This window comes from Salvelinus namaycush, chromosome 15 (genome assembly GCF_016432855.1).
Source record: "Salvelinus namaycush isolate Seneca chromosome 15, SaNama_1.0, whole genome shotgun sequence".
NCBI classification, from domain to species: Eukaryota; Metazoa; Chordata; class Actinopteri; order Salmoniformes; family Salmonidae; genus Salvelinus; species Salvelinus namaycush.
The window spans coordinates 7,861,659-7,993,997 of NC_052321.1; the positions used below are offsets into that span (position 1 = coordinate 7,861,659).

Sequence of the window (132,339 nt, forward strand, 5' to 3'; positions counted from 1 at the left end):
CGCACCTCTAACTTTGTACAGTACTAATGCAATTAGTCAAATCAGTCACACTACGAAATGCTACCAAAAAAAACACAATTCATTCATAATACTGTGAATATATAGTTTCACAGACATATTGTTGCATTTTTTTCTGGTTTGTGTGAAATCGTTAAAAATAATATAAAACCAGTATGCACACCACCAAGGTGAATTGGTTTAGTCTTGACTCTTGGGTGACAGTGTTGGGGGATGGGTAATGTATTGATGTTCGAGTGCCAAATCAACATATTTGTTTCTATTTGTCTTTGTTACTTCTTTTTGATATTTATGAGTCTTACTTTTGTATATATTTTTATATTTATATAATTTTAGATGTTATGAATATGTATTTGTGTTATTCCAAATGTCTGAATAAAAATGACAGTTAGTGCAGAATGGTGATTCTTTTTTGGGGGCCGAGGGTGGAGGGGCGCAGAAGGGGGGGGTTCGCCCAGGGAGCCATACAAGCTAGAACCACCACTGACCGGTCTAATGACCTTTGCTCGTGTTTCTTGGCCCAAGCAAGTCTCGTCTTCTTATAGGTGTACTTTAGTAGTGGTTTCTTTGCAGCAATTCGACCATAAAGGCCTGATTCACGCAGTCTCCTCTGAACAGTTGATGTTGAGATGAGTCTGTTACTTGAACTCTGTGAAACATTTATTTGGGCTGCAATTTTTGAGGCTGGTAACTCTAATGAACTTATCCTCTGCAGCCGAGGTAACTCTGGGTCTTCCTTTCCTGTGCCGTTGTTAGGAGTGTGTATAGGAGCCAACTTCGGCGGAAGTCGTGACATGCGGTCCTCATGAGAGCCAGTTTCATCATAGCGCTTGATGGCTTTTGCGACTGCACTTTAAGAAACTTTCAAAGTTCTTGAAATTTTCCTCATGCATATCAAATCAAATCAAATTTATTTTATATAGCCCTTCTTAAATCAGCTGATATCTCAAAGTGCTGTACAGAAACCCAGCCTAAAACCCCAAACAGCAAGCAATGCAGGTGTAGAAGCACGGTGGCTAGGAAAAAATCCCTAGAAAAGCAAAAACCTAGGAAGAAACCTAGAGAGGAACCAGGCTATGAGGGGTGGCCAGTCCTCTTCTGGCTGTGCCGGGTGGAGATTATAACAGAACATGGCCAAGATGTTCAAATGTTCATAAATGACCAGCAGGGTCAAATAATAATAATTACAGTAGTTGTCGAGGGTGCAGCAAGTCAGCACCTCAGGAGTAAATGTCAGTTGGCTTTTCATAGCCGATCATTAAGAGTATCTCTACCGCTCCTGCTGTCTCTAGAGAGTTGAAAACAGCAGGTCTGGGACAGGTAGAACGTCCGGTGAACAGGTCAGGCTTCCATAGCCGCAGGCAGAACAGTTGAAACTGGAGCAGCAGCACGGACAGGTGGACTGGGGACAGCAAGGAGTCATCATGCCAGGTAGTCCTGAGGCATGGTCCTAGGGCTCACGTCCTCCGAGAGAGAGAAATAAAGAGAGAAAGAGAGAATTAGAGAGAGCATACTTAAATTCACACAGGACACCGGATAAGACAGGAGAAATACTCCAGATATAACAAACTGACCCTAGCCCCCCAACACAAACTACTGCAGCATAAATACTGGAGGCTGAGACAGGAGGGGTCAGGAGGCACTGTGGCCCCATCCGATGATACCCCCGGACAGGGCCAAACAGGAAGGATATAACCCCACCCACTTTGCCAAAGCACAGCCCCCACACCACTAGAGAGATATCTTCAACCATCAACTTACCATCCTGAGACAAGGCCAAGTATAGCACACAAAGATCTCCGCCACGGCACAAACCAAGGGGGGCGCCAACCCAGACAGGACTGAAAGTAATGATGGACTGTCATTTCTCTTTGCTTATTTGAGCTGGTCTTGCCATAATATGGACTTGGCCTTTTACCAAATAGGGCTATACCACCCCTACCCTGTCACAACACAACTGATTGGCTCAAAAGCATTAAGAAGGAAAGAAATTCCACAAATGTAACTTTTAACAAGGCACACCTGTTAATTGAAATGCATTCCAGGTGACTACCTCATGAAGTTGGTTGAGAGAATGCCAAGGGTGTACAAAGCTGTCATCGAGGCAAAGGTTGGCAACTTTGAAGAATTTCAAATATAAAATATATTTTGCTTTGTTTAATATTTTTTGGGGTTACTACATGATTCCATACGTGTTATTTCATAGTTTGTATGTCTTCACTATTATTCTACAATGTAGAAAATAGTACAAATAAAGAAAAACCCTGGAATGAGTAGGTGTGTCCAAACTTTTGACTGGTACTGTGTATATATATGTACAGTATATATATTACAAGTAAACCTTATATTGTTCTGTTTCATAATTTCCTATAAACTGAAAGTATCCATCCTAATGTTAATCATAGATGGTAGTACTTGCCTCTAGTATGTTAGATGATGTCTGGTTGCCAATAGTAACCAAATTCAGCCAGGAACAATATTCACTTAGCCCATTGAATGGACTAGATGGAGAGGGGGAGCTCTCCGGACTGTGCTCTGTGTGAAAAGGCCTTGGGACAAACAGTGGTGGTCAGTGCTGTTTGAGATTAGGGACAACTTTTTTTTAATGCGCATTGCCTTATTTCTATAACAGCATATTGAATGACTGTCATTCATATTCCATTCACCCAGCTCAATGTGACTTCGATAGGTTTAGGCTCCTACGTGATACTTGAATTTGTCCTATACCCATCAAGAGGTTGCTAACAACTTAACCTACAAATAAAAGTTTACAACGTAGGTGCACAGGTCAAGAGACAATGACACATTCGATACCGCCTTGCACACTCTTGCCTGCATCTAGCTGATCTGGTGAGAAATCATTATTACAATCCAACTAAAACAAGAGTTTCTATTGGACCAATTCAGGTAGGTCCCTCCCTGTTTCGTTCAGGTTGCTTTCATTTATTGACAAACGTTTTGCAAAAGAATTGGCGATATTATGACACCCCTGATCACCAGCAAACACAGTTCACTTTCATAGCAGCCACATACAGCATCATCACTTTGCTCATTGTATAATTCCTTCTCACATCTATGCACTATCATCTTTTTAACTTTGCTTGTGGACTTCAGTGCACAACACAACAGCTGTCTGTGACCAGGCGCAAAATCTATACAAACCAAATCATCATACCATAACCACTAACTGCTACACAGCCTACATCGTTGTCACCAAAATAACATTATATTGTAGACAACAAAATATAACTAACATGTTACCAATCCTGTATTGAATGACTCATCCCATTTCCATGTGTACAATCATGCAGTACAGTGTACAGCTAGCAGTTGCACCATTGGCAATAAATTAATAAAACCGAACGCTTTCCTTAACTTGGAAGAGTTGCCATGTTGGATAGCCTTAGCCAGCTAGCTAGCATAAATAGCAATCCTCTCTGTTTGAGCGCGGTTGTTGAGTAGGCTAAATTAGCTGCATTAACTAAGTAAGTGAAAAGTAAACTAGGAATAAAACAAATACCATCTCTCTCTCTCTCTGCTGCTTCTCAATTTTTGAAGAAATGTATTTGTTCAAAACTGTTCAACTATTGTCTTTCTCTTTGAGTCAACTAATCAAATCAAATTTTATTTGTCACATACACATGGTTAGCAGATGTTAATGCGAGTGTAGCGGAATGCTTGTGCTTCTAGTTCCGACCATGCAGTAATATCTAATAAGTAATTTAACCTAACAATTTCACAACAACTACCTTATACACACAAGTGTAAAGGAATGAATAAGAAAGTGTACATACAAAAATATGAATGAGTGATGGCCGAACGGCATAGGCAAAATGCAGTAGATGGTATAGAGTACAGTATATACATATGAGATGAGTAATGTAGGGTATGTAACAATTATATAAAGTGGCATTGTTTAAAGTGGCTAGTGATACATTTATTACATCAATTTTTTCATTATTAAAGTGGCTAGAGGTGAGTCAGTATGTTGCAGCAGCCACTCAATGTTAATGATGGCTGTTTAATAGTCTGATGGCCTTGAGATAGAAGCTGTATTTCAGTCTCTCGGTCCCCGCTACTTATGCACTGCAGTGCTAGCTAGCTGTAGCTTATGCTTTAAGTGCTAGATTCATTCTCTGATTCTTTGATTGGATGGATAACATGTCAGCTCATACTGCAAGAGCTCTGATAGGTTTGTAGGACGTCCTCCGGAAGTTGTAATAAGTGCTGTGTAAGTCTATGGAAGGGGGTTTAGAACCATGAGCCTCCTAGGTTCTGTATTGAAGTCAAGGTACCCAGAGGAGGACGGAAGCTAGCTGTCCTCCGGCTACACCATGGGTCTACCCTACAGAGTGCTGTTGAGGCTACTGTAGACCTTCATTGCAAAACAGTGTGTTTTAATCAGTTACTTGGTGACATGTTTATTTAAAAAAATTATACATTCATTATTTTTATGAAATTCACTGAGTAGGATGGTCCTTCCCTTCCTCCTCTGAGGAGCCTCCTCTGGTGGCAAATGCTGGAGTGAGAGACCAAAACAAATGAACATAAATGTAGACATTGTTACAATAACACAATGACCCTCGACTATGCACAGATCAATTGATACACCACACTCAAGAAATTTGATACAATTTATTAACTAATAAAAATTATAACTGTTTTCCTTCAAATCCAAATGCGTCATGTACCAAATGTCTTTTTGAAGGGACACTGATAGCGAGCACTTGCAATGAATGGGCATGACACCTCTGTGCATAAAAATGAATCACTATTTACCATCCTCATCATCAACGCCCTTGACCCCCTCTTCTTCTTCTTTGTCTTCTTCTTCTCCCGTCCTTTTTCTCCTCCCCATTATCTTTTTTTACCATCATGCTGAACAAAATTATCTTCAAGGTCTTATTACGCTGCTAACCTTTTAAATTTGATTACTGTATAATAAAAAAGTGCATTTGGTGCGCTTTGGCGTATTACGTAAGGTAATCCTGTACATAAATTGCAGTTCAACCAGCCTCCAGAGGACGGCGAAAATACAGTTGGGCGGACCGACCAATACCGGGCTGGAAGAAATCAGTCTGGAGTCTGCCAATAACAGGTCGAGTTGCGCTCAGCTTCGACGCTACATTCTGGAGGCAGTACAGAACGAAGTCCCCATTCCGAGTAATCTCTCATAAATACAGAGAAGAAGAGAAGCTGTATGCCTATAATATAATAGGCTGCGCCGGCGATTAATTAGGTTACATGGACTCAAGAGAAAGCGAATTATTTTTTGGCGTATGAATATAATTGCATAGCCTGTTAAACGGCTTGGAAACTCAGTCGGCTCTTCACTACAAATCTGACCTAGGCTACCTGTGTAGAGGGGTTTGATTTTACTCATATTCTGGAATTGGTATCATCAATAGTTTTCTCGTGTGCTTTTCTGTCGGGTTTATATTGTTTGTAGCAAACGGCTGCCGAGTGCGACTGGAATACGCGTCTGCACCGGGGATTGAATTGATACATCATAACCGACCGGAATTCAGATTGTGAATAAACAAGACATTGTCCAGGGTAACGTAACCTCACTCTACAACCCAATACATCTGGGCAAACTGAACGTGTATTTCGGTAGCAGAGAGCGATACTAAACCTGCATAATGCCTCTTGCACATCTTGCGGAGCCCTGGCCCCAAATGGAACTAATTACACTGGACTCAGAGGTAAGGACACCGGTGAAATTGCTCTTATTGTCATTCCGCATGCCATATATAGGATATCTGTAGGCTACACTTTTCCCTTCTGTTAATTGGTGTACTTGGAAAGACACTTGACAATAAATACCAGGAATCAATTGTTTTTTATTGACATAATGGAACAATGTTGACTTGGGCCATGTTCAGTACGAAAACGTTCTCAGGAGTTGGAAATGGAAATGCCACATGGAGCCGAAGTGATTCCATATTCTGCATGTCAGAAATGCATGTTTGTTCTACATAGAAATGTGCTATCTGAACGTTCCAAAACGTTGTCCTGCTGAATGCGCCCCAGTTGTTATTTTACATGTTTGTAAAGTTAAGGAGTGCGCTTGCTTGTTTGTTACAGTAGGTTGATACAATGTACCCATGTGTGACAATTTTGCCGAAGTGTGGCAAAATCAAATCTGCGGGGGTATCATTTTATGTAATTGATTCCATGGAGCAGTGTCCTGTGGACTCTAAAACGTGTTCAAAATACTTATTTAAATTTAGTTTAATTTGTTATCAAGTGAGTAGGCTACTCTCCCCATCCACTCTTATTCTGTTTTATTCAGTTGTTGGCATGGCTTGACATTTTCCTTTTGATGTACAGTAGTCTAGCCTAATAGCTAATGTTCAAAGGATATTAGTTGAACTCAGCTTCTGCCATTTTGAATGTCCTCAGCACCTCTTGACAGGTGGCTGCTTGCCAGGAAGTCCTCCCTGGAATTTTTACTATGGTCATGACCTTGCAACTTTTGTTGGGAAAGGCAAATTGGAGGCAAGAGTGACATGCTGTCTCAGTCACAACGCAATAAACCCGTGTTCTCTCACGCAGCAGCATTACATGTAAAACCTAGAAAGCCCTTTCTCTCTACTATGTTCTCATACTTCTCTCTCTTTGTGTTGTGATTCGGTTCAACTGGAGGAGTGTAGCTATACTACACCTGTTGGGAATGAGGTCTTCCCCAATCCCCAACAGATTGGATGGGCAGGTGAAATTATGCCTGTCTTGCCTCGTTTCCTGTCATGGGCCTTTGAATACGATGTGTTTGAAATGAGCGATCAATGTGTAGTAATGTAGAGAGATGACAAATGCCTTTAGAATACGGCACACTGAGATCTTTCCCATTGAGCTTGAGGCTGTAAGTCACAGCACAGATCTCGTTGGCACCCGGCTCCACTCCAGTCTTAGACCGACAGACGAGGCCGAGGCGGATTGATTGAGCTGTAAACTGAGAGCCCTGAGACAGACGGACATTAAGGCTGGGGTTGGATACCAGAGAGAGTTGTGGATTGAAGGGTTGTGGTTTTGGGTTACTATCGGTTTGGACAAGGTCAGATTCATTAACAGCTTTATGGAAATGTCAAAGTACGAACTAGGTTCAAATTCTACCATTGGTCCACTGCTATACTTGAGCTGATAATGATGTCAGCTACTGTTGACAGCTGTCTACAGTTCTAAATAGTAGGATGTCAAATACCCAAGCGTATTGTTGTGAACGTCTGATCTGAATTTAAATGTTATAATCAACACACTCTTAACACATCCACTCGTGAGAGAAGCTACTCTCTCTTATCAGATGACAGCTCATGAGCTGTTTGTTTCCTGTCAGTGACTCTGTGTTTTGAAACTAGAGACGGTGCGAAGGCAACAGATCCGGCCCAGGGTTGAGTCACATACCGTGACAAAGTTATCCCTCCATTCTTCCCTCTCTATTCCTCCCTGTCATCACGTCACCTGTTGTTCCGTTCCCTTCCCTATACTAGTCTCGTTCCATGTGCTGCCACTGGATCGCACCTGGCACACCACCAGGCTTCTTCCGGTCCCAGTTTGCTCCCTTCCTCTCCACTTTGGCCCCAACCGTTTTGACGTTTGCAAATCTGTAATGTGGAGTCTCCACCACACTGCTGCTTATAGACCAACCTATCCAGAACCTTCAGATCTGAAAACCATTGAAGGGTTATGGGAAAGCAAACATCGAAGGTTTATGGCAAAGCGGGAGGGGGATGTGCGAATTGGGATTGGCTATCCATCTGAGTCCCCCGATCCCCAAAGTGATCCGGAGATTTCCCGACAGATGCCTCGACATGGAGCAATGCCCTAGTCATAGACACTCCTTTGATCACTGATGAAGTCACTGTTATTGTTCCCCTGTACATGTGGGGCACATGATTTTTGTTTCCTGCTCATATTGCTTGAGATATTCCCTAACTGCTCTTCTCCTTCCTTCTCATATTATCATGAACCCCTTCTTCTGGTGAACATGTAATGCTTTGATATAAATGTTATATTTTTAATTTGGAGGACTTGTGACTGGAGGACATGTTTGCGATTGATGCAATCAGGTGTCTACCTCTATTACACACTAGTCATCTGTTCCCAGCAGAGCTTTTCTACCCAGGTGCAGCAGAAGGAGCTCAACATGAAAATATATTCATCAACTCTTGGCAGGACACTGCATGTTTGCTGCGGAAAAAATATTTGTTGTGAAAACCAATGCGTTTCGGCGCATGCTTTTATCAGGTATTTGCTGATGGAGAGCAGAACAGAACAGAACACAACAAGCCTCTGCAAGGGATGACTGTCAGCGCTTCTGGAGATCTCCCTGTTATTACGCAAGAGGCCAGGGGTTGAGTTAATAACTGTGAGACAATGGTCCACATTCCTCTGCGCCATGCGTGGCCTGCCAGCACAGGGCACACTTTCTGAGCCACACAGGGAGGGAGAGAGAGTGGGTGTGTTCCAGACCGACTATGTTGCAGACGCGCTGCACACAGCAGCTAATGGCTCAAATCATTTTATTTGTCACATGCGTCGTGAACTAACAGTGAAATGCTTACTTACGGGCCCTTCCCAACAATGCAGAGAGAGAAAATTGAGAAATAATAAAGTAAAACAAGTAATAATACAAATAATAGATACACAATGAGTAACTGTAACTTGTCTATATACTAGAGGTACCAGTATCAAGTCTGTCTGCAGGGGTATGAGATAATTGAGGTAGATATGTACATATAACTAGAAATAAATGGACAGATAGTTAACAGTAGCAGCAGCATATGTGATGAGTCAAAGTAAGTTTAGTTTGGTGCATCGCTTCCGCTTGCCATGGTAGCAGAGAGAACAGTATGACTTAGGTGGCTATTTTTAGGGGACTTCTTCTGACACTGCCTGGAATAGAGGTCTGGGATGGTAGGGAGCTCGGCTCCAGTGATGTACTGGGCCATATGCACTACCCTCTGTAGTGCCTTGTGGTCAGTTGCCAAGCAGTTGCCATACCAAGGCGCTGATGCAGCTAGTCAGGATGTAGAATGTTTTGAGGATCTGAGGGCCCATACCCAATATTTTCAGCCTCCGGAGGGGGAAGAGTCGATCCATCTTCATGACTTGGTTAGTGTGTTTGAACCATGATAGATCCTTAGTGATCTGGACACTGAACTTGAAGCTCTCAATCCGCTCCACTACAGCCCTGTGGATGGGGGCGTGCACGGCCCTCCGTTTCTTGTGGTCCACGATCAGCTCCTTTGTCTTGCTGACTTTGACAGAGATGTTGTCCTGGCACCACACTGCCAGGTCACTTACCGCCTTGTCAGTGATCAGACCTACTACCGCTGTGTTGTCGGCAAACTTAATGATGGTGTTGTAGTCGTGCGCGGCCAAGGCTGTGCGCGGCCAAGGCTGTGCGCGGCCAAGGCTGTGCGCGGCCAAGGCTGTGCGCGGCCAAGGCTGTGCGCTGCCAAGGCTGTGCGCGGCCCAAGGCTGTGCACTCTACAGAGCTACAGCCATTATGTAAGCAGATTGGGTGTGTTCCAGACCTACTATAATGTAATGGCGCTGCACGCTGGCGTTGTGGGATCTGGAAGGTGACTGCAATGTAGTCATCTTGAAACACATCCAGAGAAGGGCCTTTTGGCTTACCTTCAGCTGATCTGGGTGTGACCTGTGGAACAAACACCACCTGGGAGAGATGACTAACTGGCTGAATATAGGGGCATGTGATAACAACCTGGATGAGATGACTTACAGGCTGCCATAGGCGCATGTGATAACACAGCCTGAAGCTAGTTTCACACTGGCAGATATGAGGTCGCTTTCATTGTTCCGTCACAGCTGCAGGTAGGGGCGGCAGGTAGCCTAGTGGTTAGAGTGTCAGAGGGCCAGTAACCAAAAGGTTGCTAGATTGAATCCCCAAGCTGACGCAATGGTAAAAATGTGTCGTTCTGCCCCTGAGCAAGGCAGTTAACCCACTGTTCCCCGGTAGGCCGTCATTGTAAATAAGAATTTGTTCTTAACTGACTTGCCTAGTTAAATAAAAATAGCTACATTACCGTTCAAAAGTTTGTGGTCACTTAGAAATGTCCTTGTTTTTGAAAGAAAAGGCAAAAAAAAATGCCTAGAAGGCCAGCATCCCGGAGTCGCCACTTCACTGTTGACGTTGAAACTGGTGTTCTGCGGGTACTATTTAATGTAGCTGCCAGTTGAGGACTTGTGAGGTGTCTGTTTCTCAAACTAGACACTAATGTACTTGTTCTCTTGCTCAGTTGTGCACCGGGGCCTCCCACTCTTTCTATTATGGTTAGAGCCAGTTTGCGCTGTTCTGTGAAAGGAGTAGTACACAGCGTTGTACCAGCTCTTCAGTTTCTTGGCAATTTCTCGCATGGAATAGACTTCATCTATCAGAACAAGAATAGACTGACGAGTTTCAGAAGAATGGTCTTTGTTTCTGGCCATTTTGAGCCTGTAATCGAACCCACAAATACTGATGCTCCAGATACTCAACTAGTCTAAAGAAGGCCAGTTTTATTGCTTCTTGAAATCAGAACAACAGTGTTCAGCTGTGCTAACATAATTGCAAAATAGTTTTCTTATGATCAATTAGCTTTTTAAAATGATCAACTTGGATTAGCTAACACAACGTGCCATTGGAACACAGGAGTGATGGTTGCAGATAATGGGCCTCTCTACGCCTATGTAGATATTCCATAAATCAGACGTTTCCCGCTACAATAGTCATTTACAACATTAACAATGTCTACACTGTTTCTGATCAATTTGACATTATTTTAATGGGCCAAAAAATGTGCTTTTCTTTAAAAAACGAGGACATTTCTAAGTGACCCCAAACTTTTGAACGGTAGTGTATGCTAAATTCTAGCTTTTTCTAAGTAAAGCTAGGCTTATGAATTAAAGATGGTCAATGCTGCAGCATTTTAGTTTGAAGTACAGTATTTGCACTATGAATGAAGCAATAGATGTTGTTTTTTGTGTGTGGGAGAGATTACCAGTTGCTTGGTTTTCAGGGTGGTGCTGCTGCTATAATCATAGCTGTTACACTGAAGTTATATTTTAACAACGCCATGAGTTCTTCAAAGCTATTTACATTGCATGAATTATAGATGTCTTTTGAGTAACCTAATTGTGTCACATGGCTGGCTGCAAGCTATGTGCGTAGGGCGACGGCAAAATATAATTTATGACGGGATTTGATGTTTCTGAATAATGAAAGTTCTAAAAATGCATTATGGGTAGTGCATGACCCTAGGATAGCAGCACATTAATTCTAAGTGGTTTTAATGGGCTTTCTCCATTCTGGTTGCTTTATACTGTTCAATCAAATACTGTTTCTGCACAAAACTGACAGTGAAGTCGTCCTATTTGTAGGACACCTCGTTAAAATCCTATTTTGTAGCCTCTAACTGGTTTCTATTTGCATATTTGTTCAATTCCAGCATTGTCATACATTTCTTCTTTTGAGTCATTTACTAAATGATATAACAAATCAAACATTAAAATACCTTACAGCAGTTCACTGTTCACCTGTTGTATTTGGCTGATGTGATAAATACAGTTTGATTTGAACACCATTAGTGAAGGTACAGTGAAAACCCACATCAGTGGATCAGTACCTGTAGCTACATTATATAGTAAAATGCCATGTACCGCTCAGCCCTTCGTGTGTGTGTGTGTACAGAAATGTATATCAGGGATCATCAACTAGATTATATATATCTCATTATTGAGCGGATGGTCAGGGGGTCGGTACATCATTACAGATACTTTGTAGACTGCAACTTGACCGCAAGAAGGACAAACGGATATAACATTTGACTAAAACTTGCTTACATTTGTACACGATCACAATTATGCATGAGAGTACTTCGGAACAGATTTCCAAAATAAAAATCACTTGGAATCTGATTCACTGGTGTCTTTATTTTTAAAAAACTATTAAGTTTTTTTAATTTTTTTTTTACATGGGAGGGGGCAAATTTGTCCTGTGGGATGCCATTTGGGGAGCCCTGATGTACATTTTGAACCTGTGTGTAATTGTATGTGTGAGGGTGTTTTTACTCTGGTTGAAATCTCAGGGGAGAGCGTGGTTAACTGTGCCACTTGGATCAGCCATGCAGGGCTAATTAGGCCGAAATGTGTGGAGCAGGATCTTCCACATTCCAGGGCCAACCTCTCCTGAAGACCCAGGGATTATGACTACAGTAGTGAACTTTATGGGAGGGGGGAGGGGATAAGGAAGGTAGAGTAGGGATGAAGTGTGAAAAATAGAGGGGAAGTCTACACAGAGGTTAGGGAAACACTCCGGAACCGGATGACCAGTTGGTTTCCTCCTCAAAGAGCCTCTTTTTTTTTACATTTTATTTTGTTTGTGCGTTAACCCCTCCTTTTATGATTCATTGTTGGTTTGTGTTTCCTTGTTAGGTCAGTGTTTCACAACTATCTTTTGAGTTTTAGTTTATTAAAGGGGTAGTTCACCTGTAATTGAGGTGATTTTAGGTGGAACATTTGGAACATACTAAAAATGCCTTTACTACCCCCATGGATGTAAACCTTGTGATGTCACTGCCTGGAATAGCATTGTGGGTGATGTCACTTGAACTATCCCTTTTAACAACTGCAGTCAGTAACCACTTTACCATCCACATTTTTTTCTCATGCTAGTAAAGTCATACCGTATGGAGGAAAACATTTTAAAACACGACAGCTGTTATGGCAACGACAATTATATAAATGCTGACAGAATTTTGTTTGTTCGGTTATGGTAGGATCCTTTTGTGTCGGTTAAATTTAAGTATGCAAGATATGGCAGTGGAAATGCTTTTATGAGCAAATATTTATATAATAGCCACCATATATCAAAGTAAACTTGATGCTCCTTTCCAATAAATATCAAGGGTCTTATTCTGGTGACATGATGATCGATCCTTGTCTAACGTTTGATTTATCCATAATAATCTCATGTAGATTACACTATCCAGTGACCGCACAGCCTACCCGTACTGCGAACTGTTGGCTAGAGAGCACGTGCCAAGACCAGAGTAGTTATATTTGCTGTTTAACACAAGTTTTTGTGACACAACTATTGGTAGAGTTTAACTGCGATGGAAACAACACTTTCGATTTTTATTCGGTACATGAAAACTTAAGCGAAAAGAGTCAATTTTGTGTGCCCTACGTCATCTCACACTGATTTTTATCTGTAGTGAGTCCGTTTTGTGGAAACGCACCACAGATCGAGAAAATTCTCATGAAATCTGTCACAAAACTGGATGAAAACACCATCTCGGTTTTTAAGTCTTTAAAAAAATAAACAAACATTGATCTTCCTTTTGCACTCTCATAAAACCTCAGGCTCTGTTTGAGAAGCTCATTGTGTTTCCTAGACCTGATAGCCTAACAAGTTCTCTCTGGTGAGGGTGTGCCCTGAAAGCATTCTCTGATTTACGATAATCCTGCTTTCCTTTTGCACTCTTGATTTGTAGCAGAGGCCGCTGCAGTAATGTCTCACTCTTGGTCCTTTTTGGCTGTGTTTACACATGCAGCCCAGTTCTTACATTTTGCCTAATTAATGAGCTGATCTGATTCATCAAAAGACCAATTAGTGGAAAAAGATCAGAATTGGGCAATCTGTATAAATGCAGCCTTTGAGACTGCAACTTAACATTTCCATGGCAAGTTAATTTGTTACCCAACAGACCTATCGATCTGTGAGGAGATAACTATTGTGGACAATCTTAGGGAGTGGGGGTTACGTCCACAGTTTCTCCGTTTAGTAAAGATCTTTCTCTGCCCTCAGACCAAGGGCAGTGCCTCAGATAAGCCATTTTCCCACTCTCTTTCTTCTTTATCACAACTCGAGGCTAATCAATAACCTGGCTGGCTCTGCTCTGTGTGTGTGTGTGTGTGTTAGAAGAAAATAACTGTATTGTCGTCAGGGGAGAGGAGTAGGAGAGGATTGTGACTTCAGGTTCGCGCCTCTCCATAATGACATGACGGTGGGGAGGGGGTGGGGAGGTCAGTGTTGGAGCCTCAAGCCCGAACCTCTCCCATTTGTCTTTGACTGTTTTTTTGTTGTTTTTTCAAATGCAATATTTAACAAAGTCTCTATTTTGACTGCTATGGTAGGAGAGAGGGTATTTTTTGTGTGTGTTTCTGTCAAAGTAAGAATGTGAATTTGAGTGTGTTCTTAGGTATAAGTTTACAGAATTCTTCAGACCAAACAAATCATATTTAGTTCTTTGTGAAAACAGAGATTGAACATCTCGAGATACTGGCCTGTGGCAGTTTAATAATGACCCGTGGCAGTTTAATAATGACCCGTGGCAGTTTAATAATGGCCCGTGGCAGTTTAATAATGGCCCGTGGCAGCTTAATAATGGCCGGTGGCAGTTTAATAGTGGCCTATGGCAGTTTAATAGTGGCCCGTGGCAGTTTAATAATGGCCCGTGGCAGTTTAATAATGGCCCGTGGCAGTTTAATAATGGCCCGTGGCAGTTTAATAATGGCCCGTGGTAGCTGGATATTGCACTACAATGTACTGTGGTATTAAACCGTCTGTTAAGGCCTTGGGTGAAACATTTAGTCAATTATACTTTATCATCCAATGTTCTCAACCCAGCAACCTGGAGTCTTTATGTACAGTAACTGTTGGTTATTCAAATGAATCAGGCTGCCTAATCATCATCATCATCATCATCATCATGGCTTTAATGGCAGTTTGATTTCAATGGAAAGTGGCCAGCCTGTCATGTAATGGTCTTCCAAATGCCTTGATTCTCTTTTCATCATGACATTTAAAGAGTGTCTGCTCTTGTGAAACTACACGGCAATTATGTAATCTGGTGCTTTAGCCTCTGGTCCATTCTGTGTATGCTGGGAAATAACGTGCAGACTGGCTGATAACAAATGGATGTTCTCTTTGAAGGGCTCTTAACAATGCTTCAGCTAGATACATTGTTGGAGGATAACTGTGGTTGGCCATTTCAACAGGTGAAACCCACTGGGTTTGTCAGCTTAGGAACAAAGTAGCATAATGAGTAGGGATGCTCTAGGTTACTATGGTTCCCACCCACACATACAATCTCACACACAGCAAACATCTTGGCACTGAAACCGTGTTCTCTCGTTTATTTTCAGAATGGGCAAAGCGTCACGGAGGATGGGGTCCCACCTGCTGGTCACAAGGTAAGAGGCGTCTTCTGATCACATCTCGCACATGTTCGCCAAATAAACTATGCAATGCTGAAACAGTTTGAAAAGGTGCCTTTGGGAAGAGCTATTTTCCTCTGCCATCATTTTATGGGAAGTGCGAACAGGAAGACTATTGCCTCGCAAATAATGGAAATCTACTGATTCGACTCAAATACAGCAATGAAACTGGGGACTGATAGGCTATAAGACCACATTGTTTTCTGTATTTTGGCTTTTCTTTATTTTTTTTATTTACCCATTTTCCTAACTAGGAAAATCCTCAATGATTTGTGTGTGCAGTTGCACGTCTGCTTGCGTGTGTGCAGTGGCATTGGAAACCCTAAGCGACAATCAACTGACAATGTGTTGTCAGGTTGACAGACTGGGTGGTGTAGGCCAATATTGTGCTGTCTGGATGACCGACTGGGTGGTGTTGGCCAATATTGTGCTGTCTGGATGACAGACTGGGTGGTGTTGGCCAATATTGTGCTGTCTGGATGACAGACTGGGTGGTGTTGGCCAATATTGTGCTGTCAGGATGACCGACTGGGTGGTGTTGGCCAATATTGTGCTGTCTAGATGACAGACTGGGTGGTGTTGGCCAATATTGTGCTGTCTGGATGACAGACTGGGTGGTGTTGGCCAATATTGTGCTGTCAGGATGACAGACTGGGTGGTGTTGGCCAATATTGTGTTGTCAGGTTGACCGACTGGGTGGTGTAGGCCAATATTGTGCTGTCAGGATGACAGACTGGGTGGTGTTGGCCAATATTGTGCTGTCTGGATGACCGACTGGGTGGTGTTGGCCAATATTGTGCTGTCTGGATGACAGACTGGGTGGTGTAGGCCAATATTGTGCTGTCAGGATGACAGACTGGGTGGTGTTGGCCAATATTGTGCTGTCAGGTTGACCGACTGGGTGGTGTTGGCCAATATTGTGCTGTCTGGATGACAGACTGGGTGGTGTTGGCCAATATTGTGCTGTCAGGATGACAGACTGGGTGGTGTTGGCCAATATTGTGCTGTCAGGATGACAGACTGGGTGGTGTTGGCCAATATTGTGCTGTCTGGATGACAGACTGGGTGGTGTTGGCCAATATTGTGCTGTCTGGATGACAGACTGGGTGGTGTTGGCCAATATTGTGCTGTCAGGATGACAGACTGGGTGGTGTAGGCCAATATTGTGCTGTCTGGATGACAGACTGGGTGGTGTTGGCCAATATTGTGTTGTCAGGTTGACCGACTGGGTGGTGTAGGCCAATATTGTGCTGTCAGGATGACCGACTGGGTGGTGTAGGCCAATATTGTGCTGTCTGGATGACAGACTGGGTGGTGTTGGCCAATATTGTGCTGTCAGGATGACCGACTGGGTGGTGTTGGCCAATATTGTGCTGTCAGGATGACAGACTGGGTGGTGTAGGCCAATATTGTGCTGTCTGGATGACAGACTGGGTGGTGTTGGCCAATATTGTGTTGTCAGGTTGACCGACTGGGTGGTGTAGGCCAATATTGTGCTGTCAGGATGACCGACTGGGTGGTGTTGGCCAATATTGTGCTGTCTGGATGACCGACTGGGTGGTGTAGGCCAATATTGTGCTGTCAGGATGACAGACTGGGTGGTGTAGGCCAATATTGTGCTGTCAGGATGACAGACTGGGTGGTGTAGGCCAATATTGTGCTGTCAGGATGACAGACTGGGTGGTGTAGGCCAATATTGTGCTGTCAGGATGACAGACTGGGTGGTGTAGGCCAATATTGTGCTGTCAGGATGACCGACTGGGTGGTGTAGGCCAATATTGTGCTGTCAGGATGACCGACTGGGTGGTGTAGGCCAATATTGTGCTGTCAGGATGACCGACTGGGTGGTGTAGGCCAATATTGTGCTGTCAGGATGACAGACTGGGTGGTGTTGGCTAATATTGTGCTGTCAGGATGACAGACTGGGTGGTGTTGGCCAATATTGTGCTGTCAGGATGACAGACTGGGTGGTGTAGGCCAATATTGTGCTGTCAGGATGACCGACTGGGTGGTGTTGGCCAATATTGTGCTGTCAGGATGACAGACTGGGTGGTGTAGGCCAATATTGTGCTGTCAGGATGACAGACTTTTTTTTTTTTAGATGAGGATATGGATCTAGATGGAAGTGATTGATCAAAAGTATGCTTTATCTGAACAAGAATATAAACGCAGCAATTTCAACGATTGTACAGAGTTACAGTTCATAAGAGGAAATCAGTCAATTGAAATAAATTCATCAGGCTCTAATCTATGGATTTCACATGACTGGGCAGGGGCACAGCCATGGGTGGGCCTGGTAGGGCATAGGCACACCCACTGGGGAGCCAGGCCCAGCCAATCAGAATGAGCTTTTCCCCACAAAAGGGCTTTATTACAGACGGAAACACTCCTCAGTTTCATCAGCTGTCCGGGTGGCTGGTCTCAGATGATCCCGCAGGTGAAGAAGCCAGATGTGGCGGTCCTGGGCTGGCGTGGTTACACGTGGTCTGTGGTTGGAGGTACTACCAAATTCTCTAAAATGACATTGGAGACAGCTTATGGTAGATAAATTAACATTAAATTCTCTGCCAACAGCTCTGGTGGACATTCCTGTAGTCAGCAAGCCAACTGTACGCTCCCTCAACTTGAGGCATCTGTGGTATTGTGATGTGTGACAAAACTGCAAATTTGTGTTTTTATTGTCCCAAGCAGAAGGTGCACCTGTGTGATCATGCAGTTTAATCAACTTGTTGATATACTACACCTGTCAGGTGGATGGATTATCTTGGTAAAGGAGAAATGCTCACAACCAGGGATGTAAACAAATTTGTGAACAATTTGAGAGAAATAAGCTTTTTGTGCTTATGGGACATTTCTAGGATCTTTTATTTCATCTCATGAGACTAACACTTCACGTGTTGCGTTTTTATATTTTGTGTGTGTAAAATATACATAGTGTCTTCGGAAATTATTCAGACTCCTTGACTTTTTCCAAATTGTATTACCTTACAGCCTTATTCTAAAATTGATTTAAATAAAGCAATTTCCTCAGCAATCTACACACAATACCCCATAATGACAGTGAAAACAGGTTCAGACATTTTTGCTAATTTATTAATAATAAAACACAAATGCCTTATTTCCGTGAGTATTCAGACCCTGTGCTGTGGGATTTGAAATTGAGCTCAGGTGCATCTTGTTCCCATTGATCATCCTTGAGATGTTTCTACAACTTCATTGGAGTCCCTCTGTGGGAAATTCAATTGATTGGGCATGATTTGGAAAGGCACACAGCTGTCTATATAAGGTACCACAGTTGACCATGCATGTCAGAGCAAAAACCAAGCCATGAGGTCGAAGGAATTGTCCGTAGAGCTCGGGAGACAGGATTGTGCTGAGGCACAGGGGAAGTGTACCAAAAAATGTCTGCAGCATTGAAGGGCCCCAAGAACACCTCCATCCTTAAATGGAAGAAGTTTGGAACCACCAAGACTCTTCCTAGAGCTGGCCGTGTGGCCAAACTGAGCAATCGGGAGAGCAGGGCCTTGGTCAGGGAGTTGACCAAGAACCCGATGGTCACTCTGACAGAGCTCCAGAGTTCCTCTGTGGAGATGGGAGAACCTTCCAGATGGACAACCATCTTTGCAGCACTCCACCAATCAGGGCTTTTTGGTAGAATGGCCAGATGGAAGCCACTCCTTGGTTATAAAGTCACAGGACATCTCGCTTGGAGTTTGCCAAAAAGCACCTAAAGACTCTGACAATGATAAACAAGATTCTCAGGTCTGATGAAACCAAGATTGAACTCTTTGGCCTGAATGCCAAGCGTCACGTCTGGAGGAAACCTGGCACCATCCGTACGGTGAAGCATGGTGGAGGCAGCATCATACCTTGGATGTTTTTCAGTGGCAGGGACTGGGAGACTAGCAGGATCGAGGGAAAGATGAATGGAGCAAAGTTCAGAGAAATCCGTGATGAAAAACTGCTCAGGACCTCAGACTGGGGCGAAGGTTCACCTTCCAACAGGACAATGACCCTAAGCACACAGCCAAGACAACTCAGCAGTGGCTTCGGGACAAGTCTCTGAATGTCCTTGAGTGGCGCAGCCAGAGCCCAGACTTGAACCCGATCGAACATCTCTGGAGAGACCTGAAAATAGCTGTGCAGCAATGCTCCTCATCCAACCTGACAGCTTGAGAGTATCTGCAGAGAAGAATGGGAGAAACCCAAATACAGGTGTGCCAAGCTTGTAGCATCATACCCAAGAAAGCTGTATTTTCTTTATTTTTTATAAATGTTTTATAAACCTGTTTTCGTTTTGTCATTATGGGGTATTGTGTGTAGATTGCTGAGGATTTTTATCTCTACATACAGTGCATTTGGAAAGAATTCAGACCCCTTTTTCCACATTTTGTTACGTTACAGCCTTATTCTAAAATGAGGGGGGGAATACGATTTATTCCAATCTACACACAATACCCTATAATGACTTAGCAAAAACAGGTTTTTAGTTAATTATTCAGACCTGTTGCTATGAGACTGGAAATTGAGCTCAGGTGCACTTAGCTGCATGGTGACACCTTACAACTAATTGGCTCTCCTTTTCTCCCCCAGCCTGTTAGTGAAACAAACAGCACAGAGGAAAGGTGGGCAGGCATCTGGTGTTGCTCATTGGGCTAAAGCATGACTCGTTGTTGGTCTACAATGTGGACAGGCTCCTGAACAGCTTCTATCCCCAAGCCAAAATACTACTAAATAGTCTGTACGGCCATTCGGTTAGCTATCTGAGTTGACCCTTGAGTTTTACACACTCGTGCACACTGAAACTCCAACATGCACACACATTTCTACTGACTACGCACACACACACACAATCATCATGTTATGTTGCTGCTACTCTGTTTATCATATATCCTGATGCCTAGTCATCTTATCCCTATACATATCTACCTCTATCACTCCAGTATGCTTGGACATTTTAACCATGGTTTTGGAACTGACCATGTATGTATATGTATGTATATGAGCTTCTTACTTTTTTGTCTTCCTCTTATTTGTACTCCCTTATTTTTTTTGTACTATATTGATTACTGCATTATTGGGTTTGGAGCAAGCAAGAAAGGCATTTCAGTAAATGTGGCATTTAACACTGAAACTTTCCTTTTTGGCTTTGGAGAAGTAAGGCTCAGAGCCTGTAAACATGGACATGGTGTTCTGATAGAGTTGAAAGTGGAATACATGGAAACATGCAAGCGTTCATTTAGATTTATTATTTAGTGTTTTCCATCAACAGAACACTAAATTATGGAATTTATTGTGGAAGAATGGGGTTGCATCCCTCCAATAGACACTTGTATAATCTATGCCAAGGTGAATTGAAGCCGTTCTGGTGGCTCAATGCCCTATTAAGAAACTTTGTTGGTGTTTCTTTTATTTTGGCAGTTCTGTACATTGTTGTAAAATCCCTCCTCTCTAGAGCAGTGCTTTCTCACCCAGGACCTCTCTAGAGCAGTGCTTTCTCACCCAGGACCTCTCTAGAGCAGTGCTTTCTCACCCAGGACCTCCTCTCTAGAGCAGTGCTTTCTCACCCAGGACCTCCTCTCTAGAGCAGTGCTTTCTCACCCAGGACCTCCTCTCTAGAGCAGTGCTTTCTCACCCAGGACCTCCTCTCTAGAGCAGTGCTTTCTCACCCAGGACCTCCTCTCTAGAGCAGTGCTTTCTCACCCAGGACCTCCTCTCTAGAGCAGTGCTTTCTCACCCAGGACCACCTCTCTAGAGCAGTGCTTTCTCACCCAGGACCACCTCTCTAGAGCAGTGCTTTCTCACCCAGGACCACCTCTCTAGAGCAGTGCTTTCTCACCCAGGACCACCTCTCTAGAGCAGTGCTTTCTCACCCAGGACCACCTCTCTAGAGCAGTGCTTTCTCACCCAGGACCACCTCTCTAGAGCAGTGCTTTCTCACCCAGGACCACCTCTCTAGAGCAGTGCTTTCTCACCCAGGACCACCTCTCTAGAGCAGTGCTTTCTCACCCAGGACCACCTCTCTAGAGCAGTGCTTTCTCACCCAGGACCTCCTCTCTAGAGCAGTGCTTTCTCACCCAGGACCTTAACAACATCTCTATATGGAGGTTGATGTTGCATGTAGCCAATTTGTTGGCTGGCTAAGAATGGGCATGTAAAGTAACTCGGAAGTAGAGCCTGTTTTTTATTATTATTCTTTTTATACTTTCCATATCTGACCAGGAAGAACTCCAGGTCTGGATGAGGGGTCAGGAAGTACTCCTGGTCTGGACGAGGGTACTGTCCTCTCTCTGTGACTTGTGCTGAAGAAGCTTTGGAAGGATTTCCAATGTCGCTTTCTCCTCTTATCCCCATAGCCCTGTAATTTAAACTTATTTATAAGGAGTTTTTATTCTACATTTTACATTTTTAGTTATTTAGCAGACACTCTTATCAAGAGCAACTTAGTTAGGGCATTCATCTTAAGATTGATATGTGATTGTCCCACCTAGCTGTCATAGTAAGTACATTTTTCCTCAAAGTAGTTATCAGCTGGTTCAGAGCTAGTAAGAGGGGGTTGCAAGGGCCAGAGTGTTGTGGGAATATTTAAGAATCTTTTGTGTAGGGTTTGAGCATAGCCTGAAGGTAGGGAGGGGCAGTTCCTCTTGCTGCTCCATAGGCAAGTACCATGGTCTTGTAGTGGATGCGAGCTTCGACTGGAAGCCAAGCCAGTGGAGTAAGTGGAGGAGCGGGGTGACATGGGAAGACTTGAAGGTTGAACACCAGGTGGGCTGCAGCATTCTGGGTAAGTTGTTTATGTTAGGTAGGGTCATATTCTACTGATGTTGTAGAGCATGAATCTGCAGGAGTGAGTAACTGCTTTGATGTTTGCAGAGAATAACAGGATGTTGTCTGCGTCATGCCAAGGTTCTTTGCACTCTGTGAGGGGGACACCGTGGAGTTGTCAACCGCGATGGAGAGGTCTTGGAGTGGGCAGGCCTCCCCCGGGAGGAAGAGCAGCGCGGTCTTGTTGCGCTTGAGGTGGTAGGCCGACATCCAAGCGGCGATATCTGCCAGGCACCCAGAGATGCGTGTTGCCACCTGGGTGTCAAAAGGGGGTTAAGGAGAAAAGTAGAGTTTCCTCTGCATAGCAATGATGGGAGAGGCCATGTGAGAATTTGACGGAGTCGACTGACTTGATGTATAGAAAGGAAAAGGCCTAAAACTGAGCCCTGGGGAACACCAGTAATGAGAGTACGTGGTGCAGACACAGATCCTCTCCACATCACCTGAGAGGAGCGGCCTGCCAGGTAGGATGCAATCCAAGTGTGTGCAGAGCCTGAGACGCCCAGCCCTGAGCGGGTGGAAAAGAGGATGTGATGGTTGTGTCGAAGGCAGCGGATAGATCTAGGAGCATGAGGAGAGTGAGTCAGCGTTGGCAGTGCGGAGAGCCCCTGTGACACTGAGAAGAGCAGTCTCGGTTCAGTGAACTGTCTTGCAGCCTGACTGGTAAAAAAAATAATTAAAATTTCCATTTAGCGGACGCTTTTATCCAAAGCGACTTAGTCATGTCGTGTATACATTTTACGTATGGATGGTCATGGGAATCGAACCCACTACCCTGGCGTTCCAAGTGCCATGATTTGCCAACTGGGCTACAGAAGATGGTTCTGAGAGTGACAGTGAGAGAGTTGGTCAAAGAGGGCACTTAAGTGTTTTGGAAGTCAAAGAAAGAAGGGATACCAATCTGTAGTTTGTCTGAGGGGAGCGACTGGCCATTTTGAAGTCAGAGGGGACACAGCCAGTGGTCAGGGATGAGTTAATGAGGAATGGGAGGTCTCCAGAGATGGTCTGTAGAAGGGAGGAGGAGATGGGATCAAGCAGGCAGGTTGTCGGGCGGCTGGACGTCAAATTACACCAACACTTCTAATCAAATTGTAGCACAATACAGGCAATTAAGACGTAATAACATCTGATGGGAGATTTGGGAAATCTCCTTCAGACAGCTGTAATGTGCTCTGAGCCCTATCTGAGCAGCAAATTATATTACTTAGCAATTTTCACTGTAGCAATAACGCTACAGTGCCACTGTGTAGGTATAGAACTACTGTTTCAAGCCAGCCTTGCCGGTTTCTCCCTGGTATCATCGTCCTTGCGGGGATGTTTCTGGAGGAAAGTTTTATCAATCACCTCCAGGGCTTAGTTTGAAGGGGTGTGAAGTGAACCGGAGTCATTCATTTCTGTGCCTGAAGAGTGAGCGTTGTGAAATTGGGTTGGAAGTGTTGATGGTGTAATTTGACGTAAAGTTGGCAGATGTTGTCTGCATATAAAATAAATGTATTTTGAATTTGTTAATTTGGTATTTTATTTCACGAAGGCAACAATTTCCTTTCTTTTGTAAAAATACAATTTTAAACACCGCTGCACTGAAAAGGAGCTCTGTGCAAAAGGAATCCTAGTGAGTGATTCTACTGTTAGGCTGCACAGTTGGTCGGTTACTTGGCATGGCTTGCTTTGTTGTCATGGTTGCTTGGCATGACTGGCTTTGTTGTCATGACATTCAATAGGACTGTGCCAACGACAACCGAGGCTGTGGTGAAGAAAGCTCATAATTCAATTATTCAGGATTTATATTTTTTAGGTAAATGGCACATTTGGGGAAAGGCTGCTGTTGCCTCAGTCATTTCAAAGAATAAAGAAAACAGCCACTTTAATAATTTTCTGTATTTTATTCCATAAAGGCGTAAGTGGTGATTACTATTGATAGAACAATGGGGCTTTGCAGAAGAGCTGTCAGTCAGAGGAGGACTGTTGCATGATACAAATACACACCTACAACCCCCCCCCCCCCCCCCCCCCACTGAGAGAGAGTCATGAAAAAACACTTATCTGAGACAAGGCAGCTGTTATTAATGTCCCCGTGTCTGGCTGGCATTTAGATGTTTATACGTTCTATAAAGAACTGCTGTCATGTGGGTTAAAAATGAACCTATCAACCAGAGTGTTTAAATTTGCGATTAGGTTTTGCTAGATTTTATTTTTTACTTGTGGGGCAGGTTTCCTGTACAGATTAAGCATAGTCTTGGACTAAAAAATGACCAGTGTGCATGCTTTTTTTAAGTTCAGGACTAAATGTAATCTGTCAGGGTGACCCCTGAGGTTTCCCCTGATGTTTGTACTGGATGATTCCTCATGAAACTAGAACAGAACAAGTCTATGATTTGGGGGATTTTCATATAATTTTTTCCATAGAAGGGTCCTTTTTGGAGGAAGGATTGTTGACATTTGTTATTTGTCTCTTAAAGCATAATTGAGAAATAATTAGTTGAAGTTGGAATATTTGACATTTTGGCTTTACAAATTGGTGGCCTTGCTCAGTATTATGACTAGTATTTAGATTTTCAATAACAATTTTCTTACATTAATTTATTAATCTAGAAAAATAAAATGTTAGATTTAGCAAATTGTTTCTATATTGTTAAACAATGTACTCTAGGGTCATATCAGAGTTCCGTGGTGGGATCTCCGCTCGTTTTTTAAAGTTATGGCCCATTTTAAAAGATACATTTTCATAGTAGGCAATGGAACAAATCACAGCCCACCTTTTACTTGTATCATTGCACATCCTGCAAATCACCAGCAGAGGTTGACCATTCTTGAATCCGAAAAGCAATTGGTCTTAATTTTACATACCTTAAGGGAAGTGTGAGACGGGAGCCATATGATCGGTGAAGATTCTCCCATTGCGAATGTACGGTCCCTTACTAGACGTCCGACTTCGTCGCAGAAAATCGCGGACGGCGTCGGGCCGAGGGCGGCGGAGAGCTCTTTCAGGAAGTCACCCCAAAAAACGTCTCGGACGTTCGGTCACCGTTTTATAAAAATAACAAATTTTTGACTTGGACTCCGCATTCTCGAAAATTCCCACAAGGGGGCAAATAAATCATATTGCAGGCGCACGAACACGGGGCAAACGAGCGCGGCCTTTTCTCCTAAACGGAAAATATTTCGAAGACGAAACTCGGCGAGCGTAGGTTTGGAGTAAAGGGAAGTTGGCCCCGAACAAGATGGCGTCGAGGCCTCTGCGCTTTTTGAGTTATGGCCATTTTTCTGGGATTAAAGGGTTAAAACGCAAGTAGGGTGCTAATTTGACCGCTTCATGTCAAAGTACATAAGCATACGGTGTCAGGAAAAAAAGAACCAGCCGTTTATCTATCGTAATTTAAGAGAAATCGTACATTGTCCATTTGGTGATGTTCACGAAGAGGAATTTTTTTTTCAAAAAATTCACAGATCCAGTTGCAGTTTGTTCACACGAACATTTTTAAAGTGGGTCTCGAAGCTCTGCGAGAATTCTGTGATTTTATGTGATTTTATGAAGTAACACACACTCATTTAAACCTCTGTTAATAAGTCAGTTCTTAACATAAAGACTTAAAACTCAATATTAAATAAGAGCCTACCCCAAGGAGGGTATGTGTTCACGTTCAGCTTCCTATGTCAACTGGAAGTACCTTAAAATGGTGCATAGGGTCAGGTTTGAAGGTTAATAAAGGTCAGATCTTTTCAAAACTTCACTTGTGTGATTAGACAACCCTCATGAAGTGTAATCAGTCATTTTTCCCAACAGATGTCAAAGAAAAGCTCTCTCACACAAACACACACACACACAAAAAGGAAGGATGGAGTGAAAAAGTACGGTGCTTAAAGACACACAAAGCCTGCAATGGCATGACTATTATCTCCAGGCCGTGCCGAGTTCAACGAGATGCCCCGCTTGACCGTAGCTCGCTCGGTCTGAGCGCAGCGACCGTTACAATAAAATGGACCCAAATGACCTTTTGACCTCATGTCAATTTTATTTGCTTTTGGGAGACAGAGAGAGAACCGTTAAGGTTAGAAGCACAATTTCACCTCAGGAATGTTCTTAAGGTCCTCCCGATCTGTGCAAGCCTAACCTTGACCTTGTGGCATTAACCCTTAACAGTTAAAAGCTGGTGTTTACATCAATTTACAATGACATGTCGCCCCATAGGAATACATTGACTGCACCTCTCAATTCAACCTGAAGCCTATGTGGGTTATGAATGTCTTATGAACCTGTCTTTGATGTCAGTCCATCAGGCCACCATGAGGTCTACCTGTGTCGATTCTAAGCTTCCTGGAGCAACCGGAAGTGGTTAAATCACCCTAAAAGTGTTTGCCATAGCCAACCTGCAGTTTGAGAGAAATAGTGCATTCAGCCCTATGTAAATCAGTCAATTTTTAACATACAGACTTAAAACTCAGGATTCTGTAACAGCCTACTCCAGTGATGATATGTGTTTATTTATAGCTTCCTGTGACAACCGGAAGTGCCATAACTGGTGTCAAATGGGCTGTTTCGAAGGGTTAAAAATGTCAAATCTTTCCAAAACTTCATATATGTGAATAGACAACCCTCATGAACTGTAAATCAGTCCTTCATCCCATCAGATTTCAAAAATAAAAAATACACACCGACACAGAAATGATGGAGGGACACACTGAGGGGCTAAGAGGCAGACAGTGCCTGCAGTAGTTACTTTTGTTCCAACTTTTAAAGAACCGTCAGACCTAGAGTTCTGAAAATTTACAAACCTGTTCTAGACCTCAGGTCGATTGTGCACGGTGAATTATATGGCTCTAGAAGGTTCTCGGATTGATAAAAAGCATCGTGTATTTGCCATGTTTTCAATTGATTTTGACCTCAACGAAACGGACGACATTTAGAAAAGTCCCAGAGTCTCAAGACTAGGTGCGTTGAAACCGGCTCGGCCCATAGAGACAGACCCCAACGAGCCTGTTTGATTGCTCATTCAAGGACCCCGTAGCAAGGCAATGAAAAAAGTGGCATTTCAGCACCAATTAGGGTTTTGCTCGGGCACCGAATGACCTATCGAGCCGAAACTTGGGATTCGAGGTCGCTTCACATAGGGCTAAACATAATGTGTGAACTGGACCCGCAGCTAGAACATAACTACGTATTATTTGTTTTATTATGGTTTAAATAGAAGGCGCTGTGAATTTTGGGCCTGCTCTGAAATATGTTATAGTTGGCTTCTAAAGGAGTTGGAAAAAGTGAGTTTGGAGTCAGATGGTATCAGTTTGGTGTCTGAAAATATCTATTTGACTGATGGACACTGACTTGCTCGTTGACTTTTGTACATTTGCAATATGTTTCAACGGGGAGGTACCATGAGGAAAAAGCGACATGATGAAATTTCACGAAACGAGCGATGGAGAGGAACCACTATCACTGCCCGGCCATCCTGAGGTCATCAGACCGTTGACTTTTGCATTTCTAAAGTATTTAAGAGAATGTACGTTACATTTGCAATATGATTCAACATCACATCATATTGCAAATGCACGTTACATTTGCAATATGATGTGATGTTGAATCATATTGCAAATGTAACGTGCATTCTTTAAATACTTTAGAAATACAAAAGTCAACGTCCTGATGACCTCAGGATGGCCGGGCAGTGATAGTGGTTCCTCTCCAACGCTCGTTGCGTGAAATTTCATCATGTCGCTTTTTCCTCATGGTACCTCCCCGTTGAAACATATTGCAAATGTACAAAAGTCGACTAGCAAGTCAACTAGCAAGTGTCAACAAAAGTCAACGAGCAAGTGTCCATCAGTCAATTGGATATTTTCAGACACCAAACTGATACCATCTGACTCCAAACTCACTTTTTACAACTCCTTTAGAAGCCAACTATCACATATTTCAGAGCAGGCCCAAAATTCACAGCGCCTTCCATGAATGCACCAAAATAGCATTCTGAAATCACCACTAAAATGACATTGCCATATTCTCCAGGCCGTGCCGAGTTCAACGGGATGCCCCGCTTGACCGTAGCTCGCTCGGTCTGAGCGCAGCGACCGTTACAAGAGAACGGACACGAATGACCTTTTGACCTCAATGTCAATTTCATTTGCTTTTGGGAGACAGAGAGAGAACCGTTAAGGTTAGAAGCACAATTTCACCTCAGGAACAATCCTAAGGTCCTCCCGATTTGTGCAAGCCTAACCTTGACCTTGTGGCATTAACCCTTCACAGTTAAAAGAAGGCGTTTACATCAAACATTTTACAATGACATTTCGCCCCATAGGAATACATTGACTGCTCCTCTAAATTCAACCTGAAGCCTATGTGGGTTATGAATGTCTTATGAACCTGTCTTTGATAACAATCCATCAGGCTACTATGAGGTCTACCTGTGTTGATTTTAAGCTACCTGGAGCAACCGGAAGTGGTTAAAATCACCCTAAAAAGTGTCCAGATATACATGACTTGCAATTTTGAAAATCACTGCATTCAACCCTATGTAGATCAGTCAATTCTTAACGTATAGACTTAAAACTCAGGATTCTGTAACAGTATACCCCAGTCAAGATATGTGTTTACCTATAGCTTCCTGTGCCAACCGGAAGTGCCTTAAAATGGTGTCATGGTGCTGTTTCGAAGGGTTAAAAAGGTCAGAACTTTTCAAAACTTCATTTGTGTGATTAGACAAGCCTCATGAACTGTAAATCAGTCATTTCTCTAAGCAGATGTCAAAGGAAAGCTCTCTCTCACACAAAAACAATGATGGAGTGAAAAAGTACGGTGATTAAAGACACACAAAGCCGGCAATGGCATTCCCATTATCCCTAGGCCGTGCCGAGTTCAACGAGATGCCCCGCTTGACCGTAGCTCACTCGGTCTGAGAGCAGCGACCGTTACAAGAGAACGGACACGAATGACCTTTTGACCTCAATGTCAATTTTATTTGCTTTTGGGAGACAGAGAGAGAACCGTTAAGGTTAGAAACACAATTTCACCTCAGGAATGTTCTTAAGGTCCTCCCGATCTGTGCAAGCCTAACTTTGACCTTGTGGCATTAACCCTTCACAGTTAAAAGAAGGTGTTTACATCAAACAGTTTACAATGACATTTCGCCCCATAGGAATACATTGACTGCTCCCCTAAATTCAACCTGAAGCCTATGTGGGTTATGAATGTCTTATGAACCTGTCTTTGATGACAGTCCATTAGGCCACCATGAGGTCTACCTGTGTCGATTCTAAGCTTCCTGGAGCAACCGGAAGTGGTTAAAATCACCCTAAAAGTGTTTGCAATAAGCACCCTGCAATTTGAGAGAAATAGTGCATTCAGCCCTATGTAAATCAGTCAATTTTTAACATATAGACTTAAAACTCAGGATTCTGTAACAGCATACTCCAGTGAGTATATGTCTTTACTTTCAGCTTCCTGTGCCAACCGGAAGTGCCATAATTGGTGTCAAATGGGCTGTTTTGAAGGGTTAAAAATGTCAAATCTTTCCAAAACTTCATATTTGTGATTAGGCAACCCTCCCTAACTGTAAATCAGTCATTAGTCCCATCAGATTTCAAAGAAAAATTTACACACCCAAACAGAAATGATGGAGGGACACACTGAGGGGCTAAGAGGCAGACAGTGCCTGTGGTAGTTACTTTTGTTCCAACTTTTAAAGAACCGTCAGACCTAGAGTTCTGAAAATTTACAAACCTGTTCTAGACCTCAGGTCGATTGTGCACGGTGAGTTATGTGGCTCTAGAAGGTTCTCAGACCGATAAACAGCCTCGTGTATTTGCTATGTTTTCAATTCATTTTCAGCTCAACGAAACGGACGACATTTAGAAAAGTCCCAGAGTCTCAAGACTAGGTGCATTGAAACCGGCTCGGCCCATAGAGATGGACCTCAACGATTCTGTCCGATTGCTCATTCAAGCACCCCGTAGCAAGGCATGGAAAAAAGTGGATTTTCAGCACCAATTAGGGTTTTGCTCGGGCACCGAATGACCTATCGAGCCGAAACTTGGGATTCCAGGTCGCCTCACATAGGGCTAAACATAATGTGAATATTGGACCCGCAGCTAGAACATAACTACGTATTATTTGTTTTATTATGGTTTAAATGGAAGGCGCTGTGAATTTTGGGCCTGCTCTGAAATATGTGATAGTTGGCTTCTAAAGGAGTTGGTAAAAGTGAGTTTGGTGTCAGATGGTATCAGTTTGGTGTCTGAATATATCTAATTGACTGATGGACACCGACTTGCTACTTGACTTTTGTACATTTGCAATATGTTTCAACGGGGGGGTACCGTCACAAAAAGCGACATGATGAAATTTAACACAACGAGCGATGGAGAGGAACCACTATCACTGCCCGGCCATCCTGAGGTCATCAGGACGTTGACTTTTGCATTTCTAAAGTATTTAAGAGAATGTACGTTACATTTGCAATATGATTCAACATCACATCATATTGCAAATGCACGTTAGATTTGCAATATGATTCAACACATCATATTGCAAATGTAACAGTGTGTGTTATGTTTGCAATATGATTCAACACATCATATTGCAAACGTAACAGTGTGTGTTATGTTTGCAATATGATTCAACACATCATATTGCAAATGTAACAGTGTGTGTTATGTTTGCAATATGATCCAACACATCATATTGCAAACGTAACAGTGTGTGTTATGTTTGCAATATGATTCAACACATCATATTGCAAATATAACAGTGTGTGTTTGCAATATGATTCAACAGTGTGTTATGTTTGCAATATGATGTGGTGTTTTTCACTGTTGAATCATATGCAAATGTAACGTGCATTCTTTAAATAAACCCTATGTGGGTTATGAATGTCTTATGAACCTGTCTTCAATGACAATCCATCAAGCCACTATGAGGTCTACCTGTGTTGATTCTAAGCTTCCTGGAGCAACCGGAAGTGATAAAATCACCCTAAAAGGGTTTTGCCATACCCAACCAGCAGTTTGTGATATATAGTGCATTCAACCCTGTGTAAATCAGTCAGTTCTTAACGTATAGACTTAAAACTCAGGATTCTGTAAAAGCATACCCCGATCAGGATAGGTGTTTACTTATAGCTTCCTGTGCCAACCGGAAGTGCCTTAAAATGGGGTCATAGGTGCTGTTTCAAAGGGTTAAAAAAGTCAGATCTTTCCAAAACTTTAAGTGTGTGATTAGGCAACCCTCATGAAGTGTAAATCAGTCATTTCTCTAATCAGATGTCAAAGAAAAGCTCACACACACACACACAGACACACACAGCAAGGATGGAATGAAAAAGTATGGTGCTTAAAGACACACAGAGCCTTAAATGCTTTTAGGGGGGATCCAGACTTCCATACCCGCTCTGGGAGCACTATACTACGGGCAAAAATCAATGGGTGCTGGCCTGAGTGATTTATGGAGGTTTTCAAAAAAAGTCAAAAAATATTCTGTTTCATGTTTTGGGTTACCACACACGATTTTCAATACAGTTTTAAATGCTTCATTTTGGCCTTTAAAAAAAAAAAGTTATTTTCGACTATGAAGGGGGTGATACGTTTTTTCCAAATTTTTGACATTTTTTACTTCCTATGAAATCACATTCCAAATGCACAAAACATATTCCTTAAGTACAAGTAAACATTTATAAAAAATTATGATAATAAAATGTGACTAAAGTACTTTCATACAGTTCTTACACATGTGTAATTGACATAAAACTCGAAAGAATTTCGAAAAACGGTCCAGAAAGCACTTTTTTAAAGGGGGTGATATGTTTTTTCCAAATTTTTGACATTTTTGACTTATGACTTTTGACTTCCTATGAAATCACATTCCAAATGCACAAAACAAATTCCTTAAGTCCAAATAAAAATGTCCTAAAAATTATGTTAATAAAATTTGACAAAAGTATTTTCATACAGTTCTTACACATGTGTAATTGACATAAAAATTGAAAGAATTTCGAAAAACGGTCCAGAAAGCACTTTTTTAAAGGGGGTGATACGTTTTTTCCAAAATTGACATTTTTGACTTTTGACTTTTGACTTCCTATGAAATCACATTCCAAATGCACAAAACAAATTCCTTAAGTCCAAATAAAAATGTCCAAAAAATTATGTTAATAAAATTTGACAAAAGTATTTTCATACAGTTCTTACACATGTGTAATTGACATAAAACTCGAAAGAATTTCGAAAAAAGGTCCAGAAAGCACTTTTTTAAGGGGGTTATAAATTTTTGCCAAAACTTTCAAAATCTCAAAATTTTACTCTTGGGTCTTGACTTGCGTTACAAAAGGCCTATGAAAAATTTAGATAGAAAACACTCGCCCACTATAGGATTTTTGGGGTGTTACACAGCTCATTTACAATATGGCATTTGCCATCAACTTTGGACGAAACAGCGCCGGATGTAATGTGAAATCCCACACAATCCCATTGTGTATATGGTCCGCTCGGTGCCAATAAGTTGCCATGTTATTTTGTACAATTGAGGGGGGAGTTCCCTTACAATATATAGTGCATTCGTAAAGTATTCAGACCCCTTCCCTTTTTCCACATTTTGTTTAAAGTTACAGCCTTATTCTAAAATGGATTAAATGAAATGCTTTCCTCATCAATCTACACACAATACCCCATTATGACAAAGCAAAAAAGTTTTTAATTTGAGCAAATGTATACAAAAAAATCAAGATATGTTATTTACAAAAGTTTTCAGACCCTCTACTATGAGAATCGAAATTGAGCTCCGGTGCATCCTGTTGCCATTGATCATCCTTGATGTTTCAGCAACTTGATTGGAGTCCACCGGTGGTACATTTTTTTATTGATTGGACATGATTTAGAAAGGCACACACCTGTCTATATAAGGTCCCACAATTGACAGTGCATTTCCAAATCATGCAAAAACCAAGTGATGAGGTCGAAGGAATTGTCTGTAGAGCTCCGAGACAGGACTGTGTCGAGGCACAGATCTGGGGAAGGGTACCAAAGCATTTCTGCAGCAGTGAAGGTCCCCAAGAACACAATGGCCTCCATCATTCTTAAATGGAAGAAGTTTGGAACCACCAAGACTCTTCCGAGAGCTGGCCGCCCAGCCAAACTGAGCAATCGGGGGAGAAGGGTCTTGGTCAGGGAGGTGACCAAGAACCCAATGGTCACTCTGACAGAGCTCCAGAGTTCCTCTGTGGAGATGGGAGAACCTTCCAGATGGACAACCATCTCTGCAGCATTCCACCAATCAGGCCTTTGTTAGTGGCTAGACGGAAGCCACTCCTCCAGTAAAAGGCACATGACAGCCCGCTTGGAGTTTGCCAAAAGGCACCTAAAGGACTCTCAGACCATGAGAAACAAGATTCTCTGGCCTGATGAAACCAAGATTGAAGTCTTTGGTCTGAATGCCAAGCATCAGGTCTGGAGGAAACCTGGCACCATCCTAGATCCTTGATGAAAACCTGCTCAGGAACAGAAACTGGGGTGACGGTTCACCTTCCAACAGGACAACAACTTTAAGCACACAGTGGCTTCGGGACAAGTCTCGGAATGTCCTTGAGTGGCCCGGACTTGAACCCGATTGGAACATCTCTGGAGAGACCTGAAAATAGCTGTGCAGCGACGCTCCCCATCCAAACTGACAGAGCTTGAAAGGCTCTGCAGAGAAGAATGGGAGAAACTCTCAAAATAAAGGCGTGCCAAGTTTATAGCGTTTTATTTTTAATACATTTGCAAACATTTCTAAAAACCTGTTTTTTGCTTTGTCATTATGGGAATGAGAATTATGGGAATGTGTAGATTACGGGAGGGGGGGATTTAATACATTTTAGAATAAGGCTGTAACGTAACAATGTAGGAAAGGTAACGGGGTCTGAATACTTTCTGACTACACTGTATAGCAAATTTAGACTGCCACTGTCCCATCTAGTGGAAATCGCTCAGCTCTGCATCCAGGACAAGATTCATCCCAATTAAACCTTAACCTGTGTCTGACATATAGTCACCAGTCACACCTTTCGGCCCTAGAGGCAGATGAGAGGCTTTGGGCTAGTAATGCTTTTTTCCATTGGTGTCAATGAGATTAGTAAAGTTACTAATGTGACATAATGGGCTTTTGGTTTCGTTTAGTGCTGCTCTGGGCTATGTTTTTAACGCTCGACTGCCTGCTGCACTTTTTAAGAAGAGCAGGGCCTGTTTATTTATTTATATATTTTACATCATTTTCCTCCAGTCGACAGCCATTTGAGGTCACACAACCTCTCGACGCACATGGGCCGGGGCGTAATGTCATCAATATTCCACCATTTTCCAGGCAAAACCGTGTGTGAAGTAACTAATTATTCCCTCTCACAAATGCATGTCTTTGTTTAGTCATAAAGTGTGTGTGCACCCCTTCTGGATGCCTCTCAACATTGAGATGAAAGAATCCAAAAGAGTTGGTTGTGATTCCATGTTGAATCGTCTTCATCAGGTTTAGCATCTGCTATCGATCCACATTGTGTGTGTGTGTGTCGGTCATGTTTGTCCTATGGGTGCTCTGTATTGAGCCATTCCAATTTAGGGTTTTAAGTATTGACCAGTATGATGGGTTGATTGTGTGTAGGTGAGGTATTGGCGATGGACCTCTGTGTGAGGGGGGGGCGCATGTTGATGGATGTTAACCCTGGAAATAATACAGGCCTCCATTCATACTGGAAGTCCCCAGTCAGCAGTGTGTGTGTATTCATTCATATTCATGGCGTAGGCATGGCAACTGCTCATTCCCCCCCGCCCCCCAAATCAGGCCCCTATGCTCTTAGCGTGTGCTAATGTGTGCACGCACACACACACACTCATCCTGTCAGCAGCTCACTTCTGAATATAACCGTCATTTATTCTGCTCCACCTGACCTAAACAATGAAGAGGCAGGAACTATGCCTGGGGGCACATCAACTCAACAGTAGAAGGGGTCAAAGGTCAGATTCGAAATGAACAACACAATACCTGTCGAATAATTAAAGCTGACCTAAACCTGGCATTTCGACTATTGACTGCCCGGTTTAGATGACAGCGTTTTCCACCAGGGCATCAGCTCTGGTTTGAGAGCCATTGTAAATTGCACCAGGATTTCACGTCACTCTTGTCCATGGCAATGAAACTTCCAAACACCTGTTTCTTGCGGTTTAATCAATCTCGTAATTTGGCTACTTTTTTTTTTTTTTTTTTGTCTCTGGTGGATGTCAACCTCTTGGTTTGAATTTCACATCTTCAAAGTCTTCTTGTGTCCAATCTGTCGGTGCTCCCCCAATACACCTGCAACTAAGGGACAGTAGAGGACAAGAAGATTGACTATAGTTTATCAACAAACATGGCTTTTCCTATGAAACTCCTGCACTCTATAGAAAAGCAACCAGTAATTAAAGCTGCAAGCGGCAATGCCGGGGTTCAAGCTGTGGCCCCACTGTGTCACCATCAGGAAAAATTGAGACATCACTCTAGGATGAGCTATTTCTTCTGTACACCTTACCACACTTGGCAAATATCAGAATTCAACCACATCATGCAAAATACTTTAGCTGAATTTAACTTTTTAATTGATATTGACTACTTTAAACATGTTTTTCTCCTGAACCACTGGACCGAATTTGGTATATAGCATTTATGGATGCTACTCTTTAAACACAACATTTTCCAAGAGTCTAGCTAAAACAACATGGTTATGAGCTTACATAAATGTATTTCCTGTCCAACAGTGCTATCATGCTGCCATACTCTACAGGTTACCTAGACTCACCTCCCTGAGCGTGTGTGCCAAATTTCATCACTCTTGAGACAAACCGCTCGAGATATAAACATGTGCCGGTTATAGTGCCACCTTGTGGTCGATCTGAATGTGCTTGCATATGTCGAGTCTTGACAGTGTTTGGAACATGTGCACCAAGTTTTATTATAATATGAATATCCATGTCTGATCTAAATGAATTTGTGCCAGACCATGCCCACGTAAATGTTTGTTGGTCAGTAGCGGCCATGTCTGACATACTAGCCTAGAAAATGTTGCGTTGGGAGACATTGGTCCATAGATTCCATGTATCAAGTTTTATGCAGATCGGTCATTCAGTGCCAGAGGAGTAGTGGTTTTTCAGAAATGTCTAAATGGCGGAAAGTCCGTCATGGCAGACTTTATGGGTTCTTGAGGCAAGTGTGTTCCTCGTGTGGAGAGAGATCTATGTACCAATTTCTAAGACTCGCTCAGTGGGTGAGGGGAGTGAGCTTTCAAAGTTGGTGTTTTCAATTGCTTGTTATAGCGCCACCATGTGGCTAATTCATATGGCATTGCATGAGAGGGTGTGGCCTTTATCATCATGCAAAATTGCAACAACCTAGGCCTTACCATTCCACTGAAATATATATATATTTTTTAAATGAAATTGCCAGAAGGAAATTCTAATTTATTATTAGTAACGCCAATAAATACAGTAGGGTTTCACAAGCTTCGCTACTTAAAGCCTTAACTACTCAAGTCTTAAGAGACTGCAGTGCCTTGATCTATACTAGTGTGCCCTCTGCTTATACTGATTTGAGATTATAGTGAACAAATCGGGCCTGCACTGATAGGATCACTATACGGAGAGTGCACTGTATTATGCTTTAGACATTTTAAACATGCAGTGGAGTTTTCTCATTTCTGGTCATGTGGTATATCTGATGTCATGAGGCTTTACTGTGAGCCAAAGCCATGTGGCCCATGTCGGTACAGCTTGGGACTTCACACCTCAGGAGGAGAGAGTGTGAGAGAGGCTCTTTTCTACCTCCGGAGGCCCCGCACGACACTCGCCCGACAGTTGCCCCCCCCTCCAAGCAGGTCGACGTTAACAGAATTGTCTCGTTCAGCCCAACAGAATATATCGTAATAGGAGAGCAATTGTTTTTGAAACCGCAAAAAAAACGTGTAGACATTTTCCTAATATTAGATACTTGTATTATTGAGTTTTTCATTGCAGTGAAAGTTGGTTACTCTGAAATTGACGGTGTACTGTAGCTTTAAAGGAATCTCAAACTCCTTCATTTAGTTCAATGCAAAGGCGACCAGGAACACAAGTATCCACTGCCTAGTGAATTAACTTTCAGTCGCAATCAGCTTCTTTTTTTTTCATGTAATAATTTGTATGATATTAATGAAATGAAGCATGTTTTGTTCTCAGGTAGGCCAAAAAGCAATCTAGCTATTGTTTAGCTCTAGCTAGTATGTGAGGAGGATGCAGGCATTTTGTTTAGCTTTCTACCTAGTTCTGTATAGTATGAATGAAACTGTCAGGGATTCTTCTGCCATTGAAAACCTTGAGCGGGCCGCCTAAGCTCTTTTTCAAGTCCAAACCGTGTACATTTAGAAATACGTTTTCCGCATGGTAAAACTCTTTCAGTGAAAACTTAAACGACAACAAGATATAATGTAATTGAAAAATGCATTTATCAGTATTGATTTTGTTATGTTTGAGCAAAAGAACACCGCATTAGCCAATGCAAAATGCATAGAATTGCAGGAAATTCACTTTAAAACTGCAATATTTTCTCTTATATCCATGGCAGATGTAGAATCACAGGAAATGATGTATTAAACTTCACACACTTATCTCAGCTCCATGGAGAAATGTGTAGAATTGCAGGAAATAGTCGTAAAAATAAAATTAAAGCCGTGGCGACGGGCTGATTGCGCCCATTACCACTCCTCGTGCCACGCCCAACACCTAAGCCCCCTTTTGATCCAGAAAGAACCCTGACTGCATGATAACGTTACTGTAGTTTTTTTATATTCATATGTGAGAGGTGAGAATTATTTATTTTTTGCTGTACTGAAATTGCTTGAGGAAGGGAGATATGTTCAGTTCTAGGATCAGCTGGAGATGTCTTCTATGATCAACATTTGCAACTCATCACCACTCTCCAGGAGCCACGCTGCTACTGCTTCAGGAGGTGTATATGTGGAGTGTGGGTGAGTGGCACTATGAGTAACTTCACGCTATTCTCCAGGATCCAAGACTACTGCTTCAAGAGGTGTGTAGTGTGTCTCGTCACCACTTTGCATCGAGCGTCACTTCTTTTGAGAAAGTGTGTTTTGTGTTTTAAAAAAGCTTTTTAGGTTCAGCAAACCTCTGTCCCTGATGTTTAGGAAAGCTAGAGTGCAGATAACAATATGTTATTTTACCCCTGCTGATCTCATCAGCATTACTGCCAGAGGTGCTGTTTATGTTCATAATGTTCAGTTTCGTGGACGAACATTTCTGCTGTCAGTTGGCAGATTTAATGACGTATTTGCACCCTTTTTTAGCAACGTTAAGTTCCAGCTGTGATTAGCTTGTCAAGTTGGCAGCACACCTGAGACTTGCTTTGCCTGCATGTGTGTTGCACTCCTAGCCTCCTTCTCGGAGACCGCCGTCGTATTCATTAGGGTACAATGTAGCAAAATATTTAGCAATGGAAATTTAAAAAAGTCATGTTTCTTATTGGACAAAACCATGTACTCACTCCCTGTGTCAGCCTGTTTTCTTCTGTTTGGTGCCTAGTGAATAGGACCCTAGACTAGCTTGTGTTGGAACATGCCTTTGGGCACAGAGCAGAGCCAAACACTTCACATTCCTTCATAGTTGAGGGGAGTGGTGGGGGTACAGGATGGGATCTCTCCAAAAAGAAATGGAGGAGTGAATCCAGAAGGAGATTCCTCTGCACTACCTATCTTGGTGCCGTCTTCAGCTGTAAACACACTTATCATGCGGATGTTAATAACGGCCGTTGGGAGTGAATGTCAGTGAAGTGTGATTGGGTGACATCACGGATCGAGATTCAGTTCTATCGAGTTCTGTAATGGCTGACTATTTTACTGGAAATTTGAATGTTTCTCTTGGCTGTACTCGCATGCTCTAAACACTAGACTGGGGAGTAGCCATTTGACAGCTGGGAACTGGACAGCTTGGCTGACCCTCTGACCTAACATGCCTCAGTTTTCAAACACGCTAAACCAGGGTCGGGCAAACTGTTTTTGTTTGCCGGCCAGGAAAAGTACAGTTATTTGAAAATATATAGGTCCATTTTATAATTTCTATATACTTTCATTCTAGTTTTACATGTTCAAAAGTGGCCTGGAGTTGATTTTATTAACCCATAATAATAATTCTACCCATCCACCCCCTAAATAAATGCTTTTTATTTTTTTACTGAAACCTCCGGTGGGCCGGATTGAATGGGTCGGGGTTTGCCCACCCCTCCACTAAACGGACGTCAAAAAACAGCATTCCAGCCAAGGTCATGCGTACCTACAGTGCAGGCCTACAGTATGTAATGGATTGGATTTGCAGCGCTTTTCCAAGGGTTCAAAGTGCTTTTGGTTGGGATGAAGCATACCTCATCCACACAATGTGCAGCACCCACCTTGTTTTTTATGGTGGTACAGTATTTCTACAGGTGTTCGGCAGATATTAAGTATCATGTAAGTCCATAGTCATTTTAGCAGTAAAAGTTTCTCATAGTTCCTCATGCATATTGGTGATGGGAGCTAGAGGCTGACTCCACTCTGTCTACTCTCCAAGGCCAACAGACTCTGGGACTGACTGACTGGGCTCCAGCCTTCTGCACTGGAAGACTGCACAGTGTGTACCAAGACCAAGCTTAGCCAAGACCAAGCTTAGCCAAGACCAAGCTTAGCCAAGACCAAGCTTAGCCAAGACCAAGCTTAGCTAAGAAGACCGAGGTAGCTTTCCAAATATGCAAATGATGTATAGGACAAGATCATTTATACCATATTTCAAGAGACGGTAGAATATCTTTACAAAGCCTGGAGACTTTGTCTGGCACCCACGCCTAGCTTAGCATATCCACAGAGATTCACATGCTAACATGTTCAGCAGTGTTGGAGTCAATTCCATTTTAAATTCCAGTCAATTCAGAAAGTAAACAAATTCCAAATGTTCCTAATTGAAAAGCATTGACGAGAATTGGAATGGGATTTTCAGTCTACTTCCTGAATTGAAATGGAATTGACCCTGATGTTTAATGTAACCAGAGTGGTGAGTCAGCTAAATCGCTAGCTAGCACAAAGTGTTACATACTCTTTCTGTTGTCAGGCAGGATTAGACCTTGGCCTGCTCTCTGAACCCTGAGATGGTCTGGAAGGCGCCAACACAGTGGGTAGGCGTGGGTGAGGCACACATTAGTCAAACATAGCTTTGTACGGTCACCGGCTCTCATTTATGGCCTGGTTTAGTACCATACAATCACATGTTCTACTGTAGTTCAGGTAGGTTTTCCCCCTCATTGCAATGAACTTGGTGTAGAATGTTGCGCAAGCTTTTCGGTTATTGTAGCAGTCTCAACTGTGCTTTTGGCTACTACATCTATAACCTCATACTAGTTGTCACTCCACACTTTGTCTGTCAGTAGAGATCAGTAGGCCTAAAATAGTTTGTTTATGCAGGGACTTTTGGGGTCCCTAAGGGAGATTTGGTTGGATCCCCCACAATTTTTTTTAGTGCCCCCCCCCCCCCCCTCTTGACAGCAGAGAGAAATCAACTTTTTTAGTTGATTTCCTGCAATTCTTCAACATTTTCCATGGGGCAAAAAAAGTAGTAAAAATGTTAAACTAATTTCCTGTAATTCTACATAACTCATGTTATTGATATCGGAGTGAGATTGACTAGCAAAATCAATGCGGGGCCCCCTGGAGGTCAGGGCCCCTGGGCACGTGCCCTGTGTGACCAGTCGGTATTCAGCCATGATTACTACAAGATGGCTGGCTAGACTAATTTCGCAATCAAAAAGTTATCTGACATGGCTAATTGAGTGACTGACATAACAAGAGAGAAATTGCTGATATACAACCACATTTCAAACTTGCACCTCGTGTATTCCAACTCCCAGACTGAGATCTAAATGTCATCCAAAATTGTTTCTGGCAGAAAATGCAGCCTGACACGCCTTATGTGACGGTGTCAGACCGGCAGACAAAACACAGTGACACAATCAGCCTTGTGACGAGTGTCTGGCTGTTCTGTATTCAGGAGAGTTGGGAGTTGCCTGGCAGTCACAGAGCGTTGTCTCGACAGATGGAGCTGTCGAGACAACGCTCTGTGATGGATTTTTTTTTTTGCAACAGGGCCATGAGGTATGGATACGCCGCCGTATGCTTTGATGCTAACACATCGTCAGGACACTCTCTTTCCGTTTCACTTCTCTCTCTGACACTCACCTTATCACTCTCTTTATCCCTCTTTCGCAGTGCTTTTTACCAGTCAACCCATCTTTATACGACCCCAATCACGCCATGCCATTACATCATTAACCACCACATCTCTCTCTCTCCTTCCCTCCTTACCTCATCTTCTATCTATAAACTGTTGCTAAGCCCCTCCACAGGCCTGTCTCAGCAGGCATGGCATTACATAGCATTTAATTTCCTGTGATTAACAGAGCTAGCTGCCAGGACCAAGAGTGCTAGGGCATTGGGGTTCCTGCTAACGCTGCACACACATGCATACACGCATGCATACACACATGCATGCACACATACACACATTTTAGAAGGGGGAAGCAGAAGGAGAATAAATTAAGCTGTGACTGTGAGAAACGGTGTTCCGAGGGGGCCGTGTTGCGCCATACCAGAACATTCCTGAAGCTAGTAGGGAATGATCCGTTCAGGACGGACTGAGGGTGTTTAAAAAGACACCAGACTCTGGGGGGGGGGAAATATCCAGCCAGACTAAGATTGGACAGTGAGTCAGATAATGCCATCTCACACTTTCAGTATCACCATTTTGTGTGTGCGTGCATGCCTCTGTGCCGACTCAGCAAATCACATGTCTATTCTTCAGGCTGGGGCATGAAGTTCCCTCAATGTGGTCATGGTGTTGCCACAACAGCACTCTTGGCTGACGTTCACGTTACTTGAGTTACGCTCCATAAACTCTTATCGTACTGTATTTCATTTTGGAGAGTCGGGAAAGCGGCTGTTAATAGTCTTTAGGCCGATTTGTGAAGTTTTCACCTTGGTCAGACGAACTCTGGGCTGTGAACTGCAGTACACTCTGTTGTGGTTGAAGATATCTTTCCGTTACAGTTCATCCATCCTATGGGATGTATTATTAATTCAGTGCAATGAGTCAGTCTCTCTGGCCTTGTCTGAATATTAAAAACAAATCTACTTTGAGTAAAACCACTGATCTAACACTGTAAGACTTGGCCTGTCCCGAAGCTACTCCTGCGTTGTCTTGGCTGTGTGCTTAGGGTCGTTGTCCTGTTGGAAGGTGAACCTTCGCCCCAGTCTGAGGTCCTGAGCACTCTGGAGCAGATTTTCATCAAGGATCTCTCTCTGTACCTTCCTCTGTTCATCCTTGACCTGATCCTGACTAGTCTCCCAGTCCCTGCTGCTGAAAAACATCCCCACAGCATGATGATGCTGCCACCACCATGCTTCACCGTAGGGATGGTGCCAGGTTTCCTCCAGACGTGATGCTTTTCATTCTTGGTTTCATAAGACCAGAGAATCTTGTTTCTCATGGTCTGAGAGTCATGAGGTGCCATACGGCCAACTCCAAGCAGGCTGTCATGTGCCTTTTACTGAGGAGTGGCTTCCGTCTGGGCACTCTACCATAAAGGCCTGATTTGGTGGAGTGCTGCAGAGATGATATTTTTGTTTCACCTTAATTTAACTGGGTAGGCTAAGTTCTCATTTACATCTGCGACCTGGCCAAGATAAAGCAAAACAGTGCGACACAAACAACAACAGAGTTACACATGGAATAAACAAACATACAGTCAATAACACAATAGAAAAAAGTCTATATACAGTGTGCAAATGAGGTAAGGCAATAAATAGGCCATAGTGGCGAATAATTACAATTTAGCAATTAAACACTGGAGTGATAGATGTGCAGAAGATGAATGTGCAAATAGAGATACTGGGGTGCAAAGGAGCAAAAAAATAACAGTATGGGGATGAGGTAGTTGGATGGGCTATTTACAGGTGCAATGATCTGTGAGCTACTCTGTCAGCTGATGCTTAAAGTTAGTGAGGGACATATGAGTCGCCAGCTTCAGTAAATTATTATTATTATTATTTTTTTGCAATTTGTTCCAGTCATTGGCAGCAGAGAACTGGAAGGAAAAGCGGCCAAATGAGGAATTGGCTTTGGGGGTGACCAGTGAAATATACCTGCTGGAGCGCGTGCTGTGGGTTTGGTGATGAATATGAAGCGAGGGCCAGCCAACGAGAGCATACAGGTCGCAGTGGTGGGTAGTATATGGGGCTTTGGTGACAAAATGAATGGCACTGTGATAGACTGCATCCAATTTTCTGAGTAGCGTGTTGGAGGCTATTTTGTAAATGACATCGCCGAAATCAAGGATCAGTAGGATAGTCAGTTTTACGAGGGTATGCTTGGCAGCATGAGTGAAAGTAGCCACCCTTTGCCTTGATGACAGTTTTGCACACTCTTGGCATTCTGTCAACCAACTTCATGATGTAGTCACCTGGAATGCATTTCAATTAAAAGGTATGCCTGGTTTAAGTTAATTTGTGGAATTTCTTAATGTGTTTGTGCCAATCAGTTGTGTTGTGGCAAGGTAGGGTTAGTATACAGAAGATCGCCCTATTTGGTGAAATACCAAGTCCATATTATGGCAAGAACAGCGCAAATAAGCAAAGAGAAACGACAGTCCATCATTACTTTAACACATGAAGGTCAGTCAATCCGGAAAATGTCAAGAACTTTGAAAGTTTCTTCAAGTGCAGTCGCAGAAACCATCTAGCGCTATGATGAAACTGGCTCTCATGAGGACCACCACAGGAAAGGAAGACCCAGAGTTACCAGCCTCAGAAATTGCAGCCCAAATAAACTCTTCAGAGTTCAAGTAACAGACATCTCAACATCAACTGTTCAGAGGAGACTGCGTGAATCAGGTCTTCATGGTCGAATTACTGCAAAGAAACCACTACTAAAGGACACCAATAAGAAGAGGCTTGCTTGGGCCAAGAAACACAAGCAATGGACATTAGACCAGTGGAAATCTGTCCTTTAGTCTGAAGTCCAAATTTGAGGTTTTTGGTTGCATCCCCTGTGTCTTTGTGATGCAGAGTAGGTAAACGGATAATATCTGCATCTGTGGTTCCCACCGTGAAGCATGGAGGTGGGGGTGCTTTGCTGTTGACACTGTCAGTGAATTTATTTATAATTGAAGGCACACTTAACCAGCATTCTGCAGCGATACGCCATCCCATCTGGTTTGCACTTAAGTGGAACTGTCATTTGTTTTTCAACAGGACAATGACCCAAAACACCTCCAGGCTGTGTAAGAGCTATTTGACCAAGAAGGAGAGTGATGGAGTGCTGCATCAGATGACCTGGCCTCCACAATCATCCAACCTCAACCCAATTGAGATGGTTTGGGATGAGTTGGATAGCAGAGTGATGGAAAAGCAGCCAACAAATGCTCAGCATATGTGGGAACTCCTTCAAGACTGTTGGAAAAGCATTCCAGGTGAAGCTGGTTGAGAGAATGCCAAGAGTGTGCAAAGCTGTTAACAAGGCAAAGGTGGCTACTTTGAAGAATCTCAAATATAAAATAATTTTGATTTGTTTAACACTTTTTTTGGTTACTAGATTCCATATGTTTTATTTTCCAATGTAAACTGTAAAAATAAAGAAAAACCCTTGTATGATTAGGTCAAATCAAATTGTATTTGTCACATGTGCTTACTTACATGCCCTTAACCAACAATGTAGTTTTAAGAAAAATAAGTATTATGTATGTATGCATTACACTCACTCTTTGTGATTGATGCTCTACGATTGCATTCGAAGTAGGCTTGGGCGGTATACTGTATACCGGGGTATTTGGAAAAAGCCATGGGATGGTTTTTCAATACTGTCAACTATTTCTTTGAAGTTTTTCAATAAATTTAATGTTTGTAAATACTTTTAAGTTAATACCTGCAGTCAACTTGTGCAATACGTTAGGAGATAAAGAACGCAATTTGCTTTATTTCACCTCACATTATTTTTTGTAGTCTCTTCACACCTGTGCAAGACTACACTCAATCATAGGACCTACTGAAGAGATGAGTCTTCAGTAAAGACTTAAAGGTTGAGACCGAGTCTGTGTTTCTCACATGGATAGGCAGACCATTCCATAAAATGGTGCTCTATAGGAGAAGGCCCTGCCTCTAGCTGTTTGCTTAGAAATTCTAGGGACAAAAAGGAGGCCTGCATCTTGTGACCGTAGCGTACGTGTAGGTATGTACGGCAGGACCAAAGAGATGGGTAGGAGCAAGTCCATGTGATGCTTTGAAGGTTAGCAGTAAAACTTTGAAATCAGCCCTAGCCTTAACAAGAAACCAGTGTGTAGAGAGTAGCACTAGGGTAATATGATCAAATATTTTGGTTCTAGTCAAGTTTCTAGCAGCTGAATTTGGCACTAACTGAAGTTTATTTAGTGCTTTTAACCGGGTAGCCGGAGAATAGAGCATGTCAGTAGTCTAGAGGTGACCAACATGGATCATTTTTTTTTTTTTACACGCATTTTGGACGAAGTTTCAGATTTTTGTATTGTTACGAAGATGGAAAAAATGTGCCCTTTGAAATGTTCTTATGTTAATCAAAATATTAGGGTCCAGAATAACTCTGAGGGTTCAGTTTTATTTGAGACGACTATAGAACCAACATATTAATTGTCAGATCAAACAGCAGATATCTTTGCTTCTTGGGACCTAGAATTAGCGTGTCTTTTGTCTGAGTTTAAAAGTAAAAGATTTGCCGCAATCCACTTCCTAATATCTGAAACACAGGCTTCCAGGGTAAGCAATTTTGGGGCTTCACCGTGTTTCATCAATGTACAGCTGTATGTTGTCCGAATAACAGTGTAAGTTGACCTTGTGATTCCGAATGACATCACCAAGAGGTAGACTATATAGTGAAAACAGGTTGTCCGAAAACGGAACTTTGAGGAACACAAGCTTATGATTGATTTGTCAGAGGACAAACCATCCACAGAGAAGAACTGATACCTTGCCGACAGATAAGATCTTAACCAGGCAAGAACTTGTCCGTTTTAGACCAATTCGGGTTTCCAGTCTTTCCAAAAGAATGTGGCGATCGATGGTGTTAAAAGCGGCACAAAGGTCTAGGAGCACGAGGACATATGCAGAGCCTTGGTCTGACGCCATTAAAAGGTAATTTACCACCTTCACGAGTGCAGTTTTAGTACTATGATGGGGGCTAAAACCAGACTGTATACATTCTTTGTCTTCAGGAAAACAGTGAGCTGCTGCACAACAGCTTTTCCAAATGTGTTGGAGAGTAATGATTTTAGTTTTTTACATTTTCCGGGTCAAGGTTTGTCTTTTTCAGGAGGCTTTATTACTTCCAGGTGGAAGGCGTCTGGAAGGGCATCTAGGAGTCTTTGGGTTGCCGGATATTTTACAGTGTAGCTTTTGATAATCCTTGGTTGGAGTCTGAGCAGGTTATTTGTTGCGATTTCAAATGTAATAAAATGGTGGTCCAACAGAGCCACTTTTTTTTTTTATTCCACTGGACAAAACTAGATACAGGGTTTGACTGTGGTAATGCATAGGTCCAGAGACATGTTGGACAAAACCCACTGAGTCGATGGCTCCGAAAGCCATTCAGTGGGTCAGTGGACTTTTCCATGTGAATATTGAAGTACACATGCTGCTCTTCAGAAAAGCATACATGCGCAATTTCTGTCATTCACTTTCGTTTGTAAATGTCCACACTGACCGAAAATTACATTTAGTTTACAATAGTCTATGTGATTTTGCTATTAGTTTTTGCTAATTTTGAGGTGTCACTACAGTCCCTGGTTCGAATCCAGGCTGTATCAGTCGGCCGTGATTGGGAGTCCCATAGGGTGGCGCACAATTGACCCAGCATCGTCCAGGTTTGGCCAGGGTAGACCGTCATTGTAAATAAGAATTTGTTCATAACTGACTTGCCTAGTTAAAGGTTAAATAAAAAAATCTATAAAAGAGGCCTAATGGGCTTTTCTTGCGTTTTTAGCGCCCCCTTGTGTGCTATGCCCATAATAGTGTAAATCCCGGGATGAGAGAAGGACGGTATGACAATATGAAAATCTGGATACCGTCCAACCTTAATTCCCAATCTAAACAAACACATGCTGCTACATAGTTTGAGTGTGTGGCACACACCTAATACATGTCTGTATACACGTTGATGTCTCAGGAGGACATTTAAGGCAAAACAATGCCTTTCCTCTTTGTAGAAGATTTAAACATGAGATATTGTGCGTTTCCCTGTTGAGCATCAAACAGTCTGAATGGTGATAGAATACATTTTAAATGGATAATGTAAACCATTGACAAATGCCCACTTGAAGGAAAATCCTACTAGTGTTATAGTATAGGGATGTATGAGGTTTGCTGAGACCAATTTTAAATTCCACTTGACCCTGCTGAAATCTGTAGATTGAGCCCTCCCAATACTTTACTGCAATTTGTCAGCATGCGTGAGGACTCCTAAAACTACAGGAGTGGAAGAGTAGATGGGGTGGGAAATAATTTACTAATGCAATCCTACTGTGTGTGTGTGTGTGACTTTGGTTAATGTGTTTGGGGATTCAGCTCTTCACTAGTGGGACAACTTAATTGGACCAGCTGTACTGTTTCCTCCTGAGGGATTCTCTTAATAAATTAGAATGACTAAATATTATGAATGATGTTGGCAGTGAATGCACTGGAGACTGAGCTTGTCGTGACACAATGTCTTGGTGTGAAAGTTGTGTACAGTATTTATACATGGGGGGGGGGGGATGAGCAGTTTTCTAAGACAACACCTGGCAAAACGTTTTGCATTTCTTATTGGACAAGTTCAGGTAGTCCCTCCTTGTTTCTTTCCTTTTGGTGCCTAATGAATACAACCCTGTTAGGTTTCAGGACAGAATGGGTACCATATGTGCTTTTTCTTTTGTATCAATCAATCTTTGCTCTGGTAAGTCCATTACCTTCGGTCTTTCAACTCTTCTTCTGTTTCTCGGAAAAGCTAAATTCTCCACATATTCATTTTCAAAGCCTCATCCTTGTTATTCACTCTGCATCTCTGTATTCAGATTCTGTGTTTTTTTTTTTTTTTCTCCTCTCCACTTAATTCTGGTCTTGGCGGTAACGGTCCCTGAGCCTGTAACACTCTCTCTTCCATCTCCCATCCCTCTCTATACGCCTTTGCTTGTTCCAATGGAAACCCATTGGGAGCCATGGTGAAGATTTGCTACACAAGCATTGAGGTGTAAAAGCAAACCATTTTTTTTTTTTTTTTTTTGCCTAATTAATGTCTCGCACATCTCCTGCTCTTGTCGAGTATTTCAGCAGTCGTGCACACAGAATGATACCATCGCCTGTGGCACTTGATTCAGATGGAATGAGGCGATTAGAATGCATGTCATGATATTAAATTATTGACATCGTGAAATTAGTCATGATGTCATGTTTATTTCCCTGTGAGTGTGTCTCGCTTCCAACAGCAATACCTTGTTAATCCTAGCGATTTGTTTAAACTGTGTTTCACTTGTAGTCCTTCACTAGATGGCCTTAGTACTGTTAGAAGATTTTTCTGCACCCCAGCCGACGCAATGCCAAGTGAACCCCTTTAAAAAACAGCCTTGACAATACAATGTTTTACGGAATGCTGAGAACTACATTGCTGATTTGAAGAACCTGATTGGACTAGAATACAGATGAAATAACTTTATTTTTTAAATGCTCCTTGTGCGGCTCCCGTTATGGGAAAACCTCTACTCTTCTTTTGTTTTACCGTCTGGCAGCCTTGTCTTTGAACAACAACTTGTCAAGGAAAATCTGTCTGCACTTTAGTCTGAGCCGGCTGGGGAGCCGGCTGGGGAGCCGGCTGGGGAGCCGGCTGGGAGGCCGGCTGGGGAGCCGGTTGGACTTTGAACTCACACTGGGTGTGTTGTTGGTGAATGCCTACTCTAGCAGAGCACCAGTCAGTGCTTTGACTTGACTGACACAGAACCCCGTTTTTGTTTGTGGCTCTGCATTAATTGAACCATGCCAGAGGGCTTTGAAAATGAATTTAAATAGCACTTCCGGATCTGCAGTACCTAGTCAGCCTTGACTCTGATTGCTTCTGCGGACCCTGGGGGTGTGGGGGGCGCTCAGTGCGCACGGTCAAGTGCGTCTGGTTATCTCAGGCTCTGGTTCTAGGATTTACAGTACGTGCGCCTTGTATCGTTTTGCCGATCGTGACGGTCCTGATTTGGGCCTGAGCGTGTGTCTGTCGATCATTGTGTCCACCCATGTGCGTCATCAGTAGACAGGCGATGGAAGCCCTGCTTTACTGGTTGTAGTACTGGTTGAGTGGAGTGGAGTGGAGAGGAGGCCAGACCGAATGGCGCATGGTTTAGTCTAATTACCCAGACTGCTGCTGGGTTGGAGGAGGGCACTAAATCACCAGGTGTTTCTATCCTATCCTCCCCACACAGACCTGCGTTTAAAAAAAAAAAAAAAAAAAGTATTTGTTTCCTTTCAAATACTTTTGAGTGCCTGACTGAGCCAGATGGTCGGTGTTTGCACTTGTCCACTATTCATTGCTTCCACTGCATGCCCACTAGGCATGATCAATCAAGCACAGCTAAAGTATTTAGACCTGGATTCAAATAGTATTGGTTTTCTGCTATCTTTCCTATCCCAGCCTCGCTCTGTCTGGCAGTGAAGCAGCATTCTATTTGGCCAGGATGGCTTTCCATATCAGGGCATCTACTGTGGATGTATTCTCTCTTATCCAATCTAGCAATGGGCTCAAGCCTCATGCCTTTGAGCTATTTGCCCACATGGCATTGGATACAAGTGCAATCAAGAGAAACCAATCCAACCAGCAGATCTCATCGCCCTTCCCGGATTGCACACCGTCTTGTGAGATTGGAAAAACACTAGTCAAGCATTTATTTTTACGGAACTGTTTGTATTTGTTTGTCTGGGCCCATATCAACAGGACTATATTTGTACAATCAGTACTCGCTAGGCTACGTCTTCATTCAGAGGATTTGAGATGTAGCCTGATGTTTTCTGTTGTGTATGTGAGGTTAGATGGAAATGTCTGCTGGTTCCATCATATCAGTGAAGCCTGTGGTTGGTTGTCATGGTTACTGCGGCTTTTCCTCGGTACCACAACACAGTACCCTTTTGACATGTGCCACAGGGTAAAGGTGTGTGTACGTACACCCCCTCTACTGCAGTACCCATTCACAGAAATCCTCCCCAGTCTGTTTTCATGGCGCTTTTCCTACCTCATTCATCTACAGAATCACTGTAATTGTCACACACGCGCACACACACTGTAATGATGTATCGCTGCCCAGCCAAAGGAGGTTCCATTAATCAGTGTGTGTATGATGGGGGGGGGTTCTAAAACAGAAGGTTAATTAACAGTTGTCACTATTTAGATACACTTTCTCATCTATCACCATCAGCTAACGTTTTACTACTGTAGTCTGCAAAGGAACCCGCTTCTCTGTGTGACAAAAACAAATGTTGTGAGAGAGGGCCAGCGGTTGCCATAGTTTCAATGTGTAGAGACAGGGTGGAGTTTTTCCTTTTCAATCATTTTCCCCATTGAGGTCATCTATACGTATCATCTATATGGTGCTATTAACTCTCGGCAGTCTCTGACTGCGTCCGGAATGGCACCATATTCCCTATATAGTGCACTACTTTTGACCAGAGTCCTATGTAGGGAATAGGGTGCAATTTTAGACGCTGCCTCTGCCTTGTTTTTTTATTTTACCTTCATTTAACTAGGCAAGTCAGTTAAGAACAAATTCTTATTTTCAATGGCGGTCTAGGAACAGTGGGTTAACTGCTTTGTTCAGGGGCAGAACGACAGATTTTTTACCTTGTCAGCTCGGGGATTCGATCTTGCAACCTTTTGGTTACTAGTCCAATGCTCTAACCCCTAGGCCACCTGCCTACCTCTGCTAGGTATTTTTCTCTGATCCTCAGTAGATGGGTTGTTCCACCAATTCGGTGCCTTTTTGAGAAGTGTAAAAAGTGGAACTTCGTTAAAAAAAAGTGTTCCCATCTCAAGAGGTTAGTTAAATAAAAAATACTATAGTAAGTCCCAAATAAAGTAACGGTTGAACGTAACAGGGTTGACTATTTGTTCTTAAATCAGCCATAAGTTCCCTTGTGACAGGGGGAATTGAAGCTTGTTGTGTGCAACAGTGAGTCGCAATTGAATGCAAGCTTCACAATTTGTATATATTTTTTCTTTACAACATTTCTAGCCTGTATCAAAGGGTAACAGGGTTGATGTGCTCAGTTTTCCACCACAAAACACCAGAAAATGGCCAAAAACAGTTGAGCCACTATGATTTAACTATTAGATGTTCAATGTTTCTTTTGGAGAGAAAAAAAATGTAAGGAATAGTTTCACCATATTAAAGTTCAGTTCACCTAACAGGGTTGACTTTTTAAAATGAAGGATAGACGTGAAATAATAATCTTTGTCAAAGCAACAAAATAACTTGGGCTTTACAATGATGGTGAAAACATGGAGAAATGTTTGTGGTTAGGTGGGTTAAAATCTTCCTAGAAGTCAGTATGCACAGAGGGACATAGCATGTCTTCATTCATATAAAAATCTGATTTGATAGAATTCTCCATATTGTGTGTGTATATTCATGTAATATAACAGGGTTTTAAGATTCAATATTGGTGCACAATTTCTACTTCAAATATCAGCTTTGAGCTGAAGGCAATGTGCAGCCTGCTCTGAGTGACAGACAGCCTGGTTTAGCCCAATGCTTTGAGGGCCATGGTCACAACGCCCACTACTACTCAACCCCCCCTGTCGTGTGGCCTGGCTCAGCTGACCTCTGTTCAGCATCTTCATCTTCGTTGGGTATGTTGTTGCTGCTTTTATTTTTAATGGAGGCCGTATGCATTTGAAATCCGACTTGGCCAAAGTTTCTTCCCTTCAGCTATTGTCTACGACTCTCTACCGTCCTCACTATGTGTGCTTTAACGCTTGTGTTTTTTTTTTTTCTCTTAGATTTCTCTTAGATTTATACCACCAGGGTGTGGCCCGGAGCACAGTACACTAACCTTTGACCCGGGTTGCCGTGGCAGCAGCACTGTTGTAGGCGGCGAGGTGTTTAACTAAGGCTAAACACACTATCTACATCCAAATGTATTCTCAACTGGGTCAGTCACTCTGGACTGCAGCCATATCTATACCAAGTCATTACTATGGGATTTACAAGCTATTGAGATATCCAAAGGCTGCTATTTGATTGTGTCGGCTGTAGGTGTCGGCTGTAGGTGTCGGCTGTAGGTGTCGGCTGTAGGAGAGAGAACTACCAACTGAGTGACGGAGAGCGTGTAGCTGGGTGAGGGAGAGCGTGTAGCTGGGTGAGGGAGAGCGTGTAGCTGGGTGAGGGAGAGCGTGTAGCTGGGTGAGGTAGTATTTGGTATAAGGGAGCTCTAGATGGAATGTTTCTGTATACACTACATATGGCCTGTGTTTCAAATGGCTCCATATTCCCTATATAGTGCACTACTTATGGTAAAAGGCAGTGAATAGGTGGCCATTTGGGACTCAGACAGGCAGAGAATGTCATGCATCACTTAAGAAAAGGTGGAATGGCTGTCTGGTTAAATATTTTCTGTGTGGAGGGAACTTCCCACTAAGCTGGGAGTTGAAAGGCAATGGGTACATGGTTGTACTGTCTGCATGTTCATTTTGAATGTTTTATTTAACCTTTTATTTAACTAGGCAAGTCAGTTAAGAACAAATTCTTATTTACAATGACGGCCAAATCCTCCCCTAACGTGGACGACGCTGTGCCAATTGTGCGCCGCCCTATGGGACTCAGCCCGGGATTGAACCAGGGTCTGTAGTGACGCCTCTAGCACTACAATGCAGTGCCTTAGACCGCTGCGCCACTCGAGAGAAGGCACCGGGTAGAGTGTCTGTATATTAATGTTGAGGCTGACTGGGATCTGAAGAGTGGGGAGGAGAGTCACTGTATTAGGGTTGTAAGGATTTGACTCTGGTATAAAGCTGCTTGTCTAGAATTTTCCCCACGGTGGAGATGTCTGGTATAAAGCAGCTTGTCTGGAGTCTTCCCCACAGGGGAGATGTCTGGTACACTATATATACAAAAATATGTGGACATGTCTTCAAATGAGTGGATATGGCTATTTCAGCCACACCTGTTGCTGACAGGTGTATAAAATCAAGTACACAGTCATGCAATCTCCATAGACAAACATTGGCAGTAGGATGGCCTTACTGAAGAGCTCAGTGACTTTCAACATGGCAGTGTCATAAAATTTCTGCCCTGCTAGACCTGCCCCGATCAACTATAAGTGCTGTTATTGTAAAGTGGAAACGTCTAAGAGCAACAATGACTCAGCCGAGAAGTGGTAGGCCACATAAGCGAACCGAACCGCTGAGTGCTGTAGCGCCTAGCAACACTCACTACAGTTCCAAACTGCCTCTGAAAGCAACGTCAGTACAATAACTGTTTGTCGGGAGCTTCATGAAATGGGTTTCCATGGCCGAGCAGCCGCACACAAGCCTCAGATCACCAAGCGCAATGCAAAGTGTCGGCTGCAGTGGTGTAAAGCTTGCCGCCATTGGACTCTGAAGCAGTAGAAACATGTTCTCTGGAGTGATGATGACTCACGCTTCACCATCTGGCAGTCCAACGGACGAATCTGGGTTTGGCAGAAGCCAGGAGGACGCTACCTGTCCTTATGCATAGTGCCAACTGTAAAGTTTGGTGGAGGAGGAATAATGATCTGTGGTTGTTTTGTATGGTTCGGGCTAGGCCCCTTAGTTCCAGTGAAGGGAAATATTAAAGCTACAGCATACAATGAAATTCTAGATGATTCTGTGCTTCCAACTTTGTGGCAACAGTTTGGGGATGCCCTTTCCTGTTTCAGCATGACAATGCCCCCGTGCACTAGTGCTCTTGGGGGTGAATGGAAGCAAGTCCTAGCAGCAATGTTCCAACATCTAGTGGAAAGCCTTCCCAAAAGAATGGAGGCTATTATAGCAGCAAAGGGGGGACCAACTCCATATTATTACCCACGATTTGGAATGAGATGTTTGATGAGCAGGTGTTCACATACTTTTGGTCCTGTAGTGTATAAAGCAGCTTGTCTGGATTCTTCCCCACAGTGGGGATGTGAAGTAGTGTTTCCTAAGTGTGTGTGTGGGCTATGGGAGGTTGTGTGTGTGTGAAGAGAATTGCAGGCTGCTGTGAGTCACGTTCATATTCCATAGTAGTGCTTGATATACAACATCACTACATTTCCGCTGCAGTCAGCCCTTAGCCCTGCTGCGCTTTGTGATGACCTCATTGTTTACATTACGATATCCTCATCTCCCATCGACCCCATCCCGCCACTCCAGACATTACACCCTCCTAATGCGCCCCCCCCCCCCCCCCCCCCCCCCCCCCTTTCAACCAGCTCTTCCTCTAGGCTAATGTTACCGCTCTATTCCTGCTAGCGCTGCTACTATTATTAATATGACTGATTCCACTACTTCCGCTAATACTACAAGTCACGTCAGCATTTTAAGCAGGTAACGCTAATGGCTAGTAGCCGAATTGCTGCCTTTGCAATTTTTGCTCCATCACTATTGACATGTACCAACTAGCTGTTAGCCTATGCTAACTGAAGGTACTATTGCTAGCATTTCCATAGCATTGTTCTGTTGTCTGTGGTGAGTACAACTGGGCCCGATCCCAAATGGACCCCTAAGCCATGCGCCCTATGCACCTGTGGAGATCTGAGAGGATTTGACACATGTCAGCAATATGGTAATAGATTAACTTTGCCCTCTGATAGGCTAGGTGGAAGTTTCACCATATTGTTTATTTCAATCAAATCCTCTGATCTCTCCCAAGTGCCCAGGGTTATACGGTATTATTGTTATTCCATGGAAGTGTGGGATCGCGCCTGGTTGAAGTTTGAATTTTTTTTTCCTCTGGGATTTTAAAAGGGTGTTTTATATTGTTCTGGACTTGTTTCTTCCTACTGTAGGCACTCACCTCAGCCCGAACCTCCCCCTCCACCTCCTCTCTCACCTCAGCCCGAACCTCCCCCTCTACCTCCTCTCTCCCGCACACCTCAGCCCGAACCTCCCCCTCTACCTCCTCTCTCCACCTCAGCCCGAACCTCTACCTCCTCTCAGCCCAAACCTCCCCCTCCACCTCCTCTCTCCCTCTCACCTCAGCCCGAACCTCTACCTCCTCTCAGCCCGAACCTCTACCCCCTCTCGCCCTCTCACCTCAGGCCGAACCTTTACCTCCTCTCCCCTTATCACTCTCCCTCTTCACAGGTGGTGCAATAGACCTGAAACAGCAGGTCATTGTAACTCTACACCTGAGGATGATTCACCCAGCTCCACCTATGGAATTCTTCCAAATCTGTGCTACACACGGTCTTGTGGGGGGGGACAATTTATAACCAATCAAAACCGTTTTTCCCTAACCCTACCACTATGCCTAACTCCTAATTCTACCTTAACCCCCTAGAAATAGCATTTGACCTTGTGGAGACTAACAAAGATTTACCCGGTTGGTCAAACTTTTGTTTGTTCAGTATTCTTGTGGGGACTTCTGGTCCCTACAAATATAGTTAAACATATCCACACACATGAACACACAGTTGTCTGACCCCCCCCCCCCCCCTCTTTTCTCAGCTGCTTTACCCACCTGTCAATATCTCACTGCTGGGGGGTCGTGGGGGGGGGTCGTGTCTCACTGCTGGGCCTGGCGATTGGGGGGGGGGATCGTGTCTCACTGCTGGGCCTGGCGATTGGGGGGGGGGGAATCGTGTCTCACTGCTGGGACTGGCGGGGGGGAGAGATGATAGAAAACTAGAGACACAACCCCTCTGCTTGAACACTGTCTCCTTTGAAGAAAGAGGAAAAAAGAGAGCGGGGCGGGGGGAGGGGGGCATTCCTCTGTTCATCACCTGAATGATGGGCCCAGCGGACCCTGGCCTGCCGACAAGGCCCAGGCGCTACTGTGTGTGAAAGGAACTCCTCACAGTGACCAGGGTTATCTCCTCTGTAATGATGCTACGCTAATCTACTGTTACGATGACATCACGAGGCCACACACACTAAGGTGAGGTAAACTAATCGTGTGTGTGGGGGAGGTGTGAGGAAATCAGAATCAGTTGGCTACATTTTCAACATTAGCGAGTCAACAGGTTTTTTTTTAGCACTGAATTGTTTGTTTTGAAGCTTTTTCATTCTCGTCTGAGCCAAATCTATCTGACAGCGTTTCACACGGTTGAGTTCATATTGACGTGGCAACAAGTGCTCTCCATACAGTAGCAGCTCCATATGCATTCAGCACACTGTGTGTGATATAGATATATATATTAGTGCAGGCAGCAGGAGCTGCTATTAGTAAAACTGTGAAAGCATTACTGTGAAGTGTGTTTGTATCAATGTCTGGAAGTGTTGGTGGTGATAGACCTAGTTTCTGATAGTGATGTGCTACATTTCAGTTCCATAGTGGATATGATATGCTCCTCTGGCTTGGCATGGCTGGAGTTTGGCTGTGAGCTGAAGTGTTTTGGACTGAGCACTTGTTCCCTCTCCCTCCCTCCCACCTCTCTCTGGGCTGGGGTCCAGTATTTGTTTCAACAATGAGATCCACAATGTGTGAGGCTGTACAGTTACTACACACTCCGGGGGGAGGCAGAGGGGGGAGGGAGGAGGGAGAAGGAGAGGGGGGCACCAAGCCGGTGCACTGAGAGTGTGTCTGTAAGACAACCTGGTACACGGCCCAAGTGGACCGTCTCATCCTCCCTTCTCTTCTCCTCGACTAGACTCATTTCTTTGTCTCTCATCCCGCTCTTCATTTTATCTCTCTCCTCCATATCTTCTTCTCCTTTCCTGGTCTGGTGTCTAACGGTTTCTCACTTTATTTAAAGATCTAGTTCCATCTCTCTTTCCCTTTCACTGTCTCTCACACACACCTTTCTCTCCTCTGGGCTATCACCTCTCCCTCCCCTGTGTTCTCTCGCTTTCTCTGCCTCCATATCACCCTGCCTCTTACATCTATGTCGTTGTGTTGAGCTGGAACAGTAGGACCGTGTTCTGCAGCCAACTATGGAGTTGGTTTCTGTTGTAGAGAATAGACCCACACTGCCCCCTCGTGGTGTTTATTTAGCATTACATCAATATGTGCACCACAATGGTGAAACTAAGCTTTCTTTACTGCTTGGGGACTTTGACAAAAGCCTTAGCACTACATTTCAAGCAAAATTCTTTCACTACCATTAAACAATGACCATTTTCACTGATTTTTAAAGGGAATGTGTTTTATTAAGAGGATTTAAAAATATGTTTTACTTCATGTGGAAGTGGTTTTGAAGGTTGTTTTAGTTTAACACTAAGTATATTTGTGCTATACTTATGTCATTCCGTTTCAAACAATTCCCTCTCTCACACGAACTCAATTCCCTCTCACACGAACTCAATTCCCTCTCACACGAACTCAATTCCCTCTCACACGAACTCAATTCCCTCTCACACGAACTCAATTCCCTCTCACACGAACTCAATTCCCTCTCACACGAACTCAATTCCCTCTCACACGAACTCAATTCCCTCTCACACGAACTCAATTCCCTCTCACACGATCTCAAGGAGATTAAAGCCGCCGGAGAGGCTGTATTCACAAAAATGTTTCGCTTCATACCATTTTATGTCTCTCAATGAGAGGCAAGTGCAATTTCAGAACAGTATTTCATCCAGCCTGTCAGCATGCAAGTCACTTCCTCTCCTTCCTGTCGTTGCGTTGCAGAAGGAAACAGAATTTAGCGTACTGGATCATGACCAGAGAAGATCGCCAGCTTGTAGTCCTAAAAAACTAAATAGATTTAGCATTTTCTACATCTGATTCTTTGGCCATTCCCACTATTGCTCTTTATTCAGTAGAGACATTGAATGAGTAAGTAACCTGAACACACAACTGGTCTGAAGTAGACTTGTCTGGAATTGTTCAGGGGCACTGATACAGCAGTGTGTGTGTATTGTGCGAGTACATTCTTGTGTAAGCAAACAATGAAAGTGTGTGATACTTTTGTGTGTGTGTGTGTATATATATATGAGTGTACTCCCCTTCAAATTAGTGGATTTGGCTATTTCAGCCACACGTTACTGACTGGTGAATAAAATCGAGCACACAGCCATGCAATCTACATAGACAAATGTTGGCAGTAGAATGGCTTTACTGAAGAACTCAGTGACTTTCAACATGGCACCGTCATAAGTCATTGTGTCAAAATTCTGGCCAGCTAGAGCTGCCCTAGTCAACTGTAAGTGCTGTTATTGTGATGTGAAAACATCTAGGAGCAGCAACGGCTCAGCCGTGAAGTGGCAGGCCACACAAGCTCACTGAACGGGGACGCTGAGGGCTGGAGCGCAAAGCCTGTAAAAATGGTCTGTACCGAGTTTCAAACTGCCTCTGGAAGCAACATCAGCACAAGAACTGTTCGTCGGGTGCTTCATGAAATGGGTTTCCATGGCCGAGCAGCCACGCACAAGCCTCAGATCACCATGCGCCGCCTGCAGTGGTGTAAAGCTTGCTGCCATTGGACTCTGGAGCAGTAGAAACGTGATCTCTGGAGTGATGACTCACGCTTCACCATCTGGCAGTCCGACTGACAAATCTGGGTTTGGCGGTTGCCATGAGAACGCTACCTGTCCCAATGCATAGTGCTAACTGTAAAGTTTGGTGGAGGAATAATGGTCTGTTTTTCCATGGTTCGGGTAGGGTTGGAGGACATGTGGCATTTGGTTTCAAGTAGGTTGAGGGATGTTCCAAAAATTATATTTAATTGCATGTTCTACTTCCTGGTTGCCATCTGGCAGTCCGACGGACGAATCTGGGTTTGGCGGATGCAAGGAGAACGCTACCTGTCTGACTATCCTGCCAACTGTAAAGTTTGGTGGAGGAGGAATAATGGTCTAGGGCTGTTTTTCATGGTTTGGGCTAGGCCCCTTAGTTCTAGTGACGGGAAATCTTAATGCTACAGCATACAAGGACATTCTAGACGATTGCGTGCTTCTAACTTTGCGGCAACAGTTTGGGGAAGGCCCTTTCCTGTTTCAGGATGACAATGCCCCTGTGCACAAAGCAAGGTCCACACAGAAATGGTTTGTCAAGATTGGTGTGGAAGAACTTAACCGGCCTTCAGAGCTCTGACTTCAACCCCATTGAATACCTTTGGGATGAATAGGAACACCGATTGCGAGCCAGGACTTATCGCCCAACATCAGTGCCCGACCTCACTAATGCTCTTGTGGCTGAATGGAAGCAAGTCCCCACAGCAATGTTCCATCATCTAGTGTAAAGCCTTCCCAGAAGAGTGGAGGCTGTTATTGCAGCAAAAGGGGGATCAACTCCATATTAATGCCCATGATTTTGGAATGAGATTTTTTACGTGCAAGTGTCCACATACTTTTGGCCATCCATGTAGTGTGTTTCTTCTCATGGCTGCAAATATACATTTCTCTCCCCCCTGACTACACCTGTGGGACGGACTTGAACATTCAGTCTTCTACCGGGGGTGAACATGTACATGCTCTTGGCATTTCCCTATTTGTGTGAGAGATGAGCGTACTGCCCCATTCTGAGTGTCACAGCGTGTCAGTCAGAGACAGTGTGACATGGGAAGCTCTGATCGACAAGATGTGGAGACACATATTTCGCACCAAACAAGGTTTCCGCGTACCCAAGGCAAGTCTCAGACCCTCTGTGTTTTCAGCGTATACACGTGTGTGTGTGTGGTGTATTTTAGAGGCTAGCGAAAAGGGTCCCCCTGTGAGGACAGTGGGTTCGGAGAACTGAGAGATAGGAAACACACGGTGGTGTCTTTTATGGCTGTAGTCTCCTGACAAGCCCCAGCCACTCATTTTCTCTGTCACAGAGGAAAGAAGGCCAGAGTACTGTCAACTTGGACTCTACTGAAACCTTCACTTAAAATGAATTGTGGCATTCCCTAGCGTTGTGTTCTGTATCCAAACGGAAGAGAACGCTCTGAAACAGAGGAACTTGGAGGTACTATCTACACTAGTTCAATAAGAAACACATTTTCCTTCTTTCATTTCCAACGTTTTGAAATGTTTTGCTAGCTACAACATGCTGGAGCCCTGAGGAACACGACCTAGCTCTCTGTGTGAGATATTAGAAGCCTGGCAAACCAAGGATAGTTTATTTTAGTCCGATGTAGACGATCTATGTAGATGTTACCCCTACAGCAAAAAGTTTTAGTTGGCAAACCGTAAAAAAAAAAAAAAGAATTGATTTATGTATTTGTATGCGTTTTGGAGTTACCCTTCACTTTCCATTTTCTGTGAGGCGATTCACATTGTTCCATAATTCCACAAAGAAATGTCTTTACCGCGAGTCAGCACTCGTGTGAAATCCTATGGAGTGTGCTGGCGGGTGAATTGCATTCATTTACAGCTTCTTGCAAGAGCGACTGTAACAGTTTTCCATACTCGCTGATAGCTGTAGAATGTGTGTGTGTGGCTCAGTTGGTAGAACATGGTGCTTGCAACGGCAAGGATTGTGGGTTCGATTTCCTGGGGCCACCCGTATGAAAAATGTATGCACACATGACTAAGTTACTGTGGATGAAGGCTTCTACTGAATTGGAATATACAGTGCCTTCAAAGTATTCATACCCCTTGACCTATTCCACATTTTGTGTTACAGCCTGAATTCAAAATTGATTAAAAATTTTTTTTCATGTATTCTACCCATCTACACACAATACCCCATAATGACAAACTGAACCTGTTTTACATTTATTTTTCAAATGTATTGAAAATGAAATACAGAAATCTCATTTACATACGTATTCACACCCATGAGTCAATACCTTGTAGAAGCACCTTTGGCGGCAATTACAGATTTGAAGTGGTGTGTGTGTGCGTCTGTACACTAATCTGAATTCGGGGATTTTCTGTCAGATGCTCAAGCTCTGTTAAATTAGATTGGGAGCAGCAATCTTCAAGTCTTTCCACAGGGTTAAATTCTGGGCTTTGGCTGGACCACTCGAAGGACTTTCACATTATTGTTCTGTAGCCATTCCAGCATTGCTTTGGCTGTATGCTTGGGGTCATTGTCCTGTTGGAACATACATCTTCTCATCAAGGATTTGCCTGTATTTAGCTTCATTGCTACTTCTATCCTTACCAGTCTCCCTGCTGCTGAAAAGCATCCCCAAAACATGATGCTGCCACCAATGCTTCACGGTAGGGATAGTGTGCCTGGTTTTCTCCAGACATAGTGCTTTACATTCAGGCCAAAGAGTAACATTTGTCTCAACAGACCACAATATTTTACCTGATATCAGTCTTTCATGTGCCTTTCTGCAAACTCCAAGCGTGCTATCATGTTCCTTTTTCTCAAGTGGCTTCCGTCTGGCCACTCTCCCTTAAAGTGCAGATTGGTGAAGTGCTGTAGAGACTGTTGTCCTTCTGGCAGGTTCTCTCATCTCAGCCAAGGAACTCTGTAGTTCTCGCATCTGGGTCATTGGGTTTTTGGTCACCTTCCTGACCAACGTCCTTCTTGCCTGGTTGCTGAGTTTGGTTGGACGGCCAGACTTAGGCAGAGTCTGGGTAGTTCCGTATGTTTTCAAATTTCCCAATGATTGAGACCACTGCACTCTTGGACACTTTCAAAACTCTAGAAATGTTTATACCCTTCCCTGATTTGTGTCATCACAATTCTATCTCAGAGATCTATGGACAGTTCCTTGGGCTTCATGGTATAGTTTCTGCTCTGACATGCATTGTCAACTGTGGAACCTTTATGTAGATGGGTGTGTTTATAATTCATGTCCAAATAATTGACTTGGCCACCTGTGGACTCCAAGTTGTAGTGACATCTCAAGGATGATCAAAGGAATTTGATGCACCTGAGCTCAATTTGTAGTGTCATAGCAAGGGATGTGGATATTTATGTAATTTAGATTTCTGTATTTCATTTGCAATAATGTCTAATCATATTTTCACTGTCATTATGGGGTGAGGGGGAAACAAATTCAGGCTGTAACACAACAAAATGTGCAATAAGTCAGAGATTGAATACTTTCTAAACACACTGTATTTAATATTGTCATGTAGCCCCAGGAAGTGAGCAATAGTGGTGACATCAGTCTTTTTCTGTGGGTTAACAGAGAAACAGGAAGTGAAGTGTGGGAGGGCAGAGCTGCGTCCTGTCATCTGTGTGTGTGTGTGTGTGTGTGTGGCAACCAACCCATCCTGACTGCCCGGGTGGACAGGACACACAGTTGCTGCCGTGTGTGTGTGGCCTATTTATAGAGCCCAAGTATCAAAATAATGGGCTGCAAAATAATACCTTTACTGATGGCTCTGAGGTCGACCGATTTTTATGATTTTTCAACACCGATACCGATTATTGGAGGGCCAAAAAAGCCGATACCGATTTTAATCAGACGTTTTTTTTTAAACTGTATTTTATTTGTAATAGTGACAATTACAACAATACTGAATGGACACTTATTTTAATATAATACATCAAAATCAATTTAGCCTCAAATAAATAATGAAACATGTTCCATTTGGTTTAAATAATGCAAAAACAAAGTGTTGGAGAAGAAAGTAAAAGTGCCATGTAAGAAAGCTCACGTTTAAGTTCCTTGCTCAGAACATGAGAACATATGGAAGCTGGTGGTTCCTTTTAACATGAGTCTTCAATATTCCCAGGTAAGAAGTTTTAGGTTGTAGTTATTATAGGAGTTATAGGACTATTTCTCTCTCTACGATTTGTATTTCATATACCTTTGACTATTGAATGTTCTTATAGGCACTTTAGTATTGCCAGTGTAACAGTATAGCTTCCATCCCTCTCCTCGCTCCTACCTGGGCTCGAACCAGGAACACATTGACAACAGCCACCCTCGAAGCAGCGTTACCCATGCAGAGCAAGGGGAACAACTACTCCAAGTCTCAGAGCGAGTGACGTTTGAAACGCTATTAGCGCGCACCCCGCTAACTAGCTAGCCATTTCACATCGGTTACACCAGCCTAATCTCGGGAGTTGATAGGCTTGAAGTCATAAACATCGCAATGCTTGAGCTCCTGGCAAAACGCACGAAAGTCCTGTTTGAATGCATGCTTACGAGCCTGCTGCTGCCTATCACCGCTCAGTCAGACTGCTCTATCAAATCATAGACTTAATTATAACACACAGAAATACGAGCCTTAGGTCATTAATATGGTCGAATCCGGAAACGATCATCTCGAAAACAAGAAGTTTATTCTTTCAGTGAAATACGGAACCGTTCCGTATTTTATCTAACGGGTGGCATCCATAAGTCTAAATATTCCTGTTACATTGCACAACCTTCAATGTTATGTCATAATTGCGTAAAATTCTGGCAAATTAGTTCGCAACGAGCCAGGCGGCCCAAACTGCATATACCCTGACTCTGGGTGCAATGAACACAAGAGAAGTGACACAATTTCACCTGGTTAATATTGCCTGCTAACCTGGATTTATTTTAGCTAAATATGCAGGTTTAAAAATATATACTTGTGTATTGATTTTAAGAAGAGGCATTGATGTTTATGGTTAGGTACACGTTGGAGCAACGACAGTCCTGTTTCGCGAATGAGCACCGTATCGATTATATGCAACGCAGGACACGCTAGGTAAACTAGTAATATCAACTATCTGTAGTTAACTAGTGATTATGATGGATAATTTTTTATACGTGTAATGCTAGCTAGCAACTTACCTTGGCTTCTTACTGCATTCGCGTAACAGGCAGTCTCCTCGTGGAGTGCAATGTAATCAGGTGGTTAGAGCGTTGGACTAGTTAACCGTAAGGTAACAAGATTGAATCCCCGAGCTGACAAGGTAAAAATCTGTCGTTCTGCCCCTGAACAAGGCAGTTAACCCACCGTTCCTAGGCCGTCATTGAAAATAAGAATGTGTTCTTAACTGACTTGCCTGGTTAAATAAAGGTATTAAAAAAAATCTGCTAAATCGGTGTCCAAAAATACTGATTTCCGATGTGTTATGAAAACTCGAAATCGACCCTAATTAATTGGTCATTCCAATTTAATCGGTCGACCTCTACTCTCAATGTCATAAGGTAGCATCATAAAAATCATATTTTTCTCCCTGCATCCTCTACAACCTACATTTTACTATAGAACACTGCATGTGAATCACAGCCAAACCTGACACCCTTCTCCCTCTAACACCTCCCAATCAGGACAGGTCCCATATTACCTGGGTAGAGAAGGACTTTGCCAATATTACTGCCAAGGTAAGATTATTCCTCATTCAGTGGCCTTATCCTCAGCTAAGTCAATACACTCTCTTCCTCAAATGCTTTGCCTTGCTGAGCTAAAATCAATATTGTGTCAACAATGTCAGAATATGTTGTGAATAATTTGGCTTGTCTGTCTGTCGACTCAGAGTGAAATGCAATAGCGCTGTGGCTGGCTCCTTGGCTGTGGCTGGCTCCTTAGCTGTGGCTGTCCCCTTAGCTGTGGCTGTCCCCTTAGCTGTGGCTGTCCCCTTAGCTGTGGCTGTCCCCTTAGCTGTGGCTGTCCCCTTAGCTGTGGCTGTCCCCTTAGCTGTGGCTGTCCCCTTAGCTGTGGCTGTCCCCTTAGCTGTGGCTGTCCCCTTAGCTGTGGCTGTCCCCTTAGCTGTGGCTGTCCCCTTAGCTGTGGCTGTCCCCTTAGCTGTGGCTGGCCCCTTAGCTGTGGCTGGCCCCTTAGCTGTGGCTGGCCCCTTAGCTGTGGCTGGCCCCTTAGCTGTGGCTGGCCCCTTAGCTGTGGCTGGCCCCTTAGCTGTGGCTGGCCCCTTAGCTGTGGCTGGCCCCTTAGCTGTGGCTGGCCCCTTAGCTGTGGCTGGCCCCTTAGCTGTGGCTGGCCCCTTAGCTGTGGCTGGCCCCTTAGCTGTGGCTGGCCCCTTAGCTGTGGCTGGCCCTCCTTAGCTGTGGCTGGCCCCTTCCCTTAGCTGTGGCTGGCCCCTTCCCTTAGCTGTGGCTGGCCCCTTCCCTTAGCTGTGGTTGGCCCCTTCCCTTAGCTGTGGCTGGCCCCTTCCCTTAGCTGTGGCTGGCCCCTTCCCTTAGCTGTGGCTGGCCCCTTCCCTTAGCTGTGGCTGGCCCCTTCCCTTAGCTGTGGCTGGCCCCTTCCCTTAGCTGTGGCTGGCCCCTTCCCTTAGCTGTGGCTGGCCCCTTCCCTTAGCTGTGGCTGGCCCCTTCCCTTAGCTGTGGCTGGCCCCTTCCCTTAGCTGTGGCTGTCCCCTTAGCTTAGCTGTGGCTGGCCCCTTAGCTTAGCTGTGGCTGTCCCCTTAGCTGTGGCTGGCTCCTTAGCTGTGGCTGTCCCCTTAGCTGTGGCTGTCCCCTTAGCTGTGGCTGGCCCCTTAGCTGTGGCTGGCCCCTTAGCTGTGGCTGGCCCCTTAGCTGTGGCTGGCCCCTTAGCTGTGGCTGGCCCCTTAGCTGTGGCTGGCCCCTTAGCTGTGGCTGGCCCCTTCCCTTAGCTGTGGCTGGCCCCTTCCCTTAGCTGTGGCTGGCCCCTTCCCTTAGCTGTGGCTGGCCCCTTCCCTTAGCTGTGGCTGGCCCCTTCCCTTAGCTGTGGCTGGCCCCTTCCCTTAGCTGTGGCTGGCCCCTTCCCTTAGCTGTGGCTGGCCCCTTCCCTTAGCTGTGGCTGGCCCCTTCCCTTAGCTGTGGCTGGCCCCTTCCCTTAGCTGTGGCTGGCCCCTTCCCTTAGCTGTGGCTGGCCCCTTCCCTTAGCTGTGGCTGGCCCCTTCCCTTAGCTGTGGCTGGCCCCTTCCCTTAGCTGTGGCTGGCCCCTTCCCTTAGCTGTGGCTGTCCCCTTCCCTTAGCTGTGGCTGTCCCCTTAGCTTAGCTGTGGCTGTCCCCTTAGCTGTGGCTGTCCCCTTAGCTGTGGCTGGCTCCTTAGCTGTGGCTGTCCCCTTAGCTGTGGCTGTCCCCTTAGCTGTGGCTGTCCCCTTAGCTGTGGCTGGCTCCTTAGCTGTGGCTGTCCCCTTAGCTGTCTGAGTCATTTGCTTCAGAATTTGACACGGCAACTTTTTCATACATCTTTGCTGTAGAAATGTTATTTTCAACATCTGGTTGAAATCCGTGTGGATTTTCTAGGGTTATCATCATGTGACTTTAAATGGACACCTGAAGCTTCAATGGCTCTCCGTTGAAAGTATTTCTTAGTCCAGGACTAGGCTCTGCATCCTGGGAACCTATCCTACATTCCTTGTATTTATCACATCACAAATGGAGTTAGGACTGAGTTCATACGGCACATAGCATGGGCCAGTAAGCGTAAAGTCGCTGGTCTGAATCACCGAGCTGGTGAAAACACTCTAGATACGTGTCTGCTAAATGACTAAAATGTCAATTATACTGTGAAGATAATAGGGGTGCGATCAGCAGGATACGTTTTGGAACATTCAGATATATATATATATATATATCTCACAAACATGCCTCTGTCATGTAGTCCAAGGAATCATGTTGGCTCAATTCATGGTATTTGTATCTGCAACGTTCAACTTTTGGCAACTGAAGGTGGCCTAGGTACAAGTGGTACAGTACAAGATATTTTGATCCTGGTCTAGTCATGCAATAGAGCTCTATCGGAGGTAACATGGGATCTTAGGAGCTTGAAGAAGAAGTAGTAACTTAGAAAGCCGATGGAGACTGAGTGGAACAGTGTTCGGTGAAGCTAAGAGGAAGTGTGGATTGATTTATATAGACACAGTGACAGTGTGTTTGTAGGGATGTGGAAGTTCCTCTCCTCGCACACGGGGTAGATGGGAGTGGCAGGAAAGAGGCTGTAAGGGATTCCTGTGTCCTGGCCCATCTCTCATTCTTTATAGCGCAAGAACGAAGGAGACAGAGAGCTCTCTCTCTCTTCAATTCAAGGGTTTTTTATTGGCATGGAAACATATGTTAACATTGACAAAGCAAGTGAACTAGATAATGTACAAAAGGGAAATAAAAATGGACAATAAACCATACACTCACAGAAGTTCCAAAAATAAAGACATTACAAATGTCATTATCTATATGATGTATCTCTATCTGGGTCATAATGTTGACAGTGAGGGAGGTGACACCTCACCACCCTGCCCACACCTCACCACCCTGGCCATAGCCGAAGGGAAGTTGTCCTGTCTGTCTTTCACACACTAGTTGTGTGGGTTCTGCACACAGGTCTCTTCCTTCCTGCCTCTCTCTCTCTCTCGCTCCCTCTCTGTGTGTCTCTCTCAGTTCAGCAGTAGGCAAAGCTCTGTGCTAGCAGAGGACAGGACACAAAGTTAACAGAGCTTTTACATACAGAGTACAACTTTCACCTCATCTTACCTGGCAGTCTACCAGTCTGGTATGAGATTGAGGACTTTGTTCAGAGGTAGGGGGGGATGGGACTGAGATGAGGTCTAGGTTGGCAAGGCAATGTTGAGATGGACAAGAACGGGAGGAAGTTGAAAGTGAGCCGCTTGCTGACCCTCTTCTTCCTCTTCAAGAAACACCAGACCAATGCTTTGGCCAGCTGCAGCGTGCCACAGACAGGCAATGAGACAGACGCCTCATGTGAAGACCGTCAGAACAGAACCCGGTGTATGGTAATGTGGTCTTCACACCGGGGCGAATCCCAACTTCCACTTGTCAAATTTTTACTTACATGGTCATGCTTTGAAGTGCATTTTCAACTAAGCTGAAGGTTTTGGGCCCATAGATAATTAGATCTGGGCTTGTTGTGTATGGAGCAGGAGATGTGTAAAAGGCATGTCATGTGTGTTAGAATGTATTGTTTGCATTTCCTGTCCTCTTCTTCGTTTTGTTTTGCTTCCTGTTGACAGACTATGAATGTGCAGTGCCAAAAGCAGATATTGAGGTATATGGCAGTTGTGTAGGTGTATTAATGAATGAACACTTATTCTATTGTGATATGAGGCAGCAAGTGTTAGAGCTTATTGTGGTCGAAGCAGTCTGACTCAACGGGTTAAAGGCCTTCACACTGTGAAACACCTGAATAAGTCAGTGCTTCACAGTATGTCAGTTATTTGGATCCTAAACACAGAGATATTGACAGTATGAAAACAGTATGTGTCATTCAGAAAGTATTCAGACCCCTTGACTTTTGCCACATTTTGTTACGTTACAACCTTATTCTTAAATGGATAACTTTTTTTTTTTAAGCATGTTTGACGAGCAGGTGTCCACATACTTTTGGCAATGTAATATTGTTCTTGACTGTAGGGGTTAATTTGTTAAGAATGTACAAATTTATTCCAAACAACTTACCTTGATTACAGTAAACGTACATTTTAACTACCGATCGTATACCTGCTAGCTTTGTAGGAGACCGACGCAGTGGGGGGGGGGTTTTAGAGAATTAACTTTACACAAGTAAGAATGTATAAGTTAGGTGTGGTCGTTGTAATTTCATGGTGACTCAGTGTTAACTTAGTCAGCAGTGTGGTAGAGGAGTGTTTCTGTCTAGTGTTTGTGTCTACTGAGGGTAGAACTATCCCCCCCTATGGTTGGGTCACTGCACATGGTCACTAGCATAATGGAGTCTAAAGCCTTGTTCACATTTGCAAATTTTGAAGTGACTCAAATTCTATTTATTTGCATTTCTGATTTGAATCTCTAATTTTTCATGCTGTCTGTCCAGGCAAAAAGCACATGGAATCGGATATTTCAAGCAAAGTTTCAAACCACCACCTGATTCCTGGCCATGTGACCTTTTGTCTGAACAGTCAAATCTGATTTGTTTGCCCTTGAGTGGTTTTTAGACTTATTTGGCATATCTTGCTGCTTGCTAGCTACTCCGACTTTTTGACAAGAACATGTGGTAGCTAACTAGCTTGTTTACAAACAAATTAGGGACTGTGCTAGAAAGCTAAACAGCTAACTAGCTAGCTAGGTGACTGCCGTGGCTAGCCAAAAAGGACTTGTTTTGAAAGTTGGATCTAATCGTTTGAGGCGTTACAAGTGTTCTTACACTATAATTTTAAACATTCAAAGCAACTGGGAAACGTCCATGACAACGTTGTTGTCACCTTAACTTGCTACATAACTTCTGAGTGATAGGAAGCACGAGCACCACGACCAATCAGCCTACACCACTGCACACATACCCGTTGTTACTATGACAACAAGCGTAGCCTTGTTGTCATCAGTAAATGACTGCTGTCTGAACACACATCTGATTTGGTCACTTGTAACTTGCTGTTTAGACAGTCAGTAGTTCAAAACAGATTTGTAAAAACAAAACAGTTTTTGAGCTTTGAGGCCTGCAGTGAGAACGAGGCTTAAGGGGCCTGGGGGTTGGGCCACTTCACATGGTATTGCACTGCAACTCTGCATACTGGAGTTGGCTATTTTGAGGAATGTCTCAACAAACATGGTATAACGTATAAAGGCAATGTATTTGCACAAAAAAAAAAAAATGTACTGTGACTGTTCTGTTGTAATATCAGTAAGATTCAGTAGACCTAGGCTCTAAAGCAGCCTATGTGTTACACCGCTGGTGTGAAAACAGAATTATTTAAAGTTGTGGTTACTGTTACCATTCTCAGTATCATTGACAGTAAATGGTGCCATCACCACTTGTTCCGACAGGCTGCCCACAACACAAATACACCCGAGAGTTGAGAAGTGTCCCAGGGGATTTGAGTTTTTATTATAAAAAAATTGTCTACACTTGTTCCATCTCTGTCTTCTAAGCCTAAATAGCACTGCTACACCAAGCCATTACCGTTTTCTGAACTCTCTCTCTATATACACTGCTCAAAAAAATAAAGGGAACACTTAAACAACACAATGTAACTCCAAGTCAATCACACTTCTGTGAAATCAAACTGTCCACTTAGGAAGCAACACTGATTGACAATAAATTTCACATGCTGTTGTGCAAATGGAATAGACAAAAGGTGGAAATTATAGGCAATTAGCAAGACACCCCCAAAAAAGGAGTGATTCTGCAGGTGGTGACCACAGACCACTTCTCAGTTCCTATGCTTCCTGGCTGATGTTTTGGTCACTTTTGAATGCTGGCGGTGCTCTCACTCTAGTGGTAGCATGAGACGGAGTCTACAACCCACACAAGTGGTTCAGGTAGTGCAGTTCATCCAGGATGGCACATCAATGCGAGCTGTGGCAAAAAGGTTTGCTGTGTCTGTCAGCGTAGTGTCCAGAGCATGGAGGCGCTACCAGGAGACAGGCCAGTACATCAGGAGACGTGGAGGAGGCCGTAGGAGGGCAACAACCCAGCAGCAGGACCGCTACCTCCGCCTTTGTGCAAGGAGGTGCACTGCCAGAGCCCTGCAAAATGACCTCCAGCAGGCCACAAATGTGCATGTGTCAGCATATGGTCTCACAAGGGGTCTGAGGATCTCATCTCGGTACCTATTGGCAGTCAGGCTACCTCTGGCGAGCACATGGAGGGCTGTGCGGCCCCACAAAGAAATGCCACCCCACACCATGACTGACACATCGCCAAACCGGTCATGCTGGAGGATGTTGCAGGCAGCAGAACGTTCTCCACGGCGTCTCCAGACTCAGTCACGTCTGTCACATGTGCTCATGTGCTCAGTGTGAACCTGCTTTCATCTGTGAAGAGCACAGGGCGCCAGTGGCGAATTTGCCAATCTTGGTGTTCTCTGGCAAATGCCAAACGTCCTGCACGGTGTTGGGCTGTAAGCACAACCCCCACCTGTGGACGTCGGGCCCTCATACCACCCTCATGGAGTCTGTTTCTGACCGTTTGAGCAGACACATGCACATTTGTGGCCTGCTGGAGGTCATTTTGCAGGGCGCTGGCAGTGCACCACCTTGCACAAAGGCGGAGGTAGCGGTCCTGCTGCTGGGTTGTTGCCCTCCTACGGCCTCCTCCACGTCTCCTGATGTACTGGCCTGTCTCCTGGTAGCGCCTCCATGCTCTGGACACTACGCTGACAGACACAGCAAACCTTTTTGCCACAGCTCGCATTGATGTGCCATCCTGGATGAACTGCACTACCTGAGCCACTTGTGTGGGTTGTAGACTCCGTCTCATGCTACCACTAGAGTGAGAGCACCGCCAGCATTCAAAAGTGACCAAAACATCAGCCAGGAAGCATAGGAACTGAGAAGTGGTCTGTGATCACCACCTGCAGAATCACTCCTTTTTTGGGGGTGTCTTGCTAATTGCCTATAATTTCCACCTTTTGTCTATTCCATTTGCACAACAGCATGTGAAATTTATTGTCAATCAGTGTTGCTTCCTAAGTGGACAGTTTGATTTCACAGAAGTGTGATTGACTTGGAGTTACATTGTGTTGTTTAAGTGTTCCCTTTATTTTTTTGAGCAGTGTATATATATCCTCTGGTAATACCTGGTTTTCTACCCTCTTCCTCTTTTCAGTTGGCTTCTTAGAATTAGGTACACACACTTTGATCAGGATGCAACCTAGTATGAGAAAAGAGGAACCTGTATCAACCAACCCCCAGCAGCTCCTAAACGTCTTGCTCCTAAGCTACATGCAATAGTTATTTGTATGCACTGTAGGAAGCTCTGGTCCTATTCATTCTGAAATATCCTTATCAAGAATAGTTTATTTTCATGGTCACGTGATCAAACGTCTTTGGTTTTCCTCACTGGACTGTTTGGAGAAAGACAGATTTGTACTACCAAAGGACGTATGGCAAAATCTTACCGCGTTTAGGATGTTTTTTTATCTGTAGACAGTGTCAATGTTTTCTCTTGGCAGGGATGACCTACTATGCTATCTCCTGCATAATGGACCTTGTTATTGTCTCTGTCTAGGACAATGATGTCATCAAGGAGATCAACATCACCAACGTGGTCAAGGAGGGCTCAGAGAAAGCCGATGCCCGCCAGTTTGAGCTGCTTAAAGTGCTGGGCCAGGGCTCCTTTGGCAAGGTAAGAGATTGTCTAAGGTAGTACATTGCCCATGTTCCATTAACCCTCTGCTTGCAGATAAATGGGAGATTGGTTTAAACCAGGGGTGGGTAATTCCAGTCCTCGATGACCTAATTTGGTGTCAATTTTTCCCCAGCTAACACACCTGACTGCAATCAACTAATGATGATCTTCAGTTTAGAAATGCAATTTGATTAATCAGCTGTATTTGCTAGGGATGGAGAAGAAGTGTGACACCAATCAGGCCCTCGAGGACTGGAGTTGCCCACCCCTGATCTAAACAGTGGGATAGAAATCTTGCTTTCACTTGTCCAATCTGGGAGAGATCAGTGATGGCCTCCGTCATCAACCATAAAGCAACTCACTGATTAGAACAGGGATGGGCAACTTCAGTCCTCGGGGGCCTGGTTGGTGTCACACTTTTGCCCCAGCTAACACACCTGACTCCAATAATCAACTGATCACGATGATCAGTTTAGAATGTAATTAGTTGAATCAGCTGTGTTTTGCTAGGGATGGTGGGAAAAGTGACCCCACTCCGGCCCCTGAAGACGAGTTGCCCATCCCTGGGTTAGATCAAAATGGGACTAGCAACACCTCCTCCTCGTTAGTGGGAGATAATGGTTAGAACAAAATGGGACTAGCAACACCTTCTCCTCGTTAGTGGGAGATAATGGTTAGAACAAAATGGGACTAGCAACACCTCCTCCTCGTTAGTGGGAGATAATGGTTAGATCAAAATGGGACTAGCAACACCTCCTCCTCGTTAGTGGGAGATAATGGTTAGAACAAAATGGGACTAGCAACACCTTCTCCTCGTTAGTGGGAGATAATGGTTAGAACAAAATGGGACTAGCAACACCTTCTCCTCGTTAGTGGGAGATAATGGTTAGAACAAAATGGGACTAGCAACACCTCCTCCTCGTTAGTGGGAGAAAATGGTTAGATCAAAATGGGACTAGCAACACCTTCTCCTCGTTAGTGGGAGATAATGGTTAGATCAAAATGGGACTAGCAACACCTCCTCCTCGTTAGTGGGAGATAATGGTTAGAACAAAATGGGACTAGCAACACCTTCTCCTCGTTAGTGGGAGATAATGGTTAGAACAAAATGGGACTAGCAACACCTCCTCCTCGTTAGTGGGAGATAATGGTTAGATCAAAATGGGACTAGCAACACCTTCTCCTCGTTAGTGGGAGATAATGGTTAGATCAAAATAGGACTAGCAACACCTCCTCGTTAGTGGGAGATAATGGTTAGATCAAAATGGGACTAGCAACACCTCCTTCTCCTCGTTAGTGGGGGATAATGGTTAGAACAAAATGGGACTAGCAACACCTCCTTCTCCTCCTCGTTAGTGGGGGATAATGGTTAGAACAAAATGACATTCACTGCAGCAGGTTTTACTACACTTCTGACCTTGTTTAGGGAAGCGAATCGTGTTTGACTTTGTGACAGATACTAATGATTGACTGCTAAGCTTATCTCTTTAGTAGAAATACTTTCCACTTTAAACCATGCAGAAAGCTGGTGTTTTAGCACAGTGGTTTTCAGACCTCTCCTCCAGCCGTTCCACGCATTTGAACTATTCCACAGATTGATTCAACTAATCATCAAGCCCTTGACTAGGTGAACCAGGCGAGCTAGTTCAGGGCTACAACACAATTGTGAAACGTCTGGAGGTCCCAGAGGAGCGGTTTGAAAACCCCTGCATTAGCAGCATCCAATCACTCCCAAGGCTGTGATTGTGCACATGAAGCAAATTTTATTGGTCACATACACGTGTTTAGCAGATGTTTTTGCGGGTGTTATGAAATGCTTGTGCTTCTAGTTCCGACATTGCAGCAATATCTAACGAGTAATATCTAACAATTTCACAACAAATACCTAATACACACAAATCTAAGTAAAGGAATGGAATTATGAATATATAAATATATGGATGAACAATGTCAGAGCGGCATAGACTAAGATACAGTAGAATAGTATAGAATGGTGGCCATCTTGAAGCATGTGGGGTTAACGAGAGTCTCAGTAATACAAAGGCAAAACCCTGCAGATGGAAATTTCCATATGTATGGCTTGAGAATGCATTGTTCTGACCAGCCCTTGGGCCTGATGCTGATATCTCATACCTGGCATACACACACACACACACACACACATACACATACACACACACACACACACACACACACACACACACACACACACACACACACACACACACTGCCTGTCTTTCAGCTCACTGCTTCACCCACCTCTCTGCTTGCTCTACTGATGTGCCACAGGAGGTGGTCTATCTTTATTTAGGGCACCAAGAACACATTCTAGACAAATCCGTTCAATGTTCATGTGTAATTAGTCCAATTTACAACAAGTACGCATCTAAACAAACCCACTTAATGTTCATTCGTATTCATTCCATTTAATTTCTCACACTTCAGATGACAAGATCTAAAATAGCAGTTTTTTGTTTCTCTGGTTGAGGTTATCTGGGTGTCAGGCTAGGCTGTTTCACAGTTAGATAGGACTTACATTATTTACACTGACTAGGCCTGACTACATAATTAAGGTGGTGAGGTATTGGTTACAAATACAGCATTTATAGCCTTTTATTATTATTATACAGGCCAGGAAGAATGCCAGAGACCATCACATGTAGTAGTTCCAATGACCGTCCCCCTTGTCGCTCCCATAGGTTTGTAGCTTACTGCATTGAGCATATATATATATATAGATATAGATATAGATAGATAGATAGATAGATATATATTCAATATCAACGCCAGTCACGGAGCATTGACTTGGATGGGAATGTCCGATGTCCTCTCTAGTTAATTTTTCTAGGATTGAGAGTTGGATGTTGTCTTGCGTTGCCTGCAGGTGTTCTTGGTGCGGAAGGTGACGCCTCCCGACGACAACGAGCTGTATGCAATGAAGGTCCTGAGAAAAGCCACCCTCAAAGGTACACACACACACAAAGTGGAATAGAGACATATACTATCATGGGAAACGATGCTGTAGCTACACGTTCATGGGGTGGTAAACATGTTGTGACGTTTTTGGGTGGTTAACATCTTGTGACGTTTTTGGGTGGTAAACACGTTGTGACGTTTTTGGGGTGGTAAACATGTTGTGACGTTTTTGGGGTGGTAAACACGTTGTGACGTTTTTGGGGTGGTAAACATGTTGTGACGTTTTTGAGTGGTAAACATGTTGTGACGTTTTTGGGGTGGTAAACATGTTGTGACGTTTTTGGGGTGGTTAACATGTTGTGACGTTTTTGGGGTGGTTAACATGTTGTGACGTTTTTGGGGTGGTTAACATGTTGTGACGTTTTTGGGGTGGTTAACATGTTGTGACGTTTTTGGGGTGGTTAACATGTTGTGACGTTTTTGGGGTGGTTAACATGTTGTGACGTTTTTGGGGTGGTTAACATGTTGTGACGTTTTTGGGGTGGTTAACATGTTGTGACGTTTTTGGGGTGGTTAACATGTTGTGACGTTTTTGGGGTGGTTAACATGTTGTGACGTTTTTGGGGTGGTTAACATGTTGTGACGTTTTTGGGGTGGTTAACATGTGACGTTTTTGGGGTGGTTAACATGTGACGTTTTTGGGGTGGTTAACATGTTGTGACGTTTTTGGGGTGGTTAACATGTTGTGACGTTTTTGGGGTGGTTAACATGTGACGTTTTTGGGGTGGCAAACAAAAACAGCCCACTTGTTGCGCAAACATAAGTGTGTCTGAATCCATCCAACGGAGCTCACGGTTTCATAACCACATCTTCATAGTAAAGGCTTGGTCTCACCTCATTTGTTGACATGTCTTTGCGTTCGCTCCATACTCTACGTGCCATTTTGCTTTACAATTTTTTTCCCCCAGTGTTTTGAACTTGTCTCAAGGCTCTGATGGTGAGAAGACATGAGCGTTTTCTTCAGTTAGTGTGTATCTCGTCTTCCTGTATGTGTAGTTGTAGAAGACCACACCGCTAGCTAGCAGTCGGTGTCAGTCGCTCCCCACCCTCAATGGGAACAGATTGTCTCACAGATTACAGCTCACTGCCATCGTGTGCTGAAAATCTGTCTAATCGTTCAACAAGAATGTCCGTTCACATTTTCATTATTTAATTTTTTTTTAATTATTTGTATTATCAAAATATTTCAAGGATTGATTATTTGGCGTTTTTGCTTTTGGCTGAATTCTCAAATCCATTGAGTGAGATTTAAATATTTTTGGTGACACTGACAGTTTAGCATTTTGTTTAAGTAATGTCTTAGCCATGGACTCCCTTTTCCAAACCCATCTGTTACCAAGCTAATGTGGTAGCATTGTTTTGCACTAACCTTCTGACAGCTCTGAAATGGTGCGATCCTTTCCCCACCCCACAGTGAGAGACCGGGTGAGGACCAAGATGGAGAGAGACATCCTGGCAGATGTCAACCACCCCTTCGTGGTCAAACTCCACTACGGTGAGTTCACAACCAGGACCTTTGTTCAGATAACATGGTAAAGGACCACAGGGCTGGTGGTGACAACACCGTGTCACTTAGCGATAACCTTCCCTGTAGTCGTCGTGGGCAGTGCCCTCCATGTTTATACGATGAATGGGAACAGCTTTGGGTGCTGCCAGACATTTTTATGCAAATGATTTAGCACTGGATATACACTTGTGCTAGCCCATTAAGTGTCTGTGTGTCTCTAGCATTTCAGACTGAGGGAAAGCTCTACCTGATCCTGGACTTTCTGAGAGGAGGAGATCTCTTCACCAGACTGTCTAAAGAGGTGTGTTCTTAATGTTTTCTGAGAGGAGGAGATCTCTTCACAAGACTGTCTAAAGAGGTGGACCTCAAGGGCCTATGTTCCAGAAAAATGTATCTTTGTGACATCTTATGTGTCATGGTTATTATAACATCTCTGCATTATATTTTGTGTGTGTATGTGGTATCCAGGTGATGTTCACAGAGGAGGATGTAAAGTTCTACCTAGCGGAGTTGGCTCTGGGCCTGGACCACCTGCATAGCCTGGGAATCATCTACAGAGACCTCAAACCTGAGAAGTAGGTGGAGCCTCAGCGGAGGGCAGCTAGTCCTCGCTAGCCTAGCGTAGCATCACCTTCCTACAATAATAATATATGCCATTTAGCAGACACTTTTATCCAAGCAACTTATAGTCATGTGTGCATATATTTTACACATCAGTAGCCCCAGTGAGAATTGAACCCACGATCCTGGTGTTGAAATTGCCATACTCTACCAACTGAGCTAGAGGAGCTAGTGCTAGTGCTAGTGCTAGTGCTAGTGCTAGTGCTAGTGCTAGTGCTAGTGCTAGTGCTAGTGCTGTGCTAGTGCTGTGCTAGTGCTATGCTAGTGCTATGCTAGTGCTGTGCTAGTGCTGTGCTAGTGCTGTGCTAGTGCTGTGCTAGTGCTGTGCTATGCTAGTGCTAGTGCTGTGCTAGTGCTGTGCTAGTGCTGTGCTATGCTAGTGCTAGTGCTGTGCTAGTGCTAGTGCTGTGCTATGCTAGTGTAGCACCAACCCACAAATGCTTTTTCTTCTAAAATGACAGGAACCTTGAGATGCAATGTGCTTCTGTTAGCTATCTCTTCTATGTGTATATACATTATTCAAGGCCCCTTAATCTACAATTTTTAGAAACTGGCTGCATTTCATTGCAGTGTAATTGATTGTCCTCTCAGTTTTGATGAGGGTTATTGATGTTATCAACAATCATCATGTCTGGTCTTGAGTACTGGAATCTTAACATGACATATGGATACTAGAGAATGAGAAAGCCTTGCCTGAGTGCACAGACCGATTTACATAGATGTTATTATGTGTGTGGTATATACATGTCTGACACTGTGAATTAACTGAGGGGGGCAACTTGATTTAGGCTGCGCTTTTGCTGTTACATTTACATTTTAGTGAAGGAAAGAGAGGGAGGATGAGGGCTACTATAGAAAATACAAATGGAGTCTACAGAGTGGTTTTTGAACTCAGAAAATATTCTACCCTCATAATGCCAAGTCATTTGCAATCCGGTTGTGACACAACGCGGAGACCAGTCTGTGGTTGTGACGCAATGCGGAGACCAGTCTGTGGTTGTGACGCAATGCGGAGACCAGTCTGTGGTTGTGACGCAACGCGGAGACCAGTCTGTGCGTTGTGACGCAGCGCGGAGACCAGTCTGTGCGTTGTGACGCAGCGCGGAGACCAGTCTGTGCGTTGTGACGCAGCGCGGAGACCAGTCTGTGCGTTGTGACGCAGCGCGGAGACCAGTCTGTGCGTTGTGACGCAGCGCGGAGACCAGTCTGTGCGTTGTGACGCAGCGCGGAGACCAGTCTGTGCGTTGTGACGCAGCGCGGAGACCAGTCTGTGCGTTGTGACGCAGCGCGGAGACCAGTCTGTGCGTTGTGACGCAGCGCGGAGACCAGTCTCTATTACTGATGTAACGCCTGGCAACTCTCTATTCTGTTGTAGCATTCTACTGGATGAAGAGGGCCATATCAAACTCACAGGTAGGACACACACACACACACACACACACACACACACACACACACACTACCCCCCCCCCCCCCCCTCTCTCCAATATACACGAAGTATACCAAACATAAAGAGAACCTTCCTAATATTGACTTCCTGCCCTCAGAACAGCCTCAATTTGTCAGGGCATGGACTCTACAAGGTGTCGAAAGCGTTCCACAGGGATGCTGGCCCATGATGACTCCATTGCTTCCCACAGTTGTCTAGATTGGTCCACCACCCAAAGACATTCTTGATACACATGGGAAACGCAGTTCTTCACACAAACTGGTGCGCACGGCACCTACTCCTATACTACTTTCATATTTTGTTTTGCCCATTAACCCTCTGAATGGCACACACACACATAATCCATGTCTGTTGGCTCAAGGTCTAAATTATTATTTAACCTGTTCTTCACTTCCTCTACAATGATTGAAGTTGATTTAACAAGTGACCTCAATAAGGAATCAATCAATCACATGTATTTTATAAATACTTTTTTTTACATTAGCTGATGTCACAAAGTGCTTACACAGAAGTCTATACAGTGGCAAGAACAAGTATCTGAACCCTTTGGAAATACCTGGATTTCTGCATAAATTGGTCATAACATTTGATCTGCTCTTCATCTAGGTCACAACAATGGACAAAAAGTCTGCTTAAACTAATCACACACAAACAATTATACGTTTTCATGTCTTTATTGAACACATTGTGTAAACATTCACAGTGCAGGGTGGGAAAAGTATGTGAACCCTTAGATTTAATAACTGGTTGACCCTTCTTTGGCATTAATAACCTCAACGAAATGTTTTCTGTAGTTGCGGATCAGACCTGCACAACAGTCAGGGGGAATTTTGGACCATTCCTCTTTAGCAAACTGTTTCAGTTCAGCAATATTCTTGGGACGTCTGGTGTGAACTGCTCTCTTGAGGTCATGCCACAGCATCTCAATCGGTTGAGGTCAGGACTGACTGGGCCACTCCAGCTCATGGGAATATGAAGTTGTTGGGAATTGTGACAAATTGGCTTGTGTTTTAAAATGGATGCAGGTTTCCGAAGGAGGGACCAGATGTGTTTTAACGATGGTGTGCTCTACACCTTTTTAGCAGGTTTCATATTAGAACTTCTGTTGAAGCCATTCTGTTAATTTACTTCTGTTTTGGGTCGTTGTCCTGTTGCCTCACCCAACTTACTTTGAGCTTCAATTGGCGACAGAGCCTAACATTCTCCTACAAAATGTCTTGATAAACTTGGGAATTAATTTTTCCGTTGACGATAGCAAGCTGTCCAGGCCCTGAGGCAGCAAAGCAGTCCCAAACCATGATGCTCCCTCCACCATACTTTACATTTGGGATGACGTTTTGATGTTGCTGTGCTGTGCCTTTTCTTCTCCACACATAGTGTTGTGTTCCTTCCAAACAACTCAACTGTAGTTTCATCTGTCCACAGAATATTTTGCCAGTACCGCTGTGGAACATCCAGGTGCACTTTTGCAAACTTCAGACATGCAGCAATGTTTTTTTTGGACAGCAGTGGCTTCTTCCGTGATGTTTTCCCATGAACACCATTCTTGTTTCGGATTTTGCGTATCGTAGACTCGTCAACAGAGATGTTAGCATGTTCCAGAGATTTCTGTATGTCTTTAGCCGACACTCTAGGATTCTTAACCACAGTGAGCATTCTGCGCTGTGCTCTTGCAGTCATCTTTGCAGGACGGCCACTCCTAGGGAGAGTAGCAACAGTGCTGAACTTTCTCCATTTATAGACCATTTGTCTTACCATGGACATCAAGGCTTTTAGAGATACTTTTGTAACCCTTTCCTGCTTTATGTAAGTCCACAATTCTTAATGTTAGATCTTCTGATATGTCTTTTGTTCGAGGCATGGTTCACATCAGGCAATGCTTCTTGTAAATAGCAAACTCACACTTTGTGAGGTTTTTTTTATAGGGCGAGACAGCTCTAACCAACATCTCCAATCTCGTCTCATTGATTGGACTCCAGGTTAGCTGACTACTGACTCTAATTAACTTTTGGAGAAGTCATTAGCCTAGGGGTTCACATACTTTTTCCAACCTACACTGTACAATGTTTGTTATTTGTGTTATTAGTTTAAGCACACTGTTTGCCTATTGTTGTGACTTAGATGAATATCAGATCAAATTTGATGACCAATCTATGCAGAAATCCAGGTAATTCCAAGTGGTTCACATAATTTTTCTTGCAGCTGTATATATGACATTACCCCCCCACTCCACACACACACACACACACACACACACACACACACTAACCCACCCCCCACACACACACGTCCCTCTGTCTGTTCTCTCGTTCCACTTGGCCTCCCCATTAGTCAGTGAGTCTGCACCACTCTTATCTGTTCCTGTGTAGATAACTGCTCTATGCATGGACCTGTAGAGCAGTGGTTCCCAACCAGGGGTACAAGGGCCCTGGGGGTACTTGGCCTGTCCACAGAGGGTACAAGGGCCCTGGGGGTACTTGGCCTGTCCACAGAGGGTACAAGGGCCCTGGGGGTACTTGGCCTGTCCACAGAGGGTACAAGGGCCCTGGGGGTACTTGGCCTGTCCACAGAGGGTACTAGGACCCTGGGGGTACTTGGCCTGTCCACAGAAGGTACAAGGGCGCTGGGGGTACTTGGCCTGTCCACAGAGGGTACAAGGGCCCTGTGGGTACTTGGCCTGTCCACAGAGGGTACAAGGGCCCTGGGGGTACTTGGCCTGTCCACAGAGGGTATTAGGGCCCTGGGGGTACTTGGCCTGTCCACAGAGGGTACAAGGGCGCTGGGGGTACTTGGCCTGTCCACAGAGGGTATTAGGGCCCTGGGGGTACTTGGCCTGTCCACAGAGGGTACAAGGGCGCTGGGGGTACTTGGCCTGTCCACAGAGGGTATTAGGGCCCTGGGGGTACTTGGCCTGTCCACAGAGGGTATTAGGGCCCTGGGGGTACGTTGTCTGTCCAGAAGGTATTAGGGCCCTGGGGGTATTTGGCCTGTCCACAGAGGGTACAAGGGCGCTGGGGGTACTTGGCCTGTCCACAGAGGGTACAAGGGCGCTGGGGGTACTTGGCCTGTCCACAGAGGGTACAAGGGCGCTGGGGGTACTTGGCCTGTCCACAGAGGGTACTAGGGCCCTGGGGGTACTTGGCCTGTCCACAGAGGGTACTAGGGCCCTGGGGGTACTTGGCCTGTCCACAGAGGGTACTAGGGCCCTGGGGGTACTTGGCCTGTCCACAGAGGGTACTAGGGCCCTGGGGGTACTTGGCCTGTCCACAGAGGGTACTAGGGCCCTGGGGGTACTTGGCCTGTCCACAGAGGGTACTAGGGCCCTGGGGGTACTTGGCCTGTCCACAGAGGGTACTAGGGCCCTGGGGGTACTTGGCCTGTCCACAGAGGGTACTAGGGCCCTGGGGGTACTTGGCCTGTCCACAGAGGGTACTAGGGCCCTGGGGGTACTTGGCCTGTCCACAGAGGGTACTAGGGCCCTGGGGGTACTTGGCCTGTCCACAGAGGGTACTAGGGCCCTGGGGGTACTTGGCCTGTCCACAGAGGGTACAAGGGCGCTGGGGGTACTTGGCCTGTCCACAGAGGGTACTAGGGCCCTGGGGGTACTTGGCCTGTCCACAGAGGGTACTAGGGCCCTGGGGGTACTTGGCCTGTCCACAGAGGGTATTAGGGCCCTGGGGGTACTTGGCCTGTCCACAGAGGGTATTAGGGCCCTGGGGGTACGTTGTCTGTCCAGAAGGTATTAGGGCCCTGGGGGTATTTGGCCTGTCCACAGAGGGTACAAGGGCGCTGGGGGTACTTGGCCTGTCCACAGAGGGTACTAGGGCCCTGGGGGTACTTGGCCTGTCCACAGAAGGTACAAGGGCGCTGGGGGTACTTGGCCTGTCCACAGAGGGTACAAGGGCGCTGGGGGTACTTGGCCTGTCCACAGAGGGTACTAGGGCCCTGGGGGTACTTGGCCTGTCCACAGAGGGTACTAGGGCCCTGGGGGTACTTGGCCTGTCCACAGAGGGTACTAGGGCCCTGGGGGTACTTGGCCTGTCCACAGAGGGTACTAGGGCCCTGGGGGTACTTGGCCTGTCCACAGAGGGTACTAGGGCCCTGGGGGTACTTGGCCTGTCCACAGAGGGTACTAGGGCCCCGGGGGTACTTGGCCTGTCCACAGAGGGTACTAGGGCCCCGGGGGTACTTGGCCTGTCCACAGAGGGTACTAGGGCCCTGGGGGTACTTGGCCTGTCCACAGAGGGTACTAGGGCCCTGGGGGTACTTGGCCTGTCCAGAGGGTATTAGGGCCCTGGGGGTACGTTGTCTGTCCAGAGGGTACTAGGACCCTGGGGGTACGTGTTCTTGAAGACTCATGAGACCATAGGCCTACTGGTAAAAATGCACATGATGGGGTACTTCAGGGGTTCTCCAGCCAAAAGAAAATTCAGTTGGTTGTCCAGTAACCGAAAAACAACTACTGATGTAGAGCATGACCCTGAAATGAATGATGTTTCTCCTGCATCTAATCTACCCTGTAATCACTCTTTTCTCTATCGTCTGTTTACCTTGTTGGCGTACACACACGCACACACACAAACGCCACAGGTGACCTAAAAATATCCCAGTGTGGTGTATTACCTCCACATGGAGCATTTGAATGATAAGGCCTTAGAATACCTGAAGAGTCATCATGGCATCAGGAAGTGGTACGGATCATTTTCCCGGATCATGTGACCTGGCTAGGAGAGAACTCTAGGGCTTTGTCTGAAATGGCATCCTCTTCGCCTTTTCCTCTTCGCCTTTTGACCGGGGCCCTCTAGAATTACCCACCATAGTGAATAGGGTACCATTACAGACCTAGCCTGGGCCCTAATTGTAGTCTATAGACTAGTTATTATAGTCAAACTCCTGGCCATTTCCATAAAGCATAGTGTTAATGTCCTTTCTTCCTCTGTCTGTTGTGTGTATTCATGATGTGTGTTTATGGTAGTACAGGTAATTGGATCGTAACTGACTTGTGGTGTCTTCTCCCCAGATTTTGGCTTGTGTAAAGAGGCTGTTGACCAAGAGAAGAAGGCCTACTCCTTCTGTGGTACGGTGGAATACATGGCGCCAGAGGTGGTGAACAGGCAGGGCCACATACAGAGCGCCGACTGGTGGTCGTTTGGGGTACTGATGGTGAGTCATTTCATCTGTCGTTTGGGTTATATTCATTAGTGCACAACTTGGTAAGATGCTTTGCAACTGAAAATGAAAATAAACGTTAGTTATTGGACACATTTAGGTAGTTTCTCCCTGTTTCAATCTGTTTTATTCCGTTTGGTGCCTGATGAACACAACCTTCACAATACAAACAATCAAACGTCAGAGCTCTAGAATTGAATGTGAAAGGTGGTGTTTTTTTTTAAGATGGTTGTGGTTGTATTTGTTTGACAGTTTGAGATGCTGACCGGATCGCTGCCGTTCCAAGGGAAGGACCGCAAAGAGACCATGAACCTCATCCTCAAGTAAGTAGATACTGTCACAGAATAGGTCACTCCTTTTGATAAGCCATATAAACTCAGTAAAAAAAGAAACTTACCTTTTTCAGGACCCTGTCTTTCAAAGATAATTTGTAAAAATCTAAATAACTTCACAGATCTTCATTGTAAAGGGTTTTAACACTGTTTTCCATGCTTGTTCAATGAACCATAAACAATTAATGAACATGCACCTGTGGAACGGTCGTTAAGACACTAACAGCTTACAGACGGTAGGCAATTAAGGTCACAGTTATGAAAACGTAGGACACTAAAGAGGCCTTTCTACTGACTCTGAAAAACACGAAAAGAAAGATGCCCAGGGTCCCTGCTCATCTGCGTGAACGTGCCTTAGGCATGCTGCAAGGAGGCATGAGGACTGCAGATGTGGCCAGGGCAATAAATTGCAATGTTCGTACTGTGAGAAGCCTAAGACAGCGCTACAGGGAGACAGGACGGAGAGCGAATCGTCCTCGCAGTGGCAGACCATGTGTAACAACACCTGCACAGGATCTGTACATCCGAATATCACACCTGCGGGACAGGTACAGGATGGCAACAACTGCCCAAGTTACACCAGGAACGCACAATCCCTCCATCAGTGCTCAGACTGTCCGCAATAGGCTGAGAGAGGCTGGACTGAGGGCTTGTAGGCCTGTTGTAAGGCAGGTCCTCACCAAACATCACCGGCAACAATGTCGCCTATGGGCACAAACCGACTGTCGCTGGACCAGACAGGACTGGCAAAAAGTGCTCTTCGCTGACTAGTCACGGTTTTGTCTCACCAGGGGTGATGGTCGGATTCGCATTTGCATTTATCGTTGAAGGAATGAGCGTTACACCGAGGCCTGTACTCTGGAGCGGGATTGATTTGGAGGTGGAGGGTCCGTCATGGTCTGGGGCGGTGTGTCACAGCATCATCGGACTGAGCTTGTTGTCATTGCAGGCAATCTCAACGCTGTGCGTTACAGGAAAGACATCCTCCTCCCTCATGTGGTACCCTTCCTGCAGGCTCATCCTGACATGACCCTCCAGCATGACAATGCCACCAGCCATACTGCTTGTACTCTGCGTGATTTCCTGCAAGACAGGAATGTCAGTGTTCTGCCATGGCCAGCGAAGAGCCCGGATCTCAATCCCATTGAGCACGTCTGGGACCTGTTGGATCGGAGGGTGAGGGCTAGGGCCATTCCCCATAGAAATGTCCGGGAACTTGCAGGTGCCTTGGTGGAAGAGTGGGGTAACATCTCACAGTAAGAAGTGGCATGTCTGGTGCAGTCCATGAGACGGAGATGCACTGCAGTTCTTAATGCAGCTGGTGGCCACACCAGATACTGACTGTTACTTTTGATTTTGACCCCCTCTTTGTTCAGGGACACACATTCCATTTCTGTTAGTCACATGTCTATGGAACTTGTTCAGTTTGTCTGTTGGATCTTATGTTCATACAAATATTTACACGTTAAGTTTGCTGAAAATAAACGCAGTTGACAGTGTGAGGACGTTTCTTTTTTTGCTGAGATTATATAATTCAACACTATATAGGGTCCCATTGCGGAACCACACTGGGCCCACAATCACTGGCTAGAGTGTCTGTAATTATTACCAGAGCAGTACTATTTATTTAGCCCGACTAAACCAGCCTGAATGCTGCGTTCAAGGAAACCGTGGTGAACGTTCAGCAGCGTTCAGTCTGGATTAACCAGGCTGCTATTTTATAAAACTTCTGGATTTAACAATGTCTCACCCTGCAGGGCCAGATTGGGAATGCCGCAATTCCTGAGTACAGAGGCCCAGAGTCTCCTCCGAGCTCTGTTCAAGAGGAACCCCATCAACAGAATGGGTGAGTACTTACTAGCCAGTGACAAGGTAATTACAGGAGAGTAATCACTGTGGTATAATAAGACTGATTTTGATATTAAAGGGGCAATCTGCAGTTGGTACATCCAGTTTTTGACTTATTAAGTATATGTATTGAATTAAATGTATTTTGGGTGACAGACATATACAACAAAATGTACAATGTGGACCCAGAGGATATCACTTGAAAGTATTCATTAAAATGATTGTTTCCAAAGTGTTCCTCTATGGTGAAAACAATAACACATATGATTAAAAGGAAAGACAAAATTGCAACCAACCATAAATACATTCATTTATATTGACAACATAAAAAGTGGAACTATTCACTGCATGACCTTAAAAATCAACCATATATTAATTTCACATCATACTGATCCTTCAAATAAATACACCTGACCAGCAGTGGGGGGCAGTGGAGTGGTTTCTCTTAGACAAACTTGTCCAAATGAAAACCTTTTACATTTTACATTACATTTACATTTAAGTCATTTAGCAGACGCTCTTATCCAGAGCGACTTACAAATTGGTGCATTCACCTTATGACATCCAGTGGAACAGCCACTTTACAATAGTGCATCTAAATCTTTTAAGGGGGGGGGGGGGGGTCAGAAGGATTGCTTTATCCTATCCTAGGTATTCCTTAAAGAGGTGGGGTTTCAGGTGTCTCCGGAAGGTGGTGATTGACTCCGCTGTCCTGGCGTCGTGAGGGAGTTTGTTCCACCATTGGGGTGCCAGAGCAGCGAACAGTTTTGACTGGGCTGAGCGGGAACTGTACTTCCTCAGTGGTAGGGAGGCGAGCAGGCCAGAGGTGGATGAACGCAGTGCCCTTGTTTGGGTGTAGGGCCTGATCAGAGCCTGAAGGTACGGAGGTGCCGTTCCCCTCGCAGCTCCGTAGGCAAGCACCATGGTCTTGTAGCGGATGCGAGCTTCAACTGGAAGCCAGTGGAGAGAGCGGAGGAGCGGGGTGACGTGAGAGAACTTGGGAAGGTTGAACACCAGACGGGCTGCGGCGTTCTGGATGAGTTGTAGGGGTTTAATGGCACAGGCAGGGAGCCCAGCCAACAGCGAGTTGCAGTAATCCAGACGGGAGATGACAAGTGCCTGGATTAGGACCTGCGCTGCTTCCTGTGTGAGGCAGGGTCGTACTCTGCGAATGTTGTAGAGCATGAACCTACAGGAACGGGTCACCGCCTTGATGTTAGTTGAGAACGACAGGGTGTTGTCCAGGATCACGCCAAGGTTCTTAGCGCTCTGGGAGGAGGACACAATGGAGTTGTCAACCGTGATGGCGAGATCATGGAACGGGCAGTCCTTCCCCGGGAGGAAGAGCAGCTCCGTCTTGCCGAGGTTCAGCTTGAGGTGGTGATCCGTCATCCACACTGATATGTCTGCCAGACATGCAGAGATGCGATTCGCCACCTGGTTATCAGAAGGGGGAAAGGAGAAGATTAATTGTGTGTCGTCTGCATAGCAATGATAGGAGAGACCATGTGAGGATATGACAGAGCCAAGTGACTTGGTGTATAGCGAGAATAGGAGAGGGCCTAGAACAGAGCCCTGGGGGACACCAGTGGTGAGAGCACGTGGTGCGGAGACAGATTCTCGCCACGCCACCTGGTAGGAGCGACCTGTCAGGTAGGACGCAATCCAAGCGTGGGCCGCGCCGGAGATGCCCAACTCGGAGAGGGTGGAGAGGAGGATCTGATGGTTCACAGTATCAAAGGCAGCCGATAGGTCTAGAAGGATGAGAGCAGAGGAGAGAGAGTTAGCTTTAGCAGTGCGGAGCGCCTCCGTGATACAGAGAAGAGCAGTCTCAGTTGAATGACTAGTCTTGAAACCTGACTGATTTGGATCAAGAAGGTCATTCTGAGAGAGATAGCAGGAGAGCTGGCCAAGGACGGCACGTTCAAGAGTTTTGGAGAGAAAAGAAAGAAGGGATACTGGTCTGTAGTTGTTGACATCGGAGGGATCGAGTGTAGGTTTTTTCAGAAGGGGTGCAACTCTCGCTCTCTTGAAGACGGAAGGGACGTAGCCAGCGGTCAAGGATGAGTTGATGAGCGAGGTGAGGTAAGGGAGAAGGTCTCCGGAGATGGTCTGGAGAAGAGAGGAGGGGATAGGGTCAAGCGGGCAGGTTGTTGGGCGGCCGGCCGTCACAAGACGCGAGATTTCATCTGGAGAGAGAGGGGAGAAAGAGGTCAGAGCACAGGGTAGGGCAGTGTGAGCAGAACCAGCGGTGTCGTTTGACTTAGCAAACGAGGATCGGATGTCGTCGACCTTCTTTTCAAAATGGTTGACGAAGTCATCTGCAGAGAGGGAGGAGGGGGGGAGGAGGATTCAGGAGGGAGGAGGATTCAGGAGGGAGGAGGATTCAGGAGGGAGGAGAAGGTGGCAAAGAGCTTCCTAGGGTTAGAGGCAGATGCTTGGAATTTGGAGTGGTAGAAAGTGGCTTTAGCAGCAGAGACAGAAGAGGAAAATGTAGAGAGGAGGGAGTGAAAGGATGCCAGGTCCGCAGGGAGGCGAGTTTTCCTCCATTTCCGCTCGGCTGCCCGGAGCCCTGTTCTTTTCCTGCTTTTTAAAGCCAGTTCTACTTTTTCTTTGCTTGATCTCTAAGGGGAGGCTATTCCATAGACAAATGCCTGTATAGAAAAACGTGCTCCTCACAGTACTGTTTACTCTTGGGATTTTACAAGACATAACACCAGCTCTGGTATTGTAACTGTGGTGGTTATAGACCATATCAATGTGGTTTTTCATATAACCTGGGGCACGATCGTTTAAGTTGGTCCATGTATCTATTGATTCTTGAAGAATATAACTTTATAAATGCCTCTTGAGCTTAGTTCAACTGTTGTAGCCAATCAGAACTGAAAATATAAGCTTGTTGTATTTAACAAATATAAACATGGTTAAAACTACATTGTAAAGCTATAATATTGATATGGTGAATGGTCACACACCATGCATCCAAAGATCTGTTTGTGAATTTGCCAGGGTGGCGTGAAGAACACATTGCTTCTACTGCTGATTGCCCGCTTTAAGCATAGAGCTGGTGATGTTGTATGCAGTCATCCATACTAATAGTGTGATTGTGTGGACAGGGTCCGGGGCGGATGGTGCAGAGGAGATCAAACGCCACACGTTCTTCTCCACCATCGACTGGAACGTGAGTGGGGCCTCCTCTCTAGCACTCAGCGCACACTCATACTGTAGTCCTATCAGGACTCATTATCAATCTCATTATCCAATTAGCATTTTTAAATGAATTTTGTCATATGCTTCGGGCGATTCTCAAGTCTCCATTATTTGAACCCTTTCAGAAACTCTTTGAAACTTTTCAGAAACTATTTTAACCCTTTCAGAAACTGTTCCGGCGAGAGATCCCACCCCCGTTCAAGCCGGCGGTGGCCCGACCAGACGACACCTTCTACTTCGACTCAGAGTTCACCTCCCGCACACCCAAAGGTAAGAGGTCAAAGTTGACAAGAGTAACTTGTCCTAGCGTGACAAGACAGACCAGGGCTGACAATCTAACCTGACGTAGCAGGTGTAAAAAGCTGACTGAATCTAATCTGACGTAGCAGGCGTCAAAATCTGACAATCGAACCTGACGTGGCAGGCGTCAATCTGACAATCGAACCTGACGTAGCAGGTGTAAAAAGCTGACTGAATCGAACCTGACGTAGCAGGCGTCAAAATCTGACAATCGAACCTGACGTAGCAGGTGTAAAAAGCTGACTGAATCGAACCTGACGTAGCAGGCTTCAAAATCTGACGTAGCAGGTGTAAAAAGCTGACTGAATCGAACCTGACGTAGCAGGCGTCAAAATCTGACTGAATCGAACCTGACGTAGCAGGCGTCAAGACGCCTGAGCGGAGTCCCCACTTCTGTTTTTTTTTACGGGAAATGGAAATTACGTGGAAAATACTGGATCCATGAACACGAGAAACATCGGCTTTTTACCAACACCGCTACGGATGGACTGAATCAAACAGTTGGTACTTGTCAGCTGCTTACATCACCTTGGAGCACAGTCTAATTTTAGTGTTGTTGTTTTAACTTTTTAAGGGAGAGTGTATTTAGGTGAATGAAACATATTATAATGCCATTTTGAAGTTTGTCGGCTGGTAACAATTAGTCAAACTCGTACATTTGTGACAAAAAACAAATACTCTTTGGCTCTCCTGTCTGTTTCAGAGTCTGTTTCAAGTGTGTATGATGTTGTGTTCTTGCTCTGATTCCCACAGACTCCCCAGGTGTTCCACCCAGTGCCGGAGCTCACCAGCTCTTCCGTGGCTTCAGCTTCGTCGCCCCGGCCATGCTGGATGAGGAGGGGGCCAAGGAGCCGGCCAAGCCCACACCACACCCAGTGGTCCAGGTCAGCAGTCCATCACAGATGGGAAATGCCTACTATTAATATATAATTATAATATATGCCATTTGGCAGGCGCGTTCTCATTTCTTAAGAAGAGAGAGGGCTATCTGACAGCCAGATGGTTACCTCCCCAAGGTGTTGTCTTTCATTGGTGTTTTGAAGGAGAACATGCTCTTTCACTCTGACCACTAGATGGCCATATTTCTCCATCCTACACACTGTGTCAATCAGTATAATATAATGACAGTGAAAGCCATACTTACTTAGGGCAGATAAGGCTCGGGTTTAATTACTTGGTGGATTTACACTGCACATGTTGTTGAGGAGTAAACCTCTAGTCCAGTTGAATTGCTTGGTTCTAATACCATCAGTAAGGATGGAGGTCAAATCAAGCACATCATCCAATGTTTTCTGTGCTTTACCACAACTGTGATGGGGACTGTGGTTGTGTCTGTGTGAGCTGGATGTGTGATCATGGAATGGTGTGTGTGTGTGTAGATGGATGAATACATCATAATAGAAGAAAGTATCAAATTAAAATGCATTGATTGTTGTTTGTAAAGGACTGTTGTAGACTGTAGTTCAAACATTATACCATAGATGTGTGTGTGTGTGGTTCATACAGCAACTCCACGGAAAGAACGTGTTGTTCAGCGATGGCTACATGTTGAAGGAGGACATCGGCATGGGCTCTTTCTCCGTTTGCAAGCGCTGCATCCACAAAGCCACCAACACAGAGTACGCTGCCAAGGTCAGAACACTGTAACCTCCCTCTCTGGGTTGAGTCACTCTCCCAATTCATTATTTTGATGAAGGTCTTTTTGGAGAGTGCCGTTCTCGTCATTTCTCATCTCGTCTCTCACACCGTCTCCTAATGGAGGATTTATAATTTTATTGTCAGGTGATTGACAAGACCATGACAGACCCCTCAGAGGAGATTGAGATCCTGTTGAGATACGGCCAGCACCCCAACATCATCACCCTGAAGGACGTGAGTACACACACATATACATACACACACATATACATACACACACATATACATACACACACATATACATACACACACATATACACACACACACACACACACACACACACACCCTGAGCCATCCATCATGTGTTCTCTCCATCTGTCAGGTGTATGACAATGGGAAGCAGGTGTATCTGGTGACAGAGCTGATGAGAGGTGGGGAGCTGCTGGACCGGATCCTCAAACAGAAGGTCTTCTCAGAGCGAGAAGCCAGCTCCGTGCTCCACACCATCACCAAGACTGTAGAATACCTCCACGCACAGGGGGTGAGACGCTCATCTACACACACACACACACACACACACACACACACACACTGTAACAGACTGGTCACTATGGACTTAAACAGTAGTTTGATATTCCTCCTTATTCTTAGTATGTTGTTTTTATTTCCTTTTTCTCTGTGTTCTAATATTCATTCTTTAAAATATACAGTACCAGTCAAAAGTTTGGATACCTACTCATTCAAGGGTTTTTCTTAATTTTTTACTATTTTCTACATTGTGCAATAATAGTGAAGACATCACAACTATGAAATAACACCTATGGAATCATGTAGTAACCCCAAAAAGTATTTTATATTTGAGATTCTTCAAAGTAGCTACACTTTGCCTTGATGACAGCTTTGCACACTCTTGGCATTCTCTCAACCAGTTTCACCTGGAATGCTTGAAGGAGATCCCACATATGCTGAGCTGCTTTTCCTTCACTCTGCGGTCCTCCTCATCGCAAACCATCTCAATTGGGTTAAGGTCAGGTGATTGTGGAGGCCAGGTCATCTGATGCAGCACTCCATCACTCTTCTTCTTGGTCAAATAGCCCTTACATATCCTGGAGGTGTGTTGGGTCATTGTCCTTTTGAAAAACAGATGATAGTCCCACTAAGCGCAAACCAGATGGGATGGTGTATCGCTGCAGAATGTTGTGGTAGCCGTGCTGGTTAAGTGTGCCTTGAATTCTAAATAAATCACTGACAGTGTCACCAGAAAAGCACCCCCACACCTCCTCCATGCTTTACGGTGGGAATCACACATGCGGAGATCATCCGTTCGCCTACTCTGAGTCTCACAAAGACATGGAGGTTGGAAACAATCTCAAATTTGTACTCATCAGACCAAAGGACAGATTTCCACCGGTCTAATGACCATTGTTCGTGTTTCTTGGCCCAAACAAGTCTCTTCTTCTTATTGGTGTCCTTTTAGTAGTGGTTTCTTAGCAGCAATTCGACCATGCAGGCCTGATTCACAGTCTCCTCTGAACAGTTGATATTGAGATGTCTGTTACTTGAACTCTATTAATTATTTATTTGGGCTGCAATTTCTGAGGCTGGTAACTCTAATGAACTTATCCTCTGCAGCAGAGGTAACTCTGGGTCTTTCCTGTGGCGGTCCTCATGAGAGCCAGTTTCATCATAGAGCTTGAAACTTTAAAAGTTCTTGACTTTTTCCGGATTGACTGACCTTCATGTATTAAAGTAATGATGGACTGTCATTTCTCTTTGCTTATTTGAGCTGTTCTTGCCATAATATGGACTTGGTCTTTTACCAAATAGGGCTATCTTCTGTATACAACCCCTACCATGTCACAACACAACTGATTGGCTCAAAAGCATTAAGAAGGAAAGAAATTCCACAAATTAACTTAAACCAGGCACACCTGTTAATTGAAATGCATTCCAAGTGACTACCTCATTAAGCTAGTTGAGAGAATGCAAAGCTGTCATCAAGGCAAAGGGTGGCTACTTTGAAGACTTTCAAATATAAAATATATTTTGATTTAACACTTTTTTTGGTTACTACATGATTCTATATGTGTTATTTCATAGTTTTGATGTCTTTGCTATTATTCTACAATGTAGAAAATAGTAAAAATAAAGGAAAACCCTTGAATGAGTGGGTGTGTCCAAACTTTTGACTGCTACTGTATATATATATATATATTTTAATAATATACGACCAATCTCCAACAAGTGAACAGTTGAAGTAGATTATTTTTGCGTTCACATTTAATCTTTACTAATTAATAAATTCTCTCATCCTATCCTCCTTCTCTCTGCTATCCCGTCCTCTCTCCTCTCTTCCTGCCCTACCCCTCCTCTCTTCCTCCCCTCCTCTCTCCTTCTCTCTTCCTCCTGTACCTCCCCTCTGCTCTCTTCCCGTACCTCTTATCCTCTCTTCCTCCTCCCCTACCCTCTCCTCTTCGCCAGGTTGTTCACAGGGACCTAAAGCCCAGTAACATCCTTTATGTAGATGAGTCGGGGAACCCTGAGTCTATCCGGATCTGTGACTTTGGTTTTGCCAAGCAGCTGAGAGCTGACAACGGCCTGCTCATGACTCCATGCTACACCGCTAACTTTGTAGCCCCGGAGGTAAGGCCCGTGAGAGAGTGTGTTTGTGATGATGATTAATACATGCATAGCGCATCGATGCCCCCTATCAGGTGCTATTTTGGGGGTTTTAATGGAAAATAAACCATAGAGAGATTAGTGATGCACCGATATTACATTTTTGGCCGATACCGATATCCAATATTTTCCTTGCCAAAAAAAACAAACAATATAACATTTTAGCAGCCTTTTAAGCATTCTAGTACAGTTAAATAGTTAACGCACACACATGGACACAGCGGTCTAAGGCACTGCATCTCGGTGCAAGAGGTGTCACTAAAGTCCCTGGTTCGAATCCAGGCTGTATCACATCCGGTCACAATTGGGAGTCCCATAGGGCAGCGCACAATTGGCCCAGCGTCATCCGTGTTTGGCTGCGGTAGGCCGTCATTGTAAATAAGAATTTGTTCTTAACTAACTTGCCCAGTTAAATCAAGGTTACACACACACTGACCAAAATATATATTTTGTTGGCATTTATGCATGTTCCCATTACCAGTGAAACATAATCAAAACCTATTTCTTTCACTTACTTGCTGTGCTGTTTCGTCGTTTCATTCTCAACCAGGATTGCATCATACATGTCAAGCAGTGAAGTTTCATCTCTGTCTGTCCGTGGCCTCTCTTCCTCGGTGCGCACTGTCACTGTGTCCGTTTCCATCTTGTCCAGCTGTGTCTGTAACATTTCACGTAAACCCTGTTTCTTGTCTGCATCGAAGTAGCGGCCCTTAGCATCGAGCACAGTAAAGAGAGAATGCCACCGACTCACTTGTTCACAGCCTGTGTGGGCAGTTTTGTTGCTGGGGCCCACTGTTGTCAAGGGCAACTGTTTAATTCGCCAATGTGTGCCAGTAAAAACATCCACCTCGTCGGGAAAAGGGGCCATCTTCAATCCACAGAAACTAGTCAGCACTAACGTCACACACTAGCTGCTAGCTAACTGGTTAGCATAGCATTGACAAAGTCAGAATGGGCATGCGCACTCCACTGTTCTGTGACAGAATCGGTGGCGTTAGAATTCCGAATTAGAATACGACTACTACACTGAACAATAATATAAATCAACATGTAAAGTGTTTGTCCCATGAGCTGAAAAAAAGACCCCAGAAATGTTCCATACGCACATGAAGCTTATCTCAAATTTTGTGCACATTTGTTTACATCCCTGCCAGTTTTGTTGAGCAGGAGTTTCAATGCCATGACAGAGGGTATCACTTCTGCTGCAGGCGCAGTTGATGAGTTTATTTCTCCAGTCAGTTGTTAGAATGGAGCTAGCTAGTGTGTTCAAGTTTCAAACATGTTCTCAAATGCCATTGAAATAGCAGCAACGGTATGAGAACCAGCACATTCATGAGCATGCAATACGACTTCCCTCAGTAGGAAGTCCTCGACGACCCACTGTGCTGTCACACTCAGCATGCTCATGGGGCTGATATCGCTGATCCAAATGTCAGTCGTGAAGCTAATAGCAGTGACTCTATTACTGTGTACCTCTGGTAGGGGAACTTCTGAAAAATAGTACCAAAAAAAAGTGTACCGGTGCTTGACCAAAGCCAACATCACCCATGACAGAGAACGGTTGATTGTCAAGGGCAATGAATTCCATTATCTTGGCTTTAATGGATTTTGCCTTAGAGTTGTCTCGCTAAAATGTCTTTACTCTTTCAAATGACTGCTCGATCCACACAGCAGACATTGTGGGCTAGTTTAGGTGTGTTGCACGTATAGCGCAACATTTTACATGGCGTCATTACGTCATGTACTTATGTTATATAGGTATGTACTTCAGTTTTGACATCTGTTTTGCACATCAGCGTTAAACTAGACATCGGGCCGATACCAATGTTGGCATTTTTCCGATATGGCCAATTCCGATATGTTCACCGATATATCGTGCATCCTTTATATATTGTGTGTGCGTGTACACTACCGTTCAAAGGTTTGGGGTCACTTAGAAATGTCCTTGTTTTTGAAAGAAAAGCAAAAAAAAATGGTCCATTTTAAAATAACATCAAATTGATCAGAAATAGTGTAGATGTTGTAAATGACTATTGTAGCTGGAAACAGCTGATTTAAAAAAAAAAAAAAAAAAAAATCCTGTGTTCCAATGGCACGTTGTTACCTAATCCAAGTTGATCATTGTGAAAGGCTAATTGATCATTAGAAAACCCTTTTAAATTATGTTAGCACAGCTGAAAACTATTCTGATTAAAGAAGAAATAAAACTGGCCTTTAGACTAGTTGAGTATCTGGAGCATCAGAATTTGTGGGTTCGATTACAGGCTCAAAATGGCCAGAAACCAAGACCTTTCTTCTGAAACTCATCAGTCTTTTCTTGTTCTGAGAATGAAGGCTATTCCATGCGAGAAATTGCCAAGAAACTCTAACCAGAATAGAAAGAGGAGTGGGAGGCCCCGGTGCCCAACTGAGCAAGAGGACAAGTACATTAGTGTCTAGTTTGAGAAACAGACGCCTCACAAGTCTTCAACTGGCAGCTTCATTATCTAGTACCTGCAAAACACCAGTCTCAACGTCAACAGTGAAGAGGTGACTCTGGGATGATGACCTTCTAGGCCCGGACTTGAACCCGGTCTAACATCTCTGTAGAGACCTGAAAATAGCTGTGCAGCAACGCTCCCCATTCAACTTGACAGAGCTTGAGGATCTGCAGAGAATAATGGGGAAAATTCCCCAAATACAGATGTGCCAAGCTTGTAGCATCATACCCAAGAAGACTTGAGGCTGTAAACACTGCCAAAGGTGCTTCAACAAAGTACAGAATAAAGGGTCTGAATACTTATGTAAATGTGATATTTCAGTATGTATGTATAGTTTCTGAAGGCACTGTATGGTCTAGCAATTGATTGGTGGTCTAATTCCACAAAGAGGGCGAGCAATTTCTCTGTTTGTTTAGCATTCCCCATAGCAAACCATGTCATTGAGTAACATGGCAATGTTTTACCCTCAACCCGGTCCATAGCACTGAGGTGACACAGTAAATCCTTCCCCTCATTCTTTCTTCAAGATGGCGATTTCAGAAATGTATTGAATGACCTTTCCAAGCCATCAGAGACCTGAAAGACGGTTCATTGTTTCAATTGAAACTTTCACCCAAGGTCTATTTCGCCTGCGTCAAGAGTATTTGGGGTATGTTGAGACACATCCGTCTTAAGATAACTAAATATGTATGCATCGACATGAACATTGCCATATAGATCGTTAAACATGTTTAAAGTTACGGGATCTACCGTTTTTGATGTTGCAGTTCGCATCACTGAGGGGGCGTGTCCGTCCATGAGCTCTGTCCGATAGGGGGCATCGATAGGCTAGCATCCTTGTCAACGCACTTTATTGCCTTTGGGTGTACAGCTCTACCCAGGTGATGCATGGTGGACAGTGTTGTGACATAATGCTGTGTGGGTTCTAGGTGTTAAAGCGTCAGGGCTATGACGAGGGCTGTGACATATGGAGTCTGGGAGTGTTGTTGTACACCATGCTGGCTGGGTAAGGAACACACGACATGCCAGTCATACAGCTGTGCACTGTATCCCACTCCAACAAAATGTCATGTTCTCACTCACTTACACATATACATACACATTCATTCTCATTTGATTGGTGCTCTCTCCCTCCCTCCCCCCTCAGCTTCACGCCGTTTGCCAACGGGCCCGAGGACACTCCAGATGAGATCCTGAGCAGGATAGGCAGCGGTCACTTCACCCTGACTGGAGGCAACTGGGATGCCGTGTCGGAAGCAGCGAAGGTACTGTAGGACTGACTAGGACTTGCTGGGTGACATAACTTTTCACGTGATCGTGCCGACCTGAACTGTGCTGGCTTTTATATTTTCTTTTCGCAATGTAGTGAAGTGGAACAATGACTAAATGTATTTCCGTTTGGATTTCAAGGATAGAGATACAGTTTATATAATTTAAAACTCATCTAACCTCCCAGCTATGTGTCTTCATAGGACCTGGTGTCTAAGATGCTTCACGTGGACCCCCACCAGCGGCTGACCGCAATGCAGGTTCTCAAGCACCCCTGGATCGTCCAGAGGGACAAGCTATCCAACAGCCAGCTGCAGCACCAGGATGCCAAGCTAGTCAAGGTACTAGACTCATACTATACTGTACACCAGTGGTTACCAAATGGGTCAATCGCGATTGACTGGTCGATCGTCAGTAGTTTTGAAACACCATGACCATCAGATGCAGGTACCATCAGTCCAGTAAATTAATAAATAAAATGATTTCAATTTATGCTCAGCTGTGCTTCCCATGGCTGAGCAGCCGCACACAAGCCTAAGATCACCATGCGCAATACCAAGCGTCGGCTGGAGTGGTGTAAAGCTCGCTGCCATTGGACCCTGCCGCAGTGGAAACACGTTCTCTGGAGTGATGAATCACACTTCCCCATCTGGCAGTCTGATGGACGAATCTGGGTTTGGCGGATGCCAGGAGAACGCTACCTTCCCCAATGCATAGTGCCACCTGTAAAGTTTGGTGAAGGAGGAATAATGGTCTGGGGTTGTTTTTCATGGTTTGGGCTAGGCCCCTTAGTTCCAGTGAAGGGAAATCTTAACGTTACATCATACAATTCTAGACGATTCTGTGCTTCCAACTTTGTGGCAACAGTTTGGGAAGGCCTTTTCCTGTTTCAGCATGACAATACCCCTGTGCACAAAGCAAGGTCCATACAGAAATGGTTTGTCAAGATCGGTGTGGAAGAACTTGACTGGCATGCACAGAGCCCTGATCTCAACCCAATCGAACACCTTTGGAATGAATTTGAAATCCGACTGCGAGCCAGGTCTAATCTCCCAACATCAGTGCCCGACCTTACTAATGCTCATGTTGCTGAATGGAAGCAAGTCCCTGCAGCAATGTTCCAACATCTAGTGGAAAGCCTTCCCAGAAGATTGGAGGCTGTTATAGCTGCAAAGGAGGGACCAACTCCATATTAATACCCATGATTTTGTAATGTGATGTTCGACGAGCACATGCCAAACATACTGTTAGCCATGTTGTGTATTTCTGGTGGACTCCGAAAAGTTGGCATTAGAGCGCCATGTTGCACACGCATTGTCAATTGTTCTGCCAATAGCACCATGTGACCTAACTTTTTAATTGCTGCAACTATATTTGTCCTCCAAACTGTTGTCTTAACATTGCACTACCTCTTCTCTTCCCACAGGGGGCGATGGCTGCCACCTACTCTGCCTTGAAGAGCTCCCAGCCCACCCCGGAGCTCAAGTCCATCGAGTCGTCCTTCCTGGCCCAGCGACGTGTCAAGAAGCTCCCCTCCACCTCTCTGTAGATCCACCAGAGAGAGACCATGAACACCCCCAGACTCTAGCTAGAACGTCAGCCAGTACAGGAACAAGTCACGGGACTGAAGAGACCAGTAGATCCCCTCTATCTAACCAGCCAAGGACCACTGACCACTCTACTGCCGTCTCCTCCCCTGGCAGTGATATCAATACTCTGCTGTAGTCCCTTCCCCTGCCATCGATATCACTACTCTGCTGTAGTCCCTTCCTCTGCCAACGATTTCACTACTCTGCTGTAGTCCCCTGCCCTGCTAACGATTTCACTACTCTGCTGTAGTCCCCTGCCAGTGATATCACTACTCTGCTGTAGTCCCCTGCCCTGCCAGTGATATCACTACTCTGCTGTAGTCCCCTGCCCTGCCAGTGATATCGCTACTCTGCTGTAGTCCCCTGCCCTGCCAGTGATATCGCTACTCTGCTGTAGTCCCCTGCCAGTGATATCGCTACTCTGCTGTAGTCCCCTGCCAGTGATATCACTACTCTGCTGTAGTCCCCTGCCAGTGATATCACTACTCTGCTGTAGTCCCCTGCCCTGCCAGTGATATCACTACTCTGCTGTAGTCCCCTGCCCTGCCAGTGATATCACTACTCTGCTGTAGTCCCCTGCCCTGCCAGTGATATCACTACTCTGCTGTAGTCCCCTGCCAGTGATATCACTACTCTGCTGTAGTCCCCTGCCAGTGATATCACTACTCTGCTGTAGTCCCCTGCCAGTGATATCAGTAGTTTCTCTTTCCTCTTGGATGGGCATCTGGGCATGGTCACTTGATGTCAATCAACCTGGACAAGCAACAAGACATGGTTGGGGATGAGGGTGCAGTGGGGTAGGGGCAGGTTATGGCAAATTTGTTAGCAGTATATTTTGGATAAGAGGTGTGTGTGTGTGTGTGTGTGAGTTTGTGAGACAACCTGCTACCACAGAGGACGTTGATGACCATTGAGGATGTTTCGGTTGTGTTTTTGTTTTGCGGTCGTTTTGATTGGCTCTTCATCTCCCCTCAGCATCGCTGTGATTGGCTGTCGCTAAACTCTCTGCATGTCTGTCTGTTTGGTGTCGTTCTCTCTCCAATTGATCAGCTTGCCAAATCGATTTGTTTGTTTTTGCTGTTTTACCATTGAAAGCTGGAAGGGACAATGGCACAAAACGAGATCACAGTCCATCACTATCATTTTCCTACATTTTGAATGAACATTAAAAGAAAAAAAAAAAAATTTGCCATAAATGCCTCTCGTTTTTGAGACTATACTGGAACTAGGAATTCTGGGTAATGTAGTCAATGCTAATGTTTTTTCTAGGCCGAATGTCTCACTCTCCATTGCATGACTTGCAGTGCGTGTAGTCCAGGGAAGGGTGCAGAAAGTTGTTTGCATGGTCTGGTGCAGTGTGGCATCATGTTGCTTTGTCCTTCTCTTATCTGCACTTTTCTTGGTGACATTGCCGATTCTGAGAAGAAAAGATTTGAGATATGGCCAAATATGTTTATTGTAAAAAATAAAAAAAAAAGAAGAGAAATAATATCTGTAATGCCACTAACAAGGTGGAATGTTGAAATCTTTTTTCCCCCCTTTATTGTCATTGTGTTTTCTTCTTGGATATGCGTATTTTGAATCATCTTTCTTGTATTTGCTTTTGTTGTTGAAAGGCATGTTGAACACGCACACACACTGTTGGAGCGTCCATGATGGACACTGTTGGAGCGTCCATGATGGACACTGTTGGAGCGTCCATGATGGACACTGTTGGAGCGTCCATGATGGACACTGTTGGAGCGTCCATGATGGACTCTTTCCCACAGCCCTCTCTCTCTCTCTGTGTTTCAATGTCAAGTATGGTGAGAGTGATTGTCAAAACGATTGTGCTGAGCACTCAAATGCACTCTCTCCCATAAAGATATTCTCCGGTACTTTTGTATACTTTTTAACCAGTAGTTCTGAAAAGTAGCGCCCACGAGCCAAACATGGTCCCCGAAAATTGCCTACCACGTCAGTGCTCTCTCTCTCTCTTGCTCTGCTGGGTGTGCTTCTTGCTAGTTGTCAGTCAAATGGTGAGGGGCTGAAGCTCATTGGCTGAAACTCAAATTAATAGGGGGCTGGCCCACGTGCAGGTAAATGTAGGGAAAATGGTGCTGCACAGCTTCCAGAAAACTGTCGCTTTCAAACTCGGGATTTCGTGGCTAATTGAGGTAAGACCGTAATTCTGCTCATAGATTATACATGTATGAACTACACATTGACACATCCAGCCCAAAGCGGGAGGATTAAAAAAGACTTACTAGTCGCCAAAGTACCCGAGCATGTCTTTAAGGTCTCTGTAAAGTATATTGTTTTTTCTTTTACTTAGACAATCCTTGACAGGAATATGTTTTTGTTATTTTCTGATTTGATTGGCCTGTCTGTTGGTCTTAATCAGGACATAAAGTAAATGTCCACAGGTCCTTTCTGTCTCCTGTTCAGTTTGACATTGTCTGAGTAGAAGTGCCGATCTAGGATCTGTCCGTAGCTTATTCTATACAGACACAGCTATCTAACAGACACAACTGATCCTGGATCCGCACTCCTACTCTGAGACGCATTGTGGATACGGGCCGTGGACTCTAGTACAGTATAGGTCACAACAACGTCTTTCTTGACTAGAGGTTCCTATGGGATAGTACACGTTTGCGTGGCTAAGTTTTTTTTTTTTTTGGTAGCTTTTAAATTCCTTAAGGGCCGAATTCCTAGACACAGTATCTGCGTTGAACATGCTTTTTAGTCTAGGACTTGTCCGGGAAACTGGCCCCTGCGCCTACAGCATAAAGAGCCTGTAAGTTTGTGTAGGCTTGGATCTTTAGTCTTAGATATGTGATGCATATCTGTAGAAAGGTTGGGATAACTCTTTCTATGGGGAAACGCATTATTAAGAAGAAACAGATCAAGATGAAGAAAGGAACATTTGACTAAAATAAGAAATAACAGTTACCGCCCACTGGGGCTCCTCGTAGTAACAGTAACCCTTCTGCTATAGTAGCACAGTGACATTACTACAGTTGCCAAGAATGAAAACCCCTTTCATCTCAAATCAAGTGGAATACATAGTTATGTTTATTATTTTTTTTAAATCAAGTTCTTTATAGCGTTTTAATTTTTTTATTTAACCTTTATTTAACTAGGCAAGTCAGTTAATAAGAACAAATTCTTATTTAAAATGACAGCCTACCGGGGAACAGTGGGTTATAACTGCCTTGTTCAAGGGCAGAACGAGCTACTAAGGTTGGGATTAAATGTTTAATTTACTATGATGATATTTACCTCCTTTTGTCTGTTCTATTTTGTTGTACCTTTCCTTATAAGGGTCCATAAACACTTCTCGTGGCAAAAACACGATTCACCAGTGAATTGCAACCTAACTCCGACACGTCCCATGATTCTGCCATCTAGAACCAATGAAATTACATCTTTGCTGCCATAGTTATTTTTTTTGTTGCCACGACCAGTGTGTTTGGACCCTGAAGTGGGCGCTTTCTTTGGTATGGAACTATTCTATGTGTTTGTTCCTCTTGCTTTGTATTGCCTTCCTTCCTGGTTTTCCATGTGGGATGGGGGTAGTTCACCCTCTTCTGCCATTGCAGCAGTGGGGATTCAGGCCTATAGGGAGTTCTGATGAGATGCCTATCTATTAAAACACTTTTCTCTGCGCTGATCAAAGACTGCTCTGTGTCAGCTTTAACATTTTCTGTCGTATGTGCATGTACGTGGACTTTAATAATATGATAAAAACAGCACGTCTTGGATACAACCAAAATTGCAAATACTGTGGGAAAGGGTTTTTGCAAAATCCTTTCAAATGGGACTTGTACGTGGTCCCATATGCTTGTGTCTGTATGGTTTTATACAATTTTCATGGACTAACCCCTTTAGCATAGCACCCCGTATTATTGGCATATTCAACAGCGTTTAAGAAATATATTACCTTCAACAGTGTTATCTTGTGATCAAGCCATCAATGTTTTGTAATTATTGGTGTCGTAAAAATGTTAGCTAACGGGTTAGCAATTAGTAGCATTTTCACTGAAATGTCAAATATGCTGTCAGCTTTTTGATAATCGGTTTACCCAATAACAAAAAAAGTCCTGTATTATCAGCATATGGTCCCCAATTATTGGCCACCTTACTATTTTGTTTAAAAAAGACGACCTTGAAATGCGAAGTATTTACTGGATAGTTGGCTAGCCTTCTGGTTAAAAAAGAATTGTTGCCTGAAATCTGTTATTTATATTTCAGAGGTAAAAAAATTTGATATTAAATGACGTGGGGTCTGTCGCGCAGTCTAATTTTACAATATACAGCGTGTCCCACAAAATGTGTGTGTGTGTAACTTTTTTGAAAACTCTCAACTTAAATTGCAATGAAAATCGGTGGTCAGCTTGCTAGAATGGTATCTGTCGTGAAATGTGCCGTTAGTTTCCAGTCCATTTAAATGTTGATCTCGAGGTGACTTAGTTAGGGGGTGTCCGATGTTGGGGGGGGGGGGGGGGGGGGGGGGGGGGGGGGGGGGGGGGGAATTAGCTAAGTGTAGTGTTCTAGATCCTGTGTTGATTGACAAGAGTGGTCCTTTTTAAAACAACAGTGTAGGTGTGCTATGCAAGCAGAAGAACACTGTGATCTCACTGCCTGTCTGCAGCGCACACACAGCAGAGTACACTTTCATGTCCTCCCCGCCTTCCCAAGGTCCTCATGCACTCAGACCAGCGCCTGTAATGGACCTCTGCTGCAGACACACACACTCTCCCAGGTGTCTAAAGGTAGCTTCGGGCATAGTAACAGCATCCTCTACTGCACCATGCCATTCTGCTATATAACACATTAATGTCCTGAACACGCACACCTGAAACAGAGTGAAACACACACTCTCACCTAGACAAGAGTTTAATATCTCCACATAATTGACTGCTTCCTCTTGCACATGCTTCTGTACAATTACATAAACTCGTAACGTGTATATAAACAACTACACAATACTTTATTCTGTTCAACATCAAATAGAACAACTGTCTCCCTCTGACACATCCCGTCAGTGCACTTCACACCGCAGTAAAATTACACTCTCTCTAGCCTCCCACACACACACTGACTGAGCCCAACCGGTAACTACCGGTTCCCGGTATTGATTACAGTACGTGCATCTGAACAGTTCAGAGGATGGAGAGAAGACATCATCTGTCCTGTCTGTTCGAGACAGAGCGGAGGCTCCCGTTACATTAAATTGGTCTCCTCTCTGAAAGACTTTCTGGACTTCCTCCCAAAGAGCACCCTATTCCCTATTTAGTGCACTACTTTGGAACAGGGCTCTAGGGCTCTAGTCAAGAGCAGTGGTGGGAGAAAGTACTACATTGTCCAACTTTGGTGAAAGTATAGAGTACATGCTATGCATCACATTTCCTATATTAAGCAAACCAGATGGCACAATTTTCTTGTTTTTTAAATTTACGGACAGACGGGCACTCCAACACTGAGGCAGTAGGGATGATAATGTTATATTGATAGGTGTGTGAATTAGGCCATATTACTGAAAGTGTTCATACCCCTTGACTTAATCCACATTTTGTGTTAATTCAGAATTGATTAAATTGTTTTTCTCTCAACCATCTACACACAATACCCCATAATGACAAAGTGAAAACATGTTTTAGAATTTTTTTGCAAATGTATTGGAAATGAAAAGTATTCACACCTGAGTCAATACATGTTAGAATCACCTTTGGCAGCGATTACCGATGTGGTTCTTTCTGGCTAAGTCTCTAAAGCCTCGTTCTCACTGCAGGCCTCAATGCTCAAAAACTGTTTTGTTTTTACAAATCCGTTTTGAACTACTGACTGTCTAAACAGCAAGTTACAAGTGACCAAATCAGATGTGTGTTCAGACAGCAGTCATTTGCTGACAAGGCTACGCTTGTTGTCATAGTAACAACGTGTGTGTGTGCAGTGGTGTAGGCTGATTGGTTGTGGTGCTTCCTATCACTCAGAAGTTATGTAGCAAGTTAAGGTGACAACGCCTGCCATGGAAGTTTCCTAGTTGCTTTGAATGTTCAAAATTATAGGGTAAGGGGAAAAAAAGTATGTTAAAGGCTCAATGAGTCCTTTTTGGCTAGCCACGGCAGTCAGCTAGCTAGCCACAGCAGTCCGCTAGCCAACCAGCCACAGCAGTCCGCTAGCTAGCGTAAACTCACCCCATTCCGTACAAATGTGCGCAACCGCGACATTCAAACGAGTCTGCAAAGAAAACTAATGGGACTGTAACGACTGTGTTGACTTAAAGATCGGGGGTGTGAACTACGTTTCTATTCAGGCGTTGATCGACATGGTAATGGCTCTATAGCATTGGAGAAAAGTTGAAAAAACTGTCCCTCCGTTACATCGTGATGTGTCATGCCGTAACGTACAGCGCGCATAAAACAACTATTTCTGTCTTACATTCTCTCTCCACCAGGTGTAGCACTTCTCTCATCGTTTAAAAACAAGAAATGGACAGTGATGGGGGTAAGGGGGATACCTAGTCATTTTTTGAGTCATCACTACAAGCGATCATGACTCTCAAAAGCCACTTCTGAAGATCACTTTAGCACCGCCCTAAAAACCCGATTCAAATTCGACAGACCTTCAATTAGGTATGTAATGAAATTATATAAACTCTTTATATAGTGTTTTATTAACATTTTAGAGGTGATAAGTTAGACAGATCGAGTGGGGGAAAAAAGCAGTTTCCTCACACGACATCTCTCCTCACTACCACGCATTAGTTTAGTTTCCGCACCCGCAATTTTTAAAAAGACCCGACGGAGCTCATTGCCTTCTTGAATCATGCAGAAACGGGCAGCGTGGAGGACTCGGTATGGATTTTGTTGGAAAGGGGAGAAATTGTGCTTTACCAATGGTATTGACATTACAGTTGATCTGGAAGTATTACATTTTTTGGGCGCTAAAATAAGGTCAATTGTACGGACCAAGGCAATGTACAAAAGTGAGTGAGTTTACGTTAGCTGTTTAGCTTTCTAGCACATTCACTAATTTGTTTGTAAACAATTAACAAACTAGTTAACTACCACATGTTATTGTCAAACTGTCAACTGAGCAGCTAGCAAGCGGCAAGATATGCCAAACAGTCTAAAAACCACTTCAGGGCAAATAAATCCGATTTGACTGTTCAGATGGTTAGGAATCAGATTTGTATCTGACTTCAAACCACGTCCCCACTTGTGCTATGTCATGATATACAGTGCCTTCAGAAAGTATTCACACCCCTTGAATTTTTTCAAACTTTGTTGTCTTAATGCCTGAATTTAAAATTGATTAAATTGAGATTGTGTCAATGTGGAATTGTGTTTTTAGAAATGTTTACAAATTAATAAAAAATGAAAAGCTGAAATGTCTTGAGTCAAGTATTCACCCTTTTATGTCAAACCTAAATAAGTTCAGGAGTAAAATGTGCTTAAGTCACAAGTTGCATGGTCTCACTCTGTGTGCAATAAGTGTTTTACATGATTTTTTTTTAATGACTACCTCATCTCTATACCCCACACACACAATTATCTGTGAGGTTCCTCAGTCAAGGAGTGAATTTCAAACACAGATTCAACCACAAAGACCAGGGAGGTATTCCAATGCCTCGCAAAGAAGGGCACCTATTGGTAGATGGGTAAAAACAAAACAAAAAGCAGATATTGAATATCCCTTTCAGCATGGTAAAGTTATTAATTACACTTTGGATGGTGTATCAATACACCAATTCACTACAAAGATACATGTGTCCTTTCTAACTCGGTTACCGGAGAGGAAGGAAACTTCTCAGGGCTTTCACCATGAGGCCAATGTCGACTTTAAAACAGTTAGAGTTTTAAAAGCTGTGAAAACAACTGAGGATGGATCAACAACATTGTAGTTCCTCCACAATACTAACCTAAATGACAGAGTGAAAAGAAGGAATTCTGTAACAAAATACAAATATTCTGAAACATGCATCCTGTTTGCAGTAAGGCACTAAAGTCAACCTGCAAAAAATGTGGCAAAGAAATTAACTTTGTCCTGAATACAAGTGTTATGTTTTGGGCAATTACAACACATCACTAAGTACCACTTCGTGTTTTCAAGCATGGTGGTGGCCTGCATCATGTTATGCTTTTCATCGGCAAGGACTAGGGAATTTTTTTAATTTTTTAATAAAGAAAGTGTAGAGCTAACCACAGGCAAAATCCTAGAGGAAAACCTGGTTGTCTGCTTTCCAACAGACACTGGGAGACAAATTCACCTTTCAGCAGGACAATAACCTGAAACACAAGGCCAAATATACACTGGAGCTGCTTACCAAGATGACATTAGGCCACTCAGGAGCTTTCAGTTAGTTTTGACTTAAATCAGCTTGAAAATCTATGGCAAGACTTAAATGGCTGTTGAACAATGATTAACAACCAACTTGACAAAGCTTGAAGAATTTTGAAAAGAATAATGGGCAAATGTTGTCATATTGAGGTGTGCAAGCTCTTGGGGCCCTATTCCGACTTAGGATATTACGTCTTAAGCACACCTTTCCTACGCACTTCTCAGTAGTTGGTATTCAGACTTACCTTATGATGGTGAGGGCTTTGCAGGCATGGTTCTCTTGCGTATGCTGAATAAATGTATTTCAACTGCTGAAAACCCTCCCACTTGCTGGCCAACGGATTTTGTCATGGAGTTTTCATTAGATGGGGTTTTCAGTACATTTATCTTAGGCCTCTCCTTTAAATACGGTGTACCTTTTTTGATTAGAATTTTGTTGACAGAGTAGAATATATGGAGAGAACAGGTTCCCGAAAATAGGGATCTATGCAAGAAAGCCATCTAAATATATGCATATTCGTCTCTGTTTCGGCACCAACTGGTAGATTCTTGTGGATTTAGGCCCATTTTATGATTTGGAAAGTATGAATCATTAAAGAATACAAAAACATTTGTTGAGTCTTTACACACATATATTGATTAATCAAAACACAGTGGTTTGATTCATTCTGAAAATGTCCACATTCAGTTCTTTAACCCATGGTAATTTTGGAAGATTAGTGTACATATAATTATAATAGGGAGAATAGTGTACAATAGTAGGCTATACCCTCGTCTATTGCCTGCACTAATTATGGAACTGTGTGACGACAAGGTCCAATATTGCGCCATGCGTCTGGTTCAAACTGTCACGGCTTGGTCTGCGCTCAGCACCATAACGATTTCTTTAGCCTACATGTTTTTTAAATTTTTTATATTCTCAACTGTTAACTTACTAATGATCCTCATCAACAACCACATGGCCGCGACAGTGTTTACAGAGGAAGCAAATTAAGGTAAATGAAACAATGTACTTAAATGGAATGATAATGTAGGTTATACCAACTGAAGGGAACTAACAGTAAATTGGCAGTTGAATATGTGTGGTTATTGGGCCTACTGGCGGACGATACTGAAAGTGACAAATATTTAACTTGATAGAAATAGGAAACGGAGACAGTCGGGGTAGCCTATAATTAAGACATTAGAGTGCCCATCCCTGCAAATTAAAAGGCAGTACAATTTAAATTCTGCATAATCTTTCACTTTTTTTTATTTTTACTGTGGGCGAGTTGATATGCTTCAGTTTGCTGCCATATGAGTGGTTTCACATTCGTCTCCAGTGATTGTGAGGTAAAATATATCTAAAACAAGTGTAATTTATATTTATAATTCCTTTATCCAAACGGATTACTCATTCACCCAGCTCTTCTTAATAGCTCTTATCCAGGTGTAAATAACAGGGCAGAATAAAGTAGATGCTTTTTCCACTTGGAACCGGTAGGTTTGCTAGACCTTATTCATGGTTTACTCTCACGTAAAGGTGGTGGAATTATTAGGGAATTAAGTCAAGGTCAGAATATGGCGTATCTGCAGACACACCTCTGCCACACCTTCATTTCTTAGATCTCCACCCAGAACGAATAGCAGGTGAATAGCATGCTTAAATTCGTCAGAATACGCATAGAGAGAAAAGTGCATAAAAAGGGAATAACGTTCCATTTACGCGTTCTTAACTCAGGTTGGAATCATGGCCAAGACTTACCCAGAAAGACTCACAGCTGTAATCACTGCCAATGGTGATTCTAACGTATTGAATCAGGTGTGTGAATACTTACGTGAATTTGATTTCTGTATTTATTTTTCAATAAATGTGCTAAAATTTCTAAAAACATGTTTTCACTTTGGCATTATGGAGTATTGTGTGTAGATGAGTGAGGAAAAACATATATTAAATCCATTTTGAAATCAGTGTAACACAAAATGTGGAATAAGTCGAGGGGTACAGTATGAATACTTTCTGAAGACACTGTACCTGGACCACCTATTGAGATGTGCCTTTTGTTAAGTGAATCAGGTGTTAAAGGAAACTGGAGTTCCACTTTAACCACACTTAAAGTACTTAAGTAAAAATACTTTACAGTATTAAGTCGTTTTTTTGCGGATATCTGTGCTGTACTTTACTATTTATATTTTTGACTTTTACTACGCTACATTCCTAAAGAAAATAATATACTTTTAACTCCATACATTTTTCCTTGACCCCGAAAAGTACTCGTTACATTTTGAATGCTTAGCAGGACAGGAAAATGGTCCAACTCACACACTTATCAAGAGAACATCCCTGGTCATCTCTACTGCCTCTGATCTGGTAGACTCACTAAACATGAATGCTTCATTTGTAAATTATGTCTGAGTGTTGGAGAGTGCCCTTGGCTATCCGTAAATATAAAAAAACAAGAAATTGTGGCGTCTGGTTTGCTTAATCGAGATCGGACCCTTTTTTTTTTTTCACCTAAAATGACATACCCAAATCTAACTGCCTGTAGCTCAGGACCTGAAGCAAGGATATGCATATTCTTGATTCCATTTGAAAGGAAACACTTTGAAGTTGATGGAAATTAATGTATATGTTTTATTTCACCTTTATTTAACCAGGTAGGCCAGTTAAGAACGAGTTCTCATTTACAAATGCGACCAGGCCAAGATAAAGCAAAGCAGTGCGACACAAACAACACGGAGTTACACATGGAGTAAACAAGCATACAGTCAATAACACAATATAAATGTAGGAGAATATAACACATTAGATCTGGTAAAAGATAAATAGAAATGCATGTTTTTTTGTATTGTATTATTTTTTTGTTCCATCTTTGAAATGCAAGAGAAAGGCCATACATTAAGATAGGATCATAGGTGTAATTTAGGTTTTGTCCACAAGATGGCTGCAGTGTGTGTGCAAAGTTTCAGACTGGTCACCACCCAAGACTTTGCATCAAGTCTGCCCAGAGTTTGTCCAAATGTGCCGAATTGGTCAATTTATACATTTTCAAGTACTGCTATGGTAATACAAATGTTAAGGGTAAACACTCCCAGGAATGTCATACATGGTGGATCATTAGCTTCCCTACAGAAAATACACAAACCTTCACACATCTAGATGGCTGGGGGTGGAGCCAGAGACAGCAATGGGCTCAAAACATAGAACCCAGTTCCTACATTTGAATATAAAACGATGCTACATTTTATCTCTGGGACCCTCAGGGTGACAAATCAGTGAAAGCTTACTGAATGTAAGTACATTATTTACCTTCAGAGGTGAATGTATCAAACCAGTTGCAGTGATACAAGTGTTTTGTTGTGCATAATCCTCAAACAATAGCATGGTATTTTTTTCTGTAATAGCTACTGTGAATTGGACAGTGCAGTTAGATTAACAAGAATTTAAGCTTTCTGCCCATATAAGACATGTCTATGTCCTGGAAAGTTGGCTGTTGTATACAACGTTTTCTTGTCACATTATTGCATATTGAGCAACAACCGTCCTGGTTTAGGGACACCGATCCTGTGGAGGTTAATAATGTAAGGAATTTGAAATTATTTATAATCTTACTTTTGATACTTAATATTTTACAATTTTACATCGAGCACACAGTCATGCAATCTCCATAGACAATCATTGGCAGTAGAATGGCCTTACTGAAGAGCTCCGTTACATTCAACGTGGCACCATCACAGGATGCCACTTTTCCAACAAGTCAGTCTGTCAAATTTCTGTCCTGCTAGAGCTGCCCCAGCCAACTGTACTGTAAGTGCTGTTATTGTGACGAGGAAACATATAGGAGCAACAACGGCTCAGCCGCGAAGTGGTAGGCCAAACAAGCTCAGAACGCCAAGTGCTGAAGCGTGTAACACTTCAGCTAAATAACTTTGTCGGGAGCTTCATGAAATGGGTTTCTATGGCCGAACAGCCGCCCACAAGACTACGATCACCACTCGCAATGCCAAGCGTCAGCTGGAGTGGTGTAAAGCTAAACGCCATTGGACTCTGGAGCAGTGGAAACACGATCTCTGGAGTGATGAATCACGCTTCACCATCTGGCAGTCCGACGGACGAATCTGGGTTTGGCGAATGCCAGGAGAACTTGCCCCAATGCATACTGCCAACTGTAAAGTTTGGTGGATGAGGAATAATGATCTGGGGCTATTTTTCATGGTTGGGGCTATTTTTCATTTTTCGGGCCCCTTAGTTCCAGTGAAGGGGAATCTTAACACTACAGAATACAATGATATTCTAGATCAATCTGTGCTTCCAACTTTGTTGCAACAGTTTGGGGAAGGGCCTTTCCTCCCCGAACACAAAGCAAGCATTTCTTATTGTGCATGTACATATTGTACTTCCCTGTTTCACACAATTTTTTGAAAATGTTCTTCCGTTATGTGCCTACTAAACACAAGTCTGTGTGGTTTCAAGGCAGTGGTTTAGAGGCAGCTCTAGTTAGAGACAGGAGTGTCAATTGTCCTGCGGATGAGTAACCATGTCTGAAAGTCCTAAGACGCAGAGTGAAGGCTACCTCTGACTCCTCCTGTCTCTGTGTGGACAGCAGTTCTCTGTCTCTGTGTGGACAGCAGTTCTCCGTCTTTGTGTGGACAGCAGCTCTCCGTCTCTGTGTGGACAGCAGTTCTCTGTCTCTGTATGGACAGCAGTTCTTGGAGATGCAGAGAGCACTAACCCCTCTCACTCCAAAACAGTAAAGCGTCATAAAAAAAATGGATATCAGTACAGTATGTACTATCTAGTATCTACTGAACAACCTGGTTTTAATGGGTGTTTTATGCAGTTGGTTTTTATTGCTCTTTCTGGCTGATGTGAGCTGAATTCTGATTGTGCCTCTTAAAAGCTTTTGTTAGTGTTGCATTACTGCATACACAAGCACGAAAAAATATGGACTTCTCTGTCTCTCTCTTTCTCTCTCAGCAGGTGATTTGTCTCTCTCAGCAGGTTATTTGTCTCTCCAGTTCCTCTGCAGCCCAGCCCAGTAAAGCTCCCTCAAAGTCGACCATACTCTGAAACTGTACACACAGGCACTATGCTATCCCTATGAGCAAAATACGTTTTTTTTTGGTAGAAAATACATGTTTTTAAGTGTCTTGTGCTCACTGTGATGCAGCCAGCATGCACAACAAGGAAATGGGAAGGCCTATTAGACCTATTTGGAGCAATTGGGGTCAAACACTTATTTTAATACACAGATGCATGTTACTACAAATTGTATCCCCAATTATCATGCTTCTGATATTGTAATGGGTGCAACAAGCCATTACTGAATAACTTCATACAACCCAGTCCTTCCACCAACGTGACATCTTACTACCAAGACACTACCATGCATTCCATACACCCTAGCTGCCAATGGAGTCCCCCTGTCCCTGCCTCACCCGTGGCCCTCTCTCCCCAATCAAACCTTATGACGCACAATCGAGAGCATCCTGTCGGGCTGTATCACAGCCTGGTATGGCACCTGCACTGCCCTCAACCGCAAGGCTCTCCAGAGGGTGTTGCGGTCTGCACAACGCATCATTGGGGGTAAACTACCTGCCGTCCATGACACCTACAGCACCCGATGTCACAGGAAGGCCAAAAAGATCATCAAGGACAGCAACCACCCAAGCCGTGGCCTGTTCACCCCGCTATCATCTAGAAGGCGAGGTCAGTACAGGTGCATCAAAGCTGGGACCGAGAGATAGAAGCTGTTTTCAATCTCAAGGCCATCAGACTGTTCAACAGCAATCACTAACTCAGAGAGGCTGCTGCCTACATTGAGACCCAATCACTGGCCACTTTAATAAATGGATCACTAGTCACTTTAAACAATGCCACTTTAAATAATGTCTACATATCTTGCATTACTCATATTTTATACCATCTATTGCACCTTGCCTATGCCGCTTGGCCATTGCTCATCCATATTCTTATATGTACATATTCTCATTCACCTGTTTAGATTTGTGTGTATTAGGTAGTTGTTGGGGAATTGTTAGATTACTTTTTAGATATTACTGCACTGTCGGGAACTAGAAGCACAAGCTTTTCACTACACTCGCATTATCTGCTAACCATGTGTATGTGACCAATAAAGATTTGATTTTGATTTGATGATGATGATGATGCAATTCCCTCTATCCAGCAACTGCTAAGTCACTCCATCCAAGTAGCACCAACAAAGATAGGCAGAGGAGATTCAACTAATCTGGGACAGAGGGTCTGTGTATGCACAGGGAAGGATGGCTAGAGGGATGGATAAGGGATTGAGAGCAGGCTTTCAGGACTGTGTTTTAGTGAAGAGAGGTGTGGGAGAAAGACCTTGTAATACTGTAATGCATCCTGAATTATCCTATCAAGAGCCTTGTTTAGTGTGTGTGTGTGCACCAGTCTTTCATAACAGGACAGGATCCACATTACGTATCCCTCTGGTTTGCTTGGCTCACACACTAAGTCATGGATGGACACGTTGTTGTTGATGGTAGCAGTGTCCACCCACTGAGCACAGACGTCAATTCAACGTCTAGTCCATGTTGGTTTAACCTAATTTCATTGAACCAACGTTAATTCACACTGTGTGTGTGTGTGTGTGTGTGTGTGTGTGTGTGTGTGTGTGTGTGTGTGTGTGTGTGTGTGTGTGTGTGTGTGTGTGTGTGTGTGTGTGTGTCTGTGTGCATGCTTTTGAACTCTTGGCAACCTGTACATGGGTTAGATGAGAAGCTACTTTTAACTGTGTTGTGCAACCATCCACTGGTGGCTTCCCAAACATTAAGCTAACTACAGAATGACAGGGTTTGAGTAAGGGAAATTGGAATTATAATTTTTATTTTACCTTTATTTAACTAATTGACATGGAATTGCATGTGCACCGCAAACCCACCAACCAACCCCAGTTAATCCTAACATCACTCACTCCCAAAACCCTCCAACCAACCCCAGTTAATCCTAACATCACTCACTCCCAAAACCCTCCAACCAACCCCAGTTAATCCTAACATCACTCACTCCCAAAACCCTCCAACCAACCCCAGTTAATCCTAACGTCACTCACTCCCAAAACCCTCCAACCAACCCCAGTTAATCCTAACATCACTCACTCCCAAAACCCTCCAACCAACCCCAGTTAATCCTAACATCACTCACTCCCAAAACCCTCCAACCAACCCCAGTTAATCCTAACATCACTCACTCCCAAAACCCTCCAACCAACCCCAGTTAATCCTAATATCACTCACTCCCAAAACCCACCAACCAACCCCAGTTAATCCTAACATCACTCACTCCCAAAACCCACCAACCAACCCCAGTTAATCCTAACATCACTCACTCCCAAAACCCACCAACCAACCCCAGTTAATCCTAACATCACTCACTCCCAAAACCCACCAACCAACCCCAGTTAATCCTAACATCACTCACTCCCAAAACCCTCCAACCAACCCCAGTTAATCCTAACATCACTCACTCCCAAAACCCTCCAACCAACCCCAGTTAATCCTAACATCACTCACTCCCAAAACCCTCCAACCAACCCCAGTTAATCCTAATATCACTCACTCCCAAAACCCTCCAACCAACCCCAGTTAATCCTAACATCACTCACTACCAAAACCCTCCAACCAACCCCAGTTAATCCTAACATCACTCACTCCCAAAACCCTCCAACCAACCCCAGTTAATCCTAACATCACTCACTCCCAAAACCCTCCAACCAACCCCAGTTAATCCTAACATCACTCACTCCCAAAACCCTCCAACCAACCCCAGTTAATCCTAACATCACTCACTCCCAAAACCCTCCAACCAACCCCAGTTAATCCTAATATCACTCACTCCCAAAACCCACCAACCAACCCCAGTTAATCCTAACATCACTCACTCCCAAAACCCACCAACCAACCCCAGTTAATCCTAACATCACTCACTCCCAAAACCCACCAACCAACCCCAGTTAATCCTAACATCACTCACTCCCAAAACCCACCAACCAACCCCAGTTAATCCTAACATCACTCACTCCCAAAACCCTCCAACCAACCCCAGTTAATCCTAACATCACTCACTCCCAAAACCCTCCAACCAACCCCAGTTAATCCTAACATCACTCACTCCCAAAACCCTCCAACCAACCCCAGTTAATCCTAATATCACTCACTCCCAAAACCCTCCAACCAACCCCAGTTAATCCTAACATCACTCACTACCAAAACCCTCCAACCAACCCCAGTTAATCCTAACATCACTCACTCCCAAAACCCTCCAACCAACCCCAGTTAATCCTAACATCACTCACTCCCAAAACCCTCCAACCAACCCCAGTTAATCCTAACATCACTCACTCCCAAAACCCACCAACCAACCCCAGTTAATCCTAACATCACTCACTCCCAAAGCCACACAAGCCCTCCTTTAGCCTCTAGCCCTCTTTCTCTCTCTCTTTCCCGCTTTCTCTACCTCTCTCTTTCTCTCTCTCTTTCCCGCTTTCTCTACCTCTCTCTTTCTCTCTCTCTTTCCCGCTTTCTCTACCTCTCTCTTTCTCTCTCTTTCCCGCTTTATCTACCTCTCTCTTTCTCTCTCTCGTTCCTGCTTTCTCTACCTCTCTCTCTCTCTTTCTTTCCCTCTCTTTCTTTCCCTCTAACTTCCTTTCTCTTTCTTTCCCTCTCTTTCTTTCTCTCTAACTTCCTTTCTCTTTCTTTCCCTCTCTTTCTTTCTCTCGCTCTTTCGCTCTCGTTAAAGTAAGAGCAGTAGCGGTAGCAGCAGTTGATAGTTTCTGATGTCATGCAGATCCGGAGATAAAAACCATGGCTGAGTGAGCACCATCTCCCATTTCCACCCACCCAATCATGCTCAGTTAATTGCCACTAACGTTACTCATCCAAGGTAGTAGCTTTTAAAAGCGGCTATTTAAAGTAACACTCTCGCTCCCACCCTCACTACCACTATGAACCAATACTTTATGTACCTCCACCCCAGATCGATGTCTCTCTTAACTTGTTGTGTTCTTTCCACCTAGCCTGGCATGACTGAAAGCATCTGGTCAATAATTGTCTAGACAGCTATGGTGGCAGCAAATGGAACCAACAACAGAAAGCCTCCATTAGATACCTAAGGTCAAAATAACCATGGCTACCGCTTAATCTGTCTCATGTACACAACAGTAGCCTCAAAATACTTGTTTGAAATGTTTTGAAAAATAATTGAAATACCTGATAGTATTTGAACACAGGTCTGAGTAGCTTATGTAGTAGTGTGTGTTTTAACGTACAACAGCAGCTAACAGGATGTCGGTCTCTGAACGTTGTTCTAGATCTGGGCCCATTATTAATTTCAAAGCGTCTCAGAGTGCTGATCTAGGATCAGTTTCGCCTTTTTTAGATCATAATGAATACAATTATATAGATCAGCTTTCCTATTCTGAGACGCTTTGTGGATACGCCCCTTAGGTGCTCTGAGTTGACAGATGTATTGATAAAGGCGCACTGGTTGTTACGTATTCTACGGTACGACCCTTCCTCCTCTTCCTGCTTTACTTCTTCTGTTGTTTAGTGCAATCACTGACAGCATGGATGTGGACGAAAGTAATTACATCTCCCAAACACATCCCTCATCACCACAAGATCACAGGAATCTAGAGGTGTGACGTGTCTTCTATTAGTGAGGACACCATTCAGCCTCGCCGTTCTTGTCTTGTCTTCACATGGTTGGGTGCTCTACATGCTCTACATGCTCTACATGCTCTATATCCTCTATATCCTCTATATCCTCTACATGCTCTACATGCTCTATATCCTCTATATCCTCTATATCCTCTACATGCTCTACATGCTCTACATGCTCTATATGCTCTACATGCTCTACATCCTCTACATGCTCTACATGCTCTACATGCTCTATATGCTCTACATGCTCTACATCCTCTACATCCTCTATATCCTCTACATGCTCTATATTCTCTACATGCTCTACATGCTCTACATGCTCTATATCCTCTATATCCTCTATATCCTCTACATCCTCTACATGCTCTACATGCTCTACATGCTCTACATGCTCTACATCCTCTACATCCTCTACATGCTCTACATGCTCTACATGCTCTATATGCTCTACATGCTCTACATCCTCTACATCCTCTACATGCTCTACATGCTCTACATCCTCTACATCCTCTACATGCTCTACATCCTCTACATCCTCTACATGCTCTATATGCTCTACATGCTCTACATCCTCTACATCCTCTACATGCTCTATATGCTCTACATGCTCTACATGCTCTATATCCTCTATATCCTCTATATCCTCTACATGCTCTACATGCTCTACATGCTCTATATGCTCTACATGCTCTACATCCTCTACATGCTCTATATGCTCTACATGCTCTACATCCTCTACATCCTCTACATGCTCTATATGCTCTACATGCTCTACATGCTCTATATCCTCTATATCCTCTATATCCTCTACATGCTCTACATGCTCTACATGCTCTATATGCTCTACATGCTCTACATCCTCTACATCCTCTACATGCTCTATATGCTCTACATGCTCTACATCCTCTACATGCTCTACATGCTCTACATGCTCTATATGCTCTACATGCTCTACATCCTCTACATCCTCTACATGCTCTATATGCTCTACATGCTCTACATGCTCTATATGCTCTACATGCTCTACATGCTCTACATGCTCTATATGCTCTATATGCTCTATATCCTCTACATGCTCTATATGCTCTACATGCTCTACATGCTCTACATGCTCTACATGCTCTATATGCTCTATATGCTCTATATCCTCTACATGCTCTATATGCTCTACATGCTCTACATGCTCTACATGCTCTATATCCTCTATATCCTCTACATGCTCTACATGCTCTACATGCTCTATATGCTCTACATGCTCTACATGCTCTACATGCTCTATATGCCACTAGCTTCATGTGTTTGTTAGCAACACTAAGGCTTTTCCTTTTTCGTTTTATCAAAATGAATAAATAGTTCATCCTTGAGTTAGAGCAGCCGGCTTGATCAGCTAGCAGGGGAATGGACCAAACAGATGGTGCAAGGGTGTCTGATCATTCCTCAGGTGGTGTGTGTATTTGTGTGTGAGGGGGGGGGGGGGGGGGGGGGGGGTGTCAAATGACTACTGGATAAGGGGTCTGAGACACTGAATCTACTGGGTGAAGTTTGTCATGGAGCTGCTTCAAACAATAAAGAAATTACATTTCAGGGCCAGACGGTGAATGATAGGAGGGGGAGACAATCTGAACACCACCACTCCCTCCCCTACTTGCCATCTGATGTCGAGACTGCGTTGCTATGGGCAACGAGCAGAGTGGGAGAGGAGGATGGATTGATCCCAGCTGGTGGGAGGGAGGGAGGGCAGAGAGGAGAGCGGCTCACACAACACACATACTGAGCCAACCACAGAGAGGAGAGGAAAAGGGATAGAATATATGTTATCCGTCTTTTCCTTTTCCTGTTGAAGCAGACTAAGAGCATTGGAGATCGAGAGGGGAGCGGGGCAAGCAGCCAATCGGCATTCAACGGGAAGCAAGCAGCCAATGAGGAGCGAGTGGACTCCTCCCCGTAAAGCGCTGTGCTGAGCTCCGATCCCTTATAAATGAATGGAGAGGCTCTGAGGCAGCACACTGCTCTCCCACAGAGCACTAGAATCAACAACAGCAGCTTGGACGGATGCTCGCACCCAGCCATGAAGAAACGCCACAGACAAGCACATGCCGCAGACACCACAGACGACATGGATCCCCACCATCCCCCTGAGGCCTTGGCAGCCCCTCTCGCCCTCCCTTTCTCGGCCTCCGGCACCCTGGCCCTCCCACTCCCATCGCCTGCCACCCGACGCTCCATCTCTATGGGCGACTTTAGGCGGGTGACCACGGCTCTGTACGGCTCGGAGCCCCCCTCGACGGCTACCACAGCCCCCTCCTCCAAGATGGTGACCCCCAGCTCTAGCATGGAGTTTGAAGCGGCCCGTCGGCGCCTGCTAGAGATGGAAGAGCGCCAGCGGGTCATCCGGGAGATGGAGCGACGCCTGGAGGAGCTCCGGGAGGTGTTCGTGCGCTCGGAGCAGGAGGCGGTGGAGCATGGCGAGGTGTTGACCCGCATTGCCTGCGGCGCCCAGCAGGGGGAGATATACGCGGCCGAGAACAGCGAGCGGCTCAAGAAGGGGCTGCGATTCAGGAAGCACCGGCCCACCATTGTCTTCTCCTCCATGCTGGGACTCCGTACGTGTCTTCCCTGGCCCGTCAAGCTCAAATGACCCTTAGACTACAGACTGACACCATTCCCAGACTGTTACCCCTCCTTGAGGCTACAAACCCCCCCTTGAGCTCTTATTGATTCCAGGAAGCTGGCCCTCTGTGGACTAAAGAGTGTATATTGTATGTCTGGGATGGTTTGGAGGCCATGGGACTCACATGGTGCATCTGTAAAACTAAAAGTTGTTGTATGAAACCATACAAACCGTACTTGTACAAAGGCAAAAACAACGAAAAATGTAATCGCTTTGATGTGGTTGGTCGATTCTTTTTTTTATTTGCTTTGTGTTGAAAGAAGTGGGAATGACAGAAGAAGAGAGTCACGGTAGGTATTGGAGCGTGAGGTAACATGGAAACACTTCCTTTTCTCAGTACCTCTTAAGTTATGCAAAGAGAGAAGTGAGGGTTACATAACAAAGCCCGGGCTCACGGGATGGGGGAGAACGTTGAGCAATCTGCCTTTTCAACCCACTGGAGTGAGAGAAGAGGAGCAGAGTGCAGTTTAGTTTTTTTTTTTTTTGCTGCATTGTTTCGTAAAACCAGGGGGGAAAAACGGAGAAAGGGGGAGTCAGAAAGAATGGTTGGTAGAGGGCCTTGGGGGACCGCAGGGTGTCGAAGGGCAACGTGCCTTGGCATTCCCCAGCACACTCACTATATCTCCCAGCCAACTCATCTTCTGAGCTTCAAAGGTCAAACCCCCAGTGGAGTAGTAGTCTGCTCTCTCAGGACGTGAGAAACAAACTAGGTCCTTCTGGGACGCTTCCACCTGTGGCCTATTCTTTGTTGCCTGACAACCCAGGCCTAACTCACCTTCCAGAATGTATCCGACAAAACATTGTGTCCTTGGAAAAGAAGAGGTTCAAGAACAACTTCCTTTTCTGGTGCATTTCCTTCAATTGGACCTGAGCGATGGACAATGGCGCTGTTTGCAAAACTGTGTTCGTTTGACTATGGCAGAGCTGGCCTCTCAATGCTTTTACGGTTGATGAAATGTTTGAGGATTGCGTTAGCCATGCCATGGCCAGCGAGACAAGGTAGGGTATATACTGTATAACAAGATGGTAGGCTAGCTGAGAGACAGAGGGTGGATGATTTGTGGAAAAGGATGACAGTCAGTCACGTGAGAGGGAGGGGTTAAAAAGGCGATAAAACAGCAAACAGACATGTAATGTTATTGACGTTATTGCATCAAATAAATAAATAAAATGTGATTGGTCACATACACATGGTTAGCAGATGTGATTGGTCACATACACATGGTTAGCAGATGTTATTGCGAGTGTAGCGAAATGCTTGTGCTTCTAGTTCTGACAGTGCAGCAATATCTAACGAGTAATATCTAACAATTTCACAACAAATACCTACTACACACATCTAAGTAAAGGAATGGAATTAAGAATATATAAATATATGGATGAACAATGTCAGAGCGGCATAGACTAAGATACAGTGGAATAGTATAGAATACAGTATATACATATGAGATGAGTAATACATAGACTAAGATACAGTAGAATAGTATAGAATACAGTATATACATATGAGATGAGTAATACATAGACTAAGATACAGTCGAATAGTATAGAATAAAGTATATACATATGAGTAATCAGTAATGCAAGATATGTAAACATTATTAAAGTGACTAGTGATCCATTTATTAAAGTGGCCAATGATTTCAAGTCTGTATGTTGGCAGCAGCCTCTCTGTGTCAGTGATGGCTGTTTAACAGTCTGATGGCCTTGAGATATTTTTTTTTTTTTTTAAGTCTCTCGGTCCCAGCGTTGATGTACCTGTACTGACCACGCCTTCTGGATGATAGCGGTGTGAACAGGCAGTGCCTCTGGGGTGGTTGTTGTCCTTGATGATTGTTTTGGCCTTCCTGTGACATCAGGTGCTGTAGGGCAGGTAGTTTGCCCCCCCCCCCCCCGGTAACAGACAATGGGCAGTCTAAATGCATGCTCTACTTTTTGATAGGATAAGCATTGGACATTTTTGCTTAGTTCATAAATTATAGTCCACTGCATAGGCTTACATATCGATTAGGGTAAGTTACTGCCTGCTATTTGTAAGCTAGACAGAGACAATAATTTTTCCTATTGTATGCTTCAGACCCAAACACCTTGTATTCTTTATGTACATATATTATAAAAAAATACTGGAAGTCTACAGGCTACAATGGTTCTTCATTAAATGCCTTATACAATGTATGTGTATATACTAGTGTGAGGATGGAGTCCTCTGTAGCTCAGTTGGTAGAGCATTATGCTTGCAGCACCAGGGTTGTGGGTTCAAATCCCACAGGGGACCAGTATGAAAAAACTACTGTCACTCTGGATAAGAGTGTCTGCTGAATGACTTAAATGTAAAATAATGAATTCATGACCATTGATCTAATGATGACAACCAGAACACCAATGGCCAGGCTGGAATACTTTGAAATTCTTGCACTATTTTCAGTGCTGTACTTTTTTGTTGTTGCGTTTTGCTATGAAATACTAAGTTTCCTAAAGCGCTCTGGACCCACATGCAGAATGAATGTATTGTTTAAATCTGTTTCTCAATAAATATTGTTCCCTTAACTTGTTAAGGGCCTGTGGTTGAAAATACTATTCTCTGTCTGGATATCTTCTCAACAAACCTTGTTTTAAAATGTGTTTAATTAAATGTATCCTCCTCCTACTCCTTACTCGGCAGAGTCAAATACAGTATCTTGGTTAGCCACATTTTCAGAGGCTTCCATGATAGACATTAGCCTGATCCACAGTCCTGACTGCTGCTGTGGTAGAACGAGGCTAGATAGGCATAGCCTGGTTCAGTCCCATATCTGTTTGTGGTGTCTTACCTTTTCTCATAGTCAATGTCAGACAGCATAAACCGATATGGGACCAGGCTATTAAAGGCATACAACTAAGCCAAAACTGGCAATCAGAACTGGTTTAAAGATAGCCTAAAACAAAATCAAGCGTTCTGCATCAACCACAGGTCCAAAACAAGTTTTCTGACAATATTACTTTACTATTCTGTATATGAATGTACTTATCTTCTATTGTGTTAAATAGTTCATTTGTGATGTGAAAGTGTTTCCTTCTGTTAAAATTAACGTAAGGCTGCGTTTACACAGGCAGCCCAATTCTGATCTTTTTCCGACAATTGGTCTTTTGAACAATCAGATCAGATCTTTTGCCCGTAATTCGGCTTTTTGCCCACAATCAGAAATTGTCTGCCTGTGTAAACGCAGCCTAATAGTCCTAAAATATATTTTTAAACCGGGTTTAATCAGTTTATTTTAAATTATATATTGTCCTTCATTATTAAATGTACATGTTGACCTTACATACGTTTAGATGGATTTGAAGCTCTACTGATTAAATGTGTTCTCCTTAACTTAGATCAATTTGAAAACATGCTCATTGCTTTGAATAAGGCGTTTGCATTATAGAATGTTTTGCTCAAGTGACAAATTGCTTGTAATACATCATTTAATCATAGGCTTTAGTGCAGAGTTTAAACAAATGTACAATGTTCTATAAAGACAAGAAAAATAGGCTTTTTTTTTTTTTTTTTACATTGTTCAGGACAATTTGTTCTCGGTTCTGTCAGAGGAGGGACTGGTAGTATACTGCTAGTTGGGGGAGAGAAAATGAATTAAGGCAATCTGAAATGTGGTGGAATGTGGTCTGTTTTCCCGGAGAGTGTGTGAGAATGCTTATTGCTTACCCATGCACAGTTTGACATTTAAGTCAGCTCTTACATCTGTTGGGCAAATGTCTCTCTTCTCTCTCCTCTCTCTTTCTCTCCTCGCCCTCTCTCCTTCTCTCCTCCCTCTCTCTCCGTTGAAGTGACGCATTTGGCCTGTCACGACTGGTACAGAGGTAGTAGTCTGTCACCTTGGAGCACCAGAGCAGAAAAACAGAGCCTGCTCAGCATAACTGAAATGGCTCATGACGTAATGACATAATGAGACGATGCATGCATCCTGCAGAGAGGAAGCCAAGGGACCTGATAACAAAACACCCTAACGCTGCTGGGAGCATCAGCAGACAAACGCCACACGTGACATGTGTATTCCATTCTGAATGAAGAACATCCTGGGTTTTAAGTTGAGCTTGTTACAATACCCATATTAAACTTGAGTTATAAGATGTGACGTTGCTGAACGTGACCGGTACCAAGTGTGTCGAGAGACTCCATTAACCAATAGGATGCAAGATCTTCCCTCATGCGTCCAAAAGATTGGCTTCTCCTTGGATTGTCTGATGTTCAGGATTTTGTCCTGATTCGTAATCGGTCCTAAAGTGAAGGCTTTAGTTATTTGATGCACCTCACTCTGCCTGTACTGTTCACTCTGAAGAATGTATGTATTGGTCATGATCTGAATGAGGGAGCCGTACCTTCTCCAATTGGTCTGGATGTACTGTATAATAAACATTGACAGGAAATGACATCATCACTGTGTTGGCCCCTCATTGCCCACCAATGACAGCCCAGTGAGCACAAGATGTTGAAAATATGCATATTCAACCAGAAACACATTTTCAACATATTTTGCTCAAAGAGAAACACTTTAGGCCTAATACCTGTTGGTTTAGAATTCTAGTCATGTTTGTCCCAGTTTACCATGCCTGGTTTCTCCATGATGTTATGTATCTCCAGTCAAGAGAATCAAAAAGCATTATCTGTAATATCGTTGTGTCATTCACATGGTATATCAAAGCTATGAGACTACAAGGTAGCTATCTGACTGCAGCGTCCACATTGGCAATATGATTTGATCAAACTTCAGTATAAAATCATTATTCATCTCCATTTAGATGCTAAATAATAATAGTAATAAAATAATACATTTAATTTGTATAGAGCTTTTCATTACAGAGTTCTCAAAGCTCTATTGAGGAAAAAATACAAAATACTGTATATAAAGTAAGAATAATAGGTTGCTGCTGAGGTTGGGTGATTGTGGAGGCCAGGTCATCTGATGCAGCACTCCATCACTCTCCTTCTTGGTCAAATAGCCCTTACACAGCCTGGAGGTGTGTTGGGTCATTGTCCTGTTGAAAAACTAATTATAGTCCCACTAAGCGCAAACCAGATGGGATGGCGTATCACTGCAGAATGCTGTGTTAGCCATGCTGGTTAAGTATGCCGTACATTTTAAATAAATCACTGACAGTGTCACCAGCAAAGCACCATCACACCACCTCCCCCATACTTCACGATAGGAACCACACATGCGGAGATCATCCGTTCACCTACTACTATGTCTAATTTGGACTCATCAGACCAAAGGACAGATTTCCACCGGTCTAATGACCATTGTTCATGTTTCTTGACCCAAGCAAGTCTCTTCTTCTTATAGGTCTCTTTTAGTAGTGGTTTCTTAGCAGCAATTCGACCATGAAGGCCTGATTCACGCAGTCTCCTCTGAACAGTTGATGTTGAGATGTGTCTGTTACTTGAACTCTGTGAAGCATTTATTTGGGCTGCAATTTCTGAGGCTGGTAACTCTAATGAACTTATCCTCTGCAGCAGAGGTAACTCTGGGTCTTCCTTTCCTGTGGCAGTCCTCATGAGAGCCAGTTTCATCATAGCGTTTGATGGTTTTTGCAACTGCACTTGAAGAAACTTTTAAAGTTCTTAATTTTCTGCATTGACTCACCTTCAAGTCTTAAACTAATTATGGACTGGTGTTTCTCTTTACTTATTTGAGCTGTTCTTGCCATAATATGGACAGGTTGAGAGAATGTCAAGAGTTTGCAAAGCTGTCGTCAAGGCAAAGGGTGGCTACTTAGAATCTGAAATATAAAATATATTTTGATGTTTAAACTTTTTTGGTTACTACATGATTCCATGTGTTAATTCATAGTTTTGATGTCTTCACTACTATTCTGCACTATTATTCTACAAAATAGTACAAATTAAGAAAAATCCTGGAATGAGGTGTATCCAAACTTTTGACTGGTACTATATATATTACATCGTGTTTAATGTGCTATATGATAGTCAGGATGATTGGTGATAGGACACCATCACATACAGCATGACAGCTAAGCTGCTAACATGATATACTGTATCTCTAAACACTGTACATCTTCTCCACGGCTAAGCCATGTGGCTGATGTCTGTTGCTGTTGTGGGTCCTGTGTGGTTCACCAGTTAAAGCGAGAACCACACATTGCTGATCCAGGTTTGTCTTTTTGATCATAATAAGATTACGTGGACAGGGAGGGACCTGATCCTAGATTTTTTATAGATTTTTTTATTTCACCTTTATTTAACCAGGTAGGCTAGTTGAGAACAAGTTCTCATTTGCAACTGCGACTTGGCCAAGATAAAGCAAAGCAGTTCGGCACACACAACAACACAGAGTTACACATGGAATAAAAAGTTCAGCACAATACCTGCCTACTTCCTGGATGCCTCAGCACCACCCTGACCCTCTGTCCTCTGAAAAATATGGGTCTACTTCCTGGCTGCCTCAGCACCACCCTGACCCTCTGTCCTCTGAGAAATACGGGTCTACTTACTGGCTGCCTCAGCACCACCCTGACCCTCTGTCCTCTGAGAAATACAGGTCTACTTCCTGGCTGCCTCAGCACCACCCTGACCCTCTGTCCTCTGAGAAATACAGGTCTACTTCCTGGCTGCCTCAGCACCACCCTGACCCTCTGTCCTCTGAGAAATACGGGTCTACTTCCTGGAAGCCTCAGCACCACCCTGACCCTCTGTCCTCTGAGAAATACAGGCCTACTTCCTGGAAGCCTCAGCACCACCCTGACCCTCCGTCCTCTGAGAAATACGGGTCTACTTCCTGGCTGCCTCAGCACCACCCTGACCCTCTGAGAAATACAGGCCTACTTCCTGGCTGCCTCAGCACCACCCTGACCCTCTGTCCTCTGAGAAATACGGGTCTACTTCCCGGCTGCCTCAGCACCACCCTGACCCTCTGTCCTCTGAGAAATACGGGTCTACTTCCTGGCTGCCTCAGCACCACCCTGACCCTCTGTCCTCTGAGAAATACAGGCCTACTTCCTGGCTGCCTCAGCACCACCCTGACCCTCTGTCCTCTGAGAAATACGGGTCTACTTCCCGGCTGCCTCAGCACCACCCTGACCCTCTGTCCTCTGAGAAATACGGGTCTACTTCCTGGCTGCCTCAGCACCACCCTGACCCTCTGTCCTCTGAGAAAAGAGTGATGTAATATCTGTCACTTACACAACCACCTGGCTGACGCTAGCCCGGGATGACGATCCAACCAGCCACCTGGCGCTATCCGGGGATAACGATCCAACCAGCCAGCTGACTATCCCGGGATAACGATCCAACCAGCCACCTGACGATCCAAACCCCTCTACTGCTGCCTACTCTGAGGACCAGACTGTCCCATATACGCCTGCTCTCTTTCGTGTGTGTACATAAACACACAGTAAGAGCATTCAGTAAAAGGCTGTGATCCTGAGAGTGATCTTACTGTATAATGGTAATCCCTGTGCTAGGTGACGTGGGTTGTACTGTGTTAATCCTAGGGGATTTGGATGAGGGGTTGTAAGGTAAAGTAGGGTTGGAGGACGTGGCATTTGGTTTCAGGTTGAGGGATGTTCCAAAAATTATATTCAATTGAATGTTCTACTTCCTGGTTGCCATCTGGCAGTCCGACGGACGAATATGGGTTTGGCGAATGCCAGGAGAACTTTTCCTGCCAACTGTAAAGTTTGGTGGAGGAGGAATAATGGTCTAGGGCTGTTTTTCATGGTTTGGGCTAGGCCCCTTAGTTCCAGTGACGGGAAATCTTAATGCTACAGCATACAATGACATTCTAGACAATTCTGTGCTGTCAAGTTTGGGGAAGGCCCTTTCCTGTTTCAGAATGACAATGTCCCCGTGCACAAAGCGAGGTCCATACAGAAATGGTTTGTCAAGATTGGTGTGGAAGAACTTGACTGGCATGCACAGAGCCCTGACTTCAACCACATCGAACACCTTTGGCATGAATTGGAACGCCGACTGCGAGCCAGGCATAATCGCCAAACATCAGTGCCCGACCTCACTAATGCTCTTGTGGCTGAATAGAAGCAAGTCCCCCACAGCAATGTTCCAACGTCTAGTGGAAAACCTTCCCAGAAGAGTGGAGGCTGTTATAACAGCAAATGGGTGACCAACTCCATATTAATGCCCATGATTTTGGAATGAGAAGTTGGACGAGCTGGTGTAGTGCATCAATGTGAGCGTGCGTCAGATGATGACATTTCTGATCTTTTTAGTTCCAGTATCTAATCAGAATGACTGAGATGTATTGCATGTGTTCTACACTCTCTTATCTCTTTATTTTTTTGGACACCAAAGCCCATTAATATTTTACATTGTTCTCTCTCATGTATTATGTAAGAGAACAAAAGTTTAATGCATCAAAACATGTAAATAATTAAATCCATTCTGAAAGTTACTTTTCATAATACAAAATATTGAATATAGTGTAAAAACCACACAGATGTTAAAACAGTATTTAATAATCTCGTAACATGGAAAGGACAGAGAGCAAAACACATGTACTATATTACAAATACTTGGTAATAATGAAATGACAGAAATACTCCATTATACTGATGTTCTATCTTACATTGTCAGCACAGAAACCACGTGACACAAAGTCTCAACCATAGAGGCACTTATCTATATAAGGTTTAAAAATGATAAAGACATGGAAGAACAACAGTAAGTGCCTTCACTTTACTCTCCATAAACTCCTATGCTGTGTTCCAATAGTATCACATAGCTTCCTTCCTTCACATCCACTGATCGGATAGCACCCAGGAAGAAAACGATTTTAAAAGTATTGGGACGCAGCCTGCGCTTGACTTGGGCAGGAGCTCACCGATGTTGAGTACAGGCATCTCAAATGTTCTACTGCTTGAGCTCCTGCTCCTCTCTAGCTAAACAGTTTGGTGGAGCACCTGCACCTTAATATAAACAGTACCAGAACCCAAAATGAGTACCGGAACCTATTTTAGTCCAAGTTAAGTGTAGGACACAGCCCTATTCAAGCTCACACTCCAACGTAAAGTAAAGTGTATAGGGCCACGGGGGGCTCCAGCACACCTCTCATTCCTATGTCTTAGTTTGTTTTATTGTAGTCATTAGTAGGAAACTGGGGGTTATTGCTCCTTCCACACTCAATTATTGAAAGGGATCCTACCTCAGAGCACTGGGCCAATCCAGTAGAGTGTACTGTCCTGACTGGGCACTTTGGGGCTCCGCTAGTCTATACTGACTGGGCCCTGCTAGTCCATACTGACTGGGCCCTGCTAATCCATACTGACTGGGCCCTTTGGTGCTCCGCTAGTCTATACTGACTGGGCCCTGCTAGTCCATACTGACTGGGCCCTGCTAGTCCATACTGACTGGGCTCTGCTAGTCCATACTGACTGGGCTATTTGGGGCTCTGCTAGTCCATACTGACTGGGCTATTTGGGGCTCTGCTAGTCCATACTGATTGGGCTCTGCTAGTCCATACTGACTGGGCCATTTGGGGCTCTGCTAGTCCATACTGACTGGGCCATTTGGGGCTCCTCTAGTCCATACTGACTGGGCTCTGCTAGTCCATACTGACTGGGCCATTTGGGGCTCTGCTAGTCCATACTGACTGGGCCATTTGGGGCTCCTCTAGTCCATACTGACTGGGCTCTGCTAGTCCATACTGACTGGGCTATTTGGGGCTCTGCTAGTCCATACTGACTGGGCCATTTGGGGCTCCTCTAGTCCATACTGACTGGGCTCTGCTAGTCCATACTGACTGGGCTATTTGGGGCTCTGCTAGTCCATACTGACTGGGCCATTTGGGGCTCTGCTAGTCCATACTGACTGGGCCATTTGGGGCTCTGCTAGTCCATACTGACTGGGCTATTTGGGGCTCTGCTAGTCCATACTGACTGGGCTATTTGGGGCTCTGCTAGTCCATACTGACTGGGCCATTTGGGGCTCTGCTAGTCCATACTGACTGGGCTGTTTGGGGCTCTGCTAGTCCATACTGACTGGGCTATTTGGGGCTCTGCTAGTCCATACTGACTGGGCCATTTGGGGCTCCTCTAGTCCATACTGACTGGGCTCTGCTAGTCCATACTGACTGGGCTATTTGGGGCTCTGCTAGTCCATACTGACTGGGCCATTTGGGGCTCCTCTAGTCCATACTGACTGGGCTCTGCTAGTCCATACTGACTGGGCTATTTGGGGCTCTGCTAGTCCATACTGACTGGTCCATTTGGGGCTCCTCTAGTCCATACTGACTGGGCTCTGCTAGTCCATACTGACTGGACTATTTGGGGCTCTGCTAGTCCATACTGACTGGTCCATTTGGGGCTCCTCTAGTCCATACTGACTGGGCTCTGCTAGTCCATACTGACTGGGCCCTTTGGGGCCCCGCTAGTCCAGCCCCCATGCCATATTGCCCTACTGACACATAAGAGTCTACAGAACCGAAGTGATGTTCACAAGTAGCATTAACATGACAGTATGTGAACCCTAACAATGCATTCATTCTGATACTCAGTCATTCTTCAACACTGGGTGATATTAACGTTTCCAACATGCAACAGCTGGTTGTTTGTGTTTGTTTTTACCTTTGTAGAACAGAGCACAACATATATTCAATAGACTGCCCTCACTTTTCAGTCTGTCCCTGGTTCCATTGACAATCATGCACTTCTCTACTTACTTGTCTAGGTATTGGCAACAGTGACTGGATCTAGAGAAAGCTAAACAAACCCTCAATAACCCCTGTCTACAGTAACTACAGGAATGCAAACAGGCGGGAAAACACCTACATGGCTGAAAAGCAACCGATACTTATCCTCTAAAAGGTTTTTTATTGTTGTCTGCCCTACTGTAGAGAGCCCTCCACACCCACTGCAGGCGTAGCTTCACTTGTGGACAGATAAACCAGTTGTATAAGACGCTTAACAGCCTGAGATCCAATACTGAGTTACACTTTCTCTCAATCGCTATTAGTGGCATTTAAAGCACTTTGAAACCATATTAGGAGACAGTATTCCGCCAGAATCCTGGTGCATTAAGTAACACTAGAATATAGTTATAGAATATTAATAGAATGCAGTAACACGAAATGCAATGTATTAATATGCCTTTACTGCAGATTCAGAACATGAAAAATATGAATTAATATGAATGGATGTGGTCAGATGTGAGTAATAACACTGTAAAGTTATGGTGCTCAAGAGACTAGGAAAACAGCTAATGTCTCAATACTAGCTTATGGTTAGCGATATGGAATCCTTCCATCACAGTTCATGGGTGTAATAATATCTATTTACAATTCTCTACAACCTTCTCTTTTCTTTACAATGTGGAAGTGTCCAACTGTCCATGCCTTTTGTATGAGGCCGAGTATAGACCCAGAACCGAGAACTACTGTATGGAAAAGGGCACTAGGCTTGGGTCATGTTCATTAGGGCAAACTAAAACGAAAAATTTGCATTTCTTATTGGACAAGTTCAGGTAGTCTTTTCCTGTTTCAGTCCATTTGCTGCCTACTGAATACAAGCCAGCTTGTGTATTTCACTGCGGTGACAGTCACTTCCTTTCCCCTGCCGACTGTAGGAAGACAGACTCCTCTGGAGACGGAGAAAACCAAATGACCCAGGCTCCAGCCAGGCCCCCCCAGTCAGAGCTGGAGTCTGGCCCACAACCAGCTTAGACACTGGGGTTCCGTTTCAGAGCGGCAGCCAGAGAACCCTGGAGCCCCAGGAGACAGGCTGGCAGCCACAAATGCGCTTTCAGTTCCAGGTCGTTCCAGCCCCAGACATAATCGCCACCGGTCACTGAGCAGGTATTCATTGCATCTGGCTCAGAGTCCCGACGACCGTGACTGACATGGCATGAATCTCTTAAGTCTCCTTAGTTTCCAGGAAGGCAGTGGACAATGCCGGCTATTCATCCTCTTTTCTAGGGCTCCCACAGCACACGATCTCACTCCTCCAGACTCCAGTGTTGTATGTATGTCATTGCCAGGTAATCCAATGGTATGGTTATAATCTCAGACACACGTGCAGGCAGGCACGCACATACATTCTAGCTCCACCAGTACTGCTGTCTGTATCACAGGTATTCCAGCTGTTGCTCTTATAATTTTCCCTGGGCAGCAAAGTGTGGTAAAAACATCCCTTTAATACCCTGGGCGGTAAGGTGTGGTAAAAACATCCCTTTAATACCCTGGGCGGTAAGGTGTGGTAAAAACATCCCTTTAATACCCTGGGCGGTAAGGTGTGGTAAAAACATCCCTTTAATACCCTGGGCGATAAGGTGTGGTAAAAACATCCCTTTAATACCCTGGGCGGTAAGGTGTGGTAAAAACATCCCTTTAATACCCTGGGCGATAAGGTGTGGTAAAAACATCCCTTTAATACCCTGGGCGGTAAGGTGTTGTAAAAACATCCCTTTAATACCCTGGGCGGTAAGGTGTTGTAAAAACATCCCTTTAATACCCTGGGCGATAAGGTGTGGTAAAAACATACCTTTACAGTTGTAAAACATACAGGTATTA

At 44.1% G+C, this 132,339-nt stretch overlaps 1 protein-coding gene across 1 annotated transcript; it reads left to right on the forward strand.

Annotated features, from left to right (window-relative positions):
* The first annotated feature begins 5,121 nt into the window (after positions 1-5,121).
* On the forward strand, positions 5,122-101,201 carry LOC120060162 (ribosomal protein S6 kinase 2 alpha-like). The gene is made up of 22 exons (XM_039009283.1): positions 5,122-5,723; positions 15,172-15,219; positions 71,956-72,072; positions 74,960-75,041; positions 76,466-76,546; positions 76,780-76,859; positions 77,027-77,133; positions 78,555-78,592; positions 83,650-83,792; positions 84,051-84,121; positions 85,888-85,976; positions 89,095-89,159; positions 89,356-89,458; positions 90,242-90,372; positions 90,995-91,120; positions 91,271-91,360; positions 91,510-91,668; positions 93,609-93,770; positions 97,216-97,292; positions 97,434-97,551; positions 97,759-97,896; positions 98,982-101,201. The coding sequence occupies exons 1-22, from the start codon at positions 5,661-5,663 to the stop codon at positions 99,102-99,104; spliced, it is 2,211 nt and encodes a 736-aa protein (XP_038865211.1). The 5' UTR covers positions 5,122-5,660; the 3' UTR covers positions 99,105-101,201.
* Positions 101,202-132,339: the final 31,138 nt, after the last annotated feature.

Excerpts from the sequence above, each read along its gene's own strand:
- LOC120060162 (XM_039009283.1), top strand. The coding sequence starts at position 5,661 with ATGCCTCTTGCACATCTTGCGGAGCCCTGGCCCCAAATGGAACTAATT. Across the intron at positions 83,793-84,050 it reads GGTCGTTTGGGGTACTGATG|TTTGAGATGCTGACCGGATC; the intron begins GTGAGTCATTTC and ends TTTGTTTGACAG. Across the intron at positions 90,373-90,994 it reads CACCACACCCAGTGGTCCAG|CAACTCCACGGAAAGAACGT; the intron begins GTCAGCAGTCCA and ends TGGTTCATACAG.